The 117804-nt window shown below is 50.6% G+C and overlaps 2 protein-coding genes and 1 long non-coding RNA gene across 10 annotated transcripts; 2 read left to right on the top strand and 1 right to left on the bottom strand.

The window, feature by feature from the left end:
- Nucleotides 1-4161: 4161 nt before the first annotated feature.
- Nucleotides 4162-44318, top strand: IQGAP3 (IQ motif containing GTPase activating protein 3). Of its 4 annotated transcripts, none has more exons than XM_036834406.1 (38): nt 4162-4250; nt 6802-6889; nt 11506-11662; nt 12306-12383; nt 13703-13779; nt 14527-14594; nt 14684-14797; nt 15038-15216; nt 15662-15740; nt 16314-16477; nt 16998-17085; nt 18695-18858; nt 20393-20550; nt 22263-22384; nt 22487-22650; nt 24057-24147; nt 25039-25206; nt 25299-25438; nt 25543-25713; nt 28845-28928; nt 29088-29159; nt 29261-29330; nt 32046-32254; nt 32966-33118; nt 33414-33577; nt 33915-34139; nt 35006-35146; nt 36559-36643; nt 37065-37297; nt 37669-37801; nt 37897-37999; nt 38615-38741; nt 39822-39909; nt 40659-40871; nt 41365-41531; nt 41842-41943; nt 42386-42494; nt 43176-44318. In XM_036834406.1, the coding sequence occupies exons 1-38, from the start codon at nt 4214-4216 to the stop codon at nt 43287-43289; spliced, it is 4899 nt and encodes a 1632-aa protein (XP_036690301.1). In that variant the 5' UTR covers nt 4162-4213; the 3' UTR covers nt 43290-44318. The 4 variants fall into 4 exon arrangements, with proteins under 4 accessions (XP_036690301.1, XP_036690284.1, XP_036690293.1 ...); XM_036834389.1 differs by having other exon boundaries at nt 16299-16477; XM_036834398.1 differs by having other exon boundaries at nt 15653-15740.
- A 12200-nt stretch (nt 44319-56518) lies between these two features.
- On the bottom strand, nt 56519-61648 carry LOC118880835. Its single transcript, XR_005016403.1, has 3 exons — nt 61378-61648; nt 57121-57324; nt 56519-56559 (listed from the first exon to the last, which is right to left on the bottom strand). It is a non-coding gene; the product is annotated as an uncharacterized LOC118880835 (long non-coding RNA).
- Nucleotides 61649-67436: 5788 nt separating this feature from the next.
- MEF2D (myocyte enhancer factor 2D) lies at nt 67437-101343 on the top strand. 5 transcript variants are annotated; one of them, XM_036829812.1, is made up of 13 exons: nt 67438-67766; nt 83990-84091; nt 84236-84427; nt 85043-85246; nt 86781-86918; nt 87968-88178; nt 88397-88453; nt 90098-90288; nt 90784-90804; nt 92063-92192; nt 96116-96329; nt 96809-97115; nt 97450-101343. In XM_036829812.1, exons 3-13 carry the CDS (start codon nt 84374-84376, stop codon nt 97459-97461), a joined length of 1539 nt encoding a protein of 512 aa, XP_036685707.1. In that variant the 5' UTR covers nt 67438-67766; nt 83990-84091; nt 84236-84373; the 3' UTR covers nt 97462-101343. The 5 variants fall into 5 exon arrangements, with proteins under 5 accessions (XP_036685715.1, XP_036685734.1, XP_036685707.1 ...); XM_036829820.1 differs by lacking the exons at nt 83990-84091; nt 86781-86918 and adding an exon at nt 86976-87110 and having other exon boundaries at nt 67437-67766; XM_036829804.1 differs by lacking the exon at nt 83990-84091.
- Nucleotides 101344-117804: the final 16461 nt, after the last annotated feature.

Genomic DNA, 117804 nt, shown 5'->3' with positions numbered 1-117804 from the left:
TAGCTCTTCTCTAAATGTTTGATAGAATTCACCTGTGAAGCCATCTGGTCCTGGACTTTTGTTTGTTGGAAGATTTTTAATCACAGTTTCAATTTCATTACTTGTGATTGGTCTGTTCATATTTTCTGTTTCTTCCTGGTTCAGTCTTGGAAGTTTATACCTCTCTAAGAATTTGTCCATTTCTTCCAGATTGTCCATTTTATTGGCATAGAGTTGCTTGTAGTAGTCTCCTATGATGCTTTGTATTTCTGCGGTGTCTGTTGTAACTTCTCCTTTTTCATTTCTGATTTTATTGATTTGAGTCCTCTCCCTCTTTTTCTTGATAAGTCTGGCTAATGGCTTATCAATTTTGTTTATCTTCTCAAAGAACCAGCTTTTAATTTTATTGATCTTTGCTATTGTTTTCTTTGTTTCTATTTCATTTATTTCTGCTCTGATCTTTATGATTTCTTTCCTTCTGCTAACTTTGGGTTTTGTTTGTTGTTCTTTCTCTAGTGTCTTTAGGTGTAAGGTTAGATTGTTTACTTGAGATTTTTCTTGTTTCTTTAGGTAGGCTTGTATAGCTATAAACTTCCCTCTTAGAACTGCTTTTGCTGCATCCCATAGGTTTTGGGTCGTCGTGTTTTCATTGTCATTTGTCTCTAGGTATTTTTTGATTTCCTCTTTGATTTCTTCAGTGATCTCTTGGTTATTTAATAACGTATTGTTTAGCCTCCATGTGTTTGTGTTTTTTACGTTTTTTTCCCTGTAATTCATTTCTAATCTCATAGCGCTGTGGTCAGAAAAGATGCTTGATATGATTTCAATTTTCTTAAATTTACTGAGGCTTGATTTGTGACCCAAGATGTGATCTATCCTGGAGAATGTTCCGTGCGCACTTGAGAAGAACATGTAATCTGCTGCTTTTGGATGGAATGTCCTATAAATATCAATTAAATCTATCTGGTCTATTGTGTCATTTAAAGCTTCTGTTTCCTTATTTATTTTCATTTTGGATGATCTGTCCATTGGTGTAAGTGAGGTGTTAAAGTCCCCCACTATTATTGTGTTACTGTCAATTCCCTCTTTTATAGCTGTTAGCAGTTGCCTTATGTATTGAGGTGCTCCTATGTTGGGTGCATATACATTTATAATTGTTATATCTTCTTCTTGGATTGATCCCTTGATCATTATGTAGTGGCCTTCCTTGTCTCTTGTAACATTCTTTATTTTAAAGTCTATTTTATCTAATATGAGTATAGCTACTCCAGCTTTCTTTTGATTTTCATTTGCATGGAATATCTTTTTCCATCCCCTCACTTTCAGTCTGTATGTGTCCCTAGGTCTGAAGTGGGTCTCTTGTAGACAGCATATATATGGGTCTTGTTTTTGTATCCATTCAGCAAGCCTGTGTCTTTTGGTTGGAGCATTTAATCCATTCACGTTTAAGGTAATTATCGATATGCATGTTCCTATGACCATTTTCTTAATTGTTTTGGGTTTGTTTTTGTAGGTCCTTTTCTTCTCTTGTGTTTCCCACTTAGAGAAGTTCCTTTAGCATTTGTTGTAGAGCTGCTTTGGTGGTGCTGAATTCTCTTAGCTTTTGCTTGTCTGTAAAGCTTTTGATTTCTCCATCGAACCTGAATGAGATCCTTGCCAGGTAGAGTAATCTTGGTTGTAGGTTCTTCCCTTTCATCACTTTAAGTATATCATGCCACTCCCTTCTGGCTTGCAGAGTTTCTGCTGAGAAATCAGCTGTTAACCTTATGGGAGTTCCCTTGTATGTTATTTGTCGTTTTTCCCTTGCTGCTTTCAATAATTTTTCTTTGTCTTTAATCTTTGCCACTTTGATTACTATGTGTCTTGGCATGTTTCTCCTTGGGTTTATCCTGTATGGGACTCTCTGCGCTTCCTGGACTTGGGTGGCTATTTCCTTTCCCATGTTAGGGAAGTTTTTGACTATAATCTCTTCAAATATTTTCTCTGGTCCTTTCTCTCTCTCTTCTCCTTCTGGGACCCCTATAATGTGAATGTTGTTGCGTTTAATGTTGTCCCAGAGGTCTCTTAGTCTGTCTTCATTTCTTTTCATTCTTTTTTCTTTAGTCTGTTCCGCAGCAGTGAATTCCACCATTCTGTCTTCCAAGTCACTTATCCGTTCTTCTGCCTCAGTTATTCTGCTATTGATTCCTTCTAGTGTAGTTTTCATTTCAGTTATTGTATTGGTCATCTCTGTTTGTTTGTTCTTTAATTCTTCTAGGTCTTTGTTAATCATTTCTTGCATCTTCTCAATCTTTGCCTCCATTCTTATTCCGAGGTCCTGGATCATCTTCACTATCATTATTCTGAATTCTTTTTCTGGCAGGTTGCCTATCTCCACTTCATTTAGTTGTTTTTCTGGGGTTTTTTTCTTGTTCCTTCATCTGGTATATAGCCCTCTGCCTTTTCATCTTGTCTGTCTTTCTGTAAATGTGGTTTTTGTTCCACAGGCTGCAGGATTGTAGTTTTTCTTGCTTCTGCTGCCTGCCTTCTGGTGGTTGAGGCTATCTAAGAGGCTTGAAGGGAGGCTCTATGGGAGGCTCTGGTGGTGGGTAGAGCTGATTGTTGCTGTGGCGGTCAGAGCTCCGTAAAACTTTAATCCACTTGACTGTTGATGGGTGGGGCTGGGTTCCCTCCCTGTTGGTTGTTTTGCCTGAGGCAACCCAACACTGGAGCCTACCTGGGCTCTTTGGTGGGGCTAATGGCAGACTCTGGGAGGGCTCACGCCAAGGAGTACTTCCCAGAACCTCCGCTGCCAGTGTCCTTGTCCCCACGGTGAAACAGAGCCAGCCCCCACCTCTGCAGGAGACCCTCCAACACTAGCAGGTAGGTCTGGTTCCGTCTCCCCCAGGGTCACTGCTCCTTCCCCCGGGTCCTGATGCGCACACTATTCCGTGTGCGCCCTCCAAGAGTGGGGTCTCTGTTTCCCCCAGTCCTGTCGAAGTCCTGCAATCAATTCCCACTAGGCTTCAAAGTCTGATTCTCTATGAATTCCTCCTCCCGTTGCCGGACCCCCAGGTTGGGAAGCCTGATGTGGGGCTCAGAACCTTCACTCCAGTGGGTGGACTTCTGTGGTATAAGTGTTCACCAGTCTGTGAGTCACCCACCCAGCAGTTATGGGATTTGATTTTACTCTGATTGCGCCCCTCCTACCGTCTCACTGTGGCTTCTCCTCTGTCCTTGGACGTGGGGTATCCTCCTTGGTGAAGTCCAGTGTCTTCCTGTCGATGATTGTCCAGCAGCCAGTTGTGATTCTGGTGCTCTCGCAAGAGGGAGTCTCTGTCCACCTCTTAAATGCTAGTGTTTCCCAACACTCTGCCCTTTGCTCGTTTCTTACTTTACATGCTCTTCCTCAAAAACTTCATCCAGTCCTTTGAATTTTTTTTTTAATTGAGTATCATTGATTTACAATATTGTGTTAGTTTCAGGTGTACAGCATAGTGATGCAGTGCTTTTTCAGATTATATCCTATTACAGGTTATTACAAGATATTGGGTATAATTCCCTCTGCTATACAGTAAATCCTCATTGTTTATCTATTTTATGTAGTTTGTATCTGTTCATCTCATACGCTTAATTTGTCCCTCTCTGCCTCCCTCTCCCCTTTGGTAACCACAAGTTTGTTTTCTATGTCTGTGAGTCTGTTTCTGTTTTGTATATACATTCAGTTGTATTATTTTTTAGATTCCATGTATAAGTGATACCATATAGTATTTGCCTTTCTCTGGTTTCACTAAGCATAATATTCTCTAGGTCCATCCACATTGCTACAAATGGCAATATTTTATTCCTTTTTATGGCTAATATTCCATTATATGTATATATAGTAGGCCCTCAAGTTAAAGGGACCAAAGAACACTGTAGGAAGTGGAGGGGGGGGTTAATGGGAATACTAGGGGGAAATGATAAGAGGCAAGGGTAGGTGCAGGGGCTACTTCAAATAAGACGGTTTAGCAGCGAAGGAGCCCTGGAGAAACAGCGACCCAAAATACCACGGGAACGGGAGCTCCCCTCCGGGAGCGCCCCTCCCCGCCTTGGACGGTACCCTTCGCCTCACCTGGCGGCGCACCTCCCAAACCTGGAACTACAGATCCCAGAGGCCCCTGCGGCACGGACCGGAAGTGTCCTGTCCGCCTGTGGCTACGATGAGGGGCGGTGGCCGGGCGGCGGGAGATTCAAACCTGGAAGAAGGAGGAACATGGAGGGGAGAGGAACGGGCCCGGGCCGGGCGACCTGTGAGTGCCAGAAGGGGCCGAGAAGGGTCCGGCAGTGATGCCACTGGTCGGGGACTCGGTGGTCCTGGGAGAGGTTGGGGCTGGGGTTGGGGGCAGGGCCAACCAAGCTCAGTGGGGAGGGAGCACTCAGTCCGGACTCCTGCGGGCCGGAGTAAAGCTGTGAGCTGCGAAACGCTCCGACTTCTCTGTCGCGCTTCAAAGCTTACAAAGAGTTTTCTCCCTTATTCCCAAATTCTGGGGCTCCGGGAATGGGAGAATGTAGGTGGTCTGGATGGCCCCTTAAAAATTCGGCAATTACTGATGGCTACCATACTTGCCAAGCGCTACCAGGGGACGGGACGCCTAACAAGGCCTGGGGGGGCTTCTTTGACTTTTTGATGCTTCTTTGAGACAACGCCTCTCAAACTTTACGGTGTCGGTGTCGGAATTACCCGGGGAGCTAATTTAAAATGCAGATTCCTGAATCCTATCCCAGAACTTTAGTAACAATAGGTCTCGACTTGGGCCCATAATCTGCATTTATAACAAGCACCGCTGTGCTTCTTCCGTCACCCCACGTAACTGTGATGCGGGTAGTCCAAGTACCACACTTTCAAAAACACTGCTTTAGAAAGAGAGACTGGGGTCCGAAAAATGGGACCGCAGAAAGGTTTCCATCTGACCTTCTGAAAGAAAAGCAAAATCTACTCCTTTCCCTTCCTCTCCATTAGGATTCAAAAAGCGAAGTCCACATCCACCGATCTGTTGAAGGAAAGCTAGTTCCAGATCTGAAAAGGACAGGAAAACTGATTTTTTTTTTTTTTTAAGACTCTGTGTGTATGTACAAAGTCCCGCCCATCTCTCACAGTCCTCAATTCATAACTCTGAAGTGATGTCACTCACTTACTGGTTTATTTTCCATGCTTAGCAACCAACACTTGTTTCTTGTACACCCCCCTCAGGAACTGATGGATTTCCTGCGATTGGCCAGTGCTTTCAAATTTGAACATGGAGGGGTGTGTGTGTGTGTGTGTGTGTGTGTGTGTTTTAACTTGCTTAACTGACAATTCAAAGAAGCCCTGCCCCTCCCCCAATCATATTGCAGGATATGCAACATAATGAAAAGAGATAAAGAGTGGGAACGACATTAAGTGCTGAGTCAAAGACATTTGCTAAGCTCTGTCTCTGTTTTCAAGCTCTCTGACTTTATTTTCTTGGTGTATGTGTGTAGCTTTCTCTCATTTTGTCTGCTTTTGTACTGTCTTCCCTAAGGAGACTAGAGAGATAGGGGAGAAGAAGGGGGAGAAGGATAAAAGGAGGCTGTGGCTAAGGCAGAATATGAATGCTGTCTCATTTAAGGGATTTCCTGTTCTTGAGTTTAGGAGTCAGAGACTGTCTGCATTTTATTTAGCTTGGAGACTATTTAACTCCTCAGGTGACCTATACCAAAAGGGAGAGTAAATACACCTTTGTGATCTTTTAAAATTCTCTGTCCTTCCACTTAAACCCAAGTGAGTGGCTTTTTTTCACATGGTTCCCTCTGTTGAATTGCCTTTTCTCCCTTTCTGCCTGTTCATTCTTTAAGATTCTACTCGCAGGTAGAATCCTTTGCTTCCTCTGCTGCTTCCATAGACTATTTTAATTTATTTATTGGAGTATAATTGCTTTACAATGTTGTGTTAGTTTCTGCTGTACAGTGAAGTGAATCAGCTATATGTATACCTATATCCCCTCCCTCTTGGACCTCCACCCCCCCCCCACATCCCACCCGTCTAGGTCATCACAGAGCACCGAGCTGAGCTTCCTGTGCCTTATACCTTGTCCCCACTAGCTATCTATTTTACACATGGTAGTGTATATATGTACGTCGTAATCTCCCAGTTCATCCCACCTTCCCCTTCCCGCCCTGTGTCCACATGTCCGTTCTCTATGTCTACGTCCATAGACTATTCATGAACTATGATCGCACTTTTCACATCAGGTTGAAGTTTTTTACTTACATGTTTTTCTCTTCTAATAATAATCTTTGTACTTCTTGAGAGTAGGGGTCCGCTAGTCCAGTGCCTGACATATAGGAGGTATTGAATGAATGAATGGCTGCTGAATGATGAGTTCTAGTTGGTCCTGTTAACCTAGCCTCTGGGAAAGTACCTGAGGAGGATGACACAAGTACAGTTCTTGGAGAACTCAGAATCTAATTAGGGATAAAATGAGGAGCTAAGTTCCTAGCCAAGGAAGGATCTGGACATTCCTACTAGGAGGTACTGAGGGAAGAGCCATGAAGTAGGTTTTGGAAGGGGGAGGTCAGGAAGATGGCTAGAGGGGAAAGGGAAGGAGTACCTCCAATACAGGAAGGATCCCCTCTTAAAGGGTGCAGAGGCCTCCCTTTAACAGGGTGCTGACTAGGATAGCTTTACTGGATGGGAGAGAAGATTTGAGCCAGTGTCCTGGGAATAGGGGGACAGACATGTGGGAGATGCCTCCGGTTTCTGAACAGAGTTGCCTTAGAAAGTCTGTTAAGAAGAAGCTTGCTACAGCCCTCTGTCTAATGCTCCCCTCCTTGGTTCCTCAGATGAACGCCTCACAGCTGAGGAAATGGATGAGCAGAGGCGGCAGAACGTCGCCTATGAGTACCTGTGCCGGCTGGAGGAAGCCAAGCGGTGAGCAGAGGGACCGCCTCTTTCTGGTCTCCCTTTCCCACCCTGCCCACCCCAGGCACCTGCCCTCAAAGCAAATACAAAAAGACAAGAGTCCATTCTATGGGAAAGGGAAAGTTGAAATAGCATCTTTTTTTTTTTTTTTTCTTTCGGACTATTTTTTAGAGCAGTTTTAAGTTCGCAGCAAAATTAAGAGAAAGATACAGTGGTTTTCCATATGCTTCCTCCCCACAAACATACATAGCCTCCCCCATTATCAACAGCCCCCACAAGAGTGGTATGTTTGTTACAATTGGTGAACCTACTTGGGCATGTAATCCTCCAAAGTCCATAGTTTGCCTTAGAGTTCACTCTTCATGTTGTATACTGTAGTCTATGAGTTTGGACAAATGTATAATGACATATAGCCATCCATCATTATAGTATCATAGAGTAGTTTCACTACCCTAAAAAGTCTCTGTGTTTCATTTATTCATTCCCTCTGCCCCACCGCCACCCCCAACTTCTGGCAACCACTCATCTTTCTACTGTCTCCATAGTTTTGCCTTTTCCAGAATTTCACATACCTGGGATAATACAATATGTAGGCTTTTCAGATGGGCTTCTTTTACTTAGTAATATGCATTTAAATTTCCTCCATGTCTTTTCATTGCTTCCTAGCTCATTTTTTACTAGTGCTGAATAATATTCCATTGTCTAGATGTACCACAGTTTATTAATCCATTCACCTATTGAGGGTCATCTTGGTCGCTTACCAAGTTTTAGCAGTTATGAATAGAGCTGCTATAAACATACTTGTGCAGGTTTTTATGTAGATGTAAGTCTTCGACTCCTTTGGCTGAATACCAAAGAGCACAGCTTCTGGATCATATGGTAAGAGTATGTTTAGTTTTGTAAGAAACCACCAAACAGCTTTCCAAAGTGGCTGTACAATTTTGTATTCCCACCAGCAACGAATGAGAATTCCTGTTGCTCCACATCCTCAGCAGCATTTGGTGTTATCAGTGTTCCAGATTTTGACAATTCTAATATATGTATATTGGTATCTCACCATTGTTTTAATTCACATTTCCCTGATGACATATGATGTGAAGCATCTTTTCAGATGCTTATTTGCCATCTGTATATCTTCTTTGTATATCTTTCTTTGGTGAGGTGTCTGTTAAGGTCTTTGTCCCATTTTTTAATCAGACTGTTTGTTTTCTTACTGTTGAGTTTTAAGAGTTCTTTGTATATCTTGGGTAACAGTCTTTTATCAGGTGTGTCTTTTTTTTATAATTATTTTATTTTATTTTATTTATTTATTTTTGGCCATGCCATGTGGCTTGCGGGATCTTACTTCTCTGACCAGGGATTGAACCTGGTCCCTGGCAGTGAAAGTGCCGAGTCCTAACCACTGGACCACCAGGGAATTCCCTCAGATGTGTCTTTTGCAAATATTTTCTTTTGCAGATATTTTCTCCCAGTCTGTGGCTTGTCTTATTATTTTCTTGACATTGCCTTTTGTAGAGCAGAAGTTTTAATTTTAGTGAAATCTAGCTTATTAATTATTTCTTTCAAGGATTGTGCCTTTGGTGTTGTATCTAAAAAGTCATTGCCATACCCAAGGTCATCTAGGTTTCCCCCTATGTTGCCTTCTAGGAGTTTTACAGTTTTGCGTTTTACTTTGAAGTTGATGCTCCATTTTGAGTTGATTTTTGTGAAGGGTGTAAGGTCTAGGTCTAGGTTCATTTTTTGCATGTGGATGTCTAGTTATTCCAGCACCATTTGTTGAGGAGACTATCTTTGCTCCATTGTATTGCCTTTGCTCCTTTGTCAAAGATCAGTTGACTGTATTTATGTGGGTCTCTCTTCTGTTCCACTGATCTATTTGCCTATTCTTTCACCAATACCACACTGTCTTGATTACTGTGGCTAAGTCAGGTAGTGTTAGTGTACCAGCTTTGCTCTTCTCCTTCAATATCATGTTGGCTATTCTGGGTATTTTGTCTCTCCATGTAAATTTTAAGAGTCTCATGCTCCACTGACTGAGTTAGCCGGGTGTGCCTCCATGTAAACTTTATTTTTATTTACTTATTTTTTTTTTTTTTAATTTTATTTTTGGCTGAGTTGGGTCTTCATTGCTCCGTGCGGGCTCTCTCTAGTTGCCGCAAGCGGGGGCCACTCTTCACCACGGTGCGCAGGCTTCTCACTGCAGTGGCCTCCCCCGTTGCAGAGCACGGGCTCCAGGTGTGAGGGCTTCAGTAGTTGTAGATTGCGGGCTCCAGAGCACAGGCTCAGCAGCTGTGGCGCACAGGCCTAGCTGCTCCGCAGCATGTGGGATCCTCCCGGACCAGGGCCTGAACCCGTGTCTTCTGCATTGGCAGGCGGATTCCCAGCCACTGCGCCACCAGGGAAGCCCCCATGTAAACTTTAGAATCAGTGTGTGGAGATCCACAAAACAGCTTGCTGGGGTTTTGACTAGGACTGCATTGAATCTATAACTCAGGTTGGTAAGAACTAACATCTTGACAATATTGAGTCTTCCTATCCATGAATATGGACTATCTCTCCATTTATTTAGTTCTTTGATTTCCTTCATCAGAGTTTTGTAGCTTTCCTCATGTAGATCTTGTACATATTTTGTTAGATTTATACCTAAGTATTTCATTTTCAGGGGTGCTAATGTAAATGGTATTGTGTTTTTAATTCAAATTCCACTTGTTTGTTGCTGGTGAATTGGAAAGAAGTTGACTTTTATTTTATTTTAGTTAGTTATTTATTTATTAAACATTTTTATTAGAGTATAATTGCTTTACAATGGTGTGTTAGTTTCTGCTTTATAATATTTTATTTTATTATTTTTATATTTATTATATTTTATTTATTTATTTATTTGGTGGCACCAGGTCTTAGTTGCGGCAGGTGGGCTCCTTAGTTGCGGCTCACGGGCTTCCTAGCTGCGGCTTGCTGGCTTCTTAGTTGTAGCACATGTGCTCCTTAGTTGTAGCCAGCGGGCTCCTTAGTTGTGGCTGGCAGGCTTTGTAGTTGTGGCTCGCGGGCTCCTTAGTTGCGGCATGCATGTGGGATCTAGTTCCCTGACCAGGGATCAAACCCAGGCCCCCTGCATTGGGAGCACAGAGTCTTAACCACTGCGCCACCAGGGAAGTCCCGCAATTGACTTTTATATATTAACCTTGTCTTTTGCAACCTTGCTATAATCACTTATTAACGCCACGAGTTTTCTGGTGTCATGCTTTCAGATTTTCTACAAAGACGATCATGCCATCTGTGAACAAAGACAACATCACGTCCTTTTATCCCCTTACATAATTTAATACATATCTCTATATATGGACACTTGCTTACATAACGACAATACCATTATAATACCCACCTAAGTTATCCATTAATCCTTGGAAGATCAACACCGAGGCCATTTTCAAATTTTCCTGATTGTCTAAAAAAATCATCTATTTTTACAGTTGGCTTATTCAGTTAAGGATCTGAAAGAGTTCACATGTTACATTTGGTTGTTATGTACTACTAAGTCTTCTTTCATCTAGAACTAACATAAACAGTTCTTTATGTCATTGACTTGTTGAAGAAACCGGGTCATTTGTCCTGTAGAACATCCTACATTCTGGCTTTGTCTATTCACTTCCTGTGTCCCTCAATTTGTTCCTCTGTACCCCATATTTCCTGTGAATGGATGTTGGCTCTAAAGACAGGATAAATGCTTAATTCTTTCCTTTTAATCAATAGCATATTTTTAATGTTCTCCAAAGAAAGTAGGTAGGATGGGGTAGATAGAAAACCAGGGTGTCTGTGTCAGGGAAGGCATGAAGGGAGGTGTGACTGGCTCTCTCTTTGAAAACAGATCTTTCCTATAGGCCCCAACATGTGGAGAGGCCCTTATTCTCTCCCTCATATAATCATCAGCCATAATAATACTTTACATTTATATTCAAAGTGTTTTCACATTCATTAACTCATTTAATCCTGGCAGCTGCCCACTGAAGCAGGAAGTACAGGTGGTATCTTCATTTTACAGATTATGCAGCTGAGGCCCAGAGAGGTGAAGTGGGGGAGATGGTGTGGAAAGCAGGTCTTCTGATTCGAAGGGCTGTGACCTTTCTGTCCCTTTGTGCTGCTCCCCTTGCTTCAACCCTGGGGCTTCCCTACTCCCCTCATCATCATCAAAGCTGGGTTATGGGCTGTGTAGACATGACCTTTGTATACCTGGGTTCTCAGAACATGCAGAATAAGAGAAGTGAGCAGGTACAATTTGGTTCAACAGCCAAATGCATAACCAGACTGAGTGAGAGGTTATATCATGTAGCAGGTAAGAGCCTGTTTAAGCCTCACTGAAGATGGGCAGCTTCAGTATCTGTCAGGAAAGATGTATAGGGTGGGTGGGGGCTGAGGATAGGCCAATCCCGGTGTTTGGGGCAGCTTGGGAGAAGGTGGGAACAGCCAGGCAATGGGCAGAGAGGGGAGTTGGGAGTAGGGCAGGAACAGGAGGCAGGAGAGAGTGAGAGGCTGCTTAGGGGGAGAGAGGGAGGGAGGGAAGGTCTTGTGGTTGGAATGAAGTGCTGTGGCCTGCCAGAGTGGGTGAGAAGCTGCTCTTATGCTCTCAGCTGGATGGAGGCCTGCCTGAAGGAGGAGCTTCCGTCCCCGGTGGAGCTGGAGGAGAGCCTCCGGAACGGAGTGCTGCTGGCCAAACTGGGCCACTGTTTTGCACCCTCTGTGGTTCCCTTGAAGAAGATCTATGACGTGGAGCAGCTACGGTACCAGGTGGGGAGCAGAGGTCTCTACTTTCTACCTTCTTCCTCTCAAACTATCTGTTCTCAAAGTTGTGAGAGTGGGGTGACCATATAATTTATTGTCCAAACCTGGGTACTATTGAGGATATAAAAGGTGCTAGTAATCATTGCACTGGAACAACGGGTTTCAATTGGTGTCTTGCAGCCGGGCGGTGTGTACTATGCTTAGCAGCAAGGGGCATTTGCTAGGTGGACTTTGAGATGCCTCTGATATGAGAACTTCCAAGCAGACTTTTCTACCCACAGTCTACACTCAGAGGCTTGTAAGCTTTGCCACCTTGAAGTTACTTCCAGGACATGCTGCCCCTTCCCTGTGCTCTAGTCAACCCAACCCGCCTCTCCTTCCCATCCCAGCTCCAGACTCCCCTTTTCCAGGAAGCCTTACTAGCTTGCTAATCCCATCCCTGTGCCATCCTTCCCAAATAACCCACTGGGTCATCCGTCCCTGATGGTTTCTCTCTGTCTTTGTGTCTCTGTCCTGGGGGGATGGGAAATCCATAGGACAGGGTCCTCTGCCCCTACCCCTTGAATCTTCAAGCTATCGTCTGGGCTCTACCCAGAGGGAATCCTGAGAACTGTGGAAATAGATTCTCTTCTCTTTCCTTCCCTTTTAGGCAACTGGCTTGCATTTCCGTCACACGGACAACATCAACTTTTGGCTGTCTGCAGTAGCCCACATCGGTCTGCCTTCGGTAACATTGGGTCTCAAGACTGGGGTTCATCTTTGCTCTTCACCAGCACCTGCACCTCCACCGCACACAGGCTTTATCTCCCTGGCACTCTTTAGTGCTCATCTCCGTGTGCCTTCTAAATGAACTTAATCTAAGAGTTTAAGTTCCCTGAGGCTGTATGTCTTTGAACCATGTTACTTGGTGTCTGTCTTCACTTCCTTGTGGGTAAGGGAAGTGAAGGGAGGTGAAGGCAACCTGGCCCAGGATGCATTGTTCCCATTAGTCAGTGAGGCCCCTATATAACGCAGGAGGTGGGCCTCATGTTGGTCAGCCATCTTTCCACCAGAATTTCATAGCATGAAGCAAGGACACACCACATCCCAAGGCGGTAGACTTGGAAGCCTAGGCCAGGACCCCAAGTGGACACATGCTGCATGTCCTCTCACTCTTTGACTCTCAGTTTGTTTCTCATCTGTAAAATGGGGATAGTAATCCCTCCCCTGTCTTCCTTATAAGGTTGTCAGGAAGATCACATGACCTGTGTGAATTCCTTTTGTGAATTATAAAGAACTATACAAATTAAAGCATAAGATTCTGTAGTGTTTTTCTTCACTGTAGAAGGCAATTATAAGACAAGGAAATAACAGTTAAGACAGATGCTTTGGTGAGAGGCAGATCAATAGAGGCCATGTGTTCTCAGTGAGGCTAGAACACTTTTAAGTCTCTAGATTTGGTCCTTTCTTATGTATCTAAGGTAACCAAGAGGTATTGAGGTTAAACCTCATTACAGTCGCCAGGTGGCATGAGAAATCATGCCTGGGGTTACTCAGTTCTTAGAGGGGCCCCCACTGATCAGAGACCTCTGGCTTGAAGACAGGGATGGCATGCCCTGACCCTTTGCGGTCCTTGGCAGTGTGTGTTTCATTAGGCCCCTTGTGGAGTCATGGCCAGCTCCCAGCATGCCACCTTTCTGGCAAGAGTCCAAGGTGAGGGGCACAGGCTGGCTGTGTCTGTAGGATGAACAGGGGACCTGTTTCTCTTGGAGCATGTGGCCTGCGTCCTATAGCCTTGATAGCCTTGTCTGGTGTTTGGTTAATCTGGGGCTGTGTGTCCATGGCTGGGTCTTGGCTTAGTATGTGTCCCCAGTGCCTTTCTTTTACACTGAGTGCGTGGATGCAGTGCTGACTGTAAAGAGTTGGGGAGATTGACCCAGAAGCCCCAGGCAGCAAAGGAGTATACACCCCAGGTCAGAGAGGAAGACCAATTCCTCAGCCCCTCTCTCCATATCTGGTGCTGCTTCAAAGTCTTCAATGGCAGTAATTGGCTGGTTTCCCCTCTAGACCTTCTTCCCAGAGACCACGGACATTTATGACAAGAAGAACATGCCCCGGGTGGTCTACTGCATCCATGCACTCAGGTGAGAGACCAAGACTTTTGTCATCCAGGTTCCTCTAGGTGGATGCAACCAACGGTCAACAGCAACAAACATTGCAGCAGGGAGGATGGAAGATAGACCACAGGGAACACTTCTCAGAGTGACATTTTTGATCTACATAGTTTTGTTTAGATTTATGTACATGCTGGAGGGCACATTTATGTGTGATCTGTGTGGATGAAGGGAAAGAGCGGGCAGGGAAGAGTGTTCAGCTTGTGACTGGGGTGCAAGGAAGTCAGATTAGGATGCATCAGGAGTGTCACATGCCGTCAGTGTGAATGGAGAAGGCTATTTGGTCCTACTCGCAGCCAGCCATCAGCAAGCAGTTGGCTAAATCATAGAAAGTAATTGACCAGTTCCTATGTCCATCATGTCATCTCTTCCTGACTTCATTTCCCACATCCTTTGAGGACTCTGTGCCTTAGCTTAGCGGGTCTCTGCTTGCTATGCCCTTTCCATCCTCCATCTCCATCCAGTGACCTGCCACTACAATGTGTCCTTCTCTGTGAAGCCTTCGCAATCCCCCCAGAGCTCCTACAGCATCTTAGTTTTCTGCTATAGCATTGCCTTGTGCCGACTTACAATAACATCTCTCCCTGTGAATGGGGGATGACTTGTGGGCAGGCGCTGTATGGTCTTCATCTCCAAGTCCCCATAGTATCTCCTGCAAACCTATTATAGGCAGCATGTGAAAATGAATAGGCCCCAATGCCTTCCATTCTTTCCTAGTCTCTTCCTCTTCCGGCTGGGATTGGCCCCTCAGATACATGATCTATATGGGAAAGTGAAATTCACAGGTAAGCCCAGCTCCTTCCCCAACCACCACAGTCTGGGCAGGTCTTGGGGGTTCCGGGCCTGATGAAGGGCATCTGTGCTATTATTGCAGCTGAGGAACTCAGCAACATGGCCTCTGAACTAGCTAAATATGGCCTCCAGCTGCCTGCCTTCAGCAAGATCGGGGGCATCCTGGCCAATGAACTCTCGGTGGATGAGGCTGCAGGTAGAGACCAGGCTCCCCTGCTGGGGTAGTTCAGTGAGTATGGGAGGACCCTGAACCTTATAGCCCCTGCATAAATCCTGGATACTTCTCATCATAGGCAGGGCCAACAACCTACCTGGCTTGCCTGGCCCTTATGGATGGAAAAAGGGGATGATGTCAGAGTGGTCTGCAGCTGGTTATGCTGTAGCTGGACTGGGGTTTGCTCTGGCATCCTGACCTTGTTTTCATGTCCCCTCCTAGTCCATGCGGCTGTTCTTGCCATCAATGAGGCAGTGGAGCGAGGAGTGGTCAAGGACACCCTGGCTGCCTTGCAGAATCCCAGTGCTCTGCTGGGGAATCTTCGAGAGCCTCTGGCAGCCATCTACCAGGAGCTGCTGGCCCAGGCCAAGATGGAGAAGGCTGCCAATGCCAGGAACCGCGTAAGGAGCCTTGGATGGCAGGGGCCGAAAAGCTGGGTGGCCTGGAAAATCGCGAGTGAAACCAGGACTCCTATTTGTCCTGTCTTCGGAATCCAAAGTTGCCTAGAGAAACCAACTTGTCAGTTATTTTTGAGAAAGAGGAGAGGAACTCAGGAGAATAATGGGAATTCAAAAGAGAAGATAAGGGAAAATGTTCTGGGGCAGGGCTGAGGGATTGGAATGTAGAACTGGATGAGATTAGACTGGAGATTCCAAAGGGTAGTTCAACTTAACTGTGTCAGTGCCAGGGGGTTAGATCCCACGATTTCCTCAGATTCCTTCCAACCAGACTGATCTTTGGCCTTGGGAAGACCCCCAGAAGAAGAAATAGTTATAGACAGGGAGGGAGGAGTAAGAAAGATTGAATTGGTTTTCCCAGGTTCCCCTCTCAATGTAGTTTTTGCAGAATGATGGAGAAAGCCAGGACATCTATGACTGCTACCTAACTCAGGCTGAAATCCAGGGCAACATCAACCATGTCAATGGTAAGAGAGAAAGGCCAGGAGGGGTTTGAAGGGTAAGCCCCCGCCTAGGGAGTTTTGGGCTTGGCTTCTCTCAGGCCAGAAGGCCCATGACCTCACTTGGGCCAACACTTATTTCAAGGGAAGATCAAAGTCAAGGCTGTGTGTGCTCTGTTTTACGTCTGTTAATGTCTGGAGAAGTGGTCGCTGTCAAGGGGGCTTCTGTTTGAATGGACATCCATAGAGTGGACAGAGGCAAAGGGGCAGGCTTTTCAGCTCTTGGTCCTGGGGGCAGTTGGTCTGGGGTCCTTCAAGAAGAGAGTTTGGAGAATGGATGGGGGTAGGGGATCAGGGCAGGAGAGGCTGCTTGAAAGCCCAGGATGGAGTGTGCCTCTGCCTTTTTAGGTCAGGATATCCTCAGGATATGGGTGGTGAGATGGGAAGGCTGTGAAGATCAAGCTGAAGAATTTGGGCTGGGCCCTAGGAGCTCAGGGGGCAGGGGTGAGGGTAACCCTGGGCAGGCAGGAAGAGGGCTGAACTGGGGATGTTAAGGGGTGGGCTTTCTCACTATCCATTATGGAGTCTTGGTCTTTTCAGTCCATGGGGCTCTAGAAGTTGTTGATGATGCCCTGGAAAGACAGAGCCCTGAGGCCTTGCTTGAGGCCCTTCAAGACCCTGTCCTGGCCCTGCAAGGAGTGAGGAGAGACTTTGCAGACTGGTACCTGGAACAGCTGAGCTCAGACAGAGAGCAGAAAGCACAGGTCAGGCTCTGTCTATGACCTGCTACCTCCTCTATCTGACTCTAGGATGGGGGAGGGCCTCACCACTGTCAATTCTTTGTATTCAGTAAGTGCTGACTACACGTTTAAATGGTTAAATTACCCCAAAGCCTAATGGACCAGACTGATGAGCTTCTCCCTTCTGAGAATCTCTCATACTGACCGGGGGGGGACCCAGGGGCAGTCCAGTAGGCAGTGATATGCTCCCCCATTGCTGAATTGAGACCTCAAGTTAGCAGTCTTATTTTCAGTGCTGTTGACTTTCTCCCTGACACTATATTTGTGTTGCCGTGTTGTTATTTCAGATGCTTGCTGGGTAAGAAAGAGCCAGAGGTTAGAGATGAGTTCTGAGGGATGGGTGGGTCAGGCTAGTCTGCCTAAAGGGGAGAGGTGGGATTGAGGGTGGGCGACTGGGTGGACCTGGGGCTCATGCTGGCAGCTCCTGAAGTATGTTCATGGTCCCAGGAGGACTCTCTTCTACTGCATCTCTTCCCTCTTGCAGGAGCTGGGCCTGGTGGAGCTTCTGGAAAAGGAGGAGGTCCAAGCTGGTGTGGCTGCAGCCAACATAAAGGGTGATCAGGAGCAAGCCAGTAAGTCATCTCCAGACTGAGACCTGGTCTGGGTGTATCACTGGCTCTTGGGAGAGCATGTAACTCCTTTGCCAGCCTCTGTGTAGAGCAAGGTAGACTGCTGCCCGATTTTCCAGCTCCCCACCTAGTGTGCCCTATTCCTGGCCGCCTGGGGGGATGCTACAGGTAAGTTCATTAAGGCCCTGGAGACAATGACAGTCAGTACTGCACCAGGCTGGACTTCTAGGGCAGGCAGTTTCCTTCTAGGCACCTCCCCTGTATTTTGACCGTTTCAACTTGGTTGAGTTCCTTTGGCTTCTGAAATATAGTGATGGCCCAGATGAGAGAGAAACTCATGATCCAGCTCAGTTTCCCTTAAAAACATGAAATACAAGTATAATTCTTTATTAAAAGAATGTGGGTTAGCGATTGTCTCCCTCCAAGGGGATCAATCTGGGTAGCAGGCGTGAAGAGAAATAGAGTGCCGAGGCGCCACACAGCAGCCTGTGGACACCACACCTGGCACGAATGCTTGCCTCTGACTGGACTTGCTCAGTCGCCCTTCACCTTTGTCTGGCAGGGCTCTCCGTGGCTATCTCATGGAGCCCCCAGGCCGCTCCTGGCTAACTGCCTGCTTATCGCTCAGTTCCTTGCTGTTGCCAGAGTGATCGCTCAAGCACAGATCTGATCTTAGCTTCTTTGTTGAACATCTTCAGACCTTCATGGGTTCTTCCATATTTCTCCTAGACTTTAGTCCCATCTCTTCAGCATGGTAGGTGAGACCTTCCAGATGTCTCCCCCAACCCTTCTCTTCACATCCCACCGGCCCAGTTGAGTCAGATGACCTCTTCTTCCTTGACTGCCCACAGCTTTGCCCACTGCCAGGCCTCTGGTCCTCTGGATTACAGTTCTCCCACGTTTTCACCAGTGGAAAGCAGATGAAAATATCCTGCAGAGCTGCCTCAAATGCCTCCTCCTCTGTGAGATCTTCCTACTCTCTCCCCCTAGAATCCCTCCTCCCCCGCGCTGCCAGTGGGTTTGCGGGGAGGGGAAGTACCTCTCACATAGCAGTGACAGCAATGCAGTGTAGGTAATTTTGTATCCTTATTTTTCCCCAGTGGATTTTGTGCTCCTTGATGTCAATGCCCATATCTGCTTGGCATTTTATAAGCCCCAGCATTTGAAAACTAAAACTACATAGATACACCAGGGCCCCTTTTTAGCTTGCTCTCGCCCTTTGCAGCCCAAATGGCTCCACCTTGGAGCTAGTTCCCTATTCCTCTGCGCTGTCATCAAGATTTGGCCCCTGGAGCCCCTTGACTAACCTTATCTTAGTTGTGCTACATAGCCTCCTGTCAATCTTATGCTCACCACCCTAGGAATTCACCTCTGCTATGACAGCCACCTGCTGAGCTACTCAACTTCTAGGCCTGACAAATTGCTTCTTCCGGAGCCTCTTCTTAAAGCGACCCAACCCCTTTCCCTCCTGAACATTTAGAAACGCATTTTGAACCTAGCAGAGGTTCAAAGCCATTTCCCCTCAGAGATCACCAGCAGAACCTAGTTAGCCAGGAGAGTGGAAATAGCACAGGATGCCCAGCCTGTACAGCCTCTCCCTCCTCCCCTGCAGTGCTCCAGGCTGTGCAGAGGATCAACAAAGCCATCCGGAGGGGCGTGGCAGCTGACACCGTGAAGGAGCTGATGTGCCCGGAAGCCCAACTGCCTCCAGTGTACCCCTTTGCATCAGCTGTGTACCAGCAGGAGCTGGCAGTGCTCCAGCGGCAGCAGCAGGGGGTAAGCCCTAGAAATGAGGATCCAGCTCTTGGGTTCCCAAGGAGCTGGAGGGATCAGAGCAGTCAGTCCAGAGCACCCATGAGGGCACCCTTAGATGCTGGCAAGAGATTAGGAGTGGGAGGTGGGCTACCATCCTTGCCATCCTGAGTGTATTATAATAGCAAATACCTTGGAGCAAACACTGCTTTAAACACTCATTTAATCCTAAAAGAACCCTATGGGGTAAGTATGATTATTTCCATTTTAGAGATGAGGAAACGGATACAGAAGTTAAGTAACTTGCCCAAAACAGCTGTGGCTGGCAGTGCTGGGAGTGCATGCAAAGCTGAATATACTTGAAGCCTATGTTTTTAACCACTCTGCTGTCCCACCTCCCCCTGTCCGTACAGCTTCTCTGACGGTGAGGTGATAGGGCCCTCCTGTAGGGACTTCCCAGCCTGTTGGAGGAGTTAGAATACACCCGAGGGTCCAGGCAGAGACACAGGGAGGAGTAGATGATGTAAATGGGAGATGACTTCACACTAGGGAAATGGAAGGGGCAGAGCTCAGGGTAAGTCTGGGAAGGCTTCTCGGAAGAGAGGAGACTCAATAAAGAATCCTAACCACAGCAGGCATTTATAGAGCATCGACTCCAGGCATGACACTCAGGAAGTGCGTGGTCTCAATGTATGAGACTATAGTACAAGGGAGCATAAAATAAGTCCTAAGAAGTAAAGCATAGCGACTAATGTGGACTTTAGAGCCAGAATCCTTGAGTTAAATTTCAGCTCTACTGCTTCCTAGCTACATGACCTTGGGCAAACTATTTACCTCCTCTGCCCCTCAATTCATATATAAAATGGGAACAATAATATACTTATTTCATAGGATTGTTGTAAGGATTAAATGAGTTAACATATGTGCTTAGAAGTGAGCCTGGCGTGAAATTTTTAGCCATCATCATCATCATCATCATCATTATTATTATTATTATTATTATTATTATTATTTGCAGCATTCTATTTGTAGAGGACAGGAAGGGTGCTCCAGACAGGGAACAGCACAAGCAGATATTTGAGAAGGAGGAGAAGACTGGGCAGGGAAGTGGCCCTTGGGTGTGTAGTACAGCACTGAGGAGCCCACATAATCTTGCTCTCAGTGTGCCCAGGGCCTAGTGCAGTTCTTGGTGTGTGGTAGGGACCAGAAAGGAGCAGGTAGGACTCACTGGTTGAATGTGGGCTCTGGTATCTGGCAGTTAGCTTTAACTTATATTACTTGACTATGGGTTCATCTGTGAAATAGGGATATTAACAATACTTACCTCTTTGGCTTGTTATGAAAGTTAACTGATAATGTGCACGAAGTACTTATACATTGAGCACATAGTAAGCATTCTCAAGTATTAAGTATGATTAATTAGTAGTGAATGGATTAGGCCATAGGTGTTTTGAGACAGAGACTCTGGGATGTGGGAGAGTCTTGGGGGCAGGATGGCAGGCAGACCCCCGAGGCCCTTCACCAGCCCGCTAGGGAATCAGCCCTCCCTCTGTTGTAGGAGCTTGGCCAGGAGGAGCTCTTCGTGGCCGTGGAGATGCTCTCAGCCGTGGTCCTGATCAACCGAGCTCTGGAGGCCAGGGATGCCAGCAGCTTCTGGAGCAGTCTGGTGAACCCCGCCACAGGGCTGGCCGAGGTGGAAGGAGAGAATGCTCAACGGTGAGAAAGGTTAAGGTTTAGCCAGCCGCATGTTGAGAGAGGGGATGGGTGGGTGATGGAGGGAATGTAGCCAAGAGTCCAAGTTCCTGTGCTCGGAGACTAGCCTTCTGCATGATGCCCTGTTCTCCGGCACAGGCCCACCCTCTGGGTCTATTTGCAGTTCCCTGGCCTGTGTTTCTCCTGGGAGTGGGTGGGTTCACAGTCATTCCCCTTTCCTCCATTTATTTAATCTTTTATCACAAAGGTTTGAGTACCCACTCATGTGCCAGATACTATTTTTTTTTCCAATTATTTATTTATTTAGTTGCACCGGGTCTTAGTTGTGGCCCGCGGGCTCCTTAGTTGTGGCACGTATGCTCCTTAGTTGTGGCCAGCAGTCTCCTTAGTTGTGGCATGCAAACTCTTAGTTGCAGCATGCACGTGGGATCTAGTTCCCTGACCAGGGATTGAACCCAGTCCCCCTGCATTGGGAGCGTGGAGTCTTAACCACTGCTCCACCAGGTAAGTCCTGCCAGGTACTATTCTAGGTGCTGGGAAACAACAGTGAACAAAACACAGTTCCCTGCTCTCATCTAACTTATGTGCTAGTAGAGGGAGACAGACAAAAAACAAACATGTCAAATGATTAGAAGAGCTATGGTGGTTAAAAAAACAGGGCAAAGCAGATAAAGGGTGGGGACATGGTAAGGGCAGTTTGTCTCTGCTACATAGTATGGTTATGGAAGCCTTCTTTGGTAGGGGGGTCATTTTGAGAGAGACCTAAAGGGCGTAAGTGATGGCCATGAGCTATCTGGGGCACAGACCCTGAAAAAGAAGTGTCCTTGGTGTGTTCAAAGAACACAAGGAAGCCACGAGGCAGAGTGGAGGGAGGGAGGGAGAATAATGGGAGAAGAAGTTGCAGAGGCTGGATCATGTAGGCCTCTGGCTTTTACTCTGAGTGAGGAAGGAAGCCACGGGGTGGGGGAATTTGAACGAGGAGGGAGGTGATCTGACCTACTTTTAACAGGATCACTCTGGCTGCTGTGCTGAGAATCGACTACAGGGTTAGAAGGGAAGAAGCAGGGAAACCTGTTAAATGTCTATTGGAGTAACCTGGGTGAGAGTTGATGGAGGCTTGGCCTAGGGCGGTAGCAGTGGAGGTGGTGAAAAGGAGCCAGATTTTGGATATATTCTGATAGCTGAACTGACAGGATTTGGTTATGTGGTGGATATGGGGTGTGAGAGAGACTAGAGATGGGTATGACTCCCAAGATTTTTGGCCTGAGAAGTTGGAGTAAACATTTACCAAGATGGGAAAGACTGTGGGAAACGCAGGTTGAATGGGGGGGATCGGGAGTTTAGATGTTTGCTGCTGGGCTTGCGGTGATTTTTGGCGTTCACGTGGAGATGCCGAGCAGGCAGCTGGCATTTATGAATGGGCTATTGGTGTACTTTTTGGAGTCATTAGAACGTGGTGTTTCAAGCCATGAGATTAGGTGTGAGCATGGAGAGAGAAGAGGCCTGAAGACTGAGTCTTGGGATGCTCCGACATTTAGAGGTGAAGGAGGAACCAGCAGAGGAGACTTAGAAAGGACAACCTGTAAGGCGAGACGAGAACCAGGAGAATGTGACGTCCTGGAGGTCAAGTGAGGAAAGTAGTCCAGAAGTTTCCCCTGACCTCTGGCTGATGAGGCACATACTACCCCCCTCATTCTCGCTCACCTTGCTGCCAGGTACTTTGATACTCTGGTGAAGCTGCAACAGGTGCATGGAATGGATGGGGCCTTCCTGAGCTGGAATGATCTTCAGGCCACCGTGAGTCAGGTCAACGCCCAGATCCAGGAAGAGACCAATCGTGAGTGGAGTCCAGGACTGGGGGAAGATGGCCCAATGCGGACAGCCCCATCCCTTAGCCGTAAGTCTGGGCCCTCGGCCCACCTAGATCTCTCTTTCCCAGAGGTCCTTGCGGTCAGCCTCATCAATGAGGCTCTGGAGCAGAACAACCCTGAAAAGACCCTCTCCTCCCTTCTGCTTCCTGCGGCTGGCCTGGTCGATGTCAGCCTTCCTGTTGCCCCTCGGTACCATCTCCTCCTCGTGGTGGCCAAAAAGCAGAAGGCCCAGGTGAGGCTTGGGCTGGCTGGGTTGGTCACCAGAGCAGGAAGAATATCCCCTATGGGTAGAGCTGTGCCCAGTATGCACCCTGGGAAAGCCAGTCTGATGGACACTGTCCCTTCTGGGGATGCGAGGCAGTGGGGGTTCTGATCTGGCCTTGGGGGAAGAAGGGCAGAGTTCTGGTTGCCAGCACAGAGCGAATGGTGGGGGCCTTGTGCGTGGGAAGAGCACAGGTCTGGGAGCCAGAAAACCCAGACTGGATTCCCTGCTCTGACACTCAGTGACCATGTGACTTACAGCAATTCCCTAACATCCCTGAGCTCTCCTTATACATCTGTAAAATACTACATGCCCTGGTTCTACCTACCTACTGGAATGAGGGTTAAAAACCAAGTGAGTTGAAGAATGTGGCAGGGTTTTAAACCTGTAACATCCAGAGCAGGCAGCAGCGTAGAGAGTGGCTGAGGACAAGGACTCCTGCATCCAACTCCAGGTTGCATCCAACTCCAGGTTGCATCCAACTCCAGGTTGCATCCAACTCCAGGTTGCATCCTGGCACCTGACCCTGCACATGTTACTTACCCTCTCTGGGCCCCAGAGAGGGGTCCCTCACCTACAAGCTTGTGATAATAGTGAACTTGTCTCAGAGTTATAGGGTTTAAGTGAGGTAATATGACAGGAGTACTAGCTAAGGTTGATGGAGTTCTAACTCTGTTCCCGAGCATTGTCTTATGTGCTTTGCAAGTTTTAGTTCATAAGAAAGTGCTTTGGAACACTGCCTGGAACACAGTGCTCAATAAAATGTTAGTTTAGAACGTTCACTCTATTAATGAGGAGAGCTGGGAGGGAGTAGAGTCTGGGGTTGGGATTGGCTAAAGCAAGGGAGGGAACAAGCCTGACAGCGTGGCAGGCACAGGCTCACCTGACCCGTGGTCACATGCAGTCTTCCCACTGCCTTGTGCGGCAGAGGAGCGTGGAGAGGAATGGGAAGGAGAGGGTGGAGGTCAGGGTCAGATGGGCCCAAGAAGCCATAAGTTGAGGCGTAGGGGAATGGGGAGGAGGGGCAGGTAAGTAGGGCCTCTGGCGTGGGCTCTCCCTGGACATGACTGAGGCACAAGGGCAGGAAAGTGAGCTGTTGAGAGGGTGGTGGATGCTGAGGGTTTAAGAGGGTTCTGGGGGTGCTGTGGCCAAGCCGAGTTGATGCTTGGCCTGAAAGCAGGGTAGGAAAGAACCTTGTGAACTGGCAGCTGTCCAAGGAAGCCACAAGGCCATGCCCATGCAGGGTAGGCAGAGGGGAGTGGAGGCTGCTACCCTGTGGCTCCCAATGTGGGCCTGCAGTTTGGCTCCCCTGGGCAGCTGGGCTTGGGGAGACCAGCCTGGGCTCTCATCTTGTCCCATCTCTCTCAATTTACCAGGTGACAGGGGATCCTGGAGCTGTGCTATGGCTGGAAGAGATCCGCCAGGAAGTGGTTAGAGCCAACCAGGACACAAACACAGCTCAGAGGAGTAAATGGGCGGGGGTGGGGGCAGGAGTGGAGGGGAGAGGGGTTGAGGGAGGCGAGGAGATGTGGGCTCGGCGGGAGCCTCCCCAGTCACCTCCTTCTCCATTTCAACCTCTGTGGGGAGGCAGGCCAGAATGAGAACAGGGCTGCTGCTTTGACCGTAGGATGGATTTCCTAGCAGTCAGCCGGGCAGGAAATCCTCAGGAGTCGAGAGCCCATAGTCCACCCACTGCCTCCTTCTGTGCCTTCCTGTGTACACTTTCCTCCTGCAATGTGAGCATGTGAAACCACGTGGGGGTCAAAAACCCATCCCATTTTCTACTGGTAGCTTGAGTCTGGGTTCCAACAATCAGCTCTGGTTAGAGAATGTTTAGTCTTGAAGTTGGCGAAGAGGGGTTGGCTTTGAGGAAAACTAGGCAAGGTCAGTACAAATAGACACTGGTGTTACTTCTGGTGTGGGGTGCTGATGGTGTTAGTTTTCAGTGTCTGGAGTCCATCTGTCCATCTGTCTGTCTGTGAGTGACTGGAAGGCAGGGACTGCATCAACTCCCCCCACTTCTTGGACTTTATTCTCCTCCTAAAAGACTGTCTTGAGGCTCTCTGACCATATCCTGCCCTGGAGCTTCTGTACAAGCTGACTTTCCTTTTACCAAGCCCCAGCCCAGCCCTACACGGCCTTCCTCCAGGAAGCCTTCCTTGGTTGCTACCTTTTCCTCCAAGCACAGCTGCATGCTGCTTCTTTTCATCTGTGTCCATCCTGGGATGTCCTTGTCCCTTCCATCAGGCAGAGTGGTTTTGTGTCCTTCTTCTCTGGATCCCTTCCCAACAGACAGGACAGGGCCTCTGGGAGGGGCTCAGGGAAAGATTGACCACTTCCTCCCAATGCCCCTATTAGTGGCTCTTGGTGTGGCCGCCATCAATCAGGCCATCAAGGAGGGCAAGGCAGCCCAGACAGAACGGGTGTTAAGGAACCCCTCCGTGGGCCTCCGATGGGTGGTTCCTGACTGCGCTGACGGGTACCAGCGAGTCCTGGAAGATGCCATGGCAAAGAAGCGGCGCCCAGGTAGTGGCCTTACCATGCCCCTCCCTTCTCTGCATGCCTCAGCCACCTCTAGCCTCCTCTGAGCCTTCTCTGCTTATTTGGTTTCTGCTTAGGGGATACGGCGCTCTGGGTTCAACATGTCATGAAGGATGGTACCGCCTACTACTTCCATCTGCAGACCTTCCAGGGGACCTGGGAGCGACCCCCCGGCTGCCGCCTCAACACCTCCCACCTGACTCGGGAGGAGATCCAGGTTGGTGGGCCCCTGCAAAGGAGGGGCCTCATGGATGGGAAGTTTCCTGCGGGAGAGGCTCGCACCCACCAGGACACCAAAGGCTCTCTCTCCTACTTCCGCAGTTGGCCGTCACCAAGATCACCGCTGCCCACGACCGCCAACAGCTCTGGAAGGCCAATGTGGGCTTCATTATCCGGCTCCAGGCCCGCCTCCGCGGCTTCCTCTTTCGGCAGAAGTTTGCTGAACGTTCCCACTTTCTGAGGACCTGGCTCCCAGCAATCATCAAAATCCAGGTAGCAGGCTCTGGCCATCTGAGGCTTCAGGGCCTGGACGTATCTGAGCTTCAGGGTTTCCTCCCCACTTACTTTTTGCTGAGTGGAGTTGGGATGATCTTTTGGCCTCTGAACAGTAGTGGTTCTGAACAGTAGTGGTTAAGAGCATGGTTTCTGGAGCCCAGACTACTTGGGTTTGAATCCCCGTTCCACCAGGTTAGCTGCATGACCTCAACAAGTTACTTACTCTCTCCCAGTTTCCTCATCTGAAAACTAGGAATCTGGAAATTGTAGCACCCACCTTATAGGGTTGTTCTGAGGTAATATCTAAAGTACATCTAAACAGTACCTGGCAGATAGGCAAGAGCATGGTATAAATGCTGGTTACTGGCATCATCATCACCATCCAGAGGGTATGAGAGCTGCTTTTTAGCTTCTCCAGGGGGAGAGTAAAAGATTTAGTGAGACCTCAGGGTATAGACCCCAGGAGGACTTCCTGCCTAGAAAAGGAGTAGTGAAGAGGTGGTGGTGGTTAAACAGAAAAGGGGTGGAATCCCTTAGGGAAAGAACTCTACCTTTTCTCTCCAGCCAGCCTTTCCATTTTTATTCTCCCAACCTGTGGATGGTCCAGTGTGGCCTCTGAGACCAACCCCCAAGTAACTGGGGCACGAGGCCAACTGGGAAGAGAGGCCTCGGGCCCAGGCACTTTACAAGCCAGGAACAGTGGGAGCTGAGCAAACAGAGCTCCTCAGGCAGATGTGACCTGGAGGGCCTCGTGGCAATGTTGGCAGTGTAAAGAGACTTTATTTAATGAACACCTCCAAATGCCCAGTATCTGCGAAGGATGCCACTTGGCACTGGGCAAGGGTGAGAGATGGGTGTGAGAGACACAGGTGAGCGATCACATCTCTCCCATCGCAGGAACTGGAATACAGTGGATGTGAGGTATTGTGATAGTAGGGATGCAGAGATAATACCAGAGAACCCCAAGGGAGACAGAAGCACAGACTGAGACTGGCCAATGGCCCTCGATTATGATCTGGGACATGTGGTGGTCATTGAGAACTCAGGCTTTGGAGTCAGAGGCTGCAGTTTGCCTCTTGGTCCTACTACTTCTGGGCACCTTACTTAAGCCTCTCCAGCACTCAGTTTCCTCATTCATAATGGTGGTGCTCGCCTCATGTTGATTGTGAGGGTAAAGTAGGAAAATTACATGTAGCACTTAGTGCAGTACGTACTCTATTGGTGGGAGCCATTATGAGACGTTAAATTTCGGGGCATTGGTCCCAGAATTCAAAACAGAACCTTAATAATCAGCATTTAGTGGTCTAAATCATAGGGATTCCTCCCTCCTGAGCACAGCCTGGAATTTCACACCAACTCTAAGGAGCAGAAAAGCCACACCAGCAGTGGGAGAGGGCACAGTGTCGGAAGGCGAGTTTGCTACTGATCCTGGATCTGTGCCGGCTCTGGCCTGGGTCCAGGGAGACAGAGAAAAGGAGAGGGGGCCCAGAGCCCCAGGCTACCTGCTCTCCAGCTAGGGGGAGTGAGACTCAGAAACGAAGCAGCTTGGGTGTGTTGAGACTTTAATCTCTCCTGAGAGGTCTGACCCTGGCCAGGACCCCAGTCAGGGTCCTGAATTCTGACCAATCCAGATTGGGAGGCCTTCTCTTTAAGGAGCAGCCACGTGGGGGTGGGTAGGTGGTAAGAGCAGAGAGGAGACCTCTCTGCCTTTCCCCACAGCAACTGACAATATGTCAGGCAGTACCTGGAGTAGGAGGGGAAGGAGTGCTGAGGAAAGGCACAGACTTGGGGCTTCCTGGCCTCTAGGCTCCAAGATGGGCAGCTGGTATCATGGGGCCAAGCTGTCTCTTTTATATCCTTTCCCAACAGAAGAACAGTGTAAGTCTTAGGGGAAAGCCTGGCCAAGAGAGCTGGCTTTAGAAGGGGCTGGGAGGGACAGTTGTCTGAAAGGAGATGCTCTTAACGCACCAAGCCATGGCAATGTCAGCGGCAGAGTGTTCTCCAGGGCCTGAGCTCTCAGGAGATGTTTAACGTGTTCCCTAAAAGATAGGATTTCAGTAGGTAGAGACAGGGCTGAGGTGAGGGTGGGCATAGACAAAGGTTCAGGGGCAGAAGATCATAAGGCATGTTTAGAAGAAAGTGAAATGTCTGAGGTGGTTAAAATCCTTAAGGAAGTAGGGATCAGTAGACAGATAGGAGTGTGGGGTCAGATGGTTGAGAACTTCTGGAAACTTTGGGGCTGGAAGAAACATGGTCTAAGTGGTACTTTAGGAAAATTAATCTCACACAAGCTTGGGGTGAAAGGGAAGAGGCCCCTAGGAAGGAGACCAAAACAGAAGGGAACCATGAGATTTGTGTCTTAGGGACCGAAGGGGATGTGACTTATGGAGGAGATGGTCATTTAGACCCTTTGCAGCAGACTAGCAGTGGGGAGGGGCATCAGCCTGACAGCTGAATTACTGGGGGCCTTGGAGGGAAGATTTGCTTAGAGCTGGGCTTCAGAGCTGAATGGTAGAGTTGTAAAGAGAAGGGTGAGTTATGAGAGCATGAATGACCTGCTGCCCAGATGGCCACTGGCAGAGATGGTGGGCACACAGCTCTGTGCCTGCATACACTTTCCACCTGTGCCACCATGTGCCTCTCCAGACCATGGAGTGTGTGACAGAGTGTAGGTAGTCTTTATGTCGGTGGATTAGTATGTTGGGGGGGTTATGGTACATGCTGTGGTGAAGCTGGTGAGTAGATGTATGCTTTATTAATATCTTTTACGCTTTTATCTTAACAGTTGTTTCTATGAGGAGGTGTTGCTTAGCATGAGTGTGTATGTTTGATTGCATGGTGCACGCGTGAGTGTGTGTGTGTGTGTGTGTGTGTGTGTGTGTGTGTGTGTGTGGGACCAGGGAGTGTGACAGAGGCTATGATTGGCTACATGCAGACGTTTGGTCTTCCCCATGAAGTTGGAAGTTCTTTGAGAACAGGGCCAGTTTCCCCTTCCTTCCCCCTCTACTTTCCTGCCTCCCCACACCCCCCGCCCCTTCCCTGGAGATCCCAGGACGAGGCTTTTCCCACAAGCTTCTCAGGCCAACAGGGACCAGCTGGGGTTACCGCTTTTTCCCTTCTGATCTCAGGCTCATTGGCGGGGTTACAGACAGCGGAAGATTTACCTGGAACGGTTGCAGTATTTAAAAGCAAACACGAATGCTGTAATCAAGGTAGCTATCATGATTTGGGTGGGTTCCTGTCTCTCTTGAAGGACTCTCTGAGAACAGTTTTTAGTCCCCTCACCTCCTATGACCTCTAGAGATGGCTGGATTGGCCTGGAGGGCGGGCCCCGAGCCTGGAGCTCTGAGGCAGTGTGTCTCTGCCCCCAGATCCAGGCTTGGGCCCGGATGTGGGCAGCTCGGAGGCGATACCGGAGGCGTCTGGGCTACTTCCAGAAGAATGTGAGTGTCGTGCCACTCTCCCTGTCCCCATATCCAACCTTTATCCATGAGCCCAGAGCACAGGCAGCCAGCAACCCTTTTCCCATCTGTGTTCCTGGCAGGTTAACTCCATCGTGAAGATCCAGGCATTTTTCCGAGCCAGGAAAGCCCGGGATGACTACAGGATGTTAGGTAAACTGCCTGGCTTCCCTCCTCTGTCTGTGCACGTGTCTGTCTTTGCGAGTTTCCTGGCTTTCAGCAGTTAGCAAGGTAGAAAGTCACATGACCCCACAGCTCACAAACTGGGACCTTAGAGAAGTTGTCTGGCCTTCTTAAGCCTTTTTCTCTCACCAACAGCTGATATCCCCAACCTTGAGCTTGTCTTAGGACCCAGGGTGGGTGGAGGAATGAGGAGATGTGCTCCTGCCTTTGCAGATACCCCAGTTTGATGGGAGGGATAGGAAGGGAGGTCTAGATATCCCTCCTGGGGCCACACAGCGGGTAAGGGGAAGGTACAAGTTGTCTGTGCAGGAATGTGGAACAGAGGTGGTAACAAAAGCCCCCCTGCCCCACCCCAGTAAGAGATAGCCTCATCACAGGAAAAGCCCCTCTAACAAGGTTCTGTCTGTACCTCTGTACCAGTCTTAGATTATCTTCCTGTTGCTGCCACACAAGCAAAAAAAAAAAAAAAAAAAGAAGAAGAAAGAAAGAAAGAAAAGGATCTTTCTCCTCTCCCTAGAGTTCCAGCCTTCCCCCACTTTGCCCTCTTCCCTGACCCATGATTCCTCCACTTCCCGCCCTCTGTGGCCCAACACACAGGAAGCCAGGCGAGGTACCTGGGGTCCTCTCTGCAGTGCTAGGGAACTTGAGGAGGAGCGCTTGAGGGAGCTCCATCTTCCTGCCCCATGGCTCCCAGTAGTTGGGCATACATCTAAAGCCTTAAAGAGGTCCTTCTAGGCTGCCCTTGGCTCCTGTTCTTAAAGCCCAGAAACCCAGCCTTGGAGGTCCCCCTCCTTTTGGTGAAGCGGACTAGTGGTCTATCTCCAGGTTTGCCTCCAGCCCGTGGGTTTCCGAAGAGGTAGGCCCCTTTCCTTCCTGGGCCTGAGGCCACACCTGTGGGCTTCAAGGTTGAGTACACTGTTCAGGAATCATCTCCTTCACCTCCTTAGTCCGTCTTCCCACCCTGTTCTGCCGGCAGGGGTACCACCTGCCCCTCTCTAGCCATCTGCTTCCGGGCAGCTAGCTGCTTTTCCCTCCTTACCTCTCCCCAGCCTGGCCCTTTCTGTTTTTTCTCTTGCTGTTGCATTAATACCACTGCCCTGACCATCCTTGATCTCTTTTTCTTCTCTTTAATTTATAGTTTTTCTGGAAGAACTTGTTTTTACCAGGTCTGTCTCCCAATTTCATTAGCCCCAGCTCCACTCAGGGCACTGCCACTTACTAGCCGTGTGGCCCTAGGCAAGTTACTAAACTTCTTTATTGCCTCCATTTTCTCATTTATAAAAGGGAGATAATGATCAGGTATGGTTGTTGTGAGGATTAAATGAGTTAAGGTGCTATATCTCGTGAATCCAAGATGCCATCAACTGTCTTCCATTGGTTGATCCATTCTTCACTCCTCAAAGATCTGTCTTCCACACAATAGCCAGAATTGTCCATTAAACCTCATGATCTTGTCACTCTCCTTCTTAAAACCTGTCAGCGACACCCCATTGCCCTGGGGATAAAGTCCAGTCTCCTAAGCACAGCTTCCAAAACTCTTTGATCCAACCTCTCCCTGCACCTCTGACCTCACTGACCCCCAGCCCTGTCCCTCAGCACCTGCGCCCTCCACACTGTGTTACAGACATGATGGACTTCTAGCACTTCCTAAAACAGCCAAGTGCACTCCCTCTCACCTCCTTTTCACAGACATCAGGTTGGGTCTCACCTCCTCCCGGAAGCCTTTCTTCACTCCGCAGGTGGCCTTTGGTGGCCCGCTTTCACTTTCCCAAAGGTCCCCATGCTTGCCCCTCTCAGAGCACTAACCACACTGTAGTGAATTGTGGTTTATTTGTCTGCTTCCCTTACTGGACTGCCTTTAAGGACTAGGCCTAGTTTTGTTTATCCTCCAAATCTGACTCCTTCATTTCTTACTAGCTGTGTAACCTAGGGCAACGTACTTACCCTTTCTGTGCCGGAGTGATTTCCTCAGTAAGTTACAGTGTGCTGACCTCACAGGGTTGTTTTAAGTATGTTAAAGCACTTAGAACAGTTTCTGTTCCATAGTGAACATTATATGTCTTAGTTGATATTTTGTTGTTATTCCCGGCAGCTTAGCTCATAGGCTTCTCTTTGCTCAAATATCATTCCAAAAGAGATTCAAGGAGAATCCCTCTAACTCTGACCTCCCTATATTATAAAATCCATTGAACGTTCCTTCTATCTGTGCTCCCCCGACGCAGACACTCCTGACGGAGGAGGGTTGTGTGAGGGTCAGGCAGGGCTGAGTGGAGGCTGATAGGTGGACGTGAACTTGGGATGAAGGATGAGTAAGTTGGCCCAGCAGGAGTAGGGAGTGAATCAGAATAGGGGGGCCTAAACGGATCATCAGAGGATGCTAGGGCTCTGACTTTGGTGTGGGAGGTCACCGAGATAGACCCAGGTTGGGGGTGAATCCAGGCAGGGGAAGGACAGCTCTTGTGTCATCCCTAGTTATAAGATAAGGAGCTCAGGGACAGGACTGGCTGGGAGGCTGCCTACTGCCCTCCAGCTGCAGGCAGAACTAATTAGAAAAGGACTGGGCTTGGGGACCTGCTAGCCTCCAGCAGAATGGACACTGAGGGAGGGATTACTGGGGAAGGGGGCTGGCGAGGAAGCCTCTAGTGAAGGCATGTCTAATCCCGGCGCCTCTTCCGTTCCCGCCAGTCCGCGCGCCCCATCCCCCTCTCAGCGTGGTACGCAGATTTGCCCACCTCTTGAATCAAAGCCACCAGGACTTCTTGGCTGAGGCAGAGCTGCTGAAGCTCCAGGAAGAGGTGGTCAGGAAGATCCGGTCCAATCAGCAGCTGGAGCAGGACCTCAATCTCATGGACATCAAGATTGGCCTGCTGGTGAAGAATCGGATCACCCTGCAGGTGAGGGGCCCACTGGCCCACCCTTCTCCCAAATCTAGCTGCCCCTGGAGAGGTGATGCTGGCCATTCTCTGGTTGCTAATCAAATATTTTTTAAAGGTCTGGATTTTATCACATGGCTCAGGTCCTTGTACAGTGGTCCTCTGCCCTTCTAGTAATTTGTTGGGGCACATGATATAGCAGAAAGAGCACTGGACATAAAATTGGAATGGCTGGCTCTGCTGATTCCTAGTGATGGGACTGCGGGCTGGTTGTTTAACCTCTAGGTCTGTTTCCTCATTAGTAAAGTGGGAATAATGAGAGTGCCTACCTCACCAGGCCAAATGTAAAAATAGATATGAAAACTCCTTAAACTGTAAATTACCATACAAATATGCAGTGACGGGGTGGAAGTGATATAGTGATATCTCCACCTCAAATCTGTACAACAGTCTAATAAGAAATAATAGCAGAAACGAATAGACATGGTGCCTCAGTCTGGTAACCCACTTCTCTTTGGGGACTCACCCTGTGACAGCAGAGGTGCCAGATGGAGTCTCGGGGCAGTGGGAGGCCCTTTCTCACCCTAGAGCTATTTATCTCCCTTGGCTCATTCCTTGAATACCTTGAACAGCAGAAAGCCCTGGCTCTTCAAGGCACTGATTCTAGACCATATGTTCTGTGCTCTGTGCTGGCCTGGGTTGGTTGTATCACACGCTCCCCCGCCCCTGCAGGAAGTGGTCTCCCACTGCAAGAAGCTGACCAAGAAGAATAAGGAACAGCTGTCAGATATGATGGTTCTGGACAAGCAGAAGGGATTAAAGTCGCTGAGCAAAGAGAAACGGCAGAAACTAGAAGCTTACCAACACCTCTTCTACCTGCTCCAGGTGAGCAGAGGACTTTGGAAGGAGATATCTCCACTATCTCCTGAGGGTCTGGGACCTGGAGGCCTTCATGTCTGTGCCTTTACCTGCAAGTAAGGTGTTCTTCCCTACAATCCTAATGCCTTGTACCCAGGGAAAGAGACTACCTCTGTTCATTTGTCTGGAATGTTCCCAGTACCGCCCAGAAAGTGTGACAGTGTTCTCTATTCCAAGTTCCAATCAGCAAAGCCTTTCTTTATCTGATCACTAGTCCTCAAGGTGCATTATCAGCTATTCCTATCTCCCCCACTGCGTACAGACTCAACCCATCTACCTGGCCAAGCTGATCTTTCAGATGCCGCAGAACAAAACCACCAAGTTCATGGAATCAGTGATTTTCAGTCTATACAACTATGCCTCCAACCGCCGAGAGGCCTATCTCCTGCTCCAGTTGTTCAAGACAGCACTCCAGGAGGAAATCAAGTAGGTTTTCCAGATGCAAAGGAATGGGAAGAGAATGGGTGAAGAGATGCCACTATTGGCTCCTTCACAAGGTGACAATTTATTGAGGTTTGAAAGTAGAAATGGAATCAGAAGACCTCTTTTCTCTGCCTCCCATGGAGACAAGACATCTCCTGGGACAGCATGCAGGGAGGACATGCGCTGACATGTTAGCACAAAGGCCGAGACAGAGATAACAAGACATTCCTTAACAGGAGGGATACCAGAGCAGGCTTTAAAGAGCCAAAAATCTCAAAAGGAAAAGCAGCTATTTTACACAGAGGCAGGAGACCAGCTTCAATTACCTCTTGACCCATAGGTCGAAGGTGGAGCAGCCCCAGGACATGGTGACAGGCAACCCAACGGTGGTGAGGCTGGTGGTGAGATTCTATCGTAACGGGAGGGGGCAGAGTGCCCTGCGGGAGATCCTGGGCAAGGTGATCCAGGATGTGCTGGAGGACAAGATGCTCAGCATCCACACAGACCCTGTCCACCTCTACAAGAGCTGGATCAACCAGACCGAGGCCCAGACAGGGCAGCGCAGGTGAGCAGACGGGCAGAGGGAGAGCTCTCTTTGATCAGCTCAGTCTGGGGCCTCACTGGGGAAGCTTGAGTGTGCTTTGAAGGTGGCATATAAATGAGCATGCTGATTTATGCAAATATGACACCAGCCCTATAGGATGAAATATGGTAGCCTTTAGACCCCCTCTGGTAATTAACATGGAACTGCTGTAAATGACACCAGACCTGGTGCGCTTAACATAGAATGAGCACAGATGAATATGCAAGTGTGTTTAATTGCCATGTCAGTGCTTGCAAATGATATGTCAGATTTACTGGGAGTTGGGATATGGACTCCTTATTGATAGGAGTATAGTTGAATATTCAGATTTATAGATGAATAAGCAAATGAGATAGTGGGAGAAATAAGTTGGCCTTATAGATTGGAGGCATTAACTCAGGTGCATAGGTACTAGGGAAATGGAGCCGCTGAGGAGAGTAGGCAGCGCTGGTGGCTTCTCTGGGTGGCACGCAGGCATATAGGATGGGGGTACTGCAAGGCCTGGCCCAGCCTTCCCCACCACCACAACTACCAAAGATATGCAGGGTGGCCCTGGTCTCCTCTGGTTCCCCTTAGGATCTTTCCACAGACTCCAGGTCCTCCATTTCCTCCTACACTCTTCCACCTCCCCCTGGGTGCTCCACCTCTTTCTTCTTCCACCCACATCACTCTAGTCCTCTCCGAGTCCTTTCTCTTATTCTGGCCTAATCCCCTTAAGCATATGCTGGGCTGCCCTCAGCGTGTATGTATGAGATCTTGTTGTTAGATGAATTTAGGGGGTAGAGCCTCAGGGAGGAGAGGCCATGGGAGGGGCTTCTGGCTGATACCTTGTCTCTCTCTGCCCATAGCCACCTCCCCTATGACATCACCCCAGAGCAGGCCTTGAGCCACCCCGAGGTCCAGAGACGACTGGACATCTCCCTCCGCAACCTCCTTGCCATGACCGATAAGTTCCTTGCAGCCATCATCTCATCTGTGGACCAAATTCCGTATGTGTACCAGCCGCACACCAGCCTAGGCACAGGATCTCAAGAGGGCCAGGCCACGATGGGGAGAGCAGAGCAATACTGAAGGATGGAAGCAGGAAGGGAAACTGGTCTCGAGGTGCTCAAGGGCTTCAGGAGATGGGTGGAGAATGCCCAAAGCCCCGGCTAGAGACTTGCGCTGGAATACAGCACGCAGGTCTGTGTGGGCAGTCAGGACATCACTGGGCCAGAGAAGGGAACCTCAAGTGATTATGGGGACGTATTATTGTCTGAGTGTAAATGGTGGACAATATAAAACTCTTCAGTCCACAAAGTCAAAAATAAGAAAACTTCAAACCAGTAAACACTTGATAAAAGTCCTTTCCCTTCTTAAAATTTAGTCAATAATTATTTTTTGAAAAACAGATGATTGAAAACGGTGAGAAGGTGGGCCTCATCTAGATCATCACTCAGCCAGCCAGCCTTTCTGGGGCTCAGTGGTGCACGGGGCAAGGTGGGGATGCTGCAGAGGGGAGCCCACAGAGTTCAGTGCCCTGCTCCCCAAACCTGGAGGACTGGATTAAGGATTTAAAATTAGGATTCAGAAAAGGTTGTCCTAGGACTAATAAAGGAAAGTACACAGTGAGCTGTAAACTTCTGTCCCTGACACCCTAGGAGGTGGAAATAGCTTTTAAAGGTATTTAATTAAATTTGTAGGTGGCACACCCATAATAGGAATAATAATTAAGTCTAGCATGTCTGAATAGCACTCTACCATTACTTTCACAGACATAATTTCACTTGATCCTCATAAAAACCCTATGAGATAGAGAGGACAAGAATGAACATTCCCATTTTTCAGATGAGGGAACAAACTTATAAGGGGAGCAAAACAGCCTAAGCTGACATCTCTGGTTAGTGGTGGAATCAGGACTGGACGCTTCTACTCCAGTTCATTGTGCCCTCGGCCCCTGCCTCTAGCCCAGACCAGGCCCTTCATAGATGCTCTGTGATAACAGCCTCAGAGCCTCCCAGGCTGTCCTGGGATGGGATTCTGGCTGTGGGTGTCAGACACCTAAGGTACAGGCTAAAGGTGCCTCTGTGGGGAATGCGGGATGAATATTGGGATCTGGGGTGTTTCCCAGGGGAGACTAAAGGGGACCAAAGAAGAGGCTCTCAGGCCAGGCTGGAGGCTGCGTGAGAGCTTAGTGGCTGACCGGGCCCTGGTCCTGGGTGCTGACATAAGGGCAGGAGGGAGGGACAAGGCCCAGAGATGTTTGGAGGAAGGCAGCAGGGAGCTGGCTGTGGATAGGGGAGGGCCAGTGCTTGAGCTCAGCTCTGGGGTGGCTGAGCCCGGGGAAGGAGAGGCAGGCACTCAGGCCCTCACTCCGGGGTGGGTGGGCAGGGCCATAGCGCACCTATTGCTCTGCCCCCAGGTATGGGATGAGATATGTGGCCAAGGTCCTGAAGACAACTCTGGCAGAGAAGTTCCCCGACGCCACAGAGAATGAGGTCTATAAGGCAAGTGTTGTCTCCCATCCCCCACCTCTTGCGCTCTCCTTTGCCCCGATGGTGCCTGTGAACCCCCAGACTGACACAAAAGGACAGAAAGCCCTATGCTGTAAAAATCCAAGAAGGAAAATATTCACCTTGTCAATCGAGCCTGGCTCACCAGCAGGGCTCAGGTAGCAGATGGAAAGACACCCAGGACATGAGTTAACAGTGGCCAACCCTGGACTTGTCAGATCTGGGTTCCAGTCCCAGCTATTGCTCAAGTTTGCTGCATGACCTTGAGCAAGTTCCCGGCCTGCTCTGGGTCTGTTCACTCTTCTGTACCATAACGGGGTTGACCCAGGTGGTTCTTCCAGCCAGGTGAGCTGGGAGAGTGGGGCTGGGGCTGTGGAGGCGGACCCCAGGTGCTTCTACGATCCTGTGCTCTCAGGTCGTAGGGAACCTCCTGTACTACCGCTTCCTGAACCCGGCTGTAGTTGCCCCCGACGCCTTCGACATTGTGGCCATGGCAGCAGGCGGCGCCCTGGCCACCCCCCAGCGCCACGCCCTGGGGGCTGTGGCTCAACTCCTGCAGCACGCTGCAGCTGGCAAGGCCTTCTCCAGGGAGAGCCAGCACCTGCGGGTCTTGAATGACTATCTGGAGGAGACACACCTCAAGTTCAGGTCTTGGGTCCTGGCATCCTATTCCTCCCTGTCCCCTCCTCCTTTTCCCATCTTCTTTCACGTACCACTTCCCCTCTCAACTCCATGAGGAGGGGAGGCATAGAGGTGAAGAGTATGGTTAGTGGGTTGGAGGAGGATAGATTGTTGGAAGGACTCCCCAGTGGAGAGAAAAGAGGACTATTGAAGGAAGTTGGCTTGAGGGGACCACTGCGAGAGAAGGTAGAGCAGCACAGAAGGGCTGGAGCCGAGACTGGAGAGTCAGAGTTGGCTTGAGCAGTCCCTGGAGAGGGCCAGTGGAAGGCTGATGGGAACAGACATGTGGCGGGTGCCGGCCCGCCCCACCCTCTCACATGATCTTCCTCTGGAGGTAGGAGGTTCATCTGCCGAGCCTGCCACGTGCCAGAGCCAGAAGAGCGCTTTGCGATGGATGAGTACTCAGACACGGTGGCTGTGGCCAAACCTGTGGTGTACATCACCGTGGGGGAGCTGGTCAACACGCACAGGGTGAGGGGCGGCAACCTGGGGGCGCTGGGTAGGTGGGCTGGTCCTGGAAGGCCTGGTTCAAACCCTGCGTCTCTTTTTCTCCCTCCATCCTATAGCTGTTGCTAGAACACCAGGACTGGATCGCCCCTGATCACTGCGACCCCCTGCACGAGCTCCTGGAGGACCTTGGGGAGCTGCCCACCGTCCCTGACCTCATCGGTGCGTGCCATCCTTGACAGCTGGGGCGGGCGGCAGGGGCCTTCAGGCAGGGGCGGGCAGTCAGGTGAGAAGGGCATGGGAACGTGCCCCCTCAAGTTTGTGTTCAGTTGGGGACGTGTGCCAGGAAGCTGGTTACACACTTTCCCGCTCTCCCTCTGGTCCTGGGATGGACAGACTGATAGGGAGAAAGTGGACAGACAGTAGGGGACCCCGTACCATCATGTAAGTGGCCAGTTAAATCATGCGAGAGAGCCTTGGAGGGATACGGCCCGTCTTGGGTCTTAAAACGTGTCTCTGATGAGGGGGGATTTCAGGAGCTGCGGAATGGAAGGAAGCTGGCTTACAGGGGTGGAAGGGCAGGGTGGAGGTGGTGACAGATGGGAGACAGCCGGGAGCTCCAGGGTTGGGGAGGCACAGCCCCAGTAATGCAAGGGTGAGCTCTGTGGGTAACAGCCCTTCCGTTGGTGCTCAGGGCTGAGGGTACAGGGTGGTGCCGCAGGGCAGTGTGGGAAAGCTTCCTGGAAGAGGGGCTCATGGAGCAGTGCATTTATTTACCATGGCCCCATCTCTGCGTGTGTAAGTGTGCTAGTCTCTCTCCTTCCTCACCTGCCTCAGGGGAGAACATAGCTGCGGATGGGAACGTGGATCTGAGCAAGCTAGAAGTGTCCCTGACACTGACCAACAAGTTTGAAGGGCTAGAGACAGATGCTGACGACACCAATGCCCGGAGCCTGCTTCTGAGGTGGGAGAGCAGCCTCGGCCCCCTGAACCTCCCCAGGCCAGTAAGATGGCTACTCTGGAGTGGCCATCCCACCTTCTTCCTGGGCTCTCTTATCCTTCAGAAAGTTCTCCTTGAAGCCTAACTGGCCTTCCCCTTGCTGCAGTCTCAGCTGTTTTCCTTCTGGCAGCCTCAGCTTTTTGCCCTGTCTTGTGGCTGAAGGCAAAGGAATAGTTAGGACATTGGCAACACGGTTGTTTGCATATTGTTGTGCTGTTTACCAAATGCTTTCTTACACATCATTTAACCTAAGGGACAAACGGTGAGGTAGATAGATGACGGTTTCCCTGCCTTCCAGTGGAGGAAAGAAACTTGGATTAAGTGACTTGCCTAAAGTCCCACAGCCAGTCGGTGGAGGAGCTCGTGTTCTAATTCCCTGTCCTTACGAGTGATGGTCAGGAGATGGGCATGGAGCTTTTCATCCCCAGTTCTGCAAAAGTGAGGGAGGACCCCCAGCAGGCCTGGGCTGGTCATCCAGGCAGTAGAGGAGCCAGGTCGCCACTTTGATCCCCCTGCCAGCAAGGCAGCCGCTCCGCTCACCCATTCACCCGGTAAACCAGTGAGCTGGGTGTTCAGCTCTGTCGTGCCATCAAAGCCCTTACAGTGGGGCGAGGCTAGGGGTGAGCACACATCACAGAGCCACCAAGAGGGAGGTGGGTGTCAGGTGCATGAGAGCTCAGAAGGACACCTAGGTAGGGAAAGGTCTCACAGAGGAGGAAGTGTGTCCTTCAGCCAAAGGACTCAAAGGAAGACCATTTGTGGGAGGCATTGTAGGCAGAGGACACAGAGGTGTAAGAGAGCACAGTGTGTTCGGAACCATGGTAGTTCTGCATCACAGACCCATCAACCCACCTCCTGGGTCTTCCTCCTGGTTATGTTCTCCTCACAACACCTACCCCCATCGCACCCTCTCTCCTGACCACCCGAGCATCCCTGGCAGCCATGATGCGGGGCAAGGTCCACTTACTCTCAGCTCCCTAGCCAGCCCCATGTCCAGACCCTCCCCCTGTCCCTCACCTCTCCCCCATTGCTCCCCTCCTGCAGCACCAAGCAGATGCTGGCTGACATCATGCAGGTCCACTCTGGGGATTCCCTCAAGGAGATCCTGTCCCTCTCGGCCTCCAGAGAGCAGGTGAGTGGCAGGCTGGCCCACGGGTACTGTCTCGTTCGCCCCCCCACCAGCATGGCTGATGCCTTTCCCGGGCAGACACCTGTGCTTACCAGTAATGAGAGCTCTGGGGGGCCGAGGCCTTTGCCCTTGGCCCCCAGAGACCCTCAGGCTGCAGAGTGCCAAGACTCCACCTCCCTCCCTACTCCCCACTGAAATAAGAGTGAGCCCTGCAGGGACCCCAGCCCCTGCTGTCAGCGCTAGGAGTTGCGGGGGCTGCAGAGAGGCAGTCTGGGCAGGCTCCCTTGAAGAGCACCGAAGGGCTGGTGCTCAGCGTAGGGAGTGGGCTGCTTGAGGGCCTGGAGGCAGGAGAGGGTGGCGAGTGGTGGGTGGCCAGGGGCAAGTTGGGCCAGCTGGAGTACAGACTCAGCCAGGGGCTTCCCAGAGAACAGGTGGGGACAACCAGTAGAGGCCTGTCCCAAAACACAGGACAGAAGGAGGGAGAGAACCCCAGATACCCTGGAGCCATCACAAAGCTCCGTTGTTGGGAAGTCGCAGCCACTGTCTACCGGAATCCTTTATGCTGCACTCCTAGTGGGTGCCCCTTGGCCACTCTTCCTCTAAGGTGACCCACGAGGCCCTTCAGCATCTGTGAGGTTGTACACTTTGATGTTCTTCACAAGCCACCTCACCCCGCCCCTCCCCCTCTGGACCCATGGCTTGGGGGCAGGATGGTAGGGCCTGCTAGACCCCTCAGCATCTCTGCCCCCCAGGAAGCAGCCCACAAGCGGCTGATGTGCCGACGCCAGGCCTGTGAAGCCCAGACCCCAGAGTCGCTGCGACGACACCGCTCGCTGACAGCCCACTCCCTCCTGCCGCTGGCAGAGAAGCAACGGCGTGTCCTGCGGAACCTGCGCCGACTCGAGGGCCTGGGTTTGGTCAGCGCCAGCGACAGCTACCAGGGGCTGGTAGATGAACTGGCCAAGGTAACGGCCTGGGCCTGGAGGGAGCAGGAGGGCGAGAAAGAGAGAGAGAGAGAGAGGGAGTGAGAGTGTGTGTGTGTGTGCACGCACGTCCATAGTGCTGGCACCTCAAGGGCAGGCCTCTCCCTGGTGAGTGCCTACCCAAAATTGTCACCAGCCAGGGGAAGGCCAAGCGATCTCCAAGGGTCCTTTTTGAAGGAAAGGTCTCAAAATTAGTCAGGGAAGGGAGTATTCTTGAAACTCTCTTTCACTAAAAAACAAGGAGTCATGGAACAGTTACTCCTCAATGGGGGAGAGACCCTGGAAACGTCCTTCAGGGGTTTGGGACAGGGTCCTTGAGATTGCCCTCCTCCTAGGGAGAACAACCTTGGAATCTTCCTCTTCCTGCTCTTCCTGAAGATCCTTACAGTGAGTTGTTCTTGGGCCTGAATCAGACCCTGAGGCTCTCCTGCCAGGAAGGGTCAACTCACCCCTCCCCTGGTGCCCCCAACCCCAGGATATCCGCAACCAGCGCAGGCACCGGCAGCGGCGGAAGGCAGAGCTGGTGAAGCTCCAGGCCACGTTCCAGGCCCTGAGCACTAAGACCACCTTTTATGAGGAGCAGGGCGACTACTACAGCCAGTACATCCGGGCCTGCCTGGACCACCTGGCCCCCAGCTCCAAGTAGGTGCTCCCTTCCTACACTTTGAAGCTTACCTGTGACCTCTCCTCCTGCCCATGTCGACCTTTGCCCCACTCTTGACCAGCTTTGATAGGGACATCTCACCCCAGAACAGCATGGTCCCTTCCTGACTCTGGTCTTTGAGTTTCACTCGCAAAGTCTTGGGTTCAAGTGCAACCCCCTCCTTTGTCTTCCACCAGTGAGAAGTCTTCCTCGGGGTCTAATTTCCTTCCTACCAGCCACAGAGAGAACTAGTGTCTTTGGTGTTGAAGGGTTTGTTAGATGAATTCTCTGGGGCCTTTTCTTCATCAGGAGTTCCGGGAAAGGGAAGAAGCAGCTATCTCTCCATTACACTGCTGCCCAGCTCCTGGAGAAGGGTGTCTTGGTGGAAATCGAAGATCTTCCCACCTCTCAGTATGTGTCTTTGGAGGGCAGAATGTCAGACCTTTCCCATGTCCTAACCTGGGGATGGGGCTGTGGGCTGGGCACCAGGTGGGAGGGAAGGAGATGCATGGTCCCTGCCTTGAAGGAGCTGCTAGAACAATGGGGAAGACACGACATTTCCAGACAGAGAGTTAAGGGCAGTGGGTGTGGTCTGGCACAGTTCTAGACACCCCAAGGCAGAAGATGCTGGGAAAGTGTCCTGCAGGAGAGAACAGCTGATTAGGGCTGGGCAGAGAAAAGAGCTGAGGTGTGAGCAGAGGTAAAAGTGGGAGGAGAAAGAGAGCGATAGAGGGGAAGCCTGGCTCTGGGTGACTCACAGCCCTGCCTGGGATGAGCAGCAGTGGGTGGAAGAGTGCGGCTGTGGCCCTGGAAAGAGGCACTGGGGCCCTGTTTTGAATCCTTTTCTTGATAGCTTCAGAAATGTGATCTTTGACATCACCCCTGGAGATGAGGCAGGAAAGTTCGAAGTAAATGCCAGGTTCCTGGGTGTGGACATGGAGCGATTTCAGCTTCACTATCAGGTGAGGGGACACTCCCATGAGCCCTCAAGACACCCGATGGCCTTTCGGTGCTAGCCTAAAGATGGCAGCCTGGCCTGGCTTCCCTGGGCCGCGGATGACATCAGCTCTGTTCCCCACCCAATCCATGTCGTCTGTTCCTGAAGAGAAGGGTGATGGTCTGTGTAGCCCAAGCCTCTCTGTCCCCGTGCCCTGACACAGACCCCACTGCCAAGCATCAGGAGAGTGGAGTGGGCTGGTGATGTCAGAGCAGGATTAATATTTGAAGCCCTATCACATGTCAGGGACTTTACACATTACCTCATTTAATCCTCTCCGAAGCTCTCAAGCATTATCCCTATCTTATAGGCTCTGAGACTAAAAGGTTAAGAAGCCGGCCTAAGTCATAAACCAGTGTTCAGGGAAGCAGTGATTTTTAAATCCAAATCTTTTTGCTCTGCTGTTTTGTCTTTTAAATGATTTCAAGCCCTGGCTCTGCTTGAATTGACATTTGGTCAAGTCACTGTACCTGTCTCTTGGCCTTGGTTTCCTCATCTGTGAAGGGGGTTTCAATGCCCACTTCAGTGGCCAGTGCCACTGGATGACTGTGTAAGGCTCCAAGATGTTAGTGTTTTATAGACTAGCTGTATGGGCCACCGTGAGAAACCCTCAAACTTGCCTCCCTGCCCCTTCCCTCCCTCCTAGGACCTCCTGCAGCTCCAGTACGAGGGTGTGGCTGTCATGAAACTCTTCAACAAGGCCAAGGTCAACGTCAACCTTCTCATCTTCCTCCTCAACAAGAAATTCTTGCGGAAGTGACAGAGGCAGTGGGTGCTACCCAAGCCTTTCTTACCTCGCTGGATGCTTTTCTTAACACTAATGCACTATTCCACTTCCCTGCAGACACCCAGAGCTCAGGACTGGGCAGGGCTCAAGGAGTCTCACCCTTTCCCCAGCTGGGGGGAGTTTGTCTACCTGGCCACAGGCAGGGACTCTAATTGGCTCAAGGGAGCCCTGTCTCTGAGTCTGGCTGTGTGGCTTTGAAGTCCCAGAACCCCACGGTTTTCCAATCAGATGGTAGGGAATGAACCTGGGCCTGCGCTTTGACCTGAGAAAGCTATTGCTCTTGCGTCTGCTGCTGCCCTCCCGATACCATGAGCACTGCCCCAGCGGCCTGATTTCCTGCTGCCTCCCTTCTCTTCGCAGACCCCAAAGCCAGGGCTAGGCTCCCTGTCCCCACTCCCACTTCATCAGCAGTGTGTGTTCCTGCCCTGTTAAAGCCCAGGCCCCTCTGCTGCTGTGACGCCTCACACCCTCCAGCCCGTCACCCTCACACCGGGTGGGCAGCGCTCGTGAATGCCCACGTGGCATTGTGACACGGTCGTCGTCCAAGGCGGCCTAGGCAAGATGACCCTCCGTTAACCTCAAATCTCATTCCCTTGTTTACAGTCTGTTTTGCATGCGGGTCACTAGGGTATTTATTCTCTCCTACCCCTGTACTCTGTGCAGCCTTAATCATGGCTTTCTTTTTGAGCTCAGAGAAAGAGTTCCCATTTCCCTGTTCAAACTAATATTCGTGCCAATCTTTTATACCTTGTATATAAAGTCACCTTGGGTCACTCGTGTTTAAGATCTCATTACTTCAGCTTCATACGGTACAAAGAGCAGTCTTCCCCTTTTCTCTCTCACCCTCAGGATTCTTGCACCTTAGAGCTGACTCTTGCAGGCAGTTTCCATAGATCTGCCGTCTTGTCTCTGCCACTGTCTCTCTCTTGTCCCCACATCTACCCAGCTTCCTGTCCCTGTGGCCCTTCTGATTTCATTTTAATAAAAGCAGCTGTTACCCCCACATCTGTTGTTAACCCCTTATTTCACTTCCTGCAGAGCAGGCCTCCAAGTTCTGGGACAGATGTTCCCTGGTGAGCTGGAGAGTCCTTCCTGCAGCCTCCCCCAGCCTCCTGCCTGCCTCGGCTGTGGGCCCACTCTGCCTGCCTGAGCTCATCAATGCTTAATGAGATGTGGCGTTTATTCCTCTCTTCCCTCCCCCAGGGGACAAAGGGTAGGCAGGAATGCTTAGGTTTCGATTCTGCTTTTATCAGCCACTCTGAAGACTAAAGCCAAGAGGAGGAGAAACCAGTCCGGCTTCTACTCCACCCGTTTTGCACACATTTGCAGCAAATTCTTTTCCTGAGCCTTGGGTGATGACACCAAAGGTGCTTGAGCCGCAGCTCCTTAGTATCGTGGGTTCTACACTCTGATCAAAATCCTGTGTCCGTGAGGAAAGCCGCCCTCCTTTCCTCCCAGGTTTCAGGAAGCACAGAGGGGAGTCTGGAGGAGGGGACAGTCTATACAGATACCTGTCCTGACATCTGAACTCCCAAGCAGCTCCTATTGGGCAGGGCGCACACAAGTTTGCCCGGTGCAGCCCATCTCCCTGCACTCTGTTCCATTCTGTCACTCAGGATCTGTCTTGCTGTCACATTCAATCTCAGTCACATCCTCTCTCCCCTTAACATGTCACAGCAAAGACTTCAAGTACCTCCTCGCTCTGGGTGACAGTGACACGTACCAGTGGATCCAAGTTTCTACACATGATCAGTCATCATTAAAAGTCTCGGGCTTCCCTGGTGGCGCAGTGGTTGAGAATCTGCCTGCCAATGCAGGGGACACGGGTTCGAGCCCTGGTCTGGGAAGATCCCACATGCCGCGGAGCAACTGGGCCCGTGAGCCACAACTGCTGAGCCTGCGCGTCTGGAGCCTGTGCTCCGCAACAAGAGAGGCCGCGATAGTGACAGGCCCGCGCACCGCGATGAAGAGTGGCCCCCACTCGCCGCAACTAGAGAAAGCCCTCACACAGAAACGAAGACCCAACACAGCCAAAAATAAACATAATAAATAAATAATAAATAAAAGTTTAAAAAAAAAAAAAAAAAGTCTCACACTCACCAAATGGCTCCAACACTATCCCACTGTGGTGCCCCCCCCCACAATCACATGATCTCAGCTGCAGGCACCACATGTAGAAAAGTCACAGCAGCTACCATAATTGCTGGGATATTTACATACACTTACTCCTCACAACAACTCTACAAAGGTAAGCAATCACCATTTTTGTTTAACAGATGATGAAACTGTGATTCAGAGGATTAGATAACTACCCAATGCTACACAGCTGGTAAGGGGCAAAAAGTCTTTAAACTCAGGCCCATCTGCTCAGATTATATTCCCTTGCATTTTTCTCTTCTCTGAAGCATTTCCACTTCCTTCACCCCACACTCTCATGCCACTCTCTTCTTCCAGGCTCACCCGACTCAACCCTAGTGATGGTCCCTGATGAGCTTCAGTTCATCAAGTCTTTTCCTAACTGTTGATGCCCAATCTGAGATACAAACACTTAGCTCCAATGGTTGGGGCTATATACCAGTGCAACCTCTTCGGAGGACAATTTGGCAACATCAGAAATATAAGTGTGGGGTGCCAGGACAATGCAATGGGGGAAAGAGTAGTCTTTTCAACAAATGGTGCTGGGACAACTGGATATCCACATACAAAAGAATGAAGTTGGACCCCTACCTCACACCATAAACAAAAATTAAAACAGATCATAAACCTAGACATAAGAGCTAAAACTATAAAACTCTTAGAAGAAGCACAGATATAAATTTTCATGACTGTGGATTAAGCAATGGTTTCTTTAGACACTGAAAGCACAAGCCACAAAAGAAAAAGTATTGATAGATAAATTGAACTTCATCAAAATTCAAAACTGTGCTTCAAAGGACACTTTCAAGAAAATAAAAAGACAACCCACAAAATGGGAGAAGATATTTTCAAACCATATATCTGACAAGGGATTTATATCTACGATGTATAAAGAACTCTTACGGGGCTTCCCTGGTGGCACAGTGGTTAAGAATCCGCCTGCCAATGCAGGGGACACTGGTTTGAGCCCTGGTCCGGGAAGATCCCACATGCCCAGAGCAACTAAGCCCGTGGGCCACAACTACTGAAGCCCACATGCCTACAGCCCATGCTCCGCAACGAGAGAAGCCACCACAATGAGAAGCCCATGCACCGCAACAAAGAGTAGCCCCCACTCGCCCTAACTAGAGAAAGCCGGTGCTCGGCAACAAAAACCCAACACAGAGAGGGAGGGAGAGAGGGAGGGAGAGGGAGGGAGAGAGGGAGGGAGAGGGAGGGAGGGAGAGAGGGAGGGGGAGGGAGGGAGAGAGGGAGGCAGAGGGAGGGAGAGGGAGGCAGAGGGAGGGAGAGGGAGGGAGAGAGGGTGGGAGAGAGGAAGGGAGGGAGGGAGGGAGGAAGAAATTTTTAAAAAAAACAACTCTTACAACTCAAAAATAAAAAGCCCAACCAAATGGGCAAAGAATTTGAAAAGCCATTTCTCCAAAGAAGATATACAGATGGCTAATAAGCACATGAAATGATGCTCAACATCATTAGTCATTAACAAAATGCAAGTCAAAATCATGAGATACCACTTCACTCCCGCTAGGATGGCTAAAGTAAAATAGGTAATAACAAGTGGTGAGGATGTGGAGAAATTACAAGTCATATATTTCTAGGGAGCTTGTAAAATAGTGGAGCCACTTTGGAAAACAATTTGGCAGTTCCTCAAAATTTTAAATATAGAGTTACCATATGAGCCAGCAATTTCACTCCTAGGTATATACCCAAGAAAATTGAAAGCATATGTCCACACAAAAATCTGTACATAAATGTTCATAGCATCATGATTCATAGTAGCCAAAAAGTGGAAGTAATCCAAATGTTCATCAACTGATGAATAGATAAACAAAAGGTGATATATCCATACAATGGAATATTATTCAGTCATCAAAATGAAGTACTGATATATGCTACGACATGGAAGAACCTTGAAAACATTATGCTAAGTGAAAGCCAAATACAAAAGGTCATATATTGTATGATTTCATTTATATGAAATGTCCGGAACAGAAAGTAGATTAGTGGTTGCCAGGGCCTGGGGAAAGGGGAGAATGGAAAGTGGCTGCTCATGGATATGGGGTTTCTTTGGGGGATGTTGAAAATATTAATTAAATAGTGGTGATGGCTGCACAACTCTGTGAGTATAGTAAAAAACCACCTGATTGTACAACTTAAAAGGGTGAATTTTATGGTATGTGAATTATATATATATATTTTTAATGTAAGCATACATACCCAGTAAGGAATTTTTCCTGTGGAGACACCTGGATAAGGGAGCAAAGAGCTCTGGAGTGTTTGTTGCAGTATTATTTGTAACGGTGATGATCTTAGAAGGGCAGCCACACAATGGTACATTATGCAGCCAACAGAAATGATGAGCTAGATCTGAGTGCAATGATGTGAAAAGCTGTCAATGGTACATGTTGTTTGGAAAGATACACAAGAAATGTGGCAGTGGTCACCTTTGGGGAGGAGGAAGTATCTTTCTGTGCTGTTCTTACAGTGAGCTTATACTAGTCCTATGAAAAGGAAAGCCAACTCATGCTATGGCTCTAGAACTGAGGTGTGAACATCATGGAGGAGTGGCGTGTTCCTTGTTCTACAGCAGTGCTGCTGGGATTAGGCACCACAAGCTGTTCCTGGTCGGTCCGCTACCGGGACACATGCCGAAATTGAGAGCAAGCATTTAGAAACTCACAGCCAGCAGTTTTACCCCTGAATCTAATAAAAGATTGAGTTTATATTTTATAAGTCTTTTCATTTCATTTTTCTAATAACTAGTTTTTATTGTATTTCACGAAAATATAAGTCCATAACAGATGGGAAATTTTAAGATGTCACCCTTCATTACAGACAGTTTGAGAAGAACTGTTCTACAGGGAATACTTTTAGTCATGTGACATAAGAATGCATCAGCAGGGACTTCCCTGGTGGCGCAGTGGTTAAGAATCCGCCTGCCGGGACTTCCCTGGTGGCGCAGTGGTTAAGAGTCCGCCTGCCAATGCAGGGGACATGGGTTTGAGACCCGGTCCGGGAAGATCCCATATGCCGCGGAGCAACTAAGCCCGTGCACCACAACTACTGAGCCTGTGCTCTAGAGCCTGCGAGCCACAACTACTGAAGCCTGCGTGCCACAACTGCTGAAGCCCGTGCACCTAGAGCCCGTGCTCCACAGCAAGAGAAGCCACAGCAATGAGAAGCCTGCACACTGCAACGAAGAGTAGCCCCCGCTCACCACAACTAGAGAAAGCCCGCGTGCAGCAACAAAGACCAATGCAGCCAAAAATAAATAAATAAATAAATTTATTTAAAAAAAAAAAAAAAGAATCCGCCTGCCAATGCAGGGGACACGGGTTTGAGCCCTGGTCCAGGAAGAGCCCACATGCTGTGGAGCAACTAAGCCTGTGCACCATAACTACTGAGCCTGCACTCTAGAGCCCATGAGCCACAACTACTGAGCCTGTGCACCACAACTACTGAAGCCCGCACGCCTAGAGCCTGTGCTGCACAGCTAGAGAAGCCACTGCAATGAGAAGACCACACACCGCAACAGAGTAGTTCTCGCTCGCCGCAACTAGAGAAAGTCCGCATACAGTAAGGGAGACCCAACTCAGCCAAAAATAAATAAATAACTTTATTTAAAAAAAAAAAAAAAAGAATGCATTAGCACTGGGGTTTCTGGGGGGTTTTAAAAAATATTTATTTATTTATGTATTTGGTTGCTCCGGGTCTTAGTTGTGGCAGTTGCTCAGTTGCTGTTTGTGGGCTCCTTAGTTGTGGCATGCAAACTCTTAGTTGCAGCATGCATGTGGGATCTAATACCCTGAGCAGGGATCAAACCCAGTCCCTCTGCACTGGGAGCCCAGAGTCTTAACCACTGAGTCACCAGGGAAGTCCCACATTGGTACTGTTGAATTAAATCAGAGGGACTGAATGGAGTAGCTGAGGTCACACTATACATGCAATTTTAGAGTCTGCTTTATTCATTTAGCTGTGAAAAACATTCTCTATGTCTTAAAAATTTCTTCAAAAACGTTATTAATGTCTGTAAATAGCCCATATAGTTCATGTATTTAACATTCCCATAATACTGGACAGTTTTCCATTTTCATTAATTTATATAATTCTGCAATGGATATCTCTGGGTATAAGATCTTTATTTACATTTCTAATTATCTCCTTAGAATACTAGGACAGGAATTACTAGATCAAAGAGCATGAAATTTTAAAAAATTAGGTTTTTCCAGATTATAATACATATTCATTGTAGAAAATTTAGAAAATATTTAAAAAGCAAAAAAAGATTAAAATAATTCATGATACCATCACCAAACGATAGCTACTTGTAACATTTTGATGTATTTTCTTCTAATCATATTTGTAATTAGAATCACACTATGCATCTTATTTTGTAACTTGCTTTTTCCATTTAACACTGTAAACAATTCACCATATTAAATGGGATATACTATAATTTACTTAATCCATCCACTGTAAAATAACCATCTATACTTAATCTATCCACTATAAAATAACCATCTAGAGGGTTAAGTTTTGATATATAGAAGAATGTTATGTTGCAAATCCCTTGTAGGGGGCTCTGTTGGCATTGTTCTCTCTGGGTCTCTTTTTTTTTTTTTTTGGCCAAGCCATGCGGCAAGCGGGATCTTAGTTCCCTGACCAGGGATCGAATCTGTGCCCCCTGCAGGGGAAGCCAGAGTCTTAACCACTGGACTGCCAGGGAAGTCCTGAGTCTTTTCCTTTAAGGAACTGATCCTATCTTCCTCCAAATGACTGGTGGGATTAATGGTTAGCAGAATCTGCCTCCCCCTGACCAGGACACAGGGCTCAAGGCTATAGAATAGACACAGACTCCCTTCCCTTCTGCAATCGGAATTTGAATTCTGAGGGCGGCACCCAGGAAGGAAAGCCAGTTGAAGCTGAGTCACCAGCTGGCAGCACCCTGGAGAGACAGCCACCAGTTTCTGGCACTGAGATCCCTAGAGGGGTCAGCGTGTCATCTTTCCCAGGTCAAGTCATCTCACTCCTTACAGCCCTGAGTGCTATCAGCGTCTCCCAACAGATCCCTGCTTGCTGAAATTCCTCAGCGTCATGTTTTATTATTTACAAAGATTCCTTCCTGATTCATCTTTGTACCTAAATCTTTGTGCCTGGGTTTATTTCCTTGGACTATACTCCTAGAAGGGAAGTTGCTGTGTCAAAGGGTAGGCACCTTTTAAAGGCACTTTTTGCATATGACCTAATGTCCTCCAGAAAATCTGTATCAATTAACAAAGAAAGAGGGCACAGAAGGTGAGAGAAAACTGGTACACCCTATGGGGCCAGTACTCCTTGATCCAGAATGAAGCCCAGCCTGACTCTTGCAAATCAACACAAATCTGCCCTCGTGGGGCTTGTGAAACCTCTCAGTTGCCTTCCTACCACTGCCAGTGTAGCATAAGAAGGCCCCTTCCTCTGCAAGGAACACACATTTAAAAAATACAGATTGCCAAATGCAATGTGGTACCCTGGACTGAATCTTGGGACAGGAAAAAGGACACCAATGGGAAAACTGGTGAAAATGAATAAAGTCTAGAGTTTAGTTAATAATAATATGTTAACATTGGTTTCTTAGTTTTGACAAATGTACCACAACAATGTAAGATGTTAACCTTAGGGATATACAGGAACTCTCTGTACTGTTTTTGCAACTTTTCTGTAAATTTAAAACTATTCCAAAATTAAAAGTTTATTTAAAACTCTATTACACCAATTTATAGTCCCACTAAGAGGGCATAGAAGTGTTAGTCTTACCACGACCTTGCCGACAGCAAGTATTTTTAAAAATTCAGTCCTTCAACAAATATTTATTAAGTGCCGTCTCTGTGCCAGGCACTATCCTAGGTACTTGGGATCCGTCATTAAACAAAGCAGACATAGATTGATGCCCTCATAGTGTTGACATTGCAAAGAAAGACAGATACTTTAGTATGTTAGAAGTAACAAGCGCTTTGAACAACAAGGATTCACTGTATAGCACAAGGAACTATATTCAATAGCTTTTAATAAACTATAATGGAAAAGAATTGAAAAAAGAACATAGATATATACATATATAACCGAGTCACTTTGCTGAAACTAACACAATATTGTAAATCAACTATACTTCAATTGAAAAAAAAAAGAAGTAGGGACTTCCCTGGTGGCGCAGTGGTTAAGAATCCGCCTGCCAATGCAGGGGACACAGGTTCGAGCCCTGGTCTGGGAAGATCTCACATGTCACAGAGCAACTAAGCCTGTGCACCACAACTACTGAGCCTGTGCTCTAGAGCCCGCGAGCCACAACTACTGAGCCCGTGTGCCACAACTGCTGAACCCCGCACACCTAGAGCCCGTGCTCCGCAACAAGAGAAGCCACCGCAATGAGAAGCCCACACACTGCAACTAAAAGTAACCCCTGCTCGCCACAACTAGAGAAAGCCTGTGCGCAGCAATGAAGACCCAACGCAGCCAAAAATAAAGAAATTTAAAGAAAAAAAAGAAGTAATAAGCACTTTGGAAAAAGCAGAATAAGGGACAGCACGGGTGAAGGAGAGGAATAAGGGGTGTGTTACGATTTTCAGTAGGGTGATCAGGAGAGGCTTCACTGAGGAGGAGACATCTCGGCAATGACTTGAAGGAGGTGAAGAGGTAAGCCATGTGGATACCTGGAGAAAAGGTTTGAGAGATAAGGTGGAAGGACAGATCGTGTATGGCCTTGTTGGGGTTACACAAGATGTGGCAGAGACCACTAAACGCTCACCCAAAACCCCAATTACTCTGCTACATTCCCCAGCCCCTTGCAGCTAGACAGGACTATATGAACAGTTTGGACCAACGAAATGTGAGAGGAAGTGTAGTGTGTCACTTTCAGGTTCACAGGCGACAAAAATCCCACATGTGATTTTCTGGTCTTTCTTTCCCTCATTGGTATCTGTGGTCCAGAGAGTGCAGCTACAAGGTGGTAGAGCCTCCACCAGCCTGGGTCACTACTGAGTGACTACACGGAGCAGAACCTCCCCTTACTATCCTATGTGTGACAAGTGTCATGAGCTGAGTCACCAGCTGGTGGCACCCTGGAGAGACAGCCAGGCACTGTCTGCCACTGAGACTTACTATCTTCAGCTACTGAGATTTGGGGGGTGGTCATCACCGCAGCACAACTTAGCCCATCTGGCCTGATACAGAAGGAATTGGCTTTGACTCTGTGTTAACCGAATCCATTGTTCGTTTGAAAACTACAAGCGTCATTGTTTAGTTTTCATTTTTTGATAATTACTGAATATAGCAGATTATATTTTCTAAGATGGCCATAACAAACTCTCCCAGCCCCCATGCGCTCCTTATCATGGCATTGGCACTCCTCCCATTGAGAGTTGGCATCTATGTTCCCTTCCCTTGAATCCGGGCAGGCCTAGAACCACACTGAAAGTGAGGCTCTGGGACCTCTAAAGCTAGTCACAAATGACATGGCTTCCGTGCAGTCCTGTTGGAACATTTGTTCTTGGTAGGCTACTGTCATGCTGTTGAGGAAGCCAAGGTGACACAGAGGAGTCAAGTGTAGGTTCCAGTTGACGTTCCCAGCTGAGGTCCTAGCTGACAACTAAACATGTGAGGAAGCCTTTGGGAGGACTCCAGCCATTGTCTGTCTGCAACCCCATGAGTGACCCTAAGACAGAACTGCTTGGCTGAGCTCAGGCAAGCCCAGGACCATAATGATAATGATGATTGTGATGATGATGATGTTTTAAGCCACTACTTTTTTTTTTTTTTAATAAATTTATTTATTTTATTTATTTATTTTTGGCTGCGTTGGGTCTTTGTTGTGTGGGCTTTCTCTAGTTGCAGTGAGCGGGGGCTACTCTTCATTGCGGTGCGCTGGCTTCTCATTGCAGTGGCTTCTGTCGTTGCGGAGCACGGGCTCTAGGCACGTGGGCTTCAGTAGTTGTGGCATGCAGGCTCACTAGTTGTGGCTCACGGGCTCTAGAACGCAGGCTCAGTAGTTGTGGTGCACGGGCTTAGTTGCTCTGTGGCATGTGGGATCTTCCCGGACCAGGGCGCAAACCCATGTCCCCTGCATTGGCAGGCAGATTCTTAACCACTGCGCCATCAGGAAGTCCCCTAAGCCACTAAGTTGTAGGGTGGTTTATTACATAGCAATAGATAACTGGAAGAGTGAGGCTGAATATTTTCACTATTCTTACCTAATATATTGAAGTACTTTTACACCAACATGCCACTCCTTACCAGGCCTGGCTTTTCTCTTTCCAGATAAATATGTGAAAAAGGGTGAGACAATGGATGGAACTACCAGAGATGTCCCTCAAAATGGACTCAGAACAAAAATGTTCTGGGAATAGCTGTTCAGTTAACACACGTAGGTGTTCAATAAATATTTGTTAAATGAATGAATGATCCTATCCATGGGGGGTGGGGAGATGGGAGATGTTGGTCAAAGGGTACAGACCTCTAGTTATAAGAGGAATAAATTCTGGGATCTAATGTACAGCATGGTGACTACAGTTAACAATACTGTATTCTATACTTGAAAGTTGCTAAATGTTCTCACCACATACACACACACACACACACACACACACACACACGATAATTATGTGAGGTTTATGGAGGTGTTAACTAACCCTGTTGTGGTAATCATTTTGCAATACATACATGTATCAAATCGTCATATTGTACACCTTAAATTTATACAATGTTATATGTCAATTATATCTTAATAAAGACAGAAAAATAATAATAATGCTGTCCAAACTAACACACATTGTAAAACAACTATACCCCAATAAAAATAAATAAAATAAAATAAAATAATAATGCTGTCCACATTTCTGCATCTTGTTTAAATATATTATAATCAACTTAATTAAATGCTTTCATGAAATTCAGATGCATTATACAACATTCCCCAGAAATACCAATCTATTAAATAATTTTATTATAAAAGGCTTACAGCAAGGTTTTACTTTTCTCTTCTCTTCAGTTTCCTTTTCATTAAACAAATAAAATAATGTATATTGTATCTCAATGTAAAAGACTCAAGTAATAGATATGAAGGTAAGCTAAAACATATCTGCAACCTATTTTCCCCAGAGGAAAGGTTTATTGATAGTTTGCTATGGATCCCTCCAGACCTTCTTTCTATATATTATTTGCATTTATGTATATGAACTTTTTGTGGCAGAATGTATTTTCCAAAAATGGCCATGACAACATTTCCCATCCCACATGCTCTTCCAAAACCTTACCACACCCCCTCAGGTGGAGGCTCTGTCCTCTATCCCACAGCCTGGGCAGGCCTCTGGGCCTGTCTCACTAAGGTGTGACAAAAGTGGTGCTATGGGCTTCCCTGGTGGCGCAGTGGTTGAGAATCTGCCTGCCAATGCAGGGGACACGGGTTCGAGCCCTGGCCTGGGAAGATCCCACATGCCGCGGAGCAACTAGGACCCGTGAGCCACAACTACTGAGCCTGTGCGTCTGGAGCCTGTGCTCCGCAACAAGAGAGGCCGCGATAATGAGAGGCCCGCGCACTGTGATGAAGAGCGGCCCCCACTTGCCGCAACTAGAGAAAGTTCTCGCACAGAAACGAAGACCCAACACAGTCAAAAATAAATAAATAAATAAATAAACCCAAAGTTAAAAAAAAAAAAAAAAGCTACAGAAGTTGCTTAAAAAAAAAAAAAAGTGGTGCTAGGTGACACCCAAGGCTTGTCATAAGAAGCAATATTGATTCCCCTTGGCTGTCTGTGTTAGGACACATACTTCTAGAGCCGTAAGCCACATTGTAAGAAGTCTGGCTACACTGAAGCCCCCATGCTGGAGAGACCACAAAGATAGACTACAGAGGGAATAGATCATAGCTTTTCCGGACCCCTGCTTGAGTGTTCCCACCCTGATTGAGTGTTCCCACCCCATGTGCCAGACATGTGAGGAAGCTTTCACCTTAACCCCTATCAGAGTGTGACAGTGTGAGACCCTGCATGAAAAAGCCACTAACCATTAGATAATTAATATGCATATACCTATGTATATTATGCTTACTTGCATAAATGACCTACTATTATATAGATTGCTCTGAGACTTGCTTTTTTCACTGAGCAATTTCTGAGACTGATGTGTGTCAGTGGGCTTAGATCCATTCCATGTTTTGTAAGGCTGTGCAGCATTCCATAGCATAGATATTCCATAACAGGGCATAGAAGATTTTCAAACATCTTTTAGCTGTGGCCTGCCTCTTCAAAGGAAAAGTATTCTTGGAAGCCCACTGTTTAAAACAAGTGAAACAAGCCGCTGGGTCCCAGGCAGAGCCTCTCCTCACTACACTCCATGGAGGGAGGGGCCCTTCCTTGAAAGAACTCCTAACTTTTGATGCCACATTTAAAAATCACTCACCTTGGGACTTCCCTGGCAGTCCAGGGGTTAAGACTCCACCCTTCCACTGCAGGGGGCACTGGTTCGATCCCTGGTGGGGGAATTAAGATCCCACAAGCTGCGCTTGCATGGCCAAAAAAAAAAAAAATTCACTCACCTCATAGAGGGTCCAACAGTAGGTCACAGCAGTGCTTCTTGTCTGTGTTTTATTCTTTTTCTCTTTTTTTTAAGGTATAATTGGTATATAACATTATATTAGGTTCAGGTGTACAACATAATGATGATTCTGTATTTGTATATATTGTGAAATGACCAGCACAATCCATCACCACACGTAGTTCCAATTTTTTTTTTCTTGTGATAAGCGCGTCTCAGTCTTGAATGTACATTCGAATCACCTCTGAATCTTTTTTTTTTTTTGTAAAGACCACTCTTTATTTTTTTTTTTTTAACTTTTGGGTTTTATTTATTTACTTATTTATGGCTGTGTTGGGTCTTCGTTTCTGTGCGAGGGCTTTCTCTAGTTGCGGCAAGTGGGGGCCGCTCTTCATCGCGATGCGCGGGCCTCTCATTATCGCGGCCTCTCTTGTTGCGGGGCACAGGCTCCAGAAGCGCAGGCTCAGTAATTGTGGCTCACGGGCCTAGTTGCTCCGCGGCATGTGGGATCTTCCCAGGCCAGGGCTCGAACCCGTGTCCCCTGCATTGGCAGGCAGATTCTCAACCACTGCGCCACCAGGGAAGCCCACCTCTGAATCTTGTTAAATGCAAGTTGTGGGACTTCCCTGGTGGTCCGGTGTTTAAGACCCCACGCTCCCAGTGGAGGGGCCATGGGTTCGATCCCTGGTTGGAGAACTAAGACCCCGCATGCCGCACGGCGGGGCCAAAAAAAAAAAAAGGTAAAAAAAAAAAAAAACGCAAGTTGTGATGAGTAGGTCTGGAGTGGGTCGAGATTCTCAGCAGTTCTGACCATCTCCCAGGTGATGCCTGTGCCCACTTGAGTGGTCAGGGATTAGCAAACCCCAGCTAGCTCCTGATGACCCCTGCTTTCCTCTCTCACCTTCCAAAATGGTGGTGGGGGTTATCTTTCCCTCCTCCTTTTTATTATTAATTTATTTATTTATTTTGGCTGTGAGGCATGTGGGGTCTTAGTTCCCCAAACAGGGATCGAACCTGAGCACCCTGCAGTGGGAGCACGGAGTCTTAACCACTGGACTGCCAAGGAAGTCTTTCCCTAAAGATTGGAAGCTCCTATTTTCACCTCCAGTCTTTGGCTCCCCTTCTATTCTCCAGAATTCCTCACAGATCGGGGGCCATGCCACCACAACCATCTGTGCAAGTTCCCTCTGCGCCGCTGCGCTGCTGAACTTCACGGCGTGGAGACAGGAAGTTGCTGAACGAATGGGCTGTAGATTTGATTCTCACCTTTCCAGAACTTCAGTTCTCTCATTTCCACTTTAAATATCTGTTTTAGGAGAGAAATGGGTAGAAAACAGGAGTTGGGAATTGTGTTCCCTCTGTCATCTGTCACCATTACTCAGCCTGCTCCAGCAGAGGACCCTTTTTTGGCCCTTTCTCAACACTTTTGCTCCAGACATGACCTTCCCCCACCCCCTGCCGTGAGAGAAAGAGAGAAACCTCTAAGATGGTCCACAAACCTCTACCAGGCTTTGAGCATCCTGGTACTATACCAACAGATTTGCACCACTCTGGAATCTGGCCTTGGTTACATGTGACCCTCTCCTTCTGTAGGGGATGGAAGGAGAGGGCCTTTGTGGCAAGGCACCATACATACGTTATTTACATTAACTACTGTAATCTCTGCAGTACTTTATGAGTATCACCCTCACGTTATCACTGAGGAAACCGAGGCTCAGTGACTCACCTAAGGTCACACCGCTAGAAATGACTGAGCTGGGATTGGATCTCAGACCTGCCTGACTCAGCATTTTCCCCAGGCTTTCTCTAAACCTGAGCAATTCTGAGGTCCCTGTGTGACCATGCTGGGTCTCTGAGTGCCCTTTTCTCCCTCATTGGCACTTTCAGTCCTGAATTCATGAGGATACAGTCCCAACTACGCCCTGGGGTCTCCCTTCCGTGTGGAGTCCTGGGCCCCTCCAGCGTTCCTGTAACCAGGTCGTCAGGGTTCTCTTCTTTGGCAACAGTGAAACCATTTTGTCCCTGACTCGACTGGGCACAGACAGGCCTGGGTTGGAATCCCACAGCCACCTGTTGCGTGAATACAAACACGTTCCTTCACCTCTCTGAGCTTCGGTTTCATCATCTGTAACATGAGGATGATAGCTCTATGTCAGATGGGCTATTAGAGGATGAGAAGAGTGTCTCTAATGCCTTTCAGAGTGCCTGGCATCAAGCAGGAATGAAAACAAAACAAGCTTGTACATTTTTTATCCTCAATTTTTTAACTTTCTCATGGATCAGGACTAAGGTGGCCTCTCATTGGCGCCTGCGTCTACGCAGCAACAAAGCCCTCCAGGGGCAAGTCAGGAGTGTGTGAGATGGAGCAATTTCCTAGCTCTTACTGAGAGCAGGCGGGGGCTGAAGCACACCCCGTTCCCTGTGGAATTTGGGGACCATGCCAGGACAGACCACAAGCAGTTATTAACCAGTATGTGCAACATGGGTGAGTGGAGAGCGATGGGAGAACCAGAGTTTGGCGAGACACCAGCGGGCAGGCTGGCACTCCGCACGGGGAGCTGGGTATGGACCACCACGGTGCCCACCCCTCATCACTTCCCCAGCTCCCTATCACAGGTGCTCGGTAAAACTTGTTGAATGAAGATGCTCTTTGGGGATAGGGGCTGAGCCAATGGGGGAAGTGACAGAAGAATGGTGATGGCCGTGTGTCGACACTGCATGAAGGCCTGAGCTGCTTCCTGATAGACCTGTTAGAGGTGTGGTTGGGTGGGTGACAGAGCTCAAAGGAGAAACAATAGAGTTGTTCCTATTGATGGTTACTTCTGTCAAACTCCAGCCAACTTGAAAATAAATTTAAAGTAATAGAATAAAAATAATGATATACCGTGGGGAACTTCAGCTTTGAGAACACTGAAACTTCCAGGTTGAGTGAGGGATCCCGCCGCCAGGCTGCCTCTCCTCTGCAGAGCCTCCGTCTGACTGGGAGGCCAGTGCAGGTTCCAGCCAGCCTCTCCTCGCATTCCAACTCCTGCCAAGCTTCTACCCTCCGGCCTTTGCAGTTCTGCAGAAGCTCCTACCTTTTAGTGGATGGGGCAAATCCTTGACCCCTTCTATCACCTGATGAAAAATGCTTGACCTGGTCTTTTGTCCCCTACCTCCCGTCCCCACCCCCAACAGCCCTCAACAGATAGTCTGGAGCTTCCCTGGTGGCACAGTGGTTAAGAAACCACCTACCAATGCAGGGGACACAGGTTCGAGCCCTGGTCCGGGAAGATCCTACATGCCGTGGAGCAACTAAGCCCACGCGCCACAACTACTGAGCCTGCGCTCTAGAGCCTGGGTGCCACAACTACTGAAGCCCGTGTGCCACAACTACTGAAGCCCACGCACCTAGAGCCTGTGTTCTGCAACAGGAGAAGCCACCACAATGAGAAGCCCGCGCACCGCAACAAAGAGTAGCCTCCGCTCGTCGCAGCTAGAGAAAGCCCGTGCGCAGCAACGAAGACCCAACACAGCCAAAAATAAATTAATTAATTAAAAAAAAAAAAAAAGAGATAGTCTGATGAGTACCTCACAGGCAAGCACACACACAATCATAGCATCCTGGAGAAGGACCATACACACACTCATTAACACATGGAGTGACAAGTACATCTCTCCTCTGTAACCATCATGAGGAGGATGGGAGAGGGAGCCTTGAGCTTTGTCCACCCTGTTCCTTTACTGTCTCCCTGCCTCCCCTGCCCCCTACAAACGGTGCCAGGGCCCCCTCCTATGCCGCCAGGTACACAGCCTCTGGTTGCTTAGCAACGGCGTGCCTCTTCTCCCTACCTCAGCAACCTCCCCTTGTAGCTCTAGTAGCAGCCACAGCAGGGAGAGCCAGGCTGGACCTGCCAGGAGTTGCTGCTGCTGCTGCTGAAAGGGAATGTGTGGGAACAAGCCCCCAAATAGGCCCAGGTGTGAAACCCAAGGTTCTTTTTTAACACACAGGTCCCACACTGACTCTCGGAAAGTCCTGCCACCCTCCCCTGTCCCTAGCTTCTGCCAAGCTGCTGGTTCCCCCTCCCACACTGGACATCTCACCCCACTGCTGTGCTTTCTCTGCCCTGGGTCTCTGAATCTGCCCCATGTGGTCTGCTCCCCTCTTGAGGCTCAAGGCCCCTTGTCGTTTGTCATCCTATAACTCCACATCCACGTGTGTTTGTCTCTGGGGTCTCAGTGGCTGTCCTAGGCTCTCTTTCAGCCCCTCCTGCTCAGACTGAGTAACTAACTGCCTGTCTCCCCTTCACTAACACCAATCCCCTCACTCCCCACCTCCAAAGACTGGTCGCTGGGATGACCCCATGTTGCCCCAGCAACCATGACCACACCCCTTGTTACCACCTTTCCAGGAAAGGTCTGTGGTGGGAGGGGCTTCACCGAAATGGCCCCCAGGGGAATCCTGCTTTCTGCACTCAGCCTGCCCTGGGCTTCAGTTTCAATGGAAACTGACACTGGACTTCTGGCCAACTAGAAGAAGACCAGGTCCAGAAAAGAAAGAAAGTCCTCCCTGCTGCCTTCCCTCCATCCGATCAGCTACAATGTCAGAGTCCCCAGGAGAAGCTCCTGAAGAGGCTCAGCGCCTGCAGTGGGCAGGAACCTGCCCCACCCAGAACAGTGCTGCCCAGCCCCCAGCTGACAGAGTGCCCTCCCAGGGCATGGTGTCCATCTCCCTGTCTGTTTCCACCTGACCTGACCTCTTTACCTACACTCCCTGCCACCCCACCTCCCTCAGTCCCTTAGGCTTGGGTTTGACAATATTCCCTGTGGGTTAAGAACCAGGACTAGGGAGCAGTCGGCAAAGAGATGGCTGAGAGGAAATACTTTCAGAGTAAAGGGAGACGGGGTGGAGCCCAGGCACGGCAGGGTTGGAGGGATGCTGAAATGAGAGCATGAGGGAGATTTAGGGAGGGAGGCCTGGATTCTGCCTTCTAGCAGAGGAAGCCAGCAAACAGCAGATGGAACTTTCAGGCAGGAGGCTGGACTGAGTGACCTCACCCAAACTCTGTGGTCTGCTGCTTTTGCAACCTGGCGAGTCTCCCAGCTCTCCTGGGTCCCCAAGTAGGAGAGCTTTTTATAGTTCACTACCCAACTTGGGTTTGAATAATTAAACAAGATGGACAGAAATAGTAGCCGGACAGCTAAGGCGGGTTATTTTGGGGTTTTCTGGAACACAGAGTGCTCCTGGGCGGCACCCTACCCCTGCAGGGGGTGGAGCCAGCATGAAGGCCGATGGGAGATTCCTGTGAGGGAAACCCACCCGCACCCCCCAGGGTTCCTTGGGTTGACAGGTTTGCTCTCAGCCAGAGGAGGGTCTCACCACATCTTCCTGGTCTTCAAGGAAGGAGAGGGCTCCCACTGCCTTCTGCTCATAGCTCCTCCCCTGGCAGGAAGTCCCTTCTGTTGTCTGTCAGCCCTTCTACTTCAGAGATGGTGACAGATATTGAAAATCAGATCGATAAGCAGCTTCAAGACAGGCTGAACCAGGACAAGGTGGCTACTGCTCCTCTGGCCAAGGACCTGGAATCAGGTGATAGGAGGTCTTGTGTCCCCCTCGCCCTCCACTATAACTGTTGGAAAGCTGTGGAGGGAATCAGGGTTGGAGTGGGGGATGGGAGGCAGAGATGGGGAGACGAATTGATGGGGGGACAGACTAGACTCCAGGGAAGAAAAGGCCAAAGATGGATTAGTGTTGGGGCTGAGAACCTCTGAAGGGGCAAGAAGCTCTCTTCTTCTAGCTCCCTAGTGTCCTGTGTTCCTGGCAGATGCCCAGCCTGGATTTGCTGGGACAGGGTTCTAGCAGCTGGGGATGGGGAGAGGTGGGGAGGGCCCCTTCAGGTCTCCATTGCAGACCAATCATTTGTAGCTTGTTTGCATAATACTTTTGGTTCAACCGCAGAGATTAGGGCCTCACCCCAACTCTACCTTGAGGCTCTACCACAGAGCTTAAAACCTGGGGCCAGAGGGGGCACTTGTAATGTTTTCTCCCTTTGGTAACAAGGGGTGGGTTTGGAGGTCAGATTTCAGGAAATACTGAAATACTCATTCATTCATGTTTATTCATTCAACAAACATTTTAAAAGCATCAACTATAAGCCTTGCATTGTGCTGGTGCTGGGAATAAATTAGTATGGCAAGCTCCTTGCTCCCAAGAGGCTCCAAGTTTAGTGGGGGAGATGGCCATCTTAAAACCTGCTCTCCGCCATTATCGAGTGCTTACTGTGCATTAGATACCATACAGGAACTTCACAAAAATTGTCCCATTTAATCCTCATAACAAATCTGTGGTCTAAGTAGCATTAGCCCCATTTGACAGTTTTTAGAACCAGGATGAAGAGATTTGTCCAAAGTCACTCAGCTTGTAAACTATATAAATGGAACTGGAACCTACGTTTATGTGATTCCAAGTTCTGTGCTCTTAACCACTGCCCTTGTGGTCGCTAATGCCTGGAAGGAAGATGTAAATTCATTAAACGCTGTGGGTGTTCAAAAGAGAGTGAGATTGCCTTTAGCTTCGGGTCTGTGCTACGCGTGGCTGGGTGGGGCAATCAGGGAAAGCCTCCTAAAAGAGGTGGCTTTGCACTGTACTCCATTCATTCTACAAATACTTAAATTGAGTATCTACTACGCCCTTGTTGTTGGTGCTGAGGATCCCGAAGTGACCGAAGTCCTTGCGCTGTGGACATGCTGGGCAGGGATAGAGGAAAGGCTGAAATTATAATTGCGCGAGTCGTAAATGCCAAGTTTCCTTTACCCTCAGAGTTGTTCTGCTCTTCCTGGGTTTCTCTCCCAGGAGCAAATACCCAAACTTCTGGGGAATCTAGAGGAAAGGCCTGTCCGTCCTACTCTGGGAAGTCCTTCCTAACGTCTATGCTGCATTTCTTTCTGTTCCAACAGAGTTCCCCACCTCCCATTTCATTTCTCTTTTTCAAGGCCAAATCTCACAGCACTAACCCGGCAGGCCGAGAGCGTCTGGCCCTTTAAGGCCACCTTCTTCCCCCCACGTGCCGTCTGGTTGGGCTGGCGACGCTGACGCACGCGTGACGTCAATGGCAGCTGGCGGAGTCTGGGCACGAGGAGCGAAGTTGGGGTGGGGGTGGGGGGGCGAAAACGAGAGGGCGGTTCATTTGCATTTAAAGGGTCCACTCCAGGGTTAGCGATCAAAGCTTTAAAGAAATGTGTATTTTGAAAACTTTCCGTCTTGCGCTATGAGGCAAGAAAAAGGCGTGGTATAGCTAAAGTCGGTGGTGACTCAAGTTTGCAATGTCAATTATGTCCTTCCGCGGAAAGGGGGAAATAGTCCATCGGTGCCCGGGCTGGAACCACGTGACATGGAGGGGGCGGTGGGGGGTGGGGAGCGGGAAGAAGGGAGGAGCTGGGGAGAAGACTGTCAGGCTTCGTTTCAGCTGCCCCCACCCCCACATCCTGCCCACCCTCCTGCAGCTGCCACCACATCCTGCCCAGCCGGGGGCAGGGAACTCGTGTTGGGGGGGGACACTCACCCAGGACCCAGGTTAGGCACCCCTTCCCTACCTCCTTCAGTTCCAGGGTGGGGCGTCTGCCCTTTGCCCTGGGCCTGGCCCCAGGCACCCTGGCACTGAGCTTGGGGCACAGCTCTGCCAACACAGTCTTGGACACCTCTCTGCCCGACTCCGCCCCGCACCCTGCCCTCGCCCAAAGCGGGACTTGTTCGGTCCCAGATCAGAGCCCCATCCCTGGACTAGCACAGTTATCAATAGACAATTATAAGTGTTCAATAACGTTTTTATAATCTTAACTCAGATATACAGCTACAAACACATATACAGATGCATGAAACAGATGTTTGCTGAGCACATTCCATGCCAGGCCCTGAAAAGCCCTGAAGACTCAAAGTTGAGTTAAACTGCTGCCCTCAAGGAGCTCAAAATCTAGTGAAGGAGAGTAAATTAGAAACCAAAAATGTCAGTACAATGCAGTGTGTACTGATGAGGTAGATACACAGAGTGGAGAACACTGTACAGAAGCAGAGGTACAGGAAGATACACAAGTCCACATGGAGAATATGTACACAGAAGGATCACCAGTATATTACCCGTGCTGATGGCCCTTCCCCTCACAAGTGAGGTGGAAGATGGGAGAGATTGGGGGCCTTTGCTGGGATTACTGGAAAACTGGGAGGAAGAATGATCAGCCCAATGGAAAGGATGACATGGATGGAGGTGAGGATGGAGATTGTCCAAATGACTGTGGAGAAGGCAAGAGGGTTAACCAAGCAGCCAGTTAGAGGCTGAAACAGCAGTAATGGCTTCCCGTAGTTGTGAAACAACAGTCAGGAGAGAAGCAGCCCTTGTGGATGAGGAAGACCTTTCCAAATTAAGTTGGATAGGGATGCTTGGGGAGGTGTGAATAAAGGGAGCTATTGATGTCCCTTTGCCATGTAAATTGATGAAGATAATACTGTACAGAGGAGCTTACACACACTTTTTAGGACTTTGGTGGGCATCTGTCCGACTCACAGGGGATTTTATAGCAATATTAGTTGACTTTACTCTAAGAAAGATTGAGTTGGTAGTCAGAGGGAGAGAAGGAAAAATGAGACCCAGCCACATCTGAGCCTGCCTAGGCATTTTCCACCTAGCACATCCTGGGATGGGTAGTCCAGGGGCTAGAAGAAAAAGATGTAGTGAGTCATTTTCAGGAAGTCTTTATTATAATCTAACTTCCAGCAACACTCCCTAGATCCTTTCTTAGTTCTCCATGGAAATCAAGACCTCGTGTTTGTTACTTTTCCTTTCCTATGAAGTTCTCTCTATAAATACATGTATATGTAAATTCTATTCTACTTGTAATGTCAGCCTCTCCTACTCTTTCCTACTCTGTTTTCTAGTGGATTATCATTTCAGCATCTCAGGGTCCAGGACACTCCATCTCCCCCACTGAGCTTTTCCCTGCCCTCCTTTCTCCCTCCTGCTCTTCCTGGCCCTTTAACACCCTCCTAGGTGACTCACCTACCTTCCTTCCTCATTCCTTTATTTAGGACCCAACATTCCAAGGCAGGGAGGACCAGCTGGCCAATCACAGCCCTGGCAAACCTACCTTGGGCTTGAGATTGGCTGGAGCTGTGGTTGGCGGGAGGCTCACCACTCAGATCTGTAGGATGTTGGGGAGGGGGTTTCTGGGAATCAGCCCTGGGAAATAATTTGTTCTGGGGCTGCTAATGGTTTTGGAGAGAATCCTTCCAATAGAGCTGGGGCCAGAGGGGTCTCTAGCTTGAGAGCCTCAAAACTGGAGGCAGGCTGAGAACCCAGCTTTCTCAGTGTCCTGGGGGCTTGGCTGCCCCCTGCCCACTTTTTTTTCCTGTGAGCTGGGACCCAGTGGTTTGAAGGCTGAGTTCCCAGGCCTGTTCCTAAGAAGTCTTTTCCAGCAGCCCTGGATCTCTCCAGTCTCAACATTCTGCTTTCCCGACGTCGGAAACAGCCGGAAAATAAACACCCTGATGACTAAACGGTTTCTCCAGCTAGAGCCTGGGGAAGCACTAAAAATAGAGGCCACAAGTGAGGGGAGGTTCCCCACTTGAGGGAGGGGGGGGCACTTTCCCATCCTGCTATTGCCACAGCCCCAGGCCTGGCACAAGGCTCTGTTCTTCTCAGAGTCCTTGGGGACAGGGCAGATGGGCTCCCCCTGCCTACACTGAGGTCCTTCAGGCAAGCTAGCCCTGCCTGGTAGGGAAGACTGACATCTTCTGGTGCTGGGGCCCCATCTCTCAAATCTAATGGGGAACTAAGAAGCTATGTTTGGGGACAAAGTGGGACACTTTAAATCATGTTTCCTGAAGGAGGGGCCAAGTGGAAGAGTTGGAAACTGAGGCCAAGGAAATAGGAGCTTGCTGACTTAAAGCATACAAGATAAGCCTCCAACCTATTTGCAAAGCAATTCCACTGAACTTGCCTCCGCTGATGCTTGTATGAGATAATAGGACTAAAGGGGTTCTTGACAGTCCAGCCCTTGAATTATTATAATGCAGCATGAGGTACTGTTCAAAGCGATCTACTTGTATGAACTAATTTAATCTTCACACCAATTTATGAGTTACGTACTATTATCATCATCTCTATTTTACCCATGAGGATCATGAGGCACAGGGAAGTTAAGTAATGCGCCTGTGCTCCCAGTTAATAAATGGTGGAATAAGGATTTGAACCAAGGTAGCTTGACTACTCCAAAGTTGATGCCTCTTATCACCATAACATGCTGCCTCTTTCGGGATATATTCGTCTCTTCAGCCCTTAACCTAGAATTGAGTCTTTGTCCAGTAAATCAGACCCAGCCAGATAGAAATCAGGGTGTGTGAAGAACTGAGTGCCCTTCTGTTCTGCAAGGTTCTTTCAGATCTAAGCCAGATTCCATCATTTCCTCAAGCTCAAGGTAGGAAGCAGACGTTGGAGTAACAGGGATGCTGGGAGAGGAAGTCTGATGGGTCAGTTGTCCAGTAGGCATGGCACCCCCACTCCTGTTGCAGGGCACGAGAAGATTCACCACACCCTGGAGCAAACAGGAATTAAAAACTTTTTAAAACAGCTACTACTGCTTCTTTAATAAGATGCTTTTGGGCGTTTCCTGTGCTGGGGGAAATTAGGGTCACACCCCTTTAAATTGCCCCCGTCGGCTGTAAGTGTTCTGGGGCCGCAGGCACTGGGGATTAGGTCACCCACGAACTATGAGCTGTCGCTTTAAATTGCTGGGCGTCTGCCGAGCTGGGCTCCGGGAGGGGAGGGGGCCTGTCACAGGTAGAGGGAGCAAGCGAGCTCTCCAGGTAACCTCCCAGAAATGAACGTGTCCCTTTAAGTTGGAGCTTCGGCACACCCTAAGTGAGGGAGATGGAATCTTTTAACACTTAGCGTCTACCCTTAATTTATCTACTTAGACTCCCACCTCCCAAATCTCCTGGGCCTTGGGGGATGGGGGGAGCTGTCGAGGTAGCGTGTGTGTGTATGCGAGAGTATGCACTTAGTCCGAGGAAGCTCCCGGGAAAGGACCTCCTCGAGCGCACGGTGGCAGCAGTGCTAGGCGGCCGTCCGGCCAGATGGAAACGGGGGCACCACGGGCGCGGGCCGATCCCTTTAGGGGCCTCTGGGTCTCGCCTGCCTACTTTGCCTCGGTCCGTCGCTGTCTCCCTCCCTCCCGGCTGGCGGAGGGATCTGCCGCTCCCGGCGCCGCAGCCTAGCTTGGAAGGGCGGTGGGGTGGGGGCCGACCCGGCCCGGCTCGGCCGGCCCGAGGAAAGCGAGGGGCGGGGCCGTGTCCCCGGGACCGCCTCTACTCCGGCCCCGCCCCCACGCCCCCACGGGTTCCTCCCATTGGCCCCCCGCCTGTCCATCACCCCTGTTCCCCCCACCCCTCAAGCTAGGCTGAGCTGTGCCTACGTCGGCCTTGACTCTTGGGGGCTGGAGGAGTTACCTTTGGAGCCCTAAACGAGGAAGGAAGCAAAATATCAACAACAGCCGAGGCGACTCGGACTCTCGGCCCGGGTTCCCCGCCTGCCTGCCCGCCCCCGTGCCCACGACGGGGGCCTAGGCCCCCCGGCGCCGCCCAGGGCCCGCGCGGACGCCGGCCTCATTTATTATTCTCCCCGCCCGGAGCTGCGGCTTCCAGGTGCTGAAGATCCCCCGGACTAGGGGCGAGGGCTACCCGCTCCCAGCCGTGACATCCCCCTTCCCCCAGTGGGGCCGGTGAGTATAGAAAAATAATGAGCCTGCCGCTTTAAGAGGCCCCCTCCCCCACCCGTCCTGGGGTTGGGGTGGAGGGTGGTCTAGACCGTCCCCCTGAGGGGTGGGATGGGGTGGCCTTCTGGACTGGGAGGAACTCGCGGAGCGGGCTGTTTCCGTGTGGCGTTGGTGGGAGATTATATGGGGGACTGTTTGGGTGAGGGAGTCGGCTGTAGGGGACAAGTGGAGTGGGCTGTAATTCCCTTGGGTGTTGAGGTCGGGGTGGGGACCGGGGGCTTGGGGGCGCGCCGGTCTGTAGGTGTCCGGGGGTTAGGGCGACCCCCGAGTGGTCTGGGAAGGGGCGCCATCCTCAGAGGGGGTCTCTGGTGACAGCCGGGAGCGACTGACATTTTAACAGCCGGCCCTCCCTCCCTCTCCCTCCTCGCGCCGCCTGTTCCCTCCTCCTTGGCCCGAAATGGTGCAGAAGGGGGCCTGGGAGGGCGGCGGGAGGGTGGGGGCGGGGGGAGCCGCAGCTGTTTGGGAAGCGGGGGAGGGAGGGGGGATGTTGTTCAGATGACACCAGGGTGGTGGGTTGGGATGTGTGAGTGTGTGTGTGTCCGGGGCCCGGGTTTGCCCGGCGCCTGTGGAGTTGGGACGCGGAGTCACCACGGAGGTGGGCACGCAGGACCCTTCCTTGGGACCTCCTAGCCCGCTCCCGAGACCCCTGATCTGGTTTGTCAGCAGCCCCAGCTGGAGAACCCCCGGCCAGAAGTTTGCAGCTGTTCAACATCTGGGCAAGAGTTCTCCAGTCCTTCTCTCCACCTATGGCTGGCTGAACTGGGCTGGGAGTGGGGGTCTAGTGAGTGTTGGGGGGCTTTTGGGGAGGGAGGGCCAAGGAGGCTAAGATGCATCTAGTCTCTCACCCCAGTGCTAGCCCCTTTCCTATCAGGTTTGGTCTTACAGGGTCTCCCTTCCCCTAGTGATTGAAGCCTATCTCTCAGTAGCCTCCTGAGGTCTCTCCCCAGTGAAAGGAGGGCTTCTGAGTGTGGGCACCCTTGGAACCGCTGACTCGGTTATCCCAGGTTTGTCCTTTGAGTGGGGGACTCTCTCTGCCTTCTCTTAAGCAGCCTATTGTTGATGGGTTGGGGGAGGGTACAGTGGGTGGATCCTGTGTTCCCCTTCTCAGTGCCCAGCCCCCTTTTGAGGTCTCCTTGTAGGCCTGGTTTCTTTGGTTTGGGGGAGTGGCCCTCTGCTGCCCCTTCCCCCATCCCCTCCGTGGGTCTCGTAGGCAATTCAGGGGCCAGCCTGGACTATGGGAAGTTTACCGTCTGGGGCGGTGACCTTGGGCTGCTCTGGCCTCGAGATAGCAGGGGAGCCCTGGCCAGCAGAACATTGGGTATTTTGAAGTTAGGGAGCTGTCCACCTCCCGCTCCCCTCCAAACCCCCAACAGAGAAGTCTTAGTAGTCAAGGAGAGCATTGAAAAAGGCACATGTCAGTGTTCACAGATGTCTACCGGCCTGTGGCCGCCGGGTCACACCCGCCTCAGGACTTAGCCTGGCTGTCCCAGCTCCCACGGCCTGCCTGGGAATGAATTTCCTTCCTGTGGTTTCCCAGTGTGTTGGGCAGGAGATGGGGGTGGGGTGGGATCAGTGTGAGGGTGGCTGAAGACCCGTTTATATGGAGTGATTGGGGGTTCAGTGGAGCTTATGTGTAGCTCTTTCTCCACTTTCCCCAGCAGACATTTGGACCCTTGGGTCTCAGTGGTCATATTCTCTTTGTTGTAACTTCCCTGCCACCCCTCCCCCAACACAGCCTGTGTGTGTTAGTGCATTTGTGTGTATATGTATGTATATGCATGTGCATTTGTAAAGGGCGGGGTCTCTGGTTTCTCTGGGAAAAGGGGGAGCTTTCACTTACATACCTTTAGAGGCCAGAGAGGTTGTTTTTTTTAATCTGAGGTCACACAGCAAATCTGTGTCAGAGCTTTAGTCCAACCACCACTCTTTCAGGCATGGCTTCATAGCAGGGAGAGACCATAGGAAGGAAGACACAGTCCTTCCCCTTGGAGGCCCTGGTCCAAGTGGAGAAGCAGGACCCTTGTGTTGGGGGATGGGCATGAGAGGTTGGGCTAGACCTTCTGTCTGCTCAGTGTCTGGAATAGAGTAGTGGAGGACATGAGAGGGTGGCGGGGACTGCCCATTGTCTACCCTACTCTGTACCTGCTGTCCCTGGACTGGAGGAGCCTGGGCTTCCCAGCTCTGCCCCTCTTGGTTCCTGGTTCTTCTCATAGGCTCGGAGATATGATAGTCTTTCTGGCTGCTGTTACGTAATCTCTCCAGAAGATTTTTTTTTTTTTTTTTTTTTAATCTTTCCTGGGTCTTTCCTGGGAGGTGTGATGAGGGGAGATGGCAGAGGGTAGACTCCCCAGGTTGGGGCTGGAGGACCAGTAGCAAGGAAGTTCGGAGAGGCCTCCTGGCCTCTGAGGGGGACAGGAAAGAGGACACCTTGGGTTTAGGCCCTCATTGATTGTGACCTAGCCTCTCCCACCCTCCTCCCCGAGCCTGTCCTGGGAAGGTCTCTCTGCTGTGAGTATCCCTGGGCCTTGTGCCCCCAGAGAGGCCTGCCCCTCTGCTCATCCTGTCAACCTTCTTCTTCTGACCAGCTGGGCCCCTTGCCCTCCCCAGTTGGCTTTGGTCCAGAATCTCAATGCTTACCCTGGCCTGGTATGGGAGGGCCCTGTGTTGGACACTTTGCCACCCACTTCTGTACCTCTGTGGGGGCAAGAGGAGTCAGGAACAAATGGGTGGGTCCAGCATTTCCCTAGTTGTATTTAGAGCCAGGCTCCCTGCTTCTGTGCCCCTCTAGTCCAGAGGGTGGTGGCCTTACTGGAGAAGGGAAGTCAGTGGGGGATGTGTAATAGAGGCCTTGACCTCTTGGGAACAAGTCATAGTTGGTGTTCACCTGGGTTCTGGAAGTGGGTATGAGGATCAGACATGGGCCTAGAATCCATCCTCAAGGGTCAGACTCTGGGTCTTGTGGCACTGTGGTGGCGGGTTCTCCCCACCCCTTGCGATCATAGCTGGGACTCTCCAGGCTCTCTGAGGCCAACTGGTTTGAGGCAATTGTCTCCCTTGTAGAGGGAAGGAGGAGATGGTGGCAGGGCCAGCATAGCCTCAGCATCACTGTAATCTCTGGTGACTTTTATGAGCCAGTCATGGGGCCGGAGTCCGGCCAACCGTCTGTCCTTCTGTCCCAGTTTGGTGACTTACTCATGGGGTGAGGGGGAGGTGTTAGGTGCTGGTAGTTCTGTTCTGGGAGCTGAACACCTTTCTGTGGTTGATGTCCCCCTGTCTGTCCACAACTGCAGCAGGCAGAATGGAGCTTAGACTTCAGGAAGAACTTATCAGTGGAGGTAGATGGCAGAGAGAGAGAGAGCTCTAACTTGGCTTGGGAAGGATGGGATCTCAAAATACTTTGTTCGCCAGTGGCTCTTGGTGGCTCTGCTGAAAGGCCTTGAACTTTGGCCTAGTGGGGATGGTGCTGTTTGGCTCCTGTAATCTTTATTTTCTCTTCTCCCCCTATGCCTGGGACTGAAAGTATCCTGAGGAGAGTTTGTCCTGAGAGCTGTGGGATGGCTAGCGTTTGGGCTCCTTTCCCCTGACGGGGGCGGGGTGGGGGTCTTATGCAGACTGGCATGCCCAGATGCACCTGGCAGGTCCACAGCATTTAGTGACACACATGCATGGAGGTGTGCAGCACATACACACGAGTGTGTAGACACCCATGGAGCAGCTGCACCCTGTAGGGGGTGGGGGTAGCGAAAGGCAAAGATAATTAAAAGATTGGAGACTGGGGACAGGGTGAGGGGACTGGAGGCAAGAAGGCCGAGGCATGCAAAGCTCTGAAGAGAGGAGTGTTGACTGGAGCAGGAAGGATTGAGTTTAGACCTAGAGCATGGCGTGTGAGTTGGGGAACCCTGGCTGACTCCCCTCACTGCCCCTTGCAGCACTCCCCCCCGCCACCATTTATCCCTCTCTGTGCCCCTGGCTCAGCCTGCCTCGGCCCCTCACTCGAACCGCATGTCCTTGGGTAAGTCTGCTTTCCAGATGTACAGGAGTTTCACCTAGCCTTGTGGTGAGCAGAGCACCTGGGTGTTTTGGTGGTTTGTCACTGGTCTCTTTTGCCCTCCCCACTCACCCAGATAAACAAGGCCATTCTGAGGTATCAAAGTTACATCTGAGCCCTCAAGCATTTTGGGGCCAACTCCTGGCCTGGGTGATCCCCAAGGCCCTTTGCATCTGATTTGTCCTTTTCTTGAGGCTGTGGCCACAACCTCTCCTTCCTGGGAGCCTAGCCATGCTTCTCTGGCTGGTCCTGCCTGGTGTGGAGACAGGGGGATGCATTCACTGACTCTGCACAGGACCCTGATAGCCTGGGGTTGGGAGGTGGCAGTTGTGCCTATTGTCTGATCTCTCTCCCCTCTATTGTAGGCTGGGAAGGGAAGGACTTGTATGGAGCTCTGGCCTGTTGCTGGCCTCTCCCAGGTGGGACCATATTTACTCATTTAAACTCACCCTCCCAGGAGGCTCCAGGCTCTAGGCCTGGTCACTGACCTTGGCTTGGTGCCTCTGGCTGGGTGCTCTGGCCACTCCCCTAGGAGTTGGAGAGACCAGGGGAGCATATAGAGAAGGAACTTTTTTTGCCCCCTGGTCATGAGCACTTTTACCCAAGGGCAGTACCCCACTTACCCTATTTTCCAATATACTTTGGAGACCAAAAACTAAAACTTTTGAGATCCCTGGGGATTGGAGGAAGGAAACTTCCATTTGTTGTGTTCCTGTGTGCCAAGCTCTGTGCTGGGCATGGAAACATAGGAAGACTCATTTATTTTTCTCCACACTGTTTTTTGTAATTGAGGAGACTGAGTCAGAGATTTAAGTGACTTGCTCAAGCTTTCCCAGTTAGGAGGTGTTAAGGGCTTTTGTCTAAGGTTAAGGGAAGGATCCTGCCCTGCAGGAGGGGCAGTGGAAAAGGAGGCCCAGGGAGACCTGGGAAGAGGAGGAGGATACATTGAAGGGAAGAACGAGCCCAGTAGGATTCCCTGGCAGGAGTGCAGAGGATTAGGGTCTGGTGGCAAGATGGGGGGGGACATGCTTTGGTTCCCTGAGTAGGTATTGTCTTCTGATTGAGTGCCATGGGAGGAAGCCCCCAAAGCAGGGGTATGTAGGCAGGAACAAGTGACACTCAGAGACCCTTCCTGGGTACCAGTTAGTACCCCCTAAAGCTGCTGTATGAGATGGATGAGGAGAGAGACTAGATCAGGAAAGACTTGAGCCACAAGAGTCCTGGGCTTGTGCAAAGGCAAGAGGCATGGCTGACTTGAGCCTCCCAGGCCCAGATATTAGGGAACCTGCGCTGGAAGGAATGTGCTATTACTCCTGGGAGGGAGAACCTGCCTGCTCTCAGTCCAAGTTTTGCGGGGAAGCGCTGTGCTCAGCAGTCAGCCCTCCTCTGCCACTTATTCCTGGTGACCTTGGGCATGTCCCTGCACATCTCTGAGTTGGTTTCCATTTCTATGAAACAGAGATGCCTCCCCTGGAAAAGGAAGGAGGTTCCATGGGAAAATGTGTGGTACTCAACACAGAGTGGGTGCTTGGAAAGTGGCTGCATCCTTTCTTCCAGACATCAGCTCCAACCTGGCCCTGGACTTGCCTGCTAAGGCAGCGGTCCAGAAGGTGGGGTGGAGGCACGCAGTGTCCTGGGTAGGGACTTGATGTGAGGGGGCCTTAGGAGGCCCTGAGAGGACCCTGGGACGGGCTTGGGAAGCTGAGCCCAGCTCTGCCCTCCCCAACGAGCTGCCTCCTTGTCTCAGAACCTACCCACTCCACATTTCACCCCCGAGTCTTACCAGATCCCTCTGGCTGCCTGCTTACTTATCTCTCATGATCTCCCTGCCCCCACCCCTGCCAGCAAATACTTGGGATTGAGGGTTGGGAGAACAAGGAATAAGAGAGAGCTCATCCTCAAATCTCAAGGGAAGACATACGGGGCGGGAGTGGGTGTGGGTGGGGAGAGGAGGGTTGGTCTCTTTGTGGAGTCTTCCCACTCCAGTTGGATCGAGTAACACGGAGGCAAGGGGATGGAGCAGGTGACCTCAGACCTTTAAAGCATGCGTGTGTTAATGGTTGGGGGTAGACCAGGAGGAAGGGCTGATCTTGAAAGGGTTGCCTCAGGCCTCCCCAGGCACATCTCTCTTTGACCTCTGAGCCCCTTTTCTCCATCCCCCACAGCTGCCTGCCTCTCTGCTGACTCCCCTATGCATACCCCATGGCAGGCCTGTGGGGCCCAGGCTGACTGGGTGGGGACAGGTGTCCTGGCCCAGCTGTTCCCTCTTGTCTCCCCCACCTGTCAGCCCAGAGGGTGGGGAGCTGACAGGGAGCAGAGATGAGGAACCCCTTGGCCTCCTCACCTGCTCCCTGGGGTGGGGCCCTGGTTGTAAAATGTAGCAGAGGGATTGAGAGTAGACAATAGGCAGGACTTCCCACTCAGAGGAAGGATAAATCCTGACCATAGGAATGGCAGAGAATGCTGAGTACTAGGTGTGTGTAGGTAGTTCCCCGCCCTGCCTGCTAGTGTGGCGGGGTCGGGGCGGCTCCATCTGGCTGGGCATCTTAGCCTCACCTGGCACCTTTCCTGAAAGCAGCAAGCTAATCCTATAAGAGCTGCCTGGCTGGCCGCCTCAGCAGGCCCACGTATCCGCACTGCCGGCCCTCCCTTGCCAGGGGCTTAGAGGACTGTCCTTCGAGTCAGAAGGAGATCCAGCTGCCACCCTGAGCGGGCCCCTTTAAATCCCCGGTGGCTTCCCGAGGTCATGATGTCTCTAGGAGGATTTGCTTTCCGTGATTGGATTGGCCTCTTTGTGGGGGGCAGTGCCGTCTGTAATCGTAGGTGAACGCTTCACATTCTCATCCTCCACCTTCCCTTCCATCGGAATTGGTGCTGTCCAGTCTGAGGGCCCAGGCCTCAGGCCTCCTCCCTTCTCTCCTTGCTCTCACGTTCCAGCAATCAGGACCTGGAACCCCCTTCATCTGCTTCAGCTAGAGCAGCCTTGCCCCTGTTCTGTGGATGGGAAAAAAGGATCTTGCTGCTTTAAACAAGGGGACAGACCACTGCCCTGGAATACAGTGCCCTTCTGAGACTGTCTACTGCCTGTTTTTCTCCACTTGTTCCTCTTCAGCTTGTTCTTCCTTCGGCCAGGGGCCCATGCTCCATAGTTTTCCCAAGCCCTCATTTCCATGGGCAGTCCCTGTCCTGATCTAACCACCAGCCTGCCTGCTGCAGTGGCAGGCAGCCCAGACCCAGCACTGGTGGCATTATGCTCACCCCAACGGCTCTCAAGCTGACCCGCCCCCAAGGCCCCAGCTGCCACTTTCACTTCTGTCTCCTGAGACCCCAGAGGGAAGTTGGGTGGGGAGGTGGAAGGTGACACACTAACCGTCCCAACCGCCCCACCTCTCCTCAGCCGAGGCTTCGGATGGCCAGGGGCCCCTGTCCACCACTCTCATCTAGATGAGTGGAATGGGCTTAGGTTGCAGGGGAACGGTTGGCTGCAGTGGGAGGAATGGTGGTTAGATAGCAGGAAGGACTTCCCGGGATAGGAGACCACTGCCTGCTTGGCTTCATTGTTTCAGAGGGTACAGCTAGAAGCATAGGTATTATAACTGGACAAACAGAGGTCAATTTGACCTCTTCAAAGTAGGCAGGGGATTGGCTGTCTTCTAGCTCCCATTAGTTGGACTACAGTGCTGGGGCCGCCATGCCCTCCCAAGTGTTACCAGCTGCCCATGCTTAGTCAGGTAACTTCTAACAAAGCAAATTTTAGCCCCAGAGACTACTTTGAGTTCAAAGATTCAGCCTGGGAAGTCCTCTCTGTAGTCTTACATCTATCTCGCCTGCTGTACTAGGCTGTTTCCTCTCGTTTTGCACTTTTGGGAGTGGAATTTAGAAGTGAGGATAGAGGTGGAAGTAAGGACAGTCCACTCATATCCTACTGCTGCCCCAGCCTTGGCACTAAAGAGGGAAATAGGGTTTTTCTCCTGAGGAACCCCCAGGCAGTTTTGGAGCCATCACACTTTACCCCATGAATCTTATCAAATTCCTCTAGCTGCAGTGCTTACTTGTTCCTCATAATTACACCTCCTCCCCTCAAATCCCTTCCTGGACAGGGGACGTGGGCAAGAGTGGAGGACCCAGTTGGCTTGAGAGCTCTAGACAGTACCACTAGATCAATTCAGAAATGTTTCCTGCAGAAGAAGGATGAGACTGGAGACCTGAGGTGCCAAGAACTCCACTTGGGGTCCCTAACTGCCTAGGGATGCTGGGTGGGGGTGTCCCAGGTCCTAGAATGGGAAGTAGAACTTGATGGAATAAGGTCAGAGACACTATCCAAATCCCCATGCAAATGAGCAGTAGTGAGTCATTACTGATTGGCCTGCTGGGTGGAGCATGAAGCAAGGCTCAGGCTCAGGTTCCAGAGCTGGCCCCACTAATGACCATGACAGTGACCTTGGGCCAGTCACTACTCTAACCAGAAGCAGGATCCCAAGCCCTGGGTCTGATAGGCATTCCAGGTGTGTGAGGGGACTGACTTGGCAGAATCTCTGCTGCCAGGGCCTGTGCGCCCTGCCTGGCACCTGCCCTGGCTGACCATGAGCCTCTGTCAACCCTTGGCCATCTGTTGTGGAGGTTATCGTTCCGAAAGCACCTCCGTCTTCATCAGGCCTGTTCCTCCACTCTTCTGGCCTCCACATTGCCCTCCCCTCCTAAGCTGGAGGACAGGGGACCTAACTGGACCATCTCTTCTTCTGTTACCTCTCCATGGAATCACACAGTCCTGACCTCCCTTCCTTTTGAGCCTCTATAAAGAGCATAGGAACAGAATGTCTTGGCTGGAAGGGCACTTGGGTACCTAGTCCACTCCACCTACCCATTGTACTGGCCAGCGGGGTGAACTCTGGCGGGGGCAGTGCCTTATTCAGGTTCACACAGTGAGTTAGGGCCAGGGCAGGGACTAGAACCCAGGCATCCAGAATCCCTACCCATAGTCCCCGTATTTCCCTGGGCTGTTCATTACCCTACCTCACCTACCCCTTTTCTACTAGTACTCAATCTCCTGTTACCCCCAGATTCTTCCTGAGGTCAGCGGGGTGGCTCTGGGAACTTGTGGGCGCAGGGTGGTTCCTAGGAGCCAGCCTAGAGGCCACCAGGGGAAGGCCAGAGCTGGGGTGGGCAGTGCTGGAGGTCGGGGGTGGGGGTGTGGCTGCTGCCTCTGTAGGGGGCCATACAGCCTCAGTGCTGCTACAGGAAGGATGAGAGCTAGACTACAGGAAGGACAAGCCGGGGTGGGGAAGCAGTGGAGGCGGCTCAGGAGACAGACCCTCACTGGAGAGGCATCTCCTGGGCAGAGAACAGGCTGGCCGCATCCCAGGAGATTTGCCAGGGAGAAGAGGGCGGGAAGCCTGGGGTGGGGCGCGGGAGAGTTGTCCAGCGGAAACTGGAGGGAGGCTCCCAGCCCTGCTCCCCACGCTGGCTGCTCCTCTTGGCAAGTCGATTCCTGTCCCTTAAGCGAAGACTTCAGTGCCGGCCTCCGCTTGTGTTCTTAGGGTGCCTGGGACCTGAGGCCACCCCCGCCCCAGGTCCAGCTTTCTTGGACTGGCCCTCTCTCCCTCCCCCCAGCCCAACAGTCCGCCCCCAGGTCCCTTGTCGGTGAGTTAAAATTAGCTCAGTGCCCAGACTAAAAATAGCCCCTGCCCAACCCTGAGGCTGTTGGGCTGGGGGAGGGGAGTCCCCGAGGGAGGGGAGGATGGTGGGAACCAAGGGTTTGGGGAGTGAGCCTGCCAAACAGAACTTTGAAGGGAGGAGAAGGACGGGGATGGGGACCCGCCTGTGCCTTTGAGAGCAGACCCTAGGAGAACTTCGGGGCGAATGAAAAGAGGCTGCCTTGTGGGAGGGGGAGCAGAGAGGGGGCAGAGGGAATGGAGAACAGGGAGGAGCCAGGGAGCAGTGGGTGGGGAGCAGGCTGGGGGTGTGAGAATTGGACTGTGGGCGGTGGGGGAGAGGGGCAGCGTGAGACCCCAGCACTGCCTTTGCCCAGACTTCAAGGGGAGGGTGACGCCCCCCACTTCGGGGCTAGTACAGTGTTTGTGAAGGAAGGGCTCTCTGTGTAGATTCCAGAGGCTGCGAACCCCCGGACTCTCATGCCTGGGCCCCACCTCTTGATGGTCACTGAGTTTACCTTCCCACCCATCTTCCAGAGCTCCTCAGCATGTGTCTCTGCGTAGAGGGCTGCGGTTCAGCGTGAGTGGCTTGGAAGGTTAGTGAGCCCTGGGGTGAGGCAGGAATGGAGGCAGTACCCAGGGCGTTGAGAGGGCCGCTGGGCCTTGTGCCCACCTCTGCCCACTCTCAGGGCCTGCTTGCCCTGGAGCCGGGACCTAGCCAGACCCTCAAGAGCCGAGATGCTCCATCCCCGGCCAGGTCTGGGCTCAGTCCTGGCGCCTGAGGGCCTCCTTGCCTTTCCCTGCCCTGCCCTAGGTGGGCCCTGCCCTTCCCTGTCTGTCTCTTGGCAGGACTGCAGGATTTCAGAGGACAGGGTTGGAGTCCTGTCGAGTTTCGCCCACGTGCTCGGCCTAGCATCAGCGTCGTGCAAGCAGTTGTTGAACCTGCCTCTTGTTCTCTACCCGCTTCTCTCTCAATCTCTGTCTCTGTCTAGTCTCCTGCCTCTCCCTGTCTCCTCTGGCCCTCTCCTTGTCCGCCTCTGCCGCTCACTCTGCCTTCCTCTTGGACTCTCTACCTCTTTTTCTCTGTCTCTTTTCCTGTGTCTGTGTGTCTGTCCCCCTCTGCCACCCCCCTCTGTGTCTGCCTCACCCACGCCTCCTCCCTCGTTAGTGAGCAGGCTGCTTGAGGCCGCCTGACTGTGGGGGTGACAGGTGGATTGGATTGTCACCCCCTCCCCCAGCGCCTGCTGCTTATTTCATGCCCTGCAGCCCAGCTACAGGGAAGGGGCGGGAGGAGGGATGACAGCTGTCTCCAGCACCTCCTGCCTTCCCCTCCAGTCCACAGCCTACAGCCCTGAGCAGCCTGGGAGGAAGGGATGAAGGGCCTGCTTAATGAGAGTTTCTCAGTATGTGGAAGAGCAGGGTTTGAAGCCCGATGCTCTGTGACGGGGGCTGCTCGCTCAGCCTCTCTGGGCAGCTGCTCCATTTTGACTTGCGCTGGTATGGCAGCTCCGAAAGCAGATGCTCTGCAGTTCCTCTGAACCTCTGGGCCACTGGGACAGAGGATGGATATGGGTGGAAGGGTGCAGGGGAGAAGGGGAGGTAGGTGGTCCCCTGACAACAGCAGGAGAGAGGAGGTGCAGGCTAGCCACTGGAAGGCGCTTCTCCTGCAGCTCCCCCAGGAAGGGCAGCCCTGCTGCAACTGCAGCTTCAGGAGGCTGCCCTGACCGCTCCCCCCAACTCCTCCTGCTGGCCCCAGGCCACCCTCACACAGGAACTGAGATAGCATCATTCTGAAACCTGAGAATGGTTTGAATATTGCTCAGGTACCAAGTGGTGTTACACTGGGGGAGGCAGGAGCCTGTTCCTTCTCCCATGCCCCCTCCAAACCAAGATCCCCTTTAGGGTACATTTTATATGTTATTTGCACCTTATTTGCATGTCAGTACAACCCACATGTTCCTATTGGGTCTGTAGCCCAGCTGAGGAAACCGGTTGTCCGTGGGGTCCTTCTGGAACCCCCACCGTTTCTGGTCCCCTCACTCAGCCTCTACTTGTCAAGAGTGTTGTCAGATGAGCCTCCTGCCCTGTGTCCTGTCTCATTTGCAAAGGCTTCTCTGCAACCACCCTTCTCCACAGACGGTGGGTCTGCGCCTGCCTCCCTGGGGCTCAGCCCAGCTGCCATCCTCCTCCCTCTTTGCTCCTTCTGTCTCTGTTGGGGGAGGCCCTATCTCTGTCTGCTCCCACTTACTCCCCAGGAGGTCCACCCTGCCCAATCCTGTCCTGCCAGCACTACTCCGAGTAGGTGAATCAGAATCAGAAGCAGCTGGAGTCTTCGAGGGGGTACTTTTGGTGACAGGGATGCTGCCAGCCCAAGGAGTCACAGCTGTGGCCTGAGGTCAGGATTGGGTGGGCCCTGGGGCCATCCGAGCAGGAAGGCCATCCTGGATAACCCCGTCTCTGTGGCAGCCCTAAGCCCTCCCAAGCCTTTGGCCTCCAGGAGAAGCAGCCAAAAGCCAGGTCAGTCATCTGGGAGGGCCTCCTAGAGGAGGAGCAGGCTGGAAAGGGGAAGAGGAATGGGGCCGGCCCAGGCGAAGAAGAAAAGGCTCACATCTGGATAACAGATGCCCAGGCCTCTGGCTCCTGGCAGTTGGTTAGGTAATTAGGAAGAGAGCTAATTAAGGAGGTCCAGGTGTTCATTAAAATCTCCCTAATTGGATAGGAGGGAAGCTTGGACAAGATAGGCCTCCATACCTTGGATAGGGTCAGTTTAGGGTTCATTGTGCCCACCCAGGCCCCAGCCACCCCTTTTTCCAAAGTAAGGGCTGAGTTCATGTTCTTGCCCCCAAGCCTTCCAAGACTGCAACAGTGTAGAATGGATAGCAGAAGGGGAAAGAGGTGAGTACAGACTGAGCCTCCTTTGTAGGAGGGCTCCTGGTTAGATAGGAGGAAGGACTGCCCAAGGTAGGGGCATCTCCTCCTCTGGCAGTGTTGGCACAGAGGTAGGAGTGGCAATGGGGAAGGCGCCATGGGAACGTGGAATCATAAAAAGTGCTTTGGGCTACTGGGTATAGATGAGGCCTGGTCTTTTTAACCCTGACTTTGCTCTGTCAGAGGATGCTCAGTGGGTCTCTGTGGCTTCCCTGTCTTCTCAGCCCTGATCCCTCTAGCAGCCCAGCTCCCCCAGCATGAGGCGGGGGTGGGGGTGGGGGTGTAGGAGATCAGCCAGGGAGCTGGTTGCCAGGTGACAGTTGCCTAAGCAACCCAGTCCTCTCCATCTCCATGTGCTCAGGGCTGCTCCTTAGAAGACTTTAGAGTCTCACCCTCTGTACCAACCAACCTGAGGGTAGGGAGGGTTGAGGACTGGAGTAGCAGGGGTAGTTGGAGGGTAGGTGGCGTCCAAACAGGCAAGCTGCCGGCACAGCTGGGAGAGGAAGAGTTCTGTCTCCACAGAGGATAGAGTGGGAGGAGCTGGTCCTACAACAGAAGTTAGACCACAAGAAGGACTTCTCACAGGGTCACAGTGATGAAACAATCCTTTCTTCCTTTCAACAAACATTTCCCAAGCTCCTCCTTACAGGGGATAGAGTGGTGAAGGATACAGATGTGGTTCCTGCCCTCATGAAGCTTCAGTCTCATAGGGGAGCCAGGCATTAAATAGAAGCACAGAATTGTAATTATTTACAATCATGATAAGTGCTAGAAAGAAAAGAACAAAATACTCTGAGAGTCAGTAATCTTGGGAGAACCAAAGGAATGAAGTTAGATTGTAGGAATGACTTTTCTGAGGATCGTGAGAGCAAAGAGAGGGATCTCTCCCAACTTCAAGGAGGAGATAGCATTGGCCTTATATAAACTGGTAGAGGTTACCTCTCAGCAAAAATTTGCTGATGAACGAAAGGTGGCGAGAAGGAGATAGTAAAATGGGGGAGGGATGCAAGGTGGATACTGTGAGCCAGCGGAGGGTGACAGTGACTGCATTTACCAGTCTAGACTGGGGTTTTCAAGGCCAGGCCAGAGAATCCCATTTAAAAAGCCCTCGTCTTGAAAAATTAAAAAAAGAAAAGGAAAAAAAAAAAAGCCCTCTTCTTAGCCCTCCCTTGCCCTCAGTGTGCCCTCCCCGCCTTCTCTGCCAAACCCGTACCACTGCAACTCTGGAAAATACAGCCTTTGGATTGCACTGGGAGGCGGGGCAGCCGAACTCCTCAGGCTGGAGCCTTTGCAGTGGCGTGTTTGGCAGAGATCGGGGTCACAGACGCGGGATGGGGTGGCTGGAGCTGGTTCTGGGTCCAGATATCTGCTCAGCCAACTCAGGGTTGGCTGGGCTGGTGATGGTGATGTCCTAGGGCATGTGTGAGGGTGGACAGTAGGAGGCCCGAGGCCCATGGAGCACCTTGAGGATAAGGAAGAAGGGAAGAGGGTTTGAAGATTTCTCCCTGGGGAGAGAGAGAGAGGTGTGGAGGGTCCTTCTGGGAGTGGGGAGGGGGCTACATTGTTTTCTGAAGCTGCCTGGACAGAGCAGAAGCTCTCTTTCCAGCTGGGCTAGGGAAAGCCTGAGGGAAAGTCCTGATAATGGGAAAGGGTGGGGAGGGATATTCCTGGCTCCTCCCAAGTCCATAGATTCCCTGCCTTCCCTCTCTGCTTCCCTCTATGGCCAAGATGCCAAGGCTGAACTTTGGCATCTACTGTGGAACCTTGGGGCCCACGGTTGAGTGGATATGTGAAGGCTAGAGAAACTCAGCAGCCACTGGAAATGGGGGCTGGGGAGGGGGTTCCTAATTACAGGTGTCTCTGTCGTCAAACACCCACCCTCTGCCCAGGTTGGTTGGGGGGAGGTGAGAGCCCACCTTCCTGGACTCTGTAGTGGGCTCTCTGGCAGGGACTCTGTGGAAGGGGAACTCTGGAGAGGAGGGCTGGGCTTCTGTGGTCTGGGCTCCTCCCAGGACCCTATCAGAGTGGCTTTAGAAAGCGTGGGCCCCATGCCTACTGCCCCTTTCCACCATCTCCCACTATTCCATCTCTGGAATCGCAGAGCCAGAAGGGCCCTGGGGTCAACTTGTGCCTCCATCCTTGGCCCTTCCAGTCCCCAGGGGCTCACCCAGCCTGTTTAGGTGCTACCCACACCTGAGAGCATGCACCTTTTCTGGCTCAGGCTGGGCTGCCATCCCTGTGCCTCCTTCCACCCTGTGGTACCTCACGCTGTACAGTGCAGGGCCTCCATTTGCCTTCCTGGCTCTTTAATTGGAGCTCTTCACCCAGTGGGCCATGATGGGTTTAGAGGTGTACTGAGACAAGGATCCCTCCACCTGGTGCCTGTGTCCCCCTGGCTGCCAGCAGCCTCTTTCCTGTCTGGCACTGGTTCTATATTTTCTCTACATGCTCTGAGTTGAGCAAGGTTGGGAGGCAGTGCTCTTAGACTGAGCTTGGGTTCTAGACATGCCCCACTCCTCTAGAGCAGGAGTTGGCACACTGTGACCCATGGGCCAAATCTGGCCACGCCTGTTCTTATACATCTAGTGTTACTGGGGGCACAGCCACACTCGTTCTTTTAAATGTGTTGTCTACAGCTGCTTTCATGCTGCAGTGGCAGAGTTGAGCAGTTACAACAGAGACGGTATGGCCTGCAAAACCTGAAATACTTAACTATTTGGCTTCTTTTTTTAAAAATATTTATTTATCTATTATTTTTTTTTTTGGCTGAACGGGTCTTAGTTGCGGCACGTGGGGCCTTTCGTCGTGGCGCGTGGGCTCCAGAGCACGTGGGCTCTTCGTTGCGGCACACGGGCTCTCTAGTTGAGGTGCGCGAGCTCAGTAGTTGTGGTGCGAGGGCTTAGTTGCCCCGCGGCATGTGGGATCTTAGTTCCCCAACCAGGGATCCAACCCGCGTCCCCTGCGTTGGAAGGCGGATTCTTTACCACTGGACTGCCAGGGAAGTCCCTATTTGGCTTTTTAAAGAAAAAATTTACTGACCTCTGGTGTAGAGGGGTGGTTGGTTGGTTGGTTGGTTGGTTTATTTAAAGCAGCAGAATCCTTTCTTCAAAGCAGAAATTTAGGCCAAGGCCCACTGAGTAAAACAGATTGGGGTAGAGGAGCCCTGGTTAAAGGGAGATAGGGGTTCTGCAGCCCAAGCCCTACTTCGGGACTCCAGGCTCCAGGGTTCCATGAGTCTGGTACGAGGACCACTGCTCTAGACCTGCTCTGGTATACTCTTGAGCCAGGGGTGCAGACACACTCCCATTCTGGCAGCAGGTACACCGGGCTAGCTGTTCACAGCCTCGGCGGGTGTTCACTCGGCACGTTCTCTGCACCGGGCTCCGTATGGGAACCACCATCCTAGGCCAGCGGGGCAGCTGGCGAGCCCAGGTGTCTCTACTCCTGGTGGGCTCTGGGGAGAAGTGAGGGGGTGGGACGTTCTCTAAGACCCAGACCCTTAGGAGCCAGGGAGCTCCCTGACTGTGTTCTGTCTGACCTAGAACCTGAGGGCAGCAGTGATGGTGTAGAAGGAGCCTGGAGCAGAGTGCTGGGCCCTGAGTGAATTCCATCTTGTGCCTGGCTGTGGCATGCCATCACCTCAGGTCACCACCATTTCCTTAGTTTGTGGATGGGGCTCAGATGCTACCAGCCTCTCACAGGGGTGCTGTGAGGCTGGCCCGTGTGCCAAAGGAGCAGGCATGAGGGTCGCCAGGGCTGACAGTCCTCTTGTGACCCTCCCCACCCAGGAGGCTGTGCAGAAGGTGTCCTGCAGACCATGAACTGAGTGCTGGTCCGAGACTGTTCATGAGCACAGTGTAAGGTGTGCCGAGACCCGCCACCCAGCGATCCCCTCCCCTCCCTGGCACTGAGGATCCCCGGAAAAGATGGGGAGGAAAAAGATTCAGATCCAGCGAATCACCGATGAGCGGAACCGACAGGTGAGGGGATCCTGGAGCTTCACGGAGTGGATGAGGGCAGGGAGCTGGCCTCTGCCTCCACTCCACTTCCAGCCACTCCAAGAAGGCTTCCCGGAAGAAGGGGGCTCTGGAGTCTGTTATGGAAGGGCAAGGGCTGAGTTGGGAGAAGAGGAATCCCCACCTCCCTGCAGCTCTTAGGACCCTGTGTCCTAGAACCCCAAGACTCATCTGCTGCTGCAACCAGGCAGACCTGAGCCCCTACGATATGCAATATGCAAACCTCGGGCCGCACCCAGGCACTTCCCCTTTCCCAAGATGAATCTTTCCCCTCCTCCTACCCCAAGGGAAGCGCCTGGAAGCTCCTCTTTTCTCCCTCCCTAACCTCTTTATAGCCCCCAGCACAGAGGTGTGGAGTTCTGTCCATCTGAATTTCTCTGCTTTCAATGAATTGGCCCTGGGCTGTGTCTTGGCCACGTGTTGGTAGAGGGGTGCTGGCCTGTTCCTTGCCCAGACCAGGGGCTCCTGAGAACAGGGTTATCGTGAGGCAGGGGCTGGCTATGTCCAGCTTCCTGTAGGTGGGACTCCTGGGCAGACCTTGACTGAGCCAGACCTGGCCGCCCACACGCCCACCTACAGGTGACATTCACCAAGAGGAAGTTCGGGCTGATGAAGAAGGCGTACGAGCTGAGCGTGCTCTGTGACTGCGAGATCGCGCTCATCATCTTCAACCACTCCAACAAGCTGTTCCAGTACGCCAGCACGGACATGGACAAGGTGCTGCTCAAGTACACGGAGTACAATGAGCCGCACGAGAGCCGCACCAACGCCGACATCATCGAGGTGGGCCCACGCACGCGGACCCCACCCCCGCCTGCAACTGCACACCACGTGCCCATGCAGCATGCACACTTGGACCTGCCCGTGCACACACACATGTACACCTGCCCCTTGAAGCCCCCTCACCTGTGCACACACACATATAAACCCACATCCTCTCCTACAAACCCCGGGCCCGAGGAGGAAGGAGGGCAGTGAGGTAGATGTCAGATGGGGCTGCCCACCCAGCCCAGTCCCACCCCAGCCCTCTCTGAGCCGCTTTCTTCATGTCTGTCAGGCACAATATGACATCTCTGCTCTGTCTGCTCTCAAATTCTCTCTTTCTCTCTCTTTTCCTTCCTTCTCCATCTTTTGATATGCTCCTGCATCTGACTCTTCCTTTCTCTGTCTCCCTCTTTGTTTCCATCTCTGCTGCTCTGTCTCTGTCCCTTTGTGGGTCCCTGTGGCTCTATTTTCTGTTTCAAAGAGAGCTGACATTGTAAACCATTAAAGGACGTGGGCTTTGGAATCCAGCTCTGGCCTTTACTGGCTGTGTGGCCTTGGGCAGGTGGTTTAGCTTCCCAGAGCCTTGGTGCCCACCTCCACGAAATGGGGCCAGTGCCTGCTTTGAAGGGTTTTGTGTGAATTGAATGAGACAGCCCAGTTCCTGCTTCTCACACCGGGGGTACGGGACCTGTGCCGATGAAGAAGGGTGCCTGGGAAGCCACAGGCCTGCCTTCCTGGAGCGAGACTTTCACTCCACAGATGTGGGAGAAATTCCTTTATTTTTATATTAGAGAAAACAGATTTACTCTAAACTAGAATGTAAAATTCACATTCATTTTCAAGACAAAACAAGTATCTGTGAAGATGTTTTGAGCATGGAGAGGTCAGCTTTGGGGTCTCCTCCACACCACCAGGTGTGCATCCCCTACTTTGTGTGGGTGCATGGGAGAAGCTGTGGCCTTTGCTCTAGGACAGCGTACAAGGTGGTACATGGTAGGAACTCAGTAAATGCAAAGAAATGTTTTGTCTTTCTCCCTCTTATTCTTCTACCTCTCTGTCTCCATTTCGATTTCTCTTTCCCCTTCTTCTTCTAAGCAGAGCCCAGGAATTGAGCCGGGCAAAGTCAGCCCTGACGGCCTTGCGCTGGAGAGCGCTCTGTGCCTTCTGGCTGGGGCTCACCTAAAGGGTGGACAGGCACAGGCTGCCTCAGGGCACCAGCCCCTCAGCTCATCCCCCAGAAACCCCCCACCCCACCTGTCGCCTTGGAAGCACGTGTCTCTGTGCCGGCTGCATTCCCTGGGTTAGGCCCGCCTTCCACGTGACCCTGTATTCTGATGCCTCCCCCCACCAGCCACACGGTCACCCAGTGCCCTAGGAGGGGAGGGTCACCCTGAGGGAGGGGGCTGGGGGGATGTTGGGAACCCTGAGGTATGAGGTGGTGAGAAAGTAGGAGAGTCTTAGGGAAGGGCTGGAAGGAACGCCCGGGGGGGGGGGGGGGGGGTCGGGGCTGGGAGGACCCTCACCCCTGCTGACGGTAGTGGTGCGGTTACAGACCCTGAGGAAGAAGGGCTTCAACGGCTGCGACAGCCCGGAGCCCGACGGGGAGGACTCGCTGGAACAGAGCCCCCTGCTGGAGGACAAGTACCGGCGCGCCAGCGAGGAGCTCGACGGGCTCTTCCGGCGCTATGGGGTGAGCCCCACTCACTCTCTCTCTGTTGGCCCCCCCTTCCGGCCCCTTCCCCCCCAGGCGCTGCACAAGAAGCACAGGGAATGTGAGAGCCCTGAGGTGGACGAGGTGTTTGCCCTGACCCCCCAGACGGAGGAGAAATATAAAAAGATAGACGAGGAGTTTGATAAAATGATGCAGAGTTATAGACTGGCCGTGAGTAGTCGCATGGAGGAGAGCCTCCCTGTGGTGCATGGTGTGGCTTCGCGCCCCGCCCCGGCCCCCGGCTGCCTCTGATGGATGTTCTGCTCTGAGCCATGCTGGGGCTATTGGTGACCACTGAGGAACCTCTGACGTTGGTCGTGATAAACCCGTGACCCTTGCTGAGACTCATCTTGGATGGAGCATAAGCCGGGAGAGGCCTGGAGTGTCCCCCTCACCAGCGAGAAGTGTGTAGATGACCTGAGATCCTTAGATGACAGGAAAGTAGAGAATGTGCTCTTTGTCCAGATTTGTTTTGGGGAGAGGCCCCTTTGGGCTTGCTCTGACACCCCCCAGCCCAAGATACTCAATAGCACTGTCAAGGGGAGGCAGAGACTCCTGCTGAAGGGGAAGGCAGTGAGGTGGGTGAACGCCCTCTGCAGCAGGCAGACGGATGAGAGACGACAAGTGAGGTGACGCCCCGACCCACGCGCTCATCCTTAACAGCTGTGTGTGTGAGTTTGGGTCTGTACTCAGGGCCTCTAACCTGCTCTCTGTGTGTCCTGCCTGGCTGAGGACTAACCCACCTCCGCTAGGGGGGTTCCTGGTGTCCCCGGGTCTCTCTGCAGTGAGCAGAGCCTTCTTCTCATTCTCTGGGCCAGAGCTGGATCCCAAAGCACTCCAACCAGCATACTTCCTTGGCGGGAGTGGCAGGCATGACTCCAGGGGGTTCCAGAGCAGAGAGATCGAGCTACTGGCCCAAGGACGCACAGCCCAGAGACTAGAGGAACCCTGGCCTGCCCTCCCAGGCAAAGTGAGTCCAGGGTAAGGGGTCACCCTGGCCTGACCCTGCCTCTCCATCTTCTGTCTAGTCAGCTGTCCCGGCCCCCAACTTTGCCATGCCCGTCACGGTGCCCGTGTCCAATCAGAGCTCACTGCAGTTCAGCAATCCCAGCGGCTCCCTGGTCACCCCTTCCCTGGTGACGTCATCCCTCACGGACCCACGGCTCCTGTCCCCCCAGCAGCCAGCACTACAGAGGAACAGTGTATCTCCTGGCCTGCCTCAGCGGCCAGCCAGCGCAGGTAAGTGATCTGATAGGTGGGTAGGTGACGTGGCAGTGAGGTGTGGTGAGACTTTGGGATTCCGTTTTCCACAGTGACTATTTCCCTTCACCCACCACAGCACTCTCCCATGTGTGTGGTTCCAGAGGGAAAGGACTGTGGCTCCCAGTGAGTCCAGTTCCCAGGACTCACTCTGGAAGAGGGTGTCCTGTCGGCTTATGGTTCTCTTTTTCCTCCAGGGGCCATGCTGGGGGGAGACCTCAGCAGTGCTAACGGAGCCTGCCCCAGCCCTGTCGGTGAGTAAAGCTGCCCTTCTGCCTGGGGGAGCGCCAGGGTCTGCCTGCTCGGTGGCCTCAGGTGTTCCAGGGACCGAGAGGGACCTAGATTAGGGGACAGGAAGATCCCAGGGCCTGAGCTGGATGTAGTGTCTGAGGATTTTTAAGCCCCTGGATTTTTTTGTCTGTAGCAGTGATTGGTGTGGATGATTGGCAGAGATGTAGGCTCAGGGAATTCTGGGCAAACTCTGAGAACTGACCAACATTTCTAGTTGGAGGAAAGGTTCCAGATTTTTCCAGTTCAGTAGGGGGGGAGGCGTCTGGTTGGGATCTGGAAGATAGGAATAGCTGACATTGGCGACAGATAAGAGGCACAGACTCACATGCACTTACACACGTACGGACATTTTCTCACTCTTACGGAAATATCCAGACGTTAGATGTGCACTTGTAAGCACACGTCTATAAACCACAGAAGAAAGGCTGCTCGCTCCATGCCACCCTGCCCCGCCAGCAGCTGACAGCCCCTCCTGCCCTGCGCCGTTGTCCGGCTGGTGACTATGACTTCGAATGTCACCATTGACGTCACCCCAACATTCCTGCCATTCCCGGAGTGATCCGGGAACTGGGATGGAGGCAACCACACGCTTCCAGGGAAGCAGTGTGCTCTCAGGGCAGAGGGCGAGGTGATACTTCTGACATTGGGCACCCCCACATCTCTGGGTTTTAGAGTTCCCCAGCTTGGCCCCAGGAACCATGTACTACCTCCTTGGCAGCAGTTGTGTACGGGGGCAGGAAATAGGGGGAATGGGTGAATACCCCTCCCTCTCCAAGGAAAGGGCCAGAGAAGTGCCTGCAGACCTTAAGGGAACGGTGATACTTCTAGGCCCTCAAGCACAACACGTAGAAAGTGGTTGTGTGGCCCTGGAGAAGTCATCGCACCTCTCCCAACCAGCGGTTGGCAGGTGTTTCCTCGTCTGTAAATAGGGCTAATGATACATGTCCTGTCCGTCTTGCAGGGTTAGTGTGAGGATAAATACGATGATACGCGTGTGACGGCCCTGTGTTGGTTATGGAGTGTGGAACAAATGTAAAAGATGGTTATTCTGCTTGTTATCAGCAGTCGAATTTTGGTGGCAGCTATGTCATCAGTCCCCCAGTTCCAGTAACACCAGCACTGCAAGTGAATGGCTCGTCTTTTTCCCAGAGCTACAGGCATCTTGTCATGTGCTTATCCAAATCACAGCATCCCGAGCTCAAGGCGAGGGGAGCAGTCTGAGTGGTTGATTTGCCCTCGTGACCAGGATCCACACTGAGTCTCAACTTCCAGGCTGCCACCCTTCTCCAACCTGCGTCATTATGGGCCCAGTTGGGGGCAGGTGCTGGACTTCCTGTCGTTGGAGACCAGCTCCTACTACCCAGTCCCATCACATGTAGCTTAGAGGCAGGGGGATGAACCCAGTGATTGAGGAGTAAGGAGTGTTCTCCCCTTACTCCCAAGACAGGGTGGTTTTAGGGGAAAATTAGAGAACTCAGTAGCCAGTCAAAGTCTGAACATGGCTTTGAGAAGTTCTGGGTGACAGGAGTATTGGTTTGGGAGCAGTTAACAGGGCTAAGTGGTGGGTCCATGTTTTTCCTTTTACCCTCATCTCTTCACCTTTCCAGGGAACGGCTACGTCAGTGCCCGGGCTTCCCCTGGCCTCCTCCCCGTGGCCAACGGCAACAGCCTAAACAAGGTCATCCCTGCCAAGTCTCCGCCCCCACCCACCCACAGCGCCCAGCTTGGAGCCCCCAGCCGCAAGCCTGACCTGAGGGTCATCACTTCCCAGGGAGGAAAGGGGTTAATGCATCATTTGGTGAGTGGGGTGTCTGGACCGAGGGCCAGGGGCTGGGGAATGGGAGAGTGGGGAGCAGTAGGGTGGGAGGACAGAGCCGACTTCTAGCAGGAGAGATAAGCAGCAGTTAGGACTTCCCTAGAGAGATCGTGGAATCGTGGCTTTTTATGAGCTCTTCCTTCCCGAAGGGCCTTACAAGAGGTTGGAACACAGAAGTACCGGTCTCAAGGGCAGTAAAAAGGGACAGGAGGTGGGAGAGAAGGTTCCGTGATGATGATAGGAGGATGATCAGAGGGATTTGCCTCTACAGCAGAGGGATGAGGATTTCCTAACTGGTGGGCATTGGGATATAGCATCTTCTGGAAATCAGTCAGGACAGTGAAGAGCCCTGCCCTTCTAGGCTGGAGAGCCATCCTGCTCCGATGCAAAGAGGTAGATGGCTGTGGGGGCAGGGGCGTGAGGGGAGGGCAGGGGCCAGAGACTGAACCATCCCCTTGGTTTTATTTCTGCTCCCAGACGGAGGACCATTTAGATCTGGTAAGTGAGGCTATGAGATGTTTGCTGTGGCTTTAAATTCTGGGTTAGCCCATTGCTCTGCGGTCCCCCAGCATGGAGTATGTGTGTGCCTTTGTCCTTTCGCCTGTGTGTGTAGTGTGTGGTGTTTGTTTATCTGGTTATTTGCCAAGAGCTATGCTCAGTGCCAAGTGGGATGCAGAGATGAACGGGGTGGGGGCGAGGGGCTCATATGCATGTGTATGTACCTGAGTGTCCGTGGATGTTTTCATGGGATGTTGCATTCATGCAGACGCACCTTTGTGTGTGTGTATGTGTGCGCGTGCACGCACACGTGCGCCAGTGGAGTGGGCCTGCCTCAGGCCTCAGAGGTCCCATCTCAGTGTATCCCAGGGTGCCTGGATTAGGCCCTTGGACTGAGGGTTGGACTGCGCTTGCCCTCTGACTCTACTCATGCCCACCCAGGACAGAGACCTCCTTAGGAGGGATGCCAGCCAGACAGGAAAATCGGTTTTCTAGGGAAAGCTGAGGCCCAAGGCAAGACCAGAGTTGTCCTTGGTCGGGGGCTTCCCTGCTTCCCTGTGCCTCCTGGTGCTCCCTCCTGCACGCAGCCTGTCTTACAGACACTCAGAGGCATACGCAGCGCTCTTCCTCTGTCACACATATACACGCTTACATACTCACCCTCAGCCAGGAGTGGGGCGGGGGCTCCTCCCTCCCGAACTCCCTGACGGGAGGCCAGAGAGGCTGGAAAAGGCAGGCAGGCTTTGGCGGCCAACACGGCGGCAGTTACGGCCCCAGCGTGGAGTTGGAATAAACAAGTGACTCAGTGGCAGATGGAGCTGACAGCCCTACACACGTGTGTGCGTACACGCAGGCACACGCCACGCCAAGCCCTGCATTCCCCTCACAGATGCTAGCACACTTCTACCAGGGCGTGTGCTGCAGTGTGACGGGTGGAGGGTAGACTCTAGGGGGACTAACCAGGAGAAGAATGGAGACAGGGCCCATGGCTGGTGTTGGGGCCACAGGGCCAGCATATGTACCTTCCTTTTCGCATGTGTGTAGGCGTCAGTGAATCTGTGTGTGCATGTCTCTCTCCATGGATCTCAGTGTCTCTGTGAATGCACCAGTGTGTGTTTGTGTATCTGCGGGGCCTCCATGCTAAGGCATCCCTCCTGGGCCTCGAGATTCAGGGACCCCAGCTTGTCCTTGGAATGGGGGGCCTGGGTAAAGCAGCCCTCCCATTGGCCACCTCTTGACAGACTGTTTTCTCCTGCAGAACAATGCCCAGCGCCTTGGGGTCTCCCAGTCTACCCACTCGCTCACCACCCCAGTGGTTTCCGTGGCAACACCGAGTTTACTCAGCCAGGGCCTCCCCTTCTCTTCCATGCCCACCGCCTACAATACAGGTGAGTGTTCATGTGACATGTAGCTGTGTGCCCTTGGCCTTGGGGCACAGGAGGGACCAGAGAAGGAACATGAGGTATTCTCTGGGGGATGCCCCAATCTGAGGAGGGCCATTGATTTGGGGTAGCCCCTACCTAATTAAGGTTGCCAGATATAGCAAATAGTAACATCGGATGCCATTCACATGGTGATGGTGTTACTGGAACTGTCTCAAAGACATACTTGTGCAAAAATTATTCATTGTTTTGTCTGAAAATCAAATTTAAGTGGGTATGAGTATCCCTTATTTTTAAATAGGACCTAATGGAGAAGGAAAACCCTGTCCTTGGGGAGCTCCCATCTGAGGTGGGTTGAGCAGCTGGGTGACTCGGGCTGACCAGGGTCGGGGAGTGGGGAGGGGAGCATGCCGAGGTCAGCAAGGCTTCCTGGAGGAGAAGAATGAAGGAGTGAGGGAGAGACAAAGACAGAGAGAGACAGGGAGGCTGAGGAGGCCCGAGAGGAAGCATGGTCAGGAAGATTTATCCAGCTTTCTGGGAAAGCCAAGTAGGGACTCCAGGGCGGGGCGGAGGAGGAAGAAGGGGATCTCTCACCCTGATGTTGGCTTGGTCGAATGACGAATGACGAGGGGGAAAGGGAGGAGGAGGTCTGATGAAAGTGGGGGAGGGGATCTGAAGGTGAAGAGTCACTTGGAGACATGGGAGAGACCTCTGGGTAGAAAAATTCAGAAAGGACACCCAGTGCTTGGGCCATCCTGGGTCCCCAGGGCTGTCCTGGCCTCTGTCACCCACTCACACCCTCCCAGGAACAGTCTGTGACATTTTCAGCCATTCTTGCCTGCATTCCAAGCTGCTGTGTCAGGAAGGACTTCCCAGTGCGGAAATGCCTTGTCACCTTGTTTCAGAGCATCGATGTGGCTGGGAACCTGGTCTGTTTCTCCCACTGAAGAGGCTTCTGATGTTCCCCAGCTTTTCTCACCTGTGAATGGCTTGCATCAGGGCTGTTCTGTGGTGAGATCAGACTAGACCAAAAGACCCCTAAACTTCTCCCCACTCCCCAAGCCCACATTCCAGAGTTGAACCATGCTAGGTAGGTCCCAGACACCAGTACAAATACCTACAAAATCCCACCTGTTCCATGTGTGTAAAAATCCAGAACCCAACCCTGTGTGTGGGAAAGCCCTTCAGGGCCGGTAAGAGAGCTGGAGGAACTGCCTCGTGTTGAGAGGCCAGACCCTGGCATGTGGGTCGGTGTCCAGATTTTATCACCTGGGTGTCTTGTGAAGTACCTCGTCCCTTGTGTGTGCTCCCATGTGTGTACCCACTCCCAAGTTATCATGTCCTTGGGCAGCTTCAGAGAGGACCGCTTCAGATGGCCGCACCTTCGGGGGCCAGTAGGAGTTCTCATCTCTGAGTTGTGGGGGGACAGGAAGTCTCTGAGGCCCTTCTAGCCCTGCCAGTGGGGGCGGTTGGTAGAGGGCAGCACAGGCCACTTTTCAGGAGCTGCTGTTTATTTGGGAATCCCATGGTGGTGGTTTCCTGCCATCTTCTCAGGTCCTCCACCAGTCTCTGTGAAGCAGGAGGCAGGTTAGTGGGTGTCAGTGAACCTGGGACAGGCGCTCAGCAAGGCCAGACTTCAGACTCTATTTGTCAGTCTGGTGTGAAAGCAGATTCTTCTGACCCTGGGCCTGCCGTTGGAGCCCTGCTGGGAAGTGTTTGGGCTTTCTCACATCCTCTCAGAAACCAAGGGCTCCAGTTCCTCTTGCTGCAGGAGTAGTTAAGCAGGCCTCGGTTTAAACAGCAGGTGTTTTCAGGTGACCCTACATATATAAACAAATCCCCAATGAACACATTGCTGTTTAGTTGTTCACTGTTTAAGTGCTTGGCCCCAGTCCAAGTTCCGGCTGGGGGTGATCTGCCTGTGGTAATATCATGGATAAGGGACGCACCTGGCCCCTTGTTGACACTGGCTGCAGAGGTCTGGCTGTGGTCGCTCTAGGAGCAGACCGAGGGGCCTGCTGGGGAGCCAAATCTCCAGGTAGACAGGGCTGGAGTGTGGTGGGAAAGTGCAAGACTGGGGTTTGAGTCCCTACCATTCACTGGCTGGGGGACACTGCACTGTTCAGGGTTGGTTTCCTTGTTGTAAAATGAATGTTGTAAATAGTTGGTCGTAGGGGCCCCTGTCTGCCCTTGGTCTGCTTTTTAAATGTAAGCATCTCAAAACTCCTGGCTAATTAACATTGTTATGAGACCAGAGGCAAGCGTGGACCATCTATAGAGTGAGATTTAAAGGTAATAAAGAAGCCTGGGGTCTTGTCTTAGCTCTGCCATTGGCTTTCTCTGTGACCTGGGGAGAGTTCCTCAAACTTGAGGCTGCAGCCGCCTCATTTGTAAATTAATAATAACAGCAGGTAAATCTTTTGATTATTTATCATGTGCCAGACACTGTTCTACATACTTCATGTGTATTAACGTGCTCAGTCCTCATAGCAGCTGAGTGATGCGGGCAGGATTATTGCCTCCAGTTTATGGACAGACTAAGTAACTCGCCGAAGGTCGCATGGACTGTAAGTGGAGGTGGCCAGGAGGTTTGACCCCATCGCTCATGCCCTTCACCTTACTGTTCTATTGCACAGATAATCCTGTCTTCCCTGCGTAAAGACAGACGGCTGGAGCAAATGGCCCCTCACGTAGGAGCCACGTGGTGTAGCGTTGGGAAGACTGGCGGGTGTGCCCTCCTCATCACACCACGGTGCAGTCGGCCTGTGTTCCTCAGGGAAGGCGTTTTCTAAACTGTCCCAAACAGGCTGCGGCATGAAACATAACAGAGCTGTGTAAATTGTGAAACATTTCATGGTTCTGTTTGTTCTGTGACAGTGCAAACATCACAGTTTCTTCATTAAGACAGAAATTTTGGAAAACAACAAGTGCCACCTCATGGGGAAATCCGCCAGAACCTTGGCCAGTTGCACCGCAGGCCTGTTTCACTCACAGCCCCTCTGCTCTTGTAGGCCCTTCTGGGTGGCAGACGTGCGTCCTCTGTGTTTATGGGCACAGCAGCCCGAACGCTTGCTGCTACCTATTTCTGCCTGTTTTATGTGTTGACAGTCTTCAGGAGACTCAGGGACTTTGAGGAAGGTGGAATGGTAGTTACAGTCATTTGCTTCAGATGCGCCATTCACCTAGCATTTCCCACCATTCCCCTCTAATCTCAGAAAGGCTCTTGAAGACTTGGCAGTTGAAGAGATGACAATTAGACATATACTAGACCTTCCCTACCTACCTTTCTTCCCCTTCTTTTTTATTTTTTTAAAATTTATTTATTTATATTTTTAATTTTGGCTGCTTTGGGTCTTCGCTACCGCGCATGGGCTTTCTCTAGTTGCGGCAAGCGGGGGCTACTCTTTGTTGCAGTGCGCGGGCTTCTCATTGTGGTGGCTTCTCTTGCTGCGGAGCATGGGCTCTAGGCGCACGGGCTTCAGTAGTTGTGGCGCGCGGGCTCTAGAGCGCAGGCTCAGTAGTTGTGGCGCACGGGCTTAGTTGCTCCGCGGCATGTGGGATCTTCCCGGACCAGGGCTCGAACCCGTGTAACCACTGCACCACCAGGGAAGTCCCTCGCCTTCTTTTTTAAAATTGACATTCTAAAAGTGATACCTACACATGGTTAAAAAAAAAAAAAAGTTAAACACTATTTTAAAAAACGACCTCTCTTTGCATCCTGTTAAAAAGCAGCACCTCGTGGTTATTAAGATTTACGTTTTTTTGAGTGCCATCTTCACTGAATTTGTATGGGCTTACTTGATTATTCACATCTGTCGTTAACAACTCCCCCCATCCTGATAGTCCTGGAGGCGGCTCCCCCATGGGAGCCTCGGTCCTCTCTCCCACTGCAAGAAGCTCACCCGCACCTTCTTCCCCACCCCGTGCAGATTACCAGTTGACCAGTGCAGAGCTCTCCTCCTTACCGGCCTTCAGTTCGCCTGGGGGGCTGTCGCTAGGCAGTGTCACCGCCTGGCAGCAGCCGCCGCAGCCGCAGCAGCCGCCGCAGCCCCAGCCGCAGCCGCAGCCCCAGCCGCCCCAGCAGCCCCAGCCGCCACCTCAGCAGCAGCCCCACCTGGTCCCCGTGTCCCTCAGCAACCTAATGTGAGTCCCGGGGATGCCCCGCCAGTGTTGGGGAAGGGGGAGCTGAGGGGTGGGAAGAGGAGGGGCCTCTTGAGAGCTGAGATCCCTTCGAGGTTGTCTGTCATCATTGGACAGCACGTAAGCCACTAAGCGGCAGCCCTGGAGTCCCCTGTTGAGGCCTGGGAGAGCCGTCCTGAGCCTTTCCCCGAGCCAGCCCGGGGTTGGGGTGGGGTGTGGGGCCCTCCCAGCTCTGCAGAAGACGACATGGGATGGAAAGACAACTCATGTGACTTCTTTTCCTTCTTTTCCCTTCACTTGGCCCTCTCTCTCTCTCTCTCGCTGCCTCTGTCTCCATCCACTTGCCTCACCCCACCCCCAACCCCCATCCTCTCACTTCCTGTCCTCTCTCACTCCCTGTCGTGTGACCTCCCATCACTTTTTCTGTCCCTCACCTCCTCTATTTCTGTCCCTTGTACTCCATGCCCACTGCCTGTCTCCAGCCCCGGCAGCCCCTTGCCCCACGTGGGTGCTGCCCTCACGGTCACCACCCACCCCCACATCAGCATCAAGTCGGAACCAGTGTCCCCAAGCCGTGAGCGCAGCCCTGCGCCTCCCCCTCCAGCTGTGTTTCCGGCTACCCGCCCTGAGCCTGGCGACAGTCTCAGCAGCCCGGCTGGGGCCTCCTATGAGACGGGGGACCGGGATGATGGACGGGGAGACTTCGGGCCCACACTGGGCCTGCTGCGCCCAGCCCCAGAGCCTGAGGCTGAGGGCTCAGCTGTGAAGAGGATGCGGCTCGATACTTGGGTACTGTAGCATCACCCCTCTGGTCTGCCGTTGTCTGCTACACCCAGGGACTGGCCCATATGCCCCCAGCCTGTCTCAGCTCCCACCTAAGAGGCCCTGTGGCCAGCTAGCCCTTCCATCAGCCCTTAAGGGGCAGCACCGACACCCTTTCACCCCCACCAAGGGCCCATCTCCCCTCCCTCCAGCATCAGTCCTTCTGCTCGAAGACTGCCTCCCCTCAGAGCTGGCCCTGCCACTAGAATCCTGGCCCTACTGGGAGAGGGACGTGGGGGGCACATACCCCGTAGCCTGGGCCACGCCCTCACACCCCCTTCTCCATCTCCTCTCTTCACAGACATTAAAGTGACGGTTCCCACTCCCCTCCTCTCAGCCTCCCTGATGAAGAGTTGACAATCTCACCGCCCACCCCTCCCTGTCCTGGGCTCCTCCCGCTCGACCCCCACTTCCTTTCTTGTGCTCCGTGTCCTGTTGACGGTTACATTTGTGTATAATTATTATTATATTATTATTATTATTATATTTTTTTTAATTTGGATTCTCGCTTTGGAGAGGGGGATGCTCCCATCCCCTCTTTCTGCACCCCCCACCAGTTTCACTGGCTGGGAGGCTCTTTTTTGCGGGAAGGGGGGGACACTTTGCACGTTGTACACATATGCTGCAGGAGGGGGTGGGGGGCCCGATAGGCCTTGGGAAAGGACAGGTGCCGAGCCCTGCATGCGGGGCCCTCCCACCCCATCCCCCAGACAGAGGGAAATAACCAAAAACTACCAAACAACAAAAACCCCTTACAATAGACTGAAACCCCAAAGTCGGCCTCATGGGTGGTTTTGTGTTTCAGGGGGAAAGTGAGGCAGAGGTTCTGAAGAAGGTCTCTGCTTCTCGGCTGTTCCTGTGGCCACAGGCACATGGGGCAGAATACCCAAGCCTGGGCCCCAGAGGCCCCTGCACACACACCACACACTCTCACCTGGTTATTGTGGGATCTGCACCTCCCGGGTGTGCGGGTGCTGGCTGAGGCTTGGGGCTGGGAATCGAGGCTGGAGGGGGAGGGGCTGGAGGTAGGGCCCCTATGAAGCACAGTTGGAGAGAAAGACACAGAGCCATGAGGAGAGGGCTGAGGAGGGGCAGAAGGGCTGGGGCAGGGGGTGAATTGGGGGCCCCCTCCCTTCCCCAGCACTTTCTCTAAGATACACAGTGCAATAGCTCCCCATCCCTCAGTTGACACCAGCCCCGTAAAGCTGGCCACAAAGCGCAGGGAGAACTGGGGAGAGTGAGGTGGCTCAGCAGGAGACGGCCTCAGGCACCCCGGGGTGCCTGAGGACTGGAAACCCTTGCATCCAGGGACTAGCGTGAGTGAGGGGACTTGCTCTTCCTTGCACGTACACATACCCAGAGGAGTGGACGCTGGGGTGGTGTGTGAGGGTGGGAGAGGGGATGGAGAAGGTCCGCAAAAGGCCTGCCTCCCTTCTTTCCTCCTTGGCCCCTCTCCCCAGCCCTCCTCCCAGCTCCTTCCGCTCCTGACCCCACCTCCCTGCTCTTGGCGCCCTCATTGTCTCGCTACCTCCTGTCCCACCACCCCCAGGCCGCATCCCACCTTCTGTCTTGGCTACTGTAATTGTAAATAGCAACCTTTGGAAAACGTTAGCAGTGTAACAGTCCAGGAAACTGTTTTTTTTTTTGTTGTTGTTGTATTGATATGAAATGAGATTCTATTTTTGTCAAAGTATATTGTAATAATAATGACTCAAACGGCCCGTACTGTACAGATGAGATTTTTCTGCTGTTGTTCTTGCTCCCCTCCCCGCCCCCAAGTCCGCCCTCTCTACTGCCTCCCCAGTGGGGGCAGCCAAAGCGTGGGGTCCTGAGACCCCAGGCTGGATCACAGATCAAACTGGAGGGGGCAGGCCCCCGGCCCGCAATCCACCACTACCCCCTGCCCTAAGGGGCCTGTCCTGGGGTGACATGGGCAGGCAGACTGGGGCCTGCCCCACTCCTTCACATAAGAAGCCCAGCCCCTCTGCCCAAGGGGTGCAGTGCTCCCTTGGGGTTTCATCCTGGTGGGAAAGTAGAGTTAGACAAGGCCTGGTTTTGTGGTAGGCGACAGACACTCTGCCTGCCTCTACGATCGAGCCGCTTGCAGTATTCCGACACTTGATGCAGGGAAGGAAACCAGAGCAGAGGGGTGCGTGTGACCGCACAGGTACCCGAGTGTGTTTATGAGGGCATCTGGTATTTATGTGTCTGAGTGTACCTTTGTATTTATGTGTGTGTGTGTATGGTTGCATGGGTGTACCTTTATGTGTGTCTGAGCCCGTCTGGGCATGTGTGTGTGAATCTGTGTGAACTGAGCTCTGAGGGTGTGTGCCTGTGTGTGTGTGTGTGTGTGTGCCTGAGTGTGTGTTTACAGAGGGACAGATGGCTCTTCTTGCAGCCACACAGCCCTGGCTTCCAGCTCTATGACCCTCCTTCCTGAGCCCCACTCTCTTCTTCCCTGCTGCATCCCCTGTTCTTACCCTCAGCTCTAATATGTTTATACTTCACTTGGGGATCTGGCACTTGGCCCTCTTGGCTTCTCCCTATAGCCCTACCTCTCCCGCAGCTCCACGCACAATTGTTCACCCAGTGCCCAGGCCTTTATACCCAGCTCCCTTTCTTGGAGTACCCTCTTCCCCCCACACCCCCTCCTGCTTTCAGGATGATACTCAAGTTCCTCTTCCTCTCTGCAGCTTTTTGCTCACCTGGGCTGTGATCCTTCCTTACAGCTTACCCCCCAACTGCTGATTGGGCACACAGCATGCTCAGTCTTCCTGCACGTTCCTAGAGGGAGTGTCAAGAATCGATGAGGCTTGATCAGGACCTTGAAAGAAGCCAGGGTGTAGTCTTGTGCATGTATGCATGCATCCCCAGAGCCTTGCCCAGTGCCTGGCACATAGCCAGCGCTCAACAAATGCTGATTGGGTGAAAGGTGAATGATAGGTGCTCAATAAACGTTGAATGACTGGCCTTCCCTTCTCAGGCTATTCCCGCCATCAGTCTGCCCACCTTTCTAGGCTGGGCTTGGCCACCATTAAACATGGGGTCGGGGTGAGGGCCCCTGCAGTTCACGGTGCAATATTCACCAGTTTTGCCCTCTGCCTTGTAATGGCAAACCTGGCTTTTGATTACCATGTGTGGATGTGTGTGTGTCCTTTTCTCTCTATCCCTGGGGGCAGGGGGTGATCTGTGAATGAATATGTGACATTTCTGCAATTCAGTATCCCGAGGTTTCTCTTGGGGGTAGGGGCCCCTGGCCGGCCTGATGAATGGGTCTCTGGGAACCCAGACCTCAAGTGGGGACTTCATTTCTTCTTCCTCTCACAAGCCAAATTTTCCTCCACCCACTCCTTCCTCCGAAGAACTGGGCATTTGCCAAAGTAATCACTGGAGTCATCCAATGCCCCTCCACTCCCCAGGTTTCCCACAGCTTTCAGGGATAGTGGGCAAGAGGACCTCCCACACATACACACCCCCCCAGTGGAACACACCATTTCCCCTCCCCCCAGCAGTGCACTCAATGCAGCGAGACTGACCCCTGACCCTTATCCAGCCCTTCCCACCTTGGACAGGAAGGAAGTAATGCACCTTCTCTTGCTGATTATTTATTTGTTTGGAGAGACAGAAATGATGTAAAAGTGTATCTAGAAATATCTATATCTATATATTTTTAACTGACTCTTTGGAATCCCCTGGGGTGGGGTGGGGGTTGAAATTAGGCTTTCACGGAGGGGAGGAGACATGGAGCCTGGGAACGCTTCATCTCCCCTCTTGCCGCCTCTCCATCCCCTAAGCAGTTGGTAGAAGGAATGGGATTCGTAGGGGGGGAGGGGGGCTGGAGTGTTATATGGAGAACCTGGATTCTCTCTGTCTTCCCCATTCAAGTCCCAGAGGGAAGGGGGGAGGGAGAGGGAGGGGAGACAGGCCCGGAGGTGCCCCATCCTCAAACCCGACAATCACCCACACTCCTAGGGCTCATCCTGGGTCCTGGGGAGGGCGAGTCCAAGTGTGTGACTGTTGATTTGTTTTCAATATTTCTTTTTGTGCTGTATGGTGATGCTTTCTTAGTATTCTACACAATAAGAAAAGACAAAGTCCTCGAGATTCTTATGAGTTTTGTTTGAAAACTCTTTCACTATATTTGTTGTAAAGAGGTTTACTATTAAAAGAAAAAGAATACACGTTTCTGATACTTCGGCCTGGGTTCTGGATTTCTTTGGTGCGGTCGGCTGAGGAGGGGAAGGAAGGATCGTGTGGCCCTGCCAGGGTGGGAGTCCAGAGCTCCACCTCAGCAGGAAAGAAGGGCGGTTAGCCTGCTGGGCGGACACTCGAGATGTCTGAGGTGGGGTTTTCAGGTGAGAATTTCTTCCAGGTGCTCTGTCAGAAGCAGAAGCAGCCCCAGGACTCAGGAGGGTTGTCTGGTTAGAAGCCAGAGGAGGGATCCTGGGACACAAGAAAAACAAATACCACTCAAGGCCAGGTCAGGAACAGATGGAGTGTGCGTGGAGGAGGAGGAGTGTGATAGAGGACCTTCAGCTACGGAAAACTTTTCCACAGCAGAAACTTGCCCAGGCACTATGTTAGGCACAGATGGATTCCACCTTCACGGCCCCCCCAGAGTTCCCTCCCGAAGGGGCAGCTGCCCTACCCCTCCCTTTTGAAGCGCCCTCTAACAGTGCCAGGAGCCTCTCCCTGCCCTCCTCACATACCCCAAAGGGCTTCCCCACCTGGTGCCTTTCTGCAGAGGTTTGGCAGGGGCTGGTGGCTCTTGCTCCCGTAGCCGTGTGCCCTGCACAGCTATGCTGTAGGGCAGATGCAGGGGCTCTGGAGGGAAGTGCATAGGGAGGGCCTGGCTCACTACTAACAGGGTTTGGCCACTCCTCTGTACTAGGCCCATGCTAGGTGCTGCAGAGGCAGACATGGAGTATGAAGGGCCCACATAGGATGGTGGCAACAGGCCTGCAAATGCCTAAAATCCACAAACCGTGGTTTTAATGCTTTGGTTGCTGCATATGCAGGCACATCACAGAATGTCTTCATTCCTTGGGTTCCTCATCTGAAAACTGCGGTCATCTGTACCAGTCCTGCCTCCCTCTCAGGGTCATTACAGATTTTGCTTCACTTCTCCCTCAGCTGGAGCAGAGGTGAAAGATGCTGAGCAGGAAAGGGTTAAGAAGGTACTATCCTCCGGATGAGGTTCCCTTGCTGGCTGCCTGTGACTAGAACAGCCTTGACCTAACACAAATCCTGAGCAGAACCTCTCTCCTTTGCACATCTCATACACTCAAGACTGTTTGGCCTCACCCCTCCTTCTCTATAGGCATCGGCTCCTGATGTCCTGGGTAGGCATTACTATTGCCCACAAATATCTCCTGCCCTAGTCCGCTTCCTGGACACATAGAAGATTGTATTTCCCAGTCCCTGTGTAGTCAAGTGAGGTCATCAGACTAGTTCTGGCCAGTGGACCGTACTGGAAGTAATGTGTGTCACTTCCAAAATCAAGCTGGTATGTGATTCTCCAAGTGCTCTTTCCCTATCGTGGCAACTGTGGAAGCATGTCAAAGCAGCCTGGATGGCTAAGCTGCCTTAAGGTGATGTCCAGCGCCACAGTGGACTTTGTGTGAATGGCAAATAAGTGTGTTATGTTAAGCCACAGAGATTTCAGAATTGTGTCTGCAATATAACCTATCCTATCCTGATTAATGGAGTATCCATTCACATTGGGACAACCTTGAAGCCCCATCTACTGCATACCCGCTGTGGTGTGGTATAAAGATCTCTGGACTTGGCATAGTCCAGAACTTGTTCAACTCCTAGTTCCGTTGCTTACCAGCTGTGTGGCCTTGGGTAGTCACCATCTGCCCAAGCCACTGTTTCATCAACTGTAAGACAGAGCTAATAGCTACCTGTTTTCTCTAACCCAAGCCTTCGCCTTCTCTAATCCATCCTCCCATCTTTGGCACAGCACTGATCAGCCAGCACCTCATGGGTCTCTACTGCCCACCGAATAAGCCCAAACTCCTGGGCAGGGCTCCCAGGGCCTTCAAAGAACTGACACAACCTCTTTTCCAGGCGTAGTCCATGCAACTCCACTGCACGTCCCTTGGCCACTAGGGCAACCACGCAGTACAGTCCATTCCTTGACAGACCCTTTGAGTCTTCAGTCATGCCATCCTCCTGTCTTAAATGCAACAAACATTTATTAAGCACCTGCTGTGTGTGAAACTCTTTGTTAGGTATTGGAGATATAGAGAGGAACAAGACAGCTCCTGCCTCTCAACTCACAGTTAAGCGGGGACAAGAGAGAAGTGAAGCAACAGTTAACACTTGAGTCAGCAGGCTGCATTAAATGACATGTAGGAAGGCTGTAAGTGGGCTGTGGGATCAGAGGAGGAGGCACACCGAAATCCGAGCCAGTACAGATCAGGGGAGGCTACTTAGGGGAGGTATTTGAGCTGGATTTGGAAGACATGTACAAACGAGGGCAGGGAAGTCATTCCTGGTAGCCGGAATAGTGTGTAAAGTATGGAGAGAAAATGGTGCATTCAGGAAATCAAATACTGTGGTATGGGTCAAAGGTATAGCAGAGAAAGCTGAAGAGGTAGGCGGAAACCTCACTGTGAAGGGCCTTGATTGCCATAATTTGGATTTTATTCTGCAGGAGATATTTGGTCATCAAAGGATTTTAAATAGAGGAGGGACTTGATCAGATTTGCACTTCAGAAAGCTTCCTGCCAGTATAAGCTCCCTCAGACAGTAATGCTGAGAACCAGTTGGAAGGCAGGCAGAATTGAGGTCCAGTCAGGGTCCTTTGCAAGTGAGAGGATGAATTTAGTAAATACTTAAGAGGTAGAATAACAGGACTTGGAAACTGCCTGGTGAGGGTAGAGGACGAAGGAAAGGGAGGCGAGTCAACGACTCTCAAACTCATGCTTGTACTACTGACTGGATGGTGGTGCTGTGGCGCCAGACAAGGCCACCAGGTACGTCCGAAGGAGATGAGTTTCGTTTCAGATGAACTGAGTTGGAGGTGTACGTGGAAGCCCTCGTATGGTATTGACAGATGGTCATCCTGTCCAGGCCAGCAGGATGAGGTCACCCCATGGGTAGAGAGAAGGTTTTTATGAAGAGGGAAGCCATTCATAGTGTTGGTCACCTGTGAAGTCGTCGTCCTTGGGACATGGGAACTCCAAGGACCATGGAAAAAGGCTGGAGGGCGGGGCAAGGAGAGACTCATAAAGGGCCCCAAGCTGCATAAGAGTTTGAGTTGTATAGATCAGAAGAACCAGAAATGTATTTATCTGTGATCTCCTAACTTCATTAAAGGCCTGCTTGACTCATTAGTCTTGTTTTTTTTTGGCCGTACCACATCTGGGATCTTAGTTCCCCGACCAGGGATCGAACTCACGCCCCCTGCAGTGGAAGTGCAGAGTCTTAATCACTGGACCACCAGGGAAGTCCCTTGACTCACAAGGCTTGTGCTAACCTTGAAAAAGGGAAAGCTCACTGATGCATTCTTTGGGGCATCGAAAGTAGAGAGGAGTGTTTTGCTCCCCAGGGGTAACTGCACAGTCAGGTGTGGTGGACCCGGTGCAACCCTAGAGGTCACTGGTTTTCTTTTGATAAGGAGAGATAACACTTCTTTACTAGATACCTGGAGGATATTCCAGAGGAACTACCTGGTAGGCAGCTGGATGAATGAAGCTGGGGCTCAGGCCAATGCCTAGGCCAGAGACAAGAGAAAACTTGTGAGACATCAGCCGAGAGAGTACCTTAACTTCTTCAAGACTCAGTCACTTCATGTGTAAAATGGGTTGCTGTGAGATTTAAATAAATGTTACAAATTAATCACTTGAAACCATTCCTGATCCATAATAAGTGCTCAATCACTGTTATTATTTTTATTACTGCTACTTGTCAAAGACATGAAAATAGATTAACTTACTTGGGTAAGAGGTTCTATGGGCAAAAAATAGGGCTCTACATGCCTATTTCTTTGAAAACTTTCCTATCATTCAAGCTTTTACTCCTACAACTTTCCCTCCATTAAACTTTTCCTGATTTCCCCCATCCTACCCAGCTGGCTATGATATCCTTCTCTTATGAAGTGTCTTAGGAATCCGCCCCTTTTTTATAGCTCCTACCTCATTCTACCTGAAACTGTAGGTCCTAGCTTCTATTTTCTCTGTACAACTGGACTGAAAGCTCTTCTTAAAAATTCACTGTCTCACCCATTTTTGTGTCTGGCTCAGTGCCTGGCACACAGTATGTGTTCAGTCAGACTAAAATGAGATAATGCATGTGAAAGTGCAGTTCATAAACTGAGCGCTACAAAGGGTTTTTTTCCCCTCATGGGCGTGGTAACTTTCTGCAGCTTCTCTACTTTCCAGTACCAGATCCAATGGGGCTGAGGAGCGTGGATTCCCGTTTCTTCTAGTTATCACTCTACTGAAGAATTAGCACCCAGTGGGCTCCCATCCCCAAAGAGGTGACTCTTGGGAGGTGGGAAGCAAAGGGTGGTATCTGATTGTTCCAGCCAAGGAGGCCAAGCAGTTCCCTGTAGCTCATGTTCTTGTGACTCACCCCTCAGTCCCATGGGCTAACTTTTCCAGCCTTGTGATTGTGGAAACTTGTTTCAGGAACAGCAAGCGGATGTGAAAGGGACATAAGGCGACCCCACCCCAGGCTCCAAAGTGGCTCCTACTAAGCCAATACAGACTGCTTGTTTCTGATTGCAAACTTAAATCATTCAGTGTCATTGCCCGGCTAGGGGGCATGTCCAGTGCCCTACTCTATTTCAGTTGGTAAACCCTAGGCCCAAAAGGAAAAGCTGGCTCTCACGTTCTTTCCACAGCGCAGTTTCCAAATAGGTATAGTTCATTTGAGCCCAGGCTTTACTGCTTCCAGTTGGATTGACTTGCATTTACCCACCCCACCCCCCTTTGCTTTGTCCCCGTTTCCACCTGTTTACAGCTCTTAGGCCTCATTCGGGCACTTCGTTTGGCTTGAGGTCCCCGCCTTCGCAGTGTGGCCTCCCAGAGTCACTCCCATTGTCACTCCCATTTACTGCGCATCAGCCGCCATGTGCCCAATAAAAGCTGGTGACGACGCCGAGGGCCCAAGAGCGAAGGGAAAGGGGAAGAGGAAGGGGAAGGGCCCCGCCTACACGGAGGTCACGCGCCCGCCAAACTCCGCCCTCACGTGACCGCAGCGCCAGTCCTCACCCCTAGTCACCGCCCTCGGCTGGAAGCGGAGGCTGGCCTCGGCGCCTTGGTGCCCAATCCCAGCGCTGCCACCCAGTGCCGGGTGGGGACCTTGAATTGGTTTAGTATTCGCGAAGAGGAGAATCTCCATCTAAGGCGAAGGGGAAGAAGGGAGGTGTAAGGCAATAAAAGTACTTGTTTAACCTGTCCCACTAGGCTGTAAGCCCCCATAGAAGCAGAGATCACCGTTCCAAAGCGCCTGCCTAGGGCAGCGTCGGGCATACAGTGGGTGCTCAACAAATGACTGACTAGCAACGACCCCTGGGGACCCCGGCGCCCTTTACACCGACCCTTTCACTCTCTCATTCACCCTCCCCGCTATGACAGCAAATAAGGCAGTCGGTCGCCAGCGGGTGAGCAAGCTTCCTGCCCGCTCCCAGGCTGCCTTCTCAACCGCTTGGTCCACACGGGTATGAGTGCGGACAAAGACCCAAATCCACTCCCAGGGCTCCCCACCGAAGGGCGGGAAGTGGATCTTGAGGCTCACTTCATTGGCTCGTCCGATGACGGATGGGACCATCAGCCAACCGCAGCCTACACAAGACGCATGCGTACAGAAAAGATTTTAGCCCCTGTATGGAAAAAACCCGAGCGGAGCGAACCAATTTTGGCTGGGTCTCACCAGGGCCTCAAGGAGGAGATGCGCATGCGTGAATACAACTGCCTCGCGCCCTGCCCAATTCCAGGGGAGGGAGCGCCCTCCCGCCTGCTGGCAGTTTTCACAGAAGTTTAGCCTCCGTTAACAGTACGGCCCGCCATGGTGCTTCCTGGAGTATCCCGAAGAAAGGAAGAATCCCGGTCCCTGCCCTCGCGGGTGACACGGCCGTCCCCAGACACAGCCAGAGCGCCACTGGCCTGGCCCTGTGTGCAGAGGCGCCTCTGGAAACTGTGGGCCCAACGGTGACGTGACTATTAATTCGCAGTTTACGAAGCGCGTTGTATCCGCTGTCTCAGGAGTTCCTCGCAAAAACCCTCCTGTTAAAGTAAAGAAAGAAGTGGAGGCTCAGAAAGGGGAAGGAACCAGGCCGAGGACACTGCCTGTGAGGGTGACACCGGAATTGGAACCCAGGCCGCCCATTCAGTGCTCTCCTACCATGATAAGCCACCTCCCTGCCTTCCAAGGAGTTTATGTCTAGTTAGGGTGATGCCACTTAAGATATAGGAAAAGTGAAGCTACAATTTCAGCTCATTTTAAAAATAGTGACTACTAGAGGCGTTCAGAGTGGGAAGGATCGCTTTGTGCTCTTGTGATCTGAAGAGGCTACGTCAAGGAGATGAAGCTTCAGAGTATGTATAATTGGATTGACTAAATCTTAGGAACATACTATTGAATGATAAAAGAAATCCCAGAACACTGCAAGTATTTGAGACCATTTTCATAAATTTCAGAAACAAGCAAAATTAAACAATATATTGTTTGGGTATATATGATAAAACGTTTTGAAAAGCAGAGGAATGATAAACACAAAATTTATTAGTAGTTACTTTGGAGAGAGTTTGGGGATGGGATGGGGAAGAAAAGTGGATGCTCTTGGTAATGTTCTAGTTATTGGGTTAAATGGTAGATTTGTGGGTATTCATTATATCTTATAACACACATATAACAACTATTCTTTTGTATGTATAAAATATAATCTAAAAGATAGTAGAATCATCTCCACCCCCCCCCAAATATAATACACAGTTGGAGAGATGAGGAGAAAGCCTTACCTATATTACAGTTGGTTTCCAGAGCATTTCTACACATGTTATATCAGTTGATCCTCACAAAAACGCTTCGAGATAGGTATTATTATCTCCATGTTAGAGAAGAAGAAACTCAACTGAAAGTTACTTGAGGCCAGTGAACAAAGACAGGAAAGGCGGAAATGCAGAAGGCCTGTGGGGAGCCCTGTACAGCTAAACCTCCAGTGTGCCAAGCACTATGCCTGAACAAGGAACATGATCAGTAAACATTTGTTTTTTTTGTTTTGTTTTGTTTTTTTATAACTGGTATTTCTTTTTTTTAAGGTTTGCATTTTTTTTAAAATTTATTTATTTATGGTTGTGTTGGGTCTTCGTTTCTGTGCGAGGGCTTTCTCTAGTTGCGGCAAGCGGGGGCCACTCTTCATCGCGGTGCGCGGGCCTCTCACTATCACGGCCTCTCTTGTTGTGGAGCACAGGCTCCAGACGCGCAGGCTCAATAATTATGGCTCACGGGCCCAGTTGCTCCACGGCATGTGGGATCTTCCCAGACCAGGGCTCGAACCCGTGTCCCCTGCATTGGCAGGCAGACTCTCAACCACTGCGCCACCAGGGAAGCCCAGTAAACATTTGTTGAGTGAGCGAGTGGCTGAATTTTCTAATTACTTGGGTGTCTAGTGGTGAAATGAGCTGTCCTAGAAGTAGTTGAATACCCTGCACAGCAGCTGGCTGACCATTGTCAGGATCAGGAGTACTATAGAAGTGATTCTCTCTCTGGGTAAAGGTTGGATATAGATAACCTCTAAGATTCTTCTCAACTCTAAGGCTCTATGAGTTTATCAGGGGATGAAGGCAAAACCATATGAAGATAATAAGGCTTTCCACTGGGGAAGTGGAAGTGGTCACCAAAGAAATGCCTGGACAAAGGAGACATTTTGAAGGACAAATTAATAAGACCTATTGCCAGAATAAGTGTGAGGTGTGTTGTAGTTGTTGTTATGTGTATTGTTGTATGTAGCTACACGATGTTGACCCATCCCAACTGGATGAATAGTTGTGCTACCAAGTAAAACAAGGAAGTAGGCCTTCATTTAGAAATGCCTAGCAGACAGTTGATAATACAGGATAGTGCTCAGGAGAAATAAGGGCTGAAGACACACTGAGACGTAAGAGAAAGAACACTGGAGTTTGAGTTAGGAGACCTGATTTCTAGACCTGGCCTTGCCTTTAATTGAAAGAGTCGCCTTGGACAAGTTACATAATCCATCTGAGTTTATATTCTCAGATATTAAGGAACATATACACACAGCAAGAACTATAAAAAGAAGCATGTGCCCTACCCTCTTCTCAAGATCTAGTTAAATCTACTCATATAGTTACATATGCAGATATCCATCATTGGAACTTTGCTGTCCTGGGTTGTCCATTAATGTCATGTTCTTTCTCCATTATAGGACGTAACCACATTTTATTTCGTGTGCTTGTGCTAGAAGTGAGTTCCTTGAGAGAAGGAACCCTATCTAATTCAAGTTTATATTCCCCCATGGTGTCTTGCACAAAGTAGTAGATGTGTCTTGAATTGCACAGAATTGTGTGGTGAAGTAGAGAGCGATGTTTAATCTCTGTGAGACCTAAATGTCCTTATTTGTAAATTATGCTAGTTCATCTTTAAAGTTCTTTTGCATTATAGATGTCTGTTATCCAACTATGTTCTATGGATTGGGAAGATTGAACTATCCGATCTCTAAATTCCTTTTCCAACTCCAATATTCAAAGATTTTGTAATATTGAGTTACAGGTAATCTGCACAGAAGTGATAGATTGAACTTGAACAAGTTCTTGAAGGGAAAACGTGTAGAAGAAGAAGATTGAGAACAGAAGCAACACCCAGTTATCCGACACAAGAAAGAGAAGCCATTGAAAGTGACATAAAAATCAGTCTCAGGGCTTCCCTTGTGGCACAGTGGTTAAGAATCCGCCTGCCAATGCAGGGGACATGGGTTTGCGCCCTGGTCAGGGAAGATCCCACATGCCTCAGAGCAACTAAGCCCGTGCACCACAACTACTGAGCCTGTGCTCTAGAGCCTGCGAGCCACAACTACTGAGCCCGCACGCCTAGAGCCTGTGCTCCACAGGAGAAGCCACCGCAGTGAGAAGCCTGAGCACCACAACGAAGAGTAGCCCCCACTCGCTGCAACTAGAGAAAGCCCACGTGCAGCAACGAAGACCCAACGCAGCCAAAAATAAACAAATTAAATAAATTAAATTAAAAAAAAAATCAGTCTCAGAAGTAGGAGAGACTTCCCTGCTGGTCCAGTGGTTAAGGCTCTGTGTTCCCAATGCAGGGGGTATGGGTTCAATCCCTGGTTGGGGAACTAAGATCCCGCATGCTGCACAGCATGGCCAAAAAAAAAAAAAAAAGTAGGAAAGATAATAATAGGAGGGGTTACAAATTCAGATGCCAGGCAGATAACATAAATAAGTGAAGTGGTCATGTGGTAAGTATGAGGGAGCAGTGGAGACTGGAGAGGACACAGCCCATCCAAAGAAGTCAGCAGTCTCTCGTTACCAATGCTTGTGTTGCCACATCTTTTAGTTTTTAAGATGAAGCTGGAAATCCAGATTTTTGTTTGAAATCTCATGATTTTTAAATGTGGGGAACCAATTCAGATTCTTTTAAAGCTCTATGCAGGTAAACACACACACACACACACACACACACACACATCTATAGGCCAGATGTGTTGGGCCACAGTCTTTAGCCTCTCTAATATAGTACCAAAGAGGAACTCTTTTCCCACCTTCAAATCATACATGCTTAAGTATAATTTTAGTGGAAGAGGTTCCTGTTCCTGTTCATACCAGTTCTATAATATCAATCCCAACCCTCTTGGTACTTCCAGGGCTTTGCCCCATCAGTTATACCCTTCCCTTCCTCTTTTTTTCTTATTTATTTATTTATGCTGCGCACAGGCTTTTTCTAGTTGTGGCGAGTGGGGGCTACTCTTCGTTGCGGTGCGTGGGCTTCTCACTGCGGTGGCTTCTCTTGTTGTAGAGCACAGGCTCTAGACGCATGGCAAGCTTAGTTGCTCCGCAGCATGTGGGAATCTTCCCGGACCAGGGATCGAACCTGTGTCCCCTGCGTTGGCAGGCGGATTCTTAACCACTGTGCCACCGGGGAAGTCCCCCTCCTCTGTTTTCAACTTTTCCCTTTCTATTTGCATCTTTCCTTCAGTCTAAGAACATGTTTAAGTCTCTCCAGTGCTCCATTGTCCTATAATCCCTTCTAGGTACTTTCTAGAAAGTTTTATCTCTTTTTCCCTTCTCCAACAAATTTCATAACAGAATTAATTGCATTTGCTATTTCTATTCTATCTTTTCCCATTATAAGTTGGCTTCACTCTTCAACTCTCTGTAGTCTAAGGTCAGCCTTCACCATTCCACTGAAGCCTTTCTGACCGGGGCAAAAGTCTCTGTTGCTAAATTCACTGAACTGCTCCAACTGGGCTAAACTCCTCAGAGATCAAGTATTATCCTTTGCACCTAACTAAAAGGTGTTCCATCAAAGTTTATTAAACCAAACTGGAAACTTTTCAAGAAAGAAGGATGGTCAGCATCATCAAACTTGCAAAAAGATCAAAGACTGTGTTGGCCAAATAAAACCCATTAGATTTTAAGATAAGGAGATTGTTGGTAACTTTTGAGAGAGTAGTTTCAACAGAGGGAGTTGGTAAACATATTGCTGTGGTTTATAAAGAAAGCAGTTGTGAAGTGATGACAGAGGATATAAATCATGCAGAGAAGTTTGGCACTACAGGGAAGAAAAATCAAGCAGGAAATATTGGAGAAATAATGCCAGTTGGAGTTCCTAAGATTGAGAAAATCGTGGCATGTTTGTAAGTAAAGGGGACAAAACCAGCAACATAGGAGATGCTGAAAATGCTCGAGAAAGGGAACACTTGAACATGCATCATCAGAGGGGTGGGAGAGAGTTGAGAAATCAGCCAGTTGAAGAGACTGGTTGGCCTTTGCAAGGAAGTGAGAAGCCTCCTCCTCTGAAGTAGACAGCAGGGTTAAAGGCACAAGTCATAATTATATACAGACCCTTGAGGTAGGAAAGGTGGTGTAGGAGAGCTCCTGTGGATTTTTTCAGTCAGATGGAAGCAAGGTTACATGTCTCCAGTAATGGGGTGGTGTACCAGAACTATAGATTGCTGGTGATCTAAGAGACATTATTCTTTACTGGCTATACTCCTTTTGCTCACTGTGTATTGTTTCCTGGGGGTTCTGTATTTGCTGCCCTTTCTTCTTTACTCCTTTTCAGGGAAGTGTCATCTAGTCCTGAGGTTTAAGCAAGCACGTAAATGCTGATGACTCCCAATCTATGTCAGTAGCTTAAATCTCTCTCTTGAGCTTCAGATCTATGTATCCAGCTACCTATATAACATATCCCTGGGGTATTTTACGGATTAAACTGAACAAAAACTCAGTATCTCCAGGAATGAAACTGTTAATTTCTCCTAAATTGCTTATCACAGCTAATGGTCACAATACTTTCTCTGTTGCCCAAGCCAGATACATGTCTTCATCTCTCTCTTTTTCTCTCTCCCTCTCCTTCTCTCTCTTTCTCCAAATGTGTGTGTAGGTAGATAGGCATTTAAAAGACTGGGAACACACTTATATTTTGTGTATTATGTTTTCTTTTTCACTTAATAATGTCATAATCATTTTATCATGTCAGTAAATGATTTTCTATATTTTTAGTGTCTGCATAGTATTATCTCCTACACATGTACTATATTCTACTGCCCCGTTGAAAATTCTGTTTGTTTCCTTTTTTTCTATTATAAATAGCACTGAACATACATGTACGTATTTTATTTCCTTAGACTGAATACTTAGAACTGAAAATGGAAAGCCAAAGAGTATGCACGTTTGAAAAGCTTTTAACACATATTGCCAAGTTGGCCTTCCAGAAAAATTGTACTAGAAGTATATGGGTAGCATTCATTTACCTGTACTTCTGCCAACATTGGATGTTAACACCTTTAAATTTTGCTGATATAATAGATTATATTTGGCCCTCCAACTCTCAGCCCCTGTCTTTCCCCAAAATCGTTTATCCTTTGCTTCTCACAACTCCCCTGGGATACACAACTCACTTGAAAGGCCGAGGGGAAAGTTACACCAAATTTCCCATAGAGATAATTCTCAATCTTCTGCCCTTTCTTTAAGCCTCTAGCCCGATTTTTGCTGCTTCCGTGCACAGTGGTTTCTAGACTATTCTATATGAGCTTCCAAAATATGTTTTTGGTGACTCTTTAGTGTTTTCTCTTATCTCCCTCTTTTCCTAAATTCCTGTCTCTGAATAGTTGTTCTTCTCCCTCCTTGAAGGTTGACCCTTCCGAAGCACTCCTGCCCTTCCCTCCTCCCCTAGAACCTTTGCCTTATTTGAGTAGTATCTTCCATTAATAGAGTATTAATGTCCTTCCTCTTCCAGCAAATATAGTTAAATCTCTCCTATACAAGAGAAGAGTTCCATCACCCTTTTTACCTTCTCAAATTTCTACCTTCTTTTCTCCTTTTTTCATCATCAAACTTTTCTAAACAGTAATCAAGAAGTGTCTATTGACTCTCATTTACCTCTCACCCCTTGAATTACGTGTTCCAGCCCCTTTTCTCTCCTGAAATTGTAGTCTTCAAGGTCCCAAACAGTCTCAAAGCCGTATTGAAAATCTTGGCCTCTGTTGTCTTCCTTCACGTCTTAGTAGCTTGTGACACAGAACCATGGCCTCCATCCTGAGGCCGTCTTCTTCTGGCTGTGTGGCTCTGCCTTCTCCCGGTTCTCCGCTTCAAGAGAACGTCGGTAATTCTTCATGCCTTCTAAATGTTTGTGTGCCTCAACCCTCATCTCTTCTCTCCCCTCTTTCTTTGGGTTTTCTCACCTACTTCTGTGGCTTCAGTGATCTTCTTTACATTGATGACTCACAGCCTCTCTCTTGAATTCCAGACCCAAATGAGATAGTTACCTGTTAGACAGCTCTACCTGGATGTAACTCCTCAGATTCCACAAGTCCCGTATTGAATTCGTGAGCCAACCACCCCTTCCCCTCCCCACACAGAAAAGTCTGCTCTCCCACCATGTTTCCCATTTCAGTTAATGCTGTCACCATACTTTTTTTTTTTTTTTTAAAGAAATTCACGTTCTTTTATTTATTTATTTATTTATTTATGACTCTGTTGAGTCTTCGTTTCTGTGCGAGGGCTTTCTCTAGTTGCGGCAAGTGGGGACCACTCTTCATCGCGGTGCGCGGGCCTCTCACCATCGCGGCCTCTCTTGTTGCGGAGCACAGGCTCCAGACGCGCAGGCTCAGTAATTGTGGCTCACGGGCCCAGTTGCTCCGTGGCATGTGGGATCTTCCCAGACCAGGGCTCGAACCCGTGTCCCCTGCATTGGCAGGCAGATTCTCAACCACTGCGCCACCAGGGAAGCCCTGTCACCATACTTTTAATGATCATGTTCAAAATCATAATCTAATAGTTACCAGGTATTGAGTACCTGCTATATGCCAGGTTCTTTCCAGACACTGTCAAATCCAATCCTCTTACAATAATTGTGTAAAGTTGATTTTCTATTCCCGTTGTTATAGATGAGGAGACTACTAGAAAGTGGTGGTATTCACGAGTCTAGTTAGTGCTAAAGCCTCTGTGTGGTATTTCACCACATAATTTCTTCCTGCTCCTCTACCACATCCAGCCAGTTTCCAGGTCCCCTGAATCTCTGCGTTTTCACTGTACATCTGCCCCTTCTTTATCTGCCCACCACCTCCTTCAGTCAGCCTTTGTTCTTTTTGCCTAGAAATTAGCAAACCCTCTTCAACTATCACTGACAGATTTCATTCTAAAGCATAGTTTTAAACATATCACTCCTTGTAAGTAAAAATCCGAAATTGCTCTTGGTGCTGAATGAAGTTCTAAGCCTTTAGCTTGGCATCCAAGGCTCTCCACCCTCTAATGCCAGCCTTTCATCCTGCAGGTGCCCTTTGTGGACTTATATTCCATCTAGCCAAGAACATGAGCCTTCAACATGCCCTGCACTCCTAACCCAGTCTTTGTTCTTGCTATTGCTTCCCTCTTTAATTCCTTTTCTTCCTTATCTAACCCCTCCTCCCATATGTGTGTGTTGAAATCCTACCCACAGTTAAAGCCCAATTCAGATGCCACCTCCTACCTAAAACCCCTTCAAATCCTCTAAGGGACATTTTAGTTCTACCTCTTCCAACCCTGACTCTTAGTATTTTTGCTTTTCTTTGTCATATTTTTCCTGGTCTCAGAGACATTTTTGTAAATGTTTGTCTTCCCAACTAGTCTCTTATATTCTCAAAGGATATGGACTATTTCTTAGTTATCTTTGTTCCTCTCACCTTAACCCCGCCCCTGCGCACCCCTCCCCCCATCCCCCACTAGGCAGTGTCCAAAGCAGTCATGTGCTGTGTGTTAAATTTTAGTTTGGCTGATTTGAACCAATCAAATAAACATTTGGTCCCTTCTTGTTAATCCTTCAACTTCCACATTCCAGGCTCTGTCAGGTGAGGTGTTGTGCTGTGTTTCTAGACTGAGTGGCCTTGTAGGAGGGAGTCATTCCTGGAAACTGGAATAGATCAGAGATACCCCTAGGAAGAGAGATTATTTTCTCCCATTGGATTCCGACAAAAATAAAATTTGCCTACTTTTACACAGTCAGTTCTATTCCGAGTGTTGGGTAGAGGGAAGCAGTGTTCTAGGCTTTGGAGTCAGCCCAGGTCCCACCACTTACTAGTATGACTCAGAACATATTGCTTAACCTCTTGGAGTCTCTGTGAGTACTTACCTCGTAGAGTTGTGAGGAGTCAATATAATGCAAATAAAGCACTTAGAATAGTGCCTAGCAAAGATTAAGTGTTTAATAAATGTTAGGTATTATAGTAACAGTAGGAATTATAAAATACATTCAAAATGGGTTTTATCTATTTATACTTTAGTATGCATGTGCCTGCCTTCCTGGAAATCCACATCAGTGTAGATTAAATGACTCTACTTCCCAGCTTCTCTTCCCAGCCCAGGTCAGCCCTTTCAGCCCCTCTCCTTCCTCTCTCCTCACTCTCCTCCTGTGTGGAGGAGGATACTGCCATAGCCTTGCATGGCCACCAGGAGGAGCATTTGTGCCAAAGGAGGAGTTCCAACTCTCCCGCAGGAAAAAGCTTGCTTGAGTCTCCTGGCCACATATGCTCCCCTCTAGGGCATGTTGCTCGGTAGTGTGCTATTTTGCGATGCCACCACTTCCATCTCCCTGTCCCCTCCTCCTCCAGGCATACATGTGGCTCTCTAGTTCTACATTTCTATTCTCTTCTTTCAGACAGCCTGCTCTAAAGGAATGAACCCTGGATGAGAGCCAGGAGACCTGTGACTTACCCAGCTTTGCCACTGATTAGCTATCTGCTTGACTTTCTTTAGCATCCGTTTCCTCACCTGTGAAATGATGATACTAATACCTGCCCTGTGAACCTCACTAGGTTGCTATAAAACTTAAATATCCTGACATATGTTGACACTATTTATTAACTATAACATGCCACAAAGCTTATACCTTTGTCTAATCTCATACTGTGTCATCGCTCCCTTCCACTGTCTTTGCGGTCTATGCTCTTCATTCCCATCAACCCTGTGCCTCAAGTTGGAAACTGATGGTCAGGAAGGGAATACAGAGCACAGCTTCTCTACCTCTGCTAACAAAAAGGAATGAGTTTCAACCATAGCAAGAGGTTGAAAGGCTGGAGCCTCTTTTAACAGGGAGAAAAGGGCAGAGAGGGAATTGTCTAGAGCAGCATGAAAGCAGGGGTACCTAGAAACAAACAGAGGGATGGGGTGACTTGCTCCATAATTGGCCAGAGGGAAGGCTTAGCATATTTTTGCTAAAAGGTTAAGGGCATCAGTGAATAAAAGAATGAATGTAGGACTTCCCTGGTGGCGCAGTGGTTAAGAATCCGTCTGCCAATGCAGGGGACACAGGTTCGAGCCCTGGTCCGGGAAGATCCCACATGCCGCGGAGCAACTAAGCCCATGCACAACTAGTGAGCCTGTGATCTAGAGCCCGCGAGCCACAGCTACCGAGCCCGTGTGCCACAACTACTGAAGCCCGCGTGCCTAGAGCCTGTGCTCTGCAACAAGAGAAGCCACCACAATGAGAAGCTCGCGCACCGCAACAAAGAGTAGCCCCTGATCTCCGCAACTAGAGAAGGCCCGCACGCAGCAACGAAGACCCAATGCAGCCAAACATAAATAAATAAATAAATTTTTAAAGTTAAAAAAAAAAATGAATGAATGTATTGGGACTTCCCTGGCGGTCCAGAGGTTAGGACTCTGTGCTTCCAGCTGCTGGGGGCCCAGGTTCTATCCCTGGTTGGGGAATTAGGATCCCGCAAGACGCGCGGTGCAGCCAAAAACAAAAACAAAAACAAACAACAACAACAAAAACCCGAAAACAAAAAAAGAATGAATGTATAAATGAATCTGCATGAACGAATCAACTGTGATCCCTCCGTAGGGTAAGGTATTTAAGGTTTTGGGACACTAGGTGGCAGCACAAGGCAAGAAACCAAGAGATGAGACGTGGCACCTCATCTGTATTCCGCTGACTTTAAGCACCTTTTCCCTTTCTTTACCTACATTCT

Source organism: Balaenoptera musculus, chromosome 1, assembly GCF_009873245.2.
Source record: "Balaenoptera musculus isolate JJ_BM4_2016_0621 chromosome 1, mBalMus1.pri.v3, whole genome shotgun sequence".
NCBI lineage: Eukaryota > Metazoa > Chordata > Mammalia > Artiodactyla > Balaenopteridae > Balaenoptera > Balaenoptera musculus.
This window is presented reverse-complemented; position numbering and strand designations above follow the sequence as displayed.

What these genes read in the sequence shown, in the direction of transcription:
- IQGAP3 (XM_036834378.1), top strand. Translation starts at nt 4,214, where the DNA reads ATGGAGGGGAGAGGAACGGGCCCGGGCCGGGCGACCT. An exon ending in CTCGGTGGATGAGGCTGCAG is followed by an intron (nt 14,798 to 15,037) that starts GTAGAGACCAGG and finishes GTCCCCTCCTAG; the next exon opens with TCCATGCGGCTGTTCTTGCC. An exon ending in CACAAACACAGCTCAGAGGA is followed by an intron (nt 24,148 to 25,038) that starts GTAAATGGGCGG and finishes TGCCCCTATTAG; the next exon opens with TGGCTCTTGGTGTGGCCGCC.
- MEF2D (XM_036829804.1), top strand. Translation starts at nt 84,374, where the DNA reads ATGGGGAGGAAAAAGATTCAGATCCAGCGAATCACCGATGAGCGGAAC. An exon ending in CCGATGAGCGGAACCGACAG is followed by an intron (nt 84,428 to 85,042) that starts GTGAGGGGATCC and finishes GCCCACCTACAG; the next exon opens with GTGACATTCACCAAGAGGAA. An exon ending in AGGGGTTAATGCATCATTTG is followed by an intron (nt 90,289 to 90,783) that starts GTGAGTGGGGTG and finishes TTCTGCTCCCAG; the next exon opens with ACGGAGGACCATTTAGATCT.